The sequence below is a fragment of the Lithobates pipiens genome, unplaced genomic scaffold (genome assembly GCF_037356315.1).
Source record: "Lithobates pipiens isolate NorthernLeopardFrog02 unplaced genomic scaffold, aLitPip1_a1.2 Scaffold_27, whole genome shotgun sequence".
Classification (NCBI taxonomy): Eukaryota; Metazoa; Chordata; class Amphibia; order Anura; family Ranidae; genus Lithobates; species Lithobates pipiens.
Genome location: NW_027507788.1, coordinates 55,040,359 through 55,184,537, shown reverse-complemented (window position 1 = coordinate 55,184,537; position 144,179 = coordinate 55,040,359). Strand labels below are relative to the sequence as shown.

At 44.1% G+C, this 144,179-nt stretch overlaps 1 long non-coding RNA gene across 1 annotated transcript; it reads right to left on the bottom strand.

Moving 5' to 3' along the window:
• Window positions 1-66,307: 66,307 nt before the first annotated feature.
• Window positions 66,308-108,671, bottom strand: LOC143933182 (uncharacterized). Its single transcript, XR_013263029.1, has 3 exons — window positions 108,588-108,671; window positions 66,568-66,702; window positions 66,308-66,475 (listed from the first exon to the last, which is right to left on the bottom strand). It is a non-coding gene; the product is annotated as an uncharacterized LOC143933182 (long non-coding RNA).
• Between the last annotated feature and the right edge of the window lie 35,508 nt (window positions 108,672-144,179).

Sequence of the window (144,179 nt, the reverse complement as noted above, 5' to 3'; positions counted from 1 at the left end):
ACAGCTCCAAAGTGTAATCTCTGTGTAAAAATTTTAAGTTGCTATTTTTACACCCATGTCACACTTCTTGTTTGAAACACCTCAAGTAGCAAACATTAAAAAAAAACACCGTACAAAGCAAACAAACAAAAACAAACATAGAACATAAAAAATCAGAAGCCATTGAAAGTCCTTAAGAAACATTTTAAGATAGTGTAAGTTTACCTTCTACATTGACTCTAGTACAGAGGAAATTGGCCTATTTTGTCCATCTCTAATCTCTCTACAGGAAAATTTGTAAAGCTCGCAATTAAGCCTATATGGTTCATATCTGTAATAGGAAAGGCTCTTTCACACTGATGGCTGGGTAGCAGTAAAAACAGCAAAAGAGCTGTGCCCCACCGGCCCCCCACTGCAATTATGACATTAAAGCCTGACAAAGCTGTACATGTGCCACATCTGTAATGATATGATCCATGACTAAGGCAATGTTACCTCAGCTACAGAGTTTGACAGGCAGCACCATCTGTCAAACGCGCCCATTGAGATAAATGGGAATGCACTGTAACCGTGAGCCAAACTCTTCTTCTGCATAGTAAAATTGCCAATATCCAGACAAAAACAGTAGCATTAATACCTCCTTAATACCTGCCTGCCAATGGTATACCATTTTCCAAAAAGCGATCCACTGTGGATCACTTTTCAGATTTAAGTAAGCATTATCACCAGCGTGAAAGAGCCCTTTAGAAATGCAAATTCCATAGGGTATTTGTACCAAGAACAAAAATGTAATACATTAAAGCCTACCAGTGCTCAGACATGGCTGCTGCATAGTTTTCTTTTATCAGGTTTATTCTTTCTTTATTTTGACCCAGTGATTCTGCCAGTGACACGCTTTCTGTCCTAGTGCTTACTTACTGTACTGTAGCTATGGAGGAGCAGTGTTGTCGCCTTACTACAGAAAGTGTACCAAGACTACAGAACAACTGCCCTTTTCCTCAGTTCCAGGTAGATAGATGTTCTGCAATCCACAAAGAGAACTGGAAACAACGCTAGCTGACAACAGTGCAGGGGACAAAAAAAAGTTAGGAGGTCATTCATTTTCTGGCAGGCTCAGCACACATTTTATCAATGGTTTCAAATGCATATATACATATTTAAAACACCAAAAGGGAGAAAATGAGAGAAATGTGTTGTTAGGTAACGTTAAAGTATATGTAAACTCTATAGTCCAAAATATTTAATTAGGAGATTTTAATTATGCAGAGGGGGCTATTCTACAGTTTAGCTGAATCTATAGTAACTAATTCTAAAAAACTCCAGATGGCACTTTCACTTTAAAGACATAACAAAGCTGCAGTAGTACATTTAGCCAGAAAACCAAACGCCATAATGTAGCTTAGTAAAAACAGCTCATATACCTAAAAGAGAATCTGAAATGGCTGAAAAACATTTTAATGGTGTAGTAGTACTGCCTAATAAAAAAGCTCTTTAAGTTCTCCATAAAATCTATTACCTTCATGGGAGTTAGGAAAAATCTCAATTAAAGAGAGAAAAAGTGAAAATAACTGGTAGATGTCAGGGCAGAATAGAGAAGAATTACATGGGTAGAAGTTAGTTAGAATATGTAACGATAAAATGTATTTTAAATGCACCTAAGGCAGCTGCAGTATGCTATGACAGTACATACAGTATGAGCTGTACATGCAAGATAATTATTAAGGTTATCTCCATCCTAAAGTAATAATATAGTTCTGTATGGGGCTTTTGCCTGGGGCTTTTGCTTCCAGGATGAAATACTAGAACCAGAAAATATTATATATTAATATATCTCGGTTTGTGTTGTGCAACACCCACACTCAGTCAGTGGCCAGCCTAAGGCCTCCCTGCATTTGTTTGCATAATTGATTTGCCAAAATAGTAAGACGTCTCTGTCAATTAACTGTGCAAAACTAAAAATATTTAAAGCACCTAACACAACACGTTCCTACAATGTGTACAAATATTTGAATGCATTTTTGAAAGCATCTCAGTACTTTACATGGACAGCACAGATGACATATAAAAAATACTATATATGTATATATACAGTGCGTATGTGTGTATATATATATATATATATATATATATATATATATATATATAGAGAGAGAGAGAGAGAGAGAGAGAGAGAGAGAGAGAGAGAGAGAGAGAGAGAGAGAGAGAGAGAAAAACCTTTGATTGTGAGCATAATTTGTTCCGGAAACATACTTGTAATCCAAAGGATTTGCATATCAAAGCTAATTTCCCCATAAGAAATAATGGAAACTCAGATGATTCATTCCACAACCATTTATTCATAAATCCTATAGTTTATAGTCCATATCAAAAGATTATAGCAATGTGACCACATTGTATAACCATAAAATGTTCATCCCCAAATGGCATCCTCCACAAGGGGATTAGAAGCAAAATCCAACAGGAGCTACAGAGTATAAAAGAGAAGCGCCTCTAAATGTAGCAATATGGTTACATTTAATGAAGGTACAACATTTAGCAACTCACATGGTTTATGATTAAAACAGGCACATCTAAGTATGCAGGCATCCGGGGTAAAACTGTCCACATCATCCTCCGCACCGCCATTGACTTCATCCCTCCACAAGTGCTTCAAGCCTTGCTTTCAGATCACTCAACTGCAGGGTAGTCTTCCCGACCATGATTGCAGACACCTCTCTTCTCTTTTATACTCAGTTGTGACATGACGCTACTTGTATATCAAGACATCGCTTGTTTATCAAGCCAAAATGTAATAAAAAAATGTAGCTTGTCTTGCAAAACGCTCTCAAAGCAAGTTACTCTCAAACCAAGGTATATATATATATTGCTTTTGCTAACATGGAATTTGTTTACTGCCACATGCATACTTTTTTCTCTACACAGCGCACATGATTTGGAACAATTAGAAAGGCAGTTTTTCATCTCTGACCCCTTATTTGCCCTTCAAATGGGTGTATCAATTCTAGAATAATGTGAATATGTTATGATACATTCTGATTAAAAAAAAAATACCAGATTTTCTTTCTATTTTTGCTAACTATCTCAATTAACTCAGTAAATCTTACATCTTAAAGTTAATCTAATCTTAATCACTAAAATTTCATGCATGTATTAAAATGTTAATGTAGGGGGGCTCGACCAGTGCGCACTCAGCATGGATGGCTGAGAGCGGAACTCTGTGAAAGACTCTGAGAATCCAGCGACCAAAAGCATCTAACAGCAACGATTCCAACACCAGCAGCTGGACAAGGTGATGGGAAACTGGAGGACATGTCCCTTAAAATTAAAGAAACCAGACAACCGAAGAAGCTCACTGCTTTCTTCCTCCAGCCTTCACAAGGGAGCAGGAAAGATGGCAGCGGCGATCCGGCCCCCGCTCCCTCACAACATAACACTGCACACTACACAGATCTCCCTGGTGACCTCTCCACAGCTGAGGGGAATACAGGGGAACTCCAGTCTCCCTCTGTGACAAATCCATCAAGCCCACTCTGCAACAGCCCTGCAAAGGCTCGCTTGAGGCTGAATCAGGACTCCTAAGATTCTGAGATAAGCCAAGAGAATACATATACACCTCCCACTGCCTCCATGATGTCGCCCATAGCGTCCTTTCCAACATCCAACCAGCCTGTCAAGGACACTCTCCTTAAGGACATGCTACTGTCCCTCCATAACTCCTTACAGGCTGAATTTCTTACAGTGTCCAAACAATTTTCCAGTAAGATTCACTCACTAGGTGACCGGGTACACCATATTGAGAATTCCATGGAGGAAATGACTACTACAGTAAATGATTTAGTGGAAGCAAATGATGATGCAATGGAGGAACGTAAATGGATCAAAGCTTAACTCTCTGACCTAGAAGATCGTTTGAATCATAACAACCTCAAATTTAGAAGAATACTTGAGTCAGTACAAGCAGCTGACCTCAAAAAAATTGCCACTGATCTCTTAATCATTCTCCTCCCAGAGGCATCACCTCTGGAACTCACTATAGACCGCATCCATTGGGTCCTGAAACCATTGTTCCTCCCAAGCTCTGTGCCAAGAGATGTTATTTTGAGAATCCACTTCTACCATGCTAAAGAACAAATCCTGGCCAAATCCATATTTCTAGGAAACCTACCAAGCTCATACGACAGCATACAAATCTATGCAGACCTGTCCAAGTACACACTGGACCTCAGGAGACAACTCACTACAATCACAAGGATGCTTCACAACCACAAGTTGGTATACAGATGGAAACATCCGTCTAAGATCACGATAGATAGAAACGACAGAATATATACCATCTCATCTGTGGAGAAAGGGTGTCAAGGTTGGGCTTAGCCCTTGCTTCTCTGAGCTGGCCACTCAGCTGTCGGCTAATTGTCAGTTGCTATCTCTCCACAGGTACAGGTGTTGATGATATCCTGCTCATCATGAAACCTACTTTGCTTCTGCCCATGGGAAACGCCTGGTCAACATCACAGAAACATTCTCCTGTTGAAGACTTGCTTTGCTGACATGCCTTCTGGCTCCAGATCCTGCTTGCTGTTGCACTACATTGATCCTTGACTTCTGGCTTGGTTGATTAATCATTCCGTTTACTGAACTTTGGCTATGTTTTGACTATGTTTGTTCTTTTTACTTTTATTATTAAACAAGTGTGATTTAACTGTACTTCTGTCTCAGCCTGATTTCATGGTTTCTGGCAAAGGGCTATCTGTACTTTCCCCCTATAGGCTAACTTGCCACTTTCCACACCAAGAAGCTTCCTGATGATGCATGATTGGATGCAAAATGCATAGAGGTTTCTGGGTAAGCGCCAATATCACTTCCTGTCCCAACCCATACCAGATCGAGGCTTGGATCACACACCAATCCCAGGAGATGTAACGGCGCTATCTAAGGGGCCAAAAACACACTACTGGAAAGACTCAGTGTCGGTCTAAAGGCACTGGACTTGTGAGTGTATATACTATATTTTTACTCTATTGATTTAAAAAATGTTTAAAATATGTTGCACAATGATGGATGTCTGCTTTAAATGAGATACCGAGACTAATGTGGAGGAGTAAGGAGTAACCAGTGGCAACCAATTTGGGGAAATCTCAGATATACCTATTAGAGTGGAGTGGTTAACCCAGTATAAACCAAAGGCGCAATTTTTCCTTGGCTCTGGTGAATGTTCACTTTGGTAAGTGGTGGTGCTTCACCAATTGGTGTAAAGTTTTTCAAGTCAGGGATGTGAATTTGTGCATATGGGATTCAGATAAGCATTTTGTGAAGAGGACTATTGGGACTATTGTTAACACATGATTTTTCATTTTAATTGTTTTTTGTTTTTTCATTATTTTGAGTTTTGATGAATGAATTTATTAGCAATTTTTTTAATGAATCACAGATAAAATTGTTCACATGGTAAGGTATATATATCACTTTTTAGGAACAGCACAGTTACACGCTTCATTGCAATACCTTCAGGCAGTCTTAAATGAATTTGAATTCCAAGATAGAATATTAACAGCCATTACCACACTATACTTAACGCCCTCAGCCCAGGTATGTGTAGAAGAGATGCTTTCCAGCCCATTCTTAATCACAGATGGCACCAGGCAGGGTTGCCCCCTCTCCCCTTTAATCTTTAATCTACTTATGGAACCCCTAGCAGAAGCAACACGTCTATTTCTGTAGTAAAAATAGGACGATCCACAAAATAAGCCTTTTTACGGTTGATGTCATCCTTCTGATCACAAACCGACATCTTTCCTGTTCATTATACAAAATATCTTTAAGGACTTTGGAGAAATCTCATACTACAAAGTAAACAAGGCCAAATCCCACATTCTTAACATAGGAGCAGATAGAATCTTGAGAAATATTTTAGCATCACGATAGCCATACCCTTGGAAAGATGCAGAGGTAACTATCTGGGCTCACAAAGAGTATGACATTTTTCTTTAGCAGTAACTTCACCCCATTTAAACAACTGTTTGCCAAAGAGCTGGAATCTCTAACCTAATTTGAGTTCCCGTGGGCAGGCTACCTAGCAGCATTTAAAATGTCAGTCCTCCCAAACTTACTGTATCTTTTTAGAACCCTCCCTATCGACATCCCTAAATCTTACCCTAAACCACTACAAACTAGCTTGAATACGGTAAATATATATGGCAAGGGAAAAAGCCCTCGAGTGCCCACAATATATTAATCAAACACAGATCCATAGGGGGCTCCACAATGACAAACATACAAGACTACTATCACACGTCAATATTAGCACAACTAACAGATTGGTTCAGGCCAATTCCAACCACACTCTGGGGAGACATAGAACTTGAAACAGTCCATTCCACAACTTACAACTATGGCTATGTAGCACATGTCCTGGCTCTACCATCCCCTTGCACTATCCACCTACTATTAGAGCATCAGCACGGGCATGGTGGAGAATCACAACAAATACATGGACTGAAACTTCATTATCAAAATTAAACCACCCAATCACTATCCTAAAATATCAAATCCCAGATGTCCACCTAACTATTTGGTCTAACGATCCCAATACACAACTAGACATACTATTTGATAAGGACTCCTTGAAATCATTTGACAAATTAATCTCGAACCATAACTTATCCCCCCCTCCCCCGACTACTACCGATATATTCAAATATCTGCATTAGACATAATCCTCAGATCCTTGCTAACATCCTGACACAAATAAAAAAATACCTATCCCTGAATCCACACAGAACTAAAGGCATTTTGTTCTTCTATGCCACTCTGGGAGAGAAAACAATATTCACAAAGATCCCCCCCCCTATGCTTAAACGGAAAAGAGATCTACAATGTCAATACCCACCAAACCAATAGAAGAAGGTGCTAAACTCTATATACAAAGCCACTTCATGCACAGCCTTGTGCGAATCAACCGAAAAGCTAACCCAAAGGTGATACCTAACCCCCTCGACTCTAGATCTCTACAAAGGGAATATATCCCCATACTGCTGGAGAAATTGTGGCCAAATAGGAACACTCCAACACATCATTTGGGAATGCCCCCCGATTCAAGGTTTTTGGAGAGAGGTTTTTTTCCATCGTAAGCAATATCGTAGAGTGTCAAATAGCCCCCTTCACAGAATTAGCCATTCTAAATCTGAATATCGACCACATACCACATGCTGGAAGAATAGTAGCAATACATGTATTACTAGCAGCCAGACTCTCCATCACATGACTATGGTAAGGACAATCGCTTCCAAAAACACTTGATATCATAAATACGACCCAAACCTATTACACATACGAACACTTATTGAAAAAGAATAAGATAACTTACTTACATGAAATTACAATGTGGTCACCTTGGACCAAATGGTTTGAAAACTATACCAAATTACTTCAGAAAGTTTTCATACTACCCATATAACTGATGTTTAATTAATAGAGGATGAGAAAACAATTTACTAAACTGAATTGGAAAGTTATTAGGAGGAAACAAGCTTATTAGTATGTTCGTAATCTACTCTCTATATATATATATATATATATATATATATATATATATGTATACATTGTACTGTCATATATTAACCAACGTCATAACCGGATTTGAAGACCGCGCATATGAGCAACATTGCTTCTGTATTTGTTTGAAAAAACAAATAAAAAACGATTGAAACAAAAAAATTTTACTGTAGCTCTTTTTCATGTTTTCATTACTCTGATGATCCTGCCATGAAGGTCCTTGTTTAGGCACTTCCTGTTATGGAATAACCTCTGTCTCCAAATTGTTGCCCCGCATTGTCACCTTGTTACATGAGCCTCTATTGAAGACTATAAGCAGCTATGCTGACACACATAGAGCAGGTGTTTCATCAGATTAGGCAACCTGTCAGATTCCAGTGCTGCCATCTTGATACACCCTGCACTTAGTAATGCTACAGTGAAAAGCTGGCAAGCTGACAACTTGTTATACCAACCGGAGTCCTGCATTTCACATTTATTTTTAACAGTAAACTCAGCTTCTATAGTGAAATTCAGTATTTTGAAATCCGTATGATTGTTTCAATGTTGATTTATCAAAGCAATGGTGTTCTGTCATATTAGCAAACCTGTGAGATCAGCAGGCTTGCCACTGCTTTTAAAATTCAACATGTAAGCAGTCAGACAGATTTTTAAATACTGTATTTGAGTATATAAGCTGAGTTTACTGTTAAAAATAAGTGTGAAATGCATGACTCTGGTGGGTGTAACAAGATGTCTGCCTGGCGCCTTCTCGCTGTATCCTGTATTGGGGTGTAGCAAGATTATGGCGACGGAACATCACTTCCGTTAAAAAATCTGACGACGCATGGGATTATATGTTCAGGGTCTGTGAACATGTTGGTTTTGGAGATAATCTCATGAAATGGATAAGATCAATTTATGTTAATCCCTGCGCCAATATCAAAATTAACGGGACATTATCCAAAAAGGTATCCATCAATAATGGCATGAGACAGGGGTGCCCGTTGTCACCACTCCTATTTATCCTGTCTATCGAACCCCTGATCAGAACAATTAATAATCAAACAGCAATTCATGGATTTGACATCAAGGGAAGAGAATTTAAGATAGCTGCATATGCAGACGACCTGCTATTCTATATTACGCAACCCCATATCTCAATTCCTAATCTGCTAAAAGCCTTCCAAGATTTCCACCACCTATCATCTTGAAGATGGCAGTTTTGCCAAGACTGCTGTATCTATTCCATACTCTCCCCATAGACATCCCCGATTCATTCTTTACACATTTAACACAAATTCAACTGAATTTTCTTTGGGCAAATAAGAAACCACGTATCCAACTCAAATACCTAAAAAAACAAAAACAAACAGGAGGGATTGGTTTACCCGACTTTAAGAAATATTATTATGCAGCCCAACTTTCAAGAATTGTAGATTGGCATTGTCACTCGTTGCACAAAGACTGGGTCAATGTTGAGAAGGCTTATTCTGATCTAGATATTGCGCACCTTCCTTGGTCGAATTATTTAACCCTACCACTAACTATTAAATCCCACCCAACCATTAACCCCACTTTACAAATTTTTCACAAATTAGCCACTACTAAGGGGATTTCATTATCTCCGGGACCACTGACATCACTGGCTAATAATCCTGACTTTACACCGGGTCTAAATAATAAAAAGATGTATACTTCTTACTAACCTATTATAGCAACACATTGCCTACAAAACAATAAGATAAAAACACTACAGGAAATGAACAAGGAAACCACACCCCCTGCCATGACGAAGTGGTCATACTTACAGATCCATGATTTTATATCCAACAATAAAGGTAAAGAAAAAATCTTTAGACCATTAACAACTTTTGAACATATCTGCACCCGAAAAACACCTACTAAAAAAAACACTTCCATGATCTACAAATGGTTGGTTGGTACGGGGAAAGATGAACAGGACAAATGCAAACGGAATTGGGAAAGAGACCTCCAAATTAATATCTCCACAGAACAATTGGAAAAGGCTAATGTTTTCACCCATAAATGTGCACTTAGCTCTCGCATGCAGGAAACATCATATAAAATTTGCACACAGTGGTACATAACACCACTGAGAAAAAGTAGCTGGGATCAACAAGAATCTAAGCTTTGCTGGAGATGCAACTCAGAGGTAGGCTCTTTCATGCACCTTTGGTGGGATTGCCCAAAGATATCTATTTTTTGGAACCAAGTCAGACACTGGACGAAACTTATCACGGGACTAGATAGAACACCGGATGCAGCCTGGTGCCTCTTGCATATTAACAATTTATCTTACAGATCCTACAAAAAATCTCTAACCAGACATTTTTTCAATGCGGCTAAAAGTGTAATTCCTTTATACTGGAACTCTAAAAACACTCCCTCCGTTACTGAGTGGCTCGCAAAAGTCCGTTATATCCTCGAAATGGAGGAAATCATTGCTACTAAACGAGGAAATATAGCACAATTTTCACATAATTGGGAACCCTGGCGTAACTTCACTAAAACGGAGGCTTACCAAATTTTAACAACATAATTGATGGTTATACACAAGTACTTCCAAATTTCTAGTTCAGAAAATATAACAGACATTAAAGCGCTTTTCTTACATGGTCAACACACCAAACATACGAGTTTTTTGTTTCACAATCTAATAAGATGAGAAGATGACACACCTGTTTACTACAACGCCTTTATTTGTATTAGTTATCACTACTTGTTCTATTGCTCTACGAGCGTTTCCATTGTACTTCGTTAAGTTCAATAATATGGTTTAATTACTGTATACATTTCAATTACCAATGATTGTACATTTGCAATTTGTTCAATAAACTTTATTGTGATAAAAAAAAAATCTGACGAGTCGCCAAATTTGATGAAACAGTGGCTTTTTTGATCTACTTTCCTTGGTATACAACACAAAGAAGCTCACAACATAAGCAAGAACCTGTAGATATTTTAAAGAAGAACTCCAGTTATATTTTCACCTCGAAATGAAAAAAAAAGGAAGCTGCCGAACACCAAGCAGGATCACTTATTTCCACATTAATTAGTATAAGGAGTTCATAAACATGCCTATACATGTCTAACACTAACGCATTTCACCCAATAGGGTGTATGGTTCACTACTGGGTGAAATGGAGGTGGCCCTGAGTCTGGGACTGTCATAGGCATGTTTGTGAACTCTTCATACTAATAAATGAGGATATCAGTGATCCTGCTTGGTAAGTGGTGGTATCCTCTCCCTGAATTTGGTCTGTAAACATGGACAGTTGTATAAGCTCCCTGCACCTAGTGTCGGAGTGGTGGTGGAGTTAAAAGGCTTGGAACAGAGAATCCATATGTTATCATAAATTTTCACCCCTTAAAAAAGAAAAAAAATGAAAAAAGAAAAAAGTTCCAAAGCAGTAATTAGCCTTTCCATGCTCTAGTGTTGTACTCTGCATCCTCCTTCGGTCCTTACCACCACTCTTCTTCCATCTAGCATCATAAAAGATTGTCCATTACTGCTGTAGTTAGAAGAGGAAGAGGACCCAATGATGGCATGCAACTAAACTAAAGACAAAACAAAACTATGGTTGCCTTTAAAACATTTACCCACTTGAGATCCGCGCTATAGCCAAATGACGGCTACAGCGCGGATCTCCTTTTCCGGGACGACGTCAATAGACGTTGTCCCGTGTACGAGCGGCCTGCGCGCCCCCTGAGGGGCGCGCGCGGCGCGCTCTGTGATCGGCGAGTCCATGAGACTCGCCTGATCACCGATCCGTGCAAGGGGGCGATCCCGACCCCTTATCACGTGATCAGCTGTCAGCCAATGACAGCTGATCATGTGATATAACGGAGCCGGTAATCGGCTATTATTCCTGTCAGCGCGAGGAGAAAAAAAAAAGCCGATCACCGGCGGCCGTGATCGGGACATCAGTCCCGATCACGGCCAGCCCTGCTAGTGCCCACCTGCCCCCTGCCAGTGCCCACCTGCCCCCTGCAGTGCCACACTTATTAAAAGTAAGTGCCCCCCTGTCAGTGCCACCCAGCAGTGCCCACAGTGCCACCCAGCAGTGCCACCCAGCAGTGCCACCCACAGTGCCACCCACAGTGCCCACAATCTGCCTCAAAGGTGCTGCACCCCAGTGCCACATATCCGTGCCCATCAGTGTCATCTACCAGTGCCCAGCAGTGCCGCCCATCAGTGCCCAGCAGTGCCACCTATCAGAGCCACCTATCAGTGCCACCTATCAGTGCCCATCAGTCCCATCTATCAGTGGTACCTATCAGTGCCCATCCGTGCCACCCACCCATGCAACCCATCCGTGCCACCCATCTTATCTGTGCCCATCTTTGCCCATCAGTGCCGCCTTATCTGTGCCCATCGGTGCCGCCTTATCTGTGCCTATTAGTGCCGCCTTAACTATGCCTATCAGTGCCCACCAGTGCAGCCTATCAGTGCCCACCAGTGCAGCCTATCAGTGCCCACCAATGCAGCCCATCAGTGCCCACCAATGCAGCCCATCAGTGCCCACCAGTGCAGCCTATCAGTGCCGCCTAATCAGCGCACTTCAATGAAGGAGAAAAATGACCCGTTTGCTAAATTTTATAACAAACTATTAAAACATGATTTTTTTTTTGCATCTTTTTTTGTTTGTTTAGCAAAAAATAAAACTCAGAGCTGTAACTAAATACCACCAAAAGAAAACTCTATTTGTGGGAAAAAAATGATAAAAATTTCATTTGGGTACAGTGTTGTATGTCCGCGGAAATGTCATTCAAAGTGCATCAGCGCTGAAAGCTGAAAATTGGTCTGGGACTGAGGGGGGTTTAAGTGCCCAGTAAGCAAGTGGTTAAAAGATAAGTTCACCTTTTTAAAAAGAAATGCACATTTTTTGCAGTTAAAACATGTGCATTTGTTATTTTTATTTCTAAGGACAATGCAGAGAATTGCACCCACAATCAACAGATCACAGGTGCAATCTTAGGCCGCGTACACACGCGGGGACTGTTCGCTCAACTTTGTCCGCTGAACAGTGTTTCAGCGGACAGTCCGCTCGTGTGTGGGCTTCAGCGGACAGTTTCAGCGGACAGTTTGACGAACAAAGTTTTTCGGAAATCCCGAAAAACTGTCCGCTGAAACTTGGTTTGAGCGGACAGTCCGCTCGTGTGTAGGCTTGTTCGTCAAACAAAGTTCCGCGCATGCTCAGAAAGAATTTATACGCCGAAGGTTGCATTGCAGTGTATAGGACGTCGTTTTCTAGTCCCGTCGTACGTGCCGTTCACGTCATCGCGCACGGTTTCAGCGGACTGTTCGTTCGTCGTGTGTGGCCATGTCCGTCCATGCTAATTTTGAGCGGACTGTCCGCTGAAACTGTTTGACGAACAAAGTTGAGCGAACAGTCCCCGCGTGTGTACGCGGCCTTAGACTCCTGCAGACTCTCAGGATAGCTGTCTGCCCATAACTCATATGAGCAGGCAGTTGCCTAAGAGCAGGAAGATTAATGGATTATGAGCATGCTCACCAGTGCCCTTGTAGTTCATTGAGAACTACAAGACATCAGCCACAATGGCTGGTAGGGATGAGCCGAACACCCCCCGGTTCGCACCAGAACTTTCGAACGGACTGAAAATTTGTGCGAACTTTAGAACCCCATTGAAGTTTATGGGACTCGAACGTTTGAAATAAAAAGTGCTTTTTTAATGGCTAATATGCAAGATATTGTCCTAAAAAGGGTTTGGGGACCTGGCTCCTGCCCCAGGGGACATGGGTCAATGCCTAAAATGATTTTAAAAATGGACGGTTTTTCGGGAGAACTGATTTTAATGGCGATTAAAGTGAAAAAAAGTGAAATATTCCTTTAAATATCATGCCTGGGGGGTGTGTATAGTATGCCTGTGAAGTGCCACGTGTTTCCCGTGTTTAGAACAGTCCCTGTACAAAATGACATTTAACAGAAAAAAAGTCATTTAAAACTGCTTGCGGTTTTAATGTAATATCTGGTTCTGGCAATATGGATGAAAATCATTGAGAAAAATGGCATGGGTAGCCCCCCTGCCCATTACCAGCCCCTTTGGGTCTCGTACGGATATTAAGGGGAACCCCATACCCATATTAAAAAAAGGAAATACGTGTGGCCCCCAGGCCCTATATACTCAGAACAGCAGTATACAGGCGGTGCAAACAAGACAGGGTCTGTGTAGGTTTGTTGTGTTAAGTAGAATCTGTTTGTAATTTTGAACTGGTACATTTTTAAAGTGTAGCTCCAGTCAAAAAATAAATTTTTAAGCTTTTTGGAAAACAGGGAAGGGTTATCACCCCTGTATAATTTGTTTTGCCGTACGTCTTTTTTCATCTCACTTCCTGTTGTCTCCTTCCGTTTGCAAGTAGGAGATGTTTGTAAGTTGGATGTTTGAAAGTAGGGGCCTGCCCTATATGCTCTGCAGAAATGGCGGAACAAGGTTTTGGTGTTGCCACAACATTTTAAGCCCTCAAAGTGAATCTTGGTGGGCGCTGGAGCGCCCTGCTGTGAACGATTATGTCAAGAATTGTAATTACATGCCATTGTTGAACAGTGGTAGAAAAATTGGGCCTTTGGTGGTTGTGGTGCTGGTGCCACAACACTATAAGTCCTCACAGTTACTCTCGGTGGGCGCAGGAACGGGCCCTGCTGTGAAATATTATATCAAGAATTGTAATTACATGCCCCTGTTAAACAGGGGCTGAAAAATTGGGCCTTAGGCACTGCTTGCTGGTGCCACGACACTGCAACCTCTCCCATATACTCTAGTTGTAGTGCAGGAATGAGCCCTGCTGCAAAGCATTGCATCAAAAATTTTAATTACACGACCCTGTTCTTACAAGATATCAGCGGAGGAGGAAGAGGATAGACAGTCAACATAACAGGACAGTCACTCAGCATCAGCATAGGCAGTCTTGAAGGGATGTGATATTTAAAAAAAAATTATTCGGTTACATCAGCTTCAGGTGCTTGGTAGCTGTGGGTGAGCCAAGACTGATTAATCTTTATGAAGGTCAGCCGATCAACCGAGTCATTGGACAGGTGTACCCTGTGATCAGTAACAAAGCCACCAGCAGCACTGAAGGTGCGTTCCGAAAGAACAATGGTTGAAGGACAGGCCAGTAGCTCAATTGCATACTGTGCAAGCTCTGGCCAGAGATCCATCCTCAAGACCCAGTAAGCCAGAGGATTTTCGGTGGGAAAGGTGTCCAAGTCTGACCTTGCCCCTAGGTATTCCTGCACCATGTAAATCAGACGCTGGCGATGGTTGTTGGAACCGATCATACCTTGGGGCTGCGGGCTAAAAAATTGTCTGAACACATCGGTCAGACGGCCACCTTCTCCACCGCTCCTTCTGACCAATGCCTCAGCAATACGTTGTCCAGGTTGTTTGAAACCTCCCAGTCTCTGGGAACGCGTTGCACATACCTTTCTGCAAGGCCTCCCAGAGATGTCTCATCCTCTGCTCCCTCTGCAACGGCAAGATAAGCTCCGCAACCTTACCCTTGTACCGTGGATCAAGGAGAGTGGCCAGCCAGTAATGGTCCCTCTCCTTGATCCAAAGAATACGAGGATCCTTCCGCAGGCTTTGCAGGATCAGGGAGGCCATGCAGCGTAGGTTAGCTGAGGCATTTGGTCCAGGGTCCTCTGGGTCACTAAGGACAACATGATCCGCAGCTACCTCCTCCCAGCCACGTACAAGTCCACGGGTTTCTTGGGACTGTAAAACATCCCTACAAGACTGCTGCTGCTGATGCTGAGTGCCAGCCTCCACCTCCATGCTGACACAATCATCCTCCTCCTCCTCCTCATCCTCTTCCTGTGTGATGGGTGGCACAGCAGGAACACTGTCTGGATAAAGGGGGCCTTGAGAGGCAAGGAAGTCCTCCTCTTCCTACCTCTGTTCTGCCTCAAGTGTCCTGTCCATTATTCCACGCATCGTATGCTCCAAGAGGTGGACAAGAGGTACAGTGTCACTGATGCATGCATTGTCACTGCTCACCATCCTTGTGGCCTCCTGGGAGTCTTATATAGTGTGGGGCGTGTACTACACAGCCTGAGCTATGATTGGCTCTCCTCACTGCCAGCGATGTGATTGGCCAAGCATGGGTCACAGTGCATGCTTGGCCAATCATGAGCCAGCAATGCACTGCGATGGCGCAGTGCATTGTGGGCCATGAGCGCCACACAAATTTGTCGCGAATGGCCCATAACGTTCGAAATTCGCAAACAGCCGATGTTCGAGTCGAACGTATGTTCGACTCGAACACGAAGCTCATCACTACACCTGAAGCTACCCCTGATTGCTGGTGTTGTTCAGTTTCTGTATCACAGACATCTGCAGCATTTATAGTAGGTGTAGTGTGCCTCCTGCATAGTATACACCTTAAGCTACCCCTTATTGCTGGTGTTGTTCTGTTTCTGTAACACAGGCATCTGCAGCAGTTGGAGTGGGTGTAGTGTGCCTCCTGCACAGTATACAGTTGAAGCTACCCCTTATTGCTGGTGTTGTTCTGTTTCTGTAACACAGGCATCTGCAGCAGTTACAGTCGGTGTATTGGGCTTCCTGCACAATATACACCTGAAGCTACCCCCAATTGCTGGTGTTCTCATCTCCCTGCTGGCTTTAGTATGTCTGGAAGGCCAACAAGGAGAGGCAGTAATAAAAGAGGGCAAGCAGGCTCTGTGTCTAGAGGCAACAGTGCTGGTCGTGGACGCGGTACATTGTCATCAACACGTGGCCATGGGACAAGCTTGTCCTTATTTTCAGCAGCTGGACGCGTTGAGCCGCAACATGCTAAAGACTTGGTAGAGTGGAAGACAAAGCCCTCCTCATCCTCCTCATCCTCTCTCACCCAGGCTCAGGGTACTGGCAAAGTAGCTGCCAATGCGTCCTCTTCCCTCATCTCAATGTCATCAGTCACTCCTTCCCTAGACCCACCATGTCCTCCTGAGGAGTCCCCCGAACTGTTTGAGCACAGTGTTGGGTAAATGCTCCAGGAGGATTCCCAGCATTTTGAAGGCTCTGATGATGATACCCAGCTAGAGGAAGACAGTAGCGTGAGCACAGAGAGAGGGGATGCTCAAGAAGGACAGCAATCTGGCAGTCATGTTGCACCAGCTGCAGCATACTGCCAGGTTTGCTCCAGTGATGAAGAGGGAGGGGATGATGAGGTCAATAACTCTACGTGGGGGCCTGATAGGAGAGAGGAGGAGACACATCTCCAACGAGGCAGGATGCCCTCTGGGGGCCAGCTTAAGGCCAGCACATCGACTGAAGAGGAATGAAGGTGTAGAATTAGGTGCGTCACAGCCAAGTACTTGCGGGCACTCTGCTAGCAGTACACCAAGTTTCCCTATCCCAGCTGCTGGACTGTTGAAAAAAGTTCACTCCCAGCCATCCACATGCCCAGTAGTTGAATGCTAGCTTGGCTAAATTTCTAGCACTTCAACTGCTGCCTTTTCAGTTGGTAGACTCTGCCCCCTTCCGTGAGTTGGTGCAATGTGCGGTTCCTCAGTGGCAGGTTCCCAAACGCCACTCTTTCTCACGGAAGGCAATTCCGGGTCTTTACTGGCATGTGGAAGGCAATGTCCATGCCTCGCTGGACAGGGCGGTCAGTGGTAAGGTGCATATTAGTGCTGACTCATGGTCCAGCAGGCATGGACAGGGATGTTATCTATCTTTTACGGCCCATTGGGTCACTCTTCTGGCAGCTGGGAAGAATGCAGGACAAGGTGCGTAGTGTTGGAGGTTGTTCCGCCTCCAAAATGCTACTACTGGTTGTGACACACCTCTCTCCTCCACCCCTCCTCTTCTTCTTCCTCCATGGCCTCTTCAAGTGCTTTGTCCTTGGAACCAACGGTGCTCCGTAGGTGTTCAAGGAGCTACGCAAGTACGCAGGGAAAAAGATGCCATGCCATGCTTGCGCTGGTGTATTTGGGGGACAGGAGCCACACTGGGGCAGATATTTTGTCAGCTCTGCAGGTGCAGGCCGAGAGGTGGTTGACGCCACGCCAGCTAAAGAAAGGAATGGTGGTTTGTGACAAGGAGTTGAACCTGCCCAAGAACCGCCTTATATGTGACATGCCCACCAGGTGGAACTCAACGTTGGCCATGCTGCAGTGGCTGCATACACAGCAGAGGGCCATCAATGAATACCTGTGTGACTACAGCACCAGGACAGGGTCAGGGGAGCTCTGTTTTTTTCACCACGCCAGTGGGGCATGATCAGGGATGCATGCACTGTCCTATCACCATTTGAGGAGGCCATGAGGATGGTGAGCAGTGACAGTGCATGTATCAGTGACACTGTACCTCTTGTCCACCTGTTGGAGCATACGCTGCATTGAATAATGGAAAGGGCACTTGAGGCAGAACAGAGACAGGAAGAGGAGGACTTCCTTGCCTCTCAAGGCCCCCTTTATCCAGACAATGTTCCTGCTGTCCCACCAATCACACAGGAAGAGGACAAGGAGGAGAAGGAGCAGGAGGAGGATTGTGTCAGCATGGAGGTGGAGCCTGGCACTCAGCAGCAGCAGTCTTTTAGGGATGATTTACAGTCCCAAGAAACCCGTGGACTTGTACGTGGCTGGGAGGAGGTGGCTGTGGATCATGTCGTACTTAGTGACCCATAGGACTCCGGACGGAATGCCTCAGCTAACCTACGCTTCATGGCCTCCCTGATCCTGCAAAGCCTGCAGAAGGATCCTGGTATTCTTTGGATCAAGGAGAGGGACCATTACTGGCTGGTAACTCTCCTTGATCCACGGTACAAGGGTAAGGTTGCAGACCTTATCTTGCCATTGCAGAGGGAGCAGAGGATGAGACATCTCCAGGAGGCCTTGCAGAAAGGTCTGTGCAACACGTTCCCAGAAACTGTGAGGGTACAAACTCCTGGTACTGGACAACGTGTTGCTGAGGCTTTGGTCAGTCACAGAAGGGACGGTGGAGAAGGTGGCCATCTGCCTGATGCATTCAGACAATTTTTTAGTCCACAACCCCAAGGTATGATAGGTTCCAGCAACCATCGCCAGCGTCTGATTTACATGGTGCAGGAATACCTAGGGGCAAGGTCAGACTTGGACACCTTTCCCACCAAAAATCCTCTGGCTTACTGGGTCTTGAGGATGGATCACTGACCAGAGCTTGCACAGTATGTAATTGAGCTACTGGCCTGTCCTACATCCAGCGTTCTTTTGGAAAGCACATTCAGTGCTGCTGGAGGCTTTGTAACCGATCACAGGGTGCGCCTGTTCACCGACTTGGTTGATTGACTGACCTTCATAAAGATGAATTATGCTTGGATCACCACCAGCTACCAAGCACCTGAAGCTGATGTAACCGAATATTTTTTTTTTAAATGTCACATCCCTTCAAGACTGCCTATGCTGATGCTGAGTGACTGTCCTATTATGTTGACTGACTATCCTCTTCCTCCTCAATGACCCTGCTGATAGCTTGGAAGAAAATTTTTGGTTCTGGGTGCCGCCACCAGTTTCTAAGGCCCAATTTTTCAGACCGTGTCTAACAGGGGGCGTGTAATTACAATTTTTGATGCAATACTTTGCAGCAGGGCTCATTCCTGCTCTCCAACTAGAGTATCTGTGAGGGGTTGCAGTGTTGTGGCACCAGTGCCTAAGGCCCAATTTTTCAGCTCCTGTTTAACAGGTACATGTAGTTACAATTCTTGATATAATATTTCACAGCAGGGCCCGTTCCAGCGCCCACCGAGAGTAACTGTGAGGACTTATAGTGTTGTGGCACCAGCACCACCACCACCACAACCACCAAAGGCCCAATTTTTCTACCACTGTTTAACAATGGCATGTAATTACGATTCTTGATATAATCGTTCACAGCAGGGTTCTCCAGCTCCCACCAAGAGTCACTTTGTGGACTTACAGTGTTAACTTGAGGCAACACCAACATCTTAGGGTCAAATTTCTGCAGAGCATATAGGGCAGGCCCCTACTTTCAAACATCCAACTTACAAATGTCTCATATTTGCAAACGGAAGGAGACAACAGGAAGTGAGATGAAAAAAGACGGAAGGCCAAAAAAATGATACAGGGGTGACAGCCCTTCCCTATGTTTTCTAAAAAGCTTAAAAATAGATTTTTTTTTACTGGGGCTGCACTTTAAAAATGTACCAGTTCAAAATTAAAAACAGATTCGGGGGTGTGGCGTCCGAGCTCCAAGATGGACGTGTGATCTGAGAGCTCCGCTCGGCCGCCGGAGGGAACCGACCACCCGCACACTCATCGGTGACTTCCGACAGAGCAGTCTCACTCGCCAACTAGCGCTGACACCGAACCTTCCGCCGGCCATGCCGAAAAACAAAAAACATCCACAGACTCCGCGTAAACTCCCGAGCTTCTTCGGAACGAGCGGACCTCCACAAAAATGGCGCCAGAGCACGAGAGGATCGCTCCGCTCTCCAGACTGCGACACTCAATCAGGCCCCGCCGAATCAACTGCTCACCAGAGCTGCCTCTCTCAGCGACACCTCATCTGGGACTGCTAGCCCATCCATGAGGAGCCCGGTTAAGCAAAAGCTGCGGATCTCCTCACCAGAAGGCCGCGACATGGAGGTAAGCGGGCCCCCTGCTATAGGCCTCACTCCACAGTCACACATCACTGACCCCATTGCGGCCTATCCCACCTCAGACCGGCCGGTATCTGACACAGTATTGAAGGAGATGCTGTTATCCCTCAAAGTTTCCATACAAGCAGATATCACTGCTGAACTCACTAACTGTCATAGGGAAGTTTTAGCTCTGGGTAACAGAGTGGATCAGGTGGAAAATTCAATGGAGAAATACATCAATTCCTTCAATGGGTTAGTGGAAGCCCACAAATCGCACGGAGAAGAAATAGCTTGGCTGAAAAACAAGGTAGCTGACCTCGAGGCCCGCTCCAGAAGGTCAGACATAAAAATCAGAGGTATCCCCGAGGTCATACCTCCCACCCAACTATTACAGTATGTGCATACACTGTTCTCCACCATCATTCCTACGTTATCCCCTCAAGACTTAACAATTGATAGGATTCACAGAATCCCCAAGCCAGCTTTCCTACCTGACAGCTCTCCTAGAGATGTGCTACTAAAGATGCACTACTACCATGTCAAAGAACAAATCTTGGCAGCCTCACGCAAATCCGACAATAAACATCCACAATATGCAGAATTAATTCTCCTTCCTGACCTGTCACGGCACACCCTCCAACAACGTCGCAACTTAGCCACCATAATGAAGGCTCTGAGGAATCACAATGTCCCCCACAAATGGAGATACCCGGCAAAACTGTCCATTTCCCATGAAGGGGCTACCCATATCATCTCTACCCTGGCGGAGGGGATTGCACTCTTGCGGCAATGGGGCATAATACCCCCACAAGGCCTACTTGAACCACAAATATCACCACTGAGCGCCGCTCCTGATGAGTGGCAAGTGGTCTCCCGCAAACGGGCTCCTAAAAAAGTCACCGGTGGTATTACTTAAACCTTACCACAGTATATAAGGTTCTCTCCTGGGACACGAGGGTTGTACACTTTCCTGCCCCCCTCGTTATTTCCCCCGGATCATCCTACCTATGCAGTTATGTCTGCACATGAATCGTTTTCCAGATTCTCTTCTTAATGTTTTCTTTGTTTTTGTTGGTTACCGTTACGTTTTCAGTTTCTTTCCAATTAGCACCGATTCTGCATACCCTCTCACCAGTTACCCCCTAGCCTCGTGCATCCCAAGATGTGTTGGACACTCATCCTGAACCTGCCTTGCTCCCACCACTCATCGGAAGACACAGTGAGTATGATCCTTCCCAGCGTACCTTACTCATGCTAAATAACCATTACATGTGTGTCCATTAATGCCAGAGGCCTTAACCACCCTGCCAAGCGGCACTCTCTGTGGTCAGAAGCCCTAAGGCGGAAAGCTGATATCCTGTGTGTGCAGGAAACTCATTTCCAACTCAACAACCACCCTTCATGCACACACAGAAACTACCCACATATATTTCTGGCACCAAACCCGGAAAAGAAAAAAGGTGGAGTCCTCCTGGCAATTCGTGACACGGTCTCCTTTAGCCTCCGCAACTCCTGGACAGCCGACAATGGTAGATATATCATCGTCCAAGGTGACATTAATTCTAAACCCTACACCATTGTATCAGTATATTCCCCTAATACTCACCAGGTCAGATTCCTCAGTAGACTACTCCGCAAAGTGAAATCAGTCCAATATGGGAACCTTATTGTGGGCGGAGACTTCAACCTAATTGTTGATCCCAAATTGGACACCTCTTCCACTGCCCAAAATGGCAAAACTTACCTGAACAGAATCCTCCATGCTACAGACCTATATGACGTGTGGAGATGCACTCATGGTAGCGAAAGGTCTTATACCTTTTTTTCTCATAGACACCTTTCTTATTCAAGAATCTACATGTTTTTAACTGATAAGTGGACTCTGCAGAATGTCTCCTCCACATGTATCCATGACATCACGTGGTCGGACCACGCTGTTATTTCATTATCCCTCCATGAGAAGGGTGTCTCCCCCTCTCCACCTATCTGGTGCAGTAATGTTAGACTACTACAGGACCCTTGCACCAAGCAATTGATCTCTCAACACATACATGAATACTTCCAGCATAATGAACACTCTGTAGAGAGCCCCTTTATGTTATGGAATGCCCAAAAGGCATCTGTAAGAGGTCTTCTAATTCAACTAGGTGCTAGAGCCAAGAAGCGATACACAGCAACCTTGGACTCTATTACGTCCGACATACACAGATTAGAAGCGTTGAACATGGCGTCTCCCTCAAAATCTATAACTGATCAGCTCTCTGTACTTAGAGAGAAGCTAAGGGTGCACCTCACCCAAAAATATGACATGTACTTTCGTCGTCTACAGCTGACCTCTTATGCCAACGCGAATAGAGCCGGTAAATACCTCGCCAACAGGATTAGGACAATACGTTCCAAAACCAAAATCTCCCACTTAATTCACCCCATATCACACCACAAAATTCTTAACCCTCAAGATATTGCTAACCAATTTGCACAGTACTACGGTGAATTATACAATCTTAACTCTGATCCGCATACTGTACAGCCCACCCTACCCAACATACAACACTTCTTAAAAGATTTGAACCTCCCACTACTCTCAGATATACAATTAGCTTCCATGAATTCCCCATTTACCACCTCTGAAATAGAATCTATTATTGCTACACTTCCAAATGGGAAGTCCCCAGGCCCTGATGGGTTTTCCAACGAATATTTCAAAACCTTCCCCAACCTTCTTTCCCCTTACTTACAAAAGGTCTTCACCCAAGCAGCGGAACATGCGTCATTTCCCCAAGAGATGCTGAAAGCATACGTAACCACAATTCCCAAACCAGGAAAGGACCCCACCACCCCAAGTAACTTTAGGCCTATTTCTTTACTGAACTCTGACATCAAAATTTATGCCAAGCTCTTAGCCAAACGCCTAGAGGAATTCATACCGTCCTTAATCAGAAGCGACCAGATGGGTTTTATAAGGGGGAGACAAACTTCTGATGCAATGAGACGTATTATAAATATTGTTCATTACGCTACTCTATCTAAAACGCCTTCTCTGCTGCTCTCTATTGACGCAGAGAAGGCGTTTGATAGAGTGGACTGGAGTTACATGAGAGAGGTGCTCTGTAAGTTTGGCTTTCGTGGTACTATATTTAATGCGATGCTGGCCTTGTATTCCTGTCCTTCTGCTCAAGTGTTGACCGCTGGTATGCTATCCAATACTTTCTTTATCTCGAATGGTACCCATCAGGGGTGCCCACTGTCCCCTACTATTTTTAACCTGATGATAGAACCCCTGGCGGAGACCATCAGATCAAGAGTTGACATATCTGGCTTCAAAATAGGTTCCCGCAACCATGTTGTTAATTTGTTTGCGGATAATGTCATTCTGATGCTAACGAACCCATCCAGATCTCTACCGTTAGTCCATGAAATTCTGTTGAAATTTGGAGATATCTCCTATTACAAAGTCAACTTTGCTAAATCACTGATATTAGACTTGGGCATGGACAGGCGTATGAGAGACCAACTTAAAAGGGACCTCCCATACAAATGGCAGGATGATGGTATACCATACTTGGGTATTACAATAACTAATTCCATTCGCACCATGGTTGCTTCAAATTTTAGACCCTTGCTTGCCAAAATTGAAGAAACCCTTAAACACATAGCTAAAACTGAACTCGCGTGGATGGGCAAATTAGGTGCATGCAAGATGTTAGTGCTCCCTCATATACTGTACATGTTTAGGACTATCCCAATCTACATTCCTAATTACTTTCTTAAAGCTATCTCCACACTTTTGTGGAGTTTCTTGTGGAAAGGAAAGAAGGCAAGGTGTACCCCCCGTAGCCTAATTCCCCACAGGCACGTGGGAGGGGCAGGACTAATAGATGTCTATGACTACCTGTGGTCCACTAGATTAGACCAACTCCGACAGTGGTTTAGAACCACTAATACACCTCTATGGGTTGAATTAGAACGAGCCATGGCTCCGGTTCCTGATCTAGTAGCTCTCCTTATGGGTGACATTTGGAAGCCTTGGGATTTGCGCCAAATCTCCCCCATAATACAAACCTCTCTGCAAGCATGGAGGTTCCTCCTAAATCAAGACCACCGCATTCTCCACTCTATCAATTACCAATTTCCCCTGAGTCTCCTAGAAGCCCGTATCCCGATTCTGTCTTTGAAACAGTTTCCTAGATATGGTGTACACACTATCCAAAACTTCTTTGTTGACGACAAGGCCCTTGATAGTAATCAGATGATGGAAAAATTTGGTCTTCCTAGCCATCATTTCTTCACGTGTATCCGAGTCTCCCACTTCCTGAAGAAAAATCCTCTCCCTGCAATTAAACTACCACCCTCTGTTTGGCACTCTCTTACCTGCGAACCCTCAAGGAACAAAGGCATATTGATCTTTTATGCTCTTCTGCAGGATAAGAAGTCCTTCACGAAGACAAAACAGATCAATGCTTGGGAAACTGACTTAGGACATACATTTCCGGAAGATCAGTGGACAACAGCTTTTCGCGAGATCCAAAATGCCTCACACTCTATCAGTTACTGGGCAATGTCTATTAGAATTATCAATAGATGGCATTACATGCCTTGTAGATTGTCGAGAATGTTTCCACACACCTCTACACTTTGTTGGAGGAACTGCGGGCAATCAGGCCACTTACGTCATATGTTTTGGGAATGCCCTAACCTGATAAGTTTTTGGAACCAGGTATTCCAACTCATAACTTCCCTTACGGATATTATTACTCTTCCTAACCCTGCTTTAGCGATCCTACATATAGGTATCGAAAAATTTCCTTACAACATGAGGGTAGTAGTTTCCAATATTCTCCTGGTGGCAAGATCCTTGGTTTTGCAACATTGGAAAACTGCCTTGACCATAAACATCACAGACCTGACCAACGTAGTTAATCAGCATTACACCCTAGAGCGAGCATTAGCTATTAATACTTTAAAATGCAAGCAATTTGATGCCACCTGGAGTACTTGGAGTGCTAAATATCAGAGGTTTTAAGTTTTGTTGACACCTCGTTCTCTGCTTAATTCTGTATATCTCAGTGTTCGTGATGGGATTGTATTTTATTACATGATGAAACTTGATTGATGCGGCAGTGTGTGCTAATGTAACCATTTATGTTATTACACTTTACTTTTTTTTTTTTTTTCCTTTCAATTTGCTTTACTTTATGCCCTTTCTTTTTTCTGTAACATTAAAATTTCAATAAAAAATAATGATTTAAAAAAAAATTACAAACAGATTCTACTTAACACAACAAACCTACACAGTCCCTGTCTTGTTTGCACCGCCTGCATACTGCTGTTCTGAGTATATAGGGCCTGGGGGCCACACAACTCTCATTTGTTTAATTTGGGTACGGGGTTCCCCTTAATATCCGTACAAGACCCAAAGGGGCTGGTAATGGGCAGGGGGGGCTACCCATGCCATTTTTCTCTTATAATTGTAATTTTTATTAATTTTCATAGCAAATACATTATAATAATAACATTAACAGTGATTACAGAAGACAGAGAATAATGTCCACATATGCAGGCACAAGGGTGGACTACATATCCATATCTTAAACAGTGAGTAACAAGCAGTTGGAGTAAACCAAAACGAATAATTCCGTTCAACAGAAGGTCTGAGGCCAGAGAAAGCCAAAGCAACCAAACAATCACATAGTCATTATGGTGAACCCCCGAAGGGGGTGAGTTACCTGGAGGGTTATATAGTGGAAGATGGGAGAAGTAGCCAACAAGGAGGAGCTACAACCGATAGCTGCGATCAAAAAGGTCTACAAGTAGGGGGGGGGGGCACATATTCCGACCGATCCCAGGGTTCCCACACTTTGTCAAACTGGGGAACCAAATCGTGCACCGAGGCCGTCAGATACTCCATTCTCCGAATTTCAGACACCAATTGAAGAAATCTAGGCCAGGGAGGAGTTGCACCAGACAGCCAACACAACCAGACAAGCCTCTTAGCAGCTAATAAAATGTAGGAGACCAGCCGGTTGGTATTTTTAGGTAGGCCCAGGACAGGGAGACCCAACAAACAATATAAGGGATCGATCGGGAGGGACGCCCCCGTCACCTTCACTACCAATGACCCCACCGCTGTCCAAAAAGATCGTATCAGGGGGCATTTCCAAAAAATATGGAACAGTGACCCAACGTCAAGTCCACAACGCCAACAACGCGGGGAGGCTGAGGGGTCATATTTGTGGATGACATCGGGGGTCCTATACCAAAACATGAGGATTTTTATTGCCGTTTCCCTTTATGTGACACACTTGGAGGATTTAAAGGTAGAGGACCAAATCCTATCCCATGTCTGTAGGGTGATAGGTTTGTCCAACAACTGAGACCATTTACCCATATATTAATGTGTAAGTTCAGTTAAAGGAGTCGACTCATGGAGGATTCGGTGAATAGAGGAAATTAAACGTAGTTGATGGGGGCCCTGAGCACAAAGGTGCTCAAAGGCCGTGGCACTGTCAAGGATTAAAGTTGGAGATTTGGAGCTAAAGAAGTGTCTAACCTGTCGGTAAAAGTAAAACGAGTGCTTGGGGATGTTATATTTTTCACGTAAAGTCTCAAAAGCATGAAGTCTACGTGAAACAGGGTGTACCAGGTTTCTGAGTTGGAAAAGGGGGGGATCTAGCCACGGAGAAATCCTACCCAGAGGCCAGCTAAGCCTATCAAAGGCGATGGGAAAACAAAAGGAATATCCAGAGCCAGGGTAGCCTGAGGCCTAACCATCCTATGTAATGCATAAGAAACCAGTGAAACTGAGCTGTAAAAATTGACATTTTAGAACAAAAAACGTTGAACAGAAACATTAACAAAAGAATCAGAAAAATAAAAAAGAGAAAAAAAAACAAAAAATAATAAATCATCTGGAGGACCTGAGGGAGTTATGTGCCTCAGGGGGCCCAGGGTACCAACCCAGGCCAAGAGGGTCATGGCCGGACGATCACCAGAGGTGGTCGAACTTGAAAGTGGAAGGGCCATCTACTCTCCTTATGAGAGCGGAAATTTGCATATAGCATTAACAACATATAATCATTTGAAAGGACGAAACCCCATGAGATGGGGAAAAATAGTCCCAGCCTGAACTATCAAGACAAAGGACAAACTTAGTGTTATCATAGCAACAGAATCCTCTCCTTTCAAATTCCCAGGGGAATGAGAAAAGATAAGGGAGTATAAGCAGCATACAAAACTGAACCAAGTGGGATCTGGCGGGGGAGTTCAGGGGGGTTGTTTGGAGAACCATGGGTGCTGAGGTGTAGAGAGATGCCTCCTGGATTTGCTCCTCACGGGTGTCCAGATGCGGCTTGAAGTATTGGGAAGTGGGCGAATCTGGGCTTCAGCAGGGTGTATGTCCTCCTCAGGAAGGGGGGGAGTCCAAGGCCTTTTAAAAAGGATTCACTCTCTGGAAGATCCCGTAAGGTATGCTGAGCTCCGTTTTTTGACACCAGCAGACGAAAGGGAAACCCCCAGTAATTTGGAACCTTATGGTGTTGTAGGAGGAAGTAGGAGGTGATCGGCCGAAGGTTCCTGCGTTTAGCCAGGGTGATGGGAGAAAGGTCACTAAAAATCTGCAATTTCACCCCTTTGTAGATGATTTGAGGTTTGTTACGCGTGGATTGGATCAATGCCTCTTTGCTTTCAAAGAAGTGGAACCGGACAACAACATCCCTGCGTCTGGCTCCAGCAGGAGGCTTGGGGGCCAGAGAGCGGTGGGCTCTATCAAGGCGCTAGTCTATGTCCACGACCGTAGGGGCCAAGGTGTTAAAAAGGCCTAGGAGGTAAGGACGTAAATCAGACTCCCACAGTCTCTGGGATACCTCTAAAGCGCAAATTCTGACGTCTCTCTCTATTTTCCAGGTCCTCCTGTTGCAGCTGTAATTGGGAGACTGAGAGGTGAAGGTTATAGTTGTCCTCTTCGACGGCCTGGACATAGCTAACCATCTCATCAAATTTATTTTCGAGTGTGACCCAGCTGGTTAATCTCCTTTCTCAGTTCCACCACAAGCTTGTTAACCTCGGCTGAGACATTAGTTGTAATCTGTTGGTGCAAAAGATGTAATTTGGCATCCAGCTTGGCATCCAAAATAGCAGGTGTAAGAATCCCCTGCGTTGGAGGCGGACCCGGTTCAGAGGCCTGGGAGACAATAGCTGAGGGGGTGTCAGAACCCCCGATCCCCAGAGGCGAATCCATGGCGGAGAAAGGATCCGGAGGGGAATGAGAGGGTGTAGGTTGAGATCTGGTAACAAAACGGTCCATGATAGGCCCTGTCTGCTGTTCAGGGATTTGTTTGTAATGTTCCTGTTGCTGACCAATTTTTCCCATGGGGTGCTTTGGTACTGTAAAGAAAAGGAAAGCTTACCCCCGGAGCTGTTAATAGCTAGCGTGGCTTAGCGGGGGTACCCTTTAACTCATTTAAAAGTCACAGTGGTTAAAGATGATAAAGATCATGATGATAACTGATGATGGGTACAAACAATTCCAGGAGGAGCCACTTCCCCTTCATCCTGTTAGGCTGTAATAAAAGCCACTATGTGATGCTGGGTGTAGCATCCAGTGTAGGCCGAAGCCAGGGCCTTGCCTGAAGAGGGCAGCAGAAGATACTATCTAGGCCCAATGCGGTCAGATGGGGATTTCAGCCCCTCAGAAATACTTGGTGGTACCCCCAAAGATGCGCCCACCCAGCGATGGGGAGGGGGGCTAGGATGACGGGTCCAAGCGGCCCCTTAGAGGACTCACCAGGCTGGAGGAAGGCTGAGTAGGGGATCCCAGGAGGCTCCCGTTCTGGTGGATGCAGCGGCCGGGTTGCTCCTCCTGACACGAATCCGCCGGCAGAGCGGACCTCGGTATGCTTCGCAGGAGAGGCCTGTGCTCGAGTAGGCCTGGAAGGCCGCAAAATGGCGTCTAGCGAGGCGGCTAGTAGCGGCCACAACGGGCCGAATTCCGCAGCCCATGGATGGCAGGGAATGTCCAAAACCACCTAGACTTATAGAGCAGGGCCCTGCGGACAAGATGGGCTGGATTCTGGGTGTGTGTGGTGATCCGCTGCAGAGGATGGCGACAGATTGCAGAGAGACCGACGGAGCTCTAGAAACAAGTGTCCGTACTCGGTTCCGGCCGGCCACGCCCCCCCATGCCATTTTTCTCAATGATTTTCATCCATACTGCCAGAACCAGACATTATATTAAAACCACAAGCAGTTTTAAATTACTTTTTTTCCGTTAAATGTCATTTTGTGCAGGGACTGTTCTAAACATGGGAAACATGTACCACTTCACAGGCATACTATAGACATAGTCATTAAATCAGCGCTCCCGAAAAAAGGTCAGTTTTTAAAACAATCTTTTACATTGACTCATGTCCCCTGGGGAGAGGAGCTGGGTCCCCAGACCCTTTTTAGGACAATATCTTGCATATTAGCCTTTAAAATTAGCACTTTTTATTTCGAACATTCGAGTCCCATAGACTTTAATGGGGTTCTAAAGTTCGTACAAATTTTTGGTCCGTTCGAAGGTTCTGGGGCAAACCGAACCGGAGGGTGTTTGGCTCATCCCTAGTGGCTATAGCACCAGGCAGAGGAACTTTTTAAAGGGACAGATAACTTAAAGGGATTCCTGGAAGAAGAATTCCACTTTTACTAAACCAAAATAAATAATATAACATACACAGTACATTTGCCACACAAGCTACTTTGTATTTTAATGTTGATGAAAATTACCTATCTATTTCAATCTGCTTTTGCTGCAATGCTCTAAACCTATCAGAAAAAAACAATCAAATGTGAACCTAAAGGTGTTCTGTGAACTGCTAGTGTATAGAATGCCCTCCGCCTAGATATTCTGCATGTGATTGGCTCACTGCTTCTCTCAGAGATACAAGTCACATTTCTTGCATCCCTTAAAATAAGAGTATCACCTTTAATGAAATAATACTATGTAAGAGCCACCTACTTCTAAAGTGATGCAAACACTGATGTTTTTATCATTTCAGTCCAGATATGTGCTTATTTGGTTATAATGAACCTAGATAATCATATTTAGAAGTCAGTTTGAGAATTAAATAAACACCTGTTTTTTCATACAAAATGTGGCAGTAGGTTGGATTGACCTCCTCATTGGCTTAGCAACGAAGCACAATTGGCTGTCAATCAACATCAGTAAGCCAATGAGGAGAGGGAGGGGTGGTGCTGGGCCACAGCTCCGTGTCTGAGTAGACACAGAGAGCTGTGGCTTGACTTGGGTGCCCCCATAGCAATCAGCTTGTTGTGGGGGCACTTGACAAAAAGGAGGGGCCAGGAGCACTGAAGAGGGAAACTGAGAAGAAGAGGATTTGGGCTGCTCTGTGCAAAACCACTGTATAAAACAGGCAAGTATAACATGTTTTTTATTTTTTTTTAAACAAACAAAAAAAAAAAAAAACAAGACATTAGTATCACTTTAAAGTGCTTTAAAACACATTTACATAGCCTGACTATGGGTTAACATTCAAGCTGAGGTTACAGGAAATGTAACCCTTAAAGAAGAAACCTTTGACTGAAGAAAATAACCTTAAATAGATCAAGATGAACCAATTTATAATTTCCTCAAAAAAGTTATTTTTACCCCAAATATAGGGGTATGCTTAGATTTAAACATTGAGTCAAGTGTGAATTGGCAAACCAACATAGCTAATTAATATGTAGCAAACATTAACAATTTATTCTTATGATATCTACTGATGACACATTTCTGTTACAATAAATAGTATTTTGCCACATGGCAGGAAAAAGTTTATTGTAACGGGTTAGAAAATGGTCCCATGGTTGTGATTTGATTAGAATTAGAATTTTACATTTCTTTACTGAACCCAGCATTTTTGAAGAATTGTATCTGCATGTGCTCAAGCTTTGCTCTTAAAACAGGTTTACAATGTTTACTGCAAAAATAAAAAGATATATTTTAGTTCTCTTATGTGGAAAAAAAAAACAAGAAAAAAACACAATAATGATTTTTAAATGAATATAAGAACAATCACAGCTGCATTAAGATATAATTAATGGTAAACATCCACATATTCTTATATGCGATTCAAGTACAAAATCTCCAGAGGATTTGATACACCACAGCATTCTTAAAGTGATTGTAAAGTCTTGTTTTTTTTTTTTCTATAAAAATAACAGACATGTTATACTTACCTGCTCTGTGTAGTAGTTTTGCACAGAGCAGCCCAGATCCCCCTCTGTTTGGGTCCCTCTTCAGATCTCCTGGTCCCTCCCTCCTGTCGAGTGCTGACTGCCATAGATTGCTATGGTGGAACATGAGTCGAGTTGCAGCTCCGTGTGTCCATTCAGTCGCAGAGCCCTGGCTCGGCCCACCCCCTCTCTTTCCTGATTGGCTAACTGGCTTTGATTGACAGCAGCAGGCGCCAATGGTGTCTCAGTCAATCAAGAGGGAGAGTCCCGGAGAGCCGAGACACTCATGGACTTCGCTGGATAGAGATGGGGCTCAGGGAAGCATTAGGGGGTGCTGGGGTGGCTGCTGCACACAGTAGGCGTTTTATCTTAATGCATAAAATGCATTAAGATACAAAACCTTCTGACTTTACAACCACTTTAACCGTACAGTATTTTATTATTTGTTTGATTTTGCTGTAGTGAATCAAACCCTTTGGAGATCTGTGTACTTGATTCAAATGTCAGTTTTTTAAATCGGCGCACTGTATAATAAATTAGACAGATTTAATCCTTCAACATATATGAACTATAAGTACAAGAACTGATTTTTATTAGTCCTAATTTCCAACAGTCTTAGTCAACAAGTACCAGACTAGGTAGTAATTGTAAAAAAGTAAGTTTGACTTGACCAAATATGGTTACAAGGCAGAGCAGGGGTCATGGTTGATAAAGTATCTTATTTTTTTATTTCAACAGATTAAGGGTATGAATTGGTTGGGTTTGTGCACATTAAACATTTCTCTTTGACTAGCTAAATAAGTAGTTCATATATATTATTCTTTGCAAGAGTTTCACAAGTTCACATATTCATTATTTTTAATTTGAGATCACCTAGAGTAAAGATGAAATAAAAAGTTAAGGCAATGATGGGCATTTGGATTATGTATAAGAGACAGGAGACAGTGAACTGAAATAGGTGCAAAGGACAGACATTGTCAGAATGAGTTAACGGTAATGTTAAAAGATATTGGGAATAGACAGGTATATAGATAAGAGACTAAAATTGGAAAGAAGGAGAACATGCAGTGTTCTATAATGAAGATGGGCTGATGCTTCAGGCCTAAGGCTGCATTCACTCACAGGAGGAAGATATAGCCCTGTGTGTTTACTTTATTGTACATCTGATCTAATAACCCTGGAGTTAAATATTCCCACCGAGACCTGGTAATGACAGAGTAAGGGAGAGGAATGAATGGGGGAAGGGGGCGCATGTCGTGCAAAGCTGTAACTAATCAGATCTCTTCAATGTCCTATCTGACATGAATTCCTCTGTCTACTCATGTGTTTCTGTAGAAGGAAAACACTAAATGGTCATTATCCTAGTGTGAGCAGGAATATGAGGGCTTGGGATGCAATGAAAAATCCTCTCTGCACTCAGCAATGCAATGACATCTCTATATTGCATGGTTATCCATCTCCCAACCATAATAACACAACCTTTTATTACTGAAATTAGCGTAAGAGAAAGGAAGCAATGCAGCGCTTTAAAGTATGAATTTTTTCACAATGTCATACAATTTCCTGTGTGTTTACTAAAAACACTGACTGCAATAATATGTTTAAATGTGTTTGCTATTATTTATCTTCAGCATCAACCTCTGTTTGTTCTGCTTGAGGAACAAAGGTATTGATCTTTATAATTAGCTATCAAAAACAATAGAAATACTCTACCTTGCTCTTTGTCTAGTTTGGATTCATTTCATCCAGTCTAAGCAGGTATGACAGTTACATTAGTGGGGAATTTAATAAATAGCAACCTAAAACAAGTGCAATACAATAGAAGTCTAACTAGCATGTAATACTTAAGTAGAGAATTTAACCACTTGCAGACCGGACCAATTTGCTGGTCAAAGACCAGACCCCTTTTTGCGATTCGGCACTGCGTCGCTTTAACTGACAATTGCGTGGTCGTGCGACGTGGCTCCCAAACAAAATTGACGTCCTTTTTTTCCCACAAATAGAGCTTTCTTTTGGTGGTATTTGATCACCCCTGCGGTTTTTATTTTTTGCGATATAACCAAAAATGGAGCGACAATTTAGAAAAAAACGCATTATTTTTTACTTTTTGTTATAATAAATATCCCCCAAAAATATATAAAAAAACATTTTTTTCCCTCAGTTTAGGCCGATACGTATTCTTCTACATATTTTTGGTAAAAAAAATCGCAATAAGCGATTATTGATTGGTTTGCGCAAAAGTTATAGCGTTTACAAAATAGGGATAGTTTTATAGCATTTTTATTAATAATTTTTTATTATTTTTTTTTTTACTAGTAATGGCGGCGATCAGCGATTTTTATTGTGACTGTGACATTGTGGGGGACCCATCGGACATTTTTGACAAATTTTTGGGACCATTGTCATTTATACAGTAATCACTGCTATATAAATGCAGTGATTCCTGTGTAAATGACACTGGCAGTGAAAGGGTTAACCAGTGGGTGGCAGTGTAGGGGTTAAGTGTTCCTAGGGGTGTGTTACTAACTGTGGGGGGGTTGGGCTTTCATTTAGTGAACACTGATCTCTGCTCCAATCACATGGAGCAGAGATCAGCGTCACTAGTTGCTAGGCAGAATGGAGAAATGTTGTTTACACAGCATTGCCTCCATTCGGCCGCTCCGTGAGACGATCGCGGGGATGCCCGCGGCGATCGAGTGCGCGGGTCCCGCGACCGGACTCACAGGGGTCCCGACCAGCGCGGGAGGCATTGAATATTGGACGTACCTGTACGCCAATATGCCTGCCCGTGCCATTCTGTCGACGTACATCGTCGTGCGCTGGTCGGGAAGTGGTTAAGGAACTGCAAAAGTACAAAGCTGTTCTGTATGTGTAAAAGCCAAACCTAACTGTATCTGAGTACCACCAACTAGAAAACCCTATGTAGTTAATTTCTATTATTCACATCAAAATCACTCAATCATCCATGTCTCCATGCTTTATTTTGTAGAGAAAACATGTCTCCATACTTTATTTTGTTGAAAAACCATGTCTCCATGCTTTATTTTGTTGAGAAACCATGTTTCCATACTTTATTTTGTCGAGAAAACACTTTGAAAAACACCCCCCTAGAGCATTTTTGGCCACAGCCAGCTTGAGTAAGGGCAGGTGACTCATGTAGCATTTACTTCCTGGAATTCACCTGCAATTAGTTCAGGCATGCAGGCAGGAGGACATGCTTAGCTGAGAAAACCCCTCTTCCCTGCCTCTAGATGAAAGAAAAGAAAATGTTCATGAAGACTCCTGGGATGTATGACATCATTTTTGCCTAGGCCAGAAACCAGGAAGCAACTGAAATAAAAAAAATAAAAAATGTAAAACAAATAAATGTAATATACTTTCCTATCTAGTTATAAATGCTAGTAGCATAGGGATTACAAATGTTGACTGAGAGGTTTTAGTTCTGTTTTAAGTAATGGTGAGACTATTCATTGTAGTATTGTGACTCAACATGCAGAAAGACATTAGGCATAAGCATGGTTTGCGTCACCTTATCTGAACACCACAATTATCTCACATATATCAGGTCATTATGCACAAGTCTAACCTGGTTTATCTTTGTTCCCCATCCCATAGTTGGTTGGGGAGCACATTTCACCTGCATGCTCACCCATAAGTTCGTAACCATTTTTAAGCCACACTCCCTGTTTCCTCATGTTTGCTGAAACTTTATCAGCAACAGCCTTGTTATAAATGACAACAGGCTGGTCTCACTAAACAGTTAATGATTCAATAAATATATTGATATGTAGTGGGTATTGCAGCCAAAGACTTACATTATCACAGATAGGCTGCATGTACATTAACACAGATGACTGCATTTGCACAGGCTTTCCAGCCTGAAAGAGGGGAGAGAGCTGGTTGTCATGTCTGCATGGACTTCCTTCTTCCTGTTTTCAGTGACTGAGTTTACTGTAATGTGAGCTGACACACACAGAGCTGTGATTCAGTAGCCTCTCGTGGGCCCCAATTGGCCAGGAAGAAGAAAGCCAATTAAAGGCACGGTTACAGCAGCCAATTGGAGAGACTGTACTGAACTGTAGGAAGAGCTGCAATGGATTTTGGGACATGCAGTTCCCTCACAAAACTGCCCTATAGACTGGTATACAGGGAGAAACTACAAATCCCAGAGGGATGGCTAAAGACTCAATTTTATGTTCTGAGGAGATTCTCAGTGGATGAGGCAGTAAGAGAGACACAGACATGATCTGAGGGGCTGCTGTTACCCATGGAGGGGATCCATCCAGCCACAGTTCCAGAGGTCAGTGTGTTGATCCTGCCACAGCTGGTTCCAGAAGTCGGATGGCGAAGGACATCCAGCCTGAGAGGGATATCTCCAGGTGTTCCTGAGGTTGTGGGTCGATCTGGTTACAAGGTGGCCAGTCGGGACTTTCGAGGAACTGGTCACTTGATCCTTTAGCCACAGGATGAGTGAGCGGGCATTTGGCCATCTTTAAAGACACAGTAGTCAAGCAACATTGCCTCACCAGTGACCACATTAGTAGGAATACTTGCACCCTGCTCAACAGTCACTACATTCTACTTTGCCTATCAGGATACTGGTAGCATCCCACACCCCCTTTGCCTATCAGGATACTTTCAAGTACCCCTTTGTTTATCCTGCTCAACAGGACACCAAATACACCAATGCCAGGCTAGCTGAATATCTCCATTGTGAGGACCCTTTCTGTTACTCCTTCAATATCAGTAATTTAGTGATTCCAGTGACTACCTTTAAAGGGGAACTCTTGCATTAATTATTAAAGTGATAAATTACATTTGTGGCCTATTGCCTCACATTTAGTTGCCTGGGTCTGTGATTTCAGGATTTGAAGGAAACAGACTGACCATTGTTAAAGCGGGGTTCCCACTTAAAAATTAAAAAAAAAATTAAAAGTCAGCAGCTAAAAATATTGCAGCTGCTGACTTTTAATAATCAGACACTTACCTGTCCCAGGGTCCTAGCGATCCATTTGTCAGCACCGGCATTGTAAATGTGAGAGGCCGGCTGTGGCTTCACAGCCGGGCACCCACTGCGCATGTGTGAGCGGCACAGTGCACTGTGATTGGCCGCACAATCATGTGGGACCTGTCACGTGTCCCAGATGATTGACAAGAGGTAGGGGCAGAGCTGAGCCCTTCTTGCGCTGAGGTGAAATTAGGTCATAAGCCCAGGCACCGAAGGAGGAAGACTATGAGGGACCTCCTAGCAATAGCCATTTAGAGGTGAGTAAAAAAAATCCAAATTATTGTTGTTGTTTTTTAGGCACGTTCATGATTTTTTTTTTGGGGGGGGGGGTAGAACACCTCTTTAAGTCATATCAGTTCCCCTTTATGCCTGAGTGCATAGGCCACTCTAAACCTATTTGTTGTTTGACTTTGTTATTTTGAAGTCTGCATTTTAGGTTTGATAAACACTATTAAAGACAACAGTTTGGCATTCTTGAATATTGGGTTACCAGTTCACTATTTGTTTGATTATGGAAAGTCTCCTAGTAAAACTTCCTGTTCACTACATTTGTGTCCATTTTACTGTGTTTGCAAGTACACTATTTGCTAGGTGTGCCAGAGGAGCTGAGACAGTTCTTTGGGGCTGAGAGGTAGTGTAACAGACTGAACAAACTTAGGCAGCTCCTTTGGGAGTATTGTTACACGTGGGGGCTCATCCGGGATTTTCCACTACTCTGCAATCATCTCCCCTAGACAGCACCCCTACAAGTACCAGAATGGACCCTGCCGTTGCAATTAAGTGGTGTGAAGAAGAAAGCGCCTGCTCAGAAGTGAACGTGGTGTTAAAGCTCCCTGGGGAGGCCTGGGCTGAGGAACAAATCAGCCAAGCAGTAAAGACGCTGTCTCCAAATAGGAAGGTGTTGGTGATTGCTGTCAAAACAGACCGTGGGACCTCCCACAATTATGCACTGTTAGGGTGGAGATAAGGAGTCCCTGAAAGCTTCCAAGCTGCCAGTGTGCAATTGGCCAACAAAACAGAGCTTAGTATAATCCATGTTAAGTTTCCAGACAAGGGTCCTACCAGCTCCAATCAAGCGGAGTCAACTACAGAACACATTCTTTCCCCATCACCACTGGCCCTGATCAGACCGGAATTTTTCACCGCCATGGAAGAATTTGTATCAAAATGCCAGAAGGGCAATCCAGTGAGTTCTGGGGCTGGATACTGGAAGCTGAGGATATTCTCAGGTAAACAACCTGTGTCCACTGGAGAGGAAGAACATGAAGTCTGGATTAAACAGTCTATGCAGGCCCACAAAAAATGGGACGTGCCAGAGGCCCAAAAGAAGCAACGTAAGAGTTTGCGAGGAGCCGCTGATGAGGCTATCAGGAACTTGAGATTTAGTAACACAAACTGCTATGGCTTATGATTACCTGGCCATGTTACAGGAGGTTTGGGTGGACAGAGAAATCAGTTGACCTGATCTAGTAATTTGAATATTCCCTTCAACGCAAGGGTGAACGCCTGTTTGAATACATCCGAAGGCCGAACAAAATACTATACCAGATTGTGCTAAAAAAAAGGATGATGCCTTCTGCCAGAATGCAGCAAATCTTAAAGGGGGCCCTATGCTTCGACACAGTCTGGCTTCAGCTGAAGGCCTCTGCGGGTGTTATGTCCTTAAAATACCCTGAACTCATCAAAGTAGTGAGAGAAGAAGAGGCTATGTTCAATGAAAAGCGAGTAGTTGTTTGTCCAGCCTCTACACAGCTGAAGTCGGGTCTGTTGAGGCAGTGGAGTAAAACTCTTAAATTGCCATCCTAAGTTCTCAGATGGCACAGATAATGGAGATGATGACCTTGCCAGCAACAAAAATCACTAAAGCCCTCAACAAGAGTGTTACAGATGCAAGAGTGCTGCCAATTCCATCTACTGCCTCTGGCCAGAGACCGATGTATAATGAAGTCTGCTTAAACTGCGGAGGAGTTGGACATTATGAGAAACTTAATATCCAAAGACACTTTTTATCTTTACCTTCAAACAGTTCTGATGCGGCTAATCCGAGCAGTGATACACACTGTGGATTATTCAACCCTTCCCTTTTCAACCCACCTGTCAAAACAGCCCCCGCAATTAATGTTTTTCATAATTTAGTGCTCAATGATTTGGAGAAATGACCCAATAAGAGAATCCATCAAGATCCATCAATTCAGATGGGTTTAAAATCTCTTTGGAAGAGAAAAAATCTCATCATCCGCCCCGCACACAAAGGCAGCGGGACAGTTGTGCTGGACAAGGACATTTATATTGGAGAAATTAATAGTTTATTAGAGGACCGCACCACATACAGCCCACTACCAGGAGATCTACTTCCAAGTATAAGAAGGCTTTAATTGAGATTGTAGATGACGGTTTCACCCTTAATATTTTGAACAAAAAAGAAAAATAATTTTTGATTCCATTAGCACCACGGATTCCCATCATCTATCAATTGCCCAAGATCCACAAGGATCCCATCAATCCGGGTCGCCCGATTGTAAACCGGATTGACTCCATCACATCTAGGATTGGGAAATACATAGATAACTCCATATCTCCAGCCTTTGGTGAAGCTTATTCCGTCTTATCTAAAAGACACTGGCAATACGATCAGATTATTAGAAAAGGTTCAATACCATGAAGATCTCATTCTGGTAACTGCGGAAGTGTCCACTCTATACACCTGGATACCACATAGTTTGGGCCTTTCAGCTGTAGAGTTCTATTTGACCAAAAATCCAACTCTTCCTCTCATACATAGGAATTTTATTATGGAACTTTTAAGATTCGCCACAAAACACAACTACTTCTGGTTCCAGGGTACCTTCTTTTCCCAGATTAAGGGTGTGGCTATGGCGGCTAAGTATGCCCCAAGTTTGGCCAACCTGTTTATGGCCCGATGGGAGGAGGATGTCATCTATGCCCTTAACAGGCCTGAATTGGTGCTGTGGGCTAGTTATATAAATGACATCCTCCTCCTATGGGGGGGGGGGGGGGGGCGCAGAGCTTCTCTTGATGCATTTATGGCTGTCTTAAATGGAAATTAACCAGGTATTATTTTGAATTTTGAGGCCAGCACCATGACTATACATTTCCTAGATTTGGAAATTGCATCCACTAATAACCGTTTGGAGCTTAAGACCTTTTTTAAGTGCTCAGACAGGAATGGTTTCATTCCGGTGGACAGCTGCCACTACCTCCAGTGGCTCCAATCGGTCCCTCGAGGCCAATTCCTTCATCTTAGACAAAACTGCACAAAGGTTAGTGACTTTCATTTACAGTCGCATGTTCTTTGACAGAGATTTGTGGATAAGGGCTATAAGCCTTCTGATTTAGATGTAGATATTGGTGCAGTTTCCATGGTAGATAGAGCCACTCTTCTGGAAATCAAATCTAAAATTATCAGAGATGATACATTTAAGTGGTCCTTTTTTACTTCCTTCTCCATCCAGCACAAAGAGATCAAAAAGATCTTCAACAAACACTGAAAGGTTCTTCATAGTGATAACATTTTGAGAACTCCCCGTTCCAGAAAGAGCAGGAATCATTTTTAGGGGAGCAAGCTCTATACAAGGCGACATTGCTCCTTATACTATAGATCCTCCTAAAAGACTATGTTATTTCCAGAATGTAGAGGATTTTTCCCATGTAAAAAATGCAGTGTTTGTTTGCATAATGCCTTAGTGAGAAGTAAAATTGGTTGTTTTACATCTACAGCCACTATGCATATGTATTCCATGAAACATTTTGTTACATGTGTAACTAGATTCATAGTGTACCTTATTATGTGCCCATGTAAGAAAAAATATGTGGGCCGCACTATTAGGAACTTTTCCATCAGGGTCAATGAACATCTGACCAAAATTCAAAAAGGATGTCCTAAACATACCGTCTCTCGCCATTATTTGGAACACCATGGGAAAGATCCTACTGGTACCTAGTTCCAGATTATAGATCGATTCGTCCCACATTGGAGGGGCAACTCATGCCTATGGGCATGTCGCGATTTGAGACTTTCTGGATATACGAGCTCAAGTGCTACTCGCCCCACTGCATGAATGTGGACTGGGATATAAATTGCTTTATTAATCAGGCTTAATTTATTCTCTTTCGTTTCCTTATTGCTTTACTGATATATATATTTTACCTGTATAAGTTGGGATCCTTTTCATATAATCAACTTTTTCTTTATGCCTTTGAGTTTTGGCATTCACTACTGTACCTACTCACAGTGGCGGAACTACCGCCATAGCGAGCCATGCGGGCGCTATGGGGCCCGCAGCCATTCTAGGGCCCGGTGAGTGGCGTTGCTAAGTGTGTGCGGGCCGCACCGGGTGACACCCGCCAGCGGGGTGACATCCCTGGGTAGCGGCAGCCGCACCACTAACACCTGTGCCTGTGCTCGAGCGCAGGCTGAGGGGCACAGCGTCGCAGACCTAAGCCACCTCCCTCCTCTCTGTTTACATCCACAGAGGAGGAGGAGCCTGCGCTCGAGCCTCGAGGAACACACCGCTGTATGGGGAGAATGTCAGCGCTGTTGTGAGGTATGTAAGGGAGGGTAGGGGGGTCTGCACTACTGAGGGGGTTCTACACTGAGGGGGGGTTTGCACTACTGAGGGGGGGGGGCTGCACTACTGAGGGGGGGCTGCACTACTGAGGGGGAGTCTGCACTGAGGGGGGTCTGCACTACTGAGGGAGGGTCTGTACTGAGGAGGATTCTGCACCACTGAAGGGGGTCTGCACTGAGGGGGAGTCTGCACTACTGAGGGGAGTCTGCACTACTGAGGGGGTTCTACACTGAGGGGGGGTTTGCACTGCTGGGGGGGGGGGCTGCACTAGTGAGGGAGGGTCTGCACTACTGAGGGGGTCTTGCACTGAGGGGGTCTTGCACTGAGGGGGAGTCTGCACTACTGAGGGGGGGGTCTGCACTACTGAGGGGGGGGGGTCTGTACTGAGGGGGGAGTCTGCACTACTGAGGGGGGAGTCTGCACTACTGAGGGGAAGTCTGCACTGCTGAGGGGTCTGCACTACTGAGGGAGGGTCTGCACTACTGAGGGGGGTCTGCACTACTGAGAGCGAGTCTGTACTGAGGGGGTCCTGCACTGAGGGGGTTGTCTGCAAAGCTGGGGGGGGTCTGTACTGCTGGGGGGTCTGTAATGGGGGGTGTGGGTACTAAGGGGGATGTCTGCATTGCTGGGGGGTATCTGTACTGATGGGGGTCTGCACTGAGGTGGGGGGTGTCTGTACTGATGGGGGTCTGCACTTGGGTGGGGGGTCTGTACTGATGGGGGGTGTCTGCACTGAGGAGGGTCTGTAATGGGGGGTGTCTGTACTGCTGGGGGTCTGCACTGAGGTGGGGGGTGTCTGTACTGCTGGGGGGGTCTGCACTGAGGTGGGGGTGTCTGTACTAATGGGGGGGTCTGTAATGCTCGGGGGGTCTGCACTAAGTGGGGTGTATGTACTAAGGGGGGTGTCTGCACTGCTGGGGGGTCAGTACTACTGAGGGGGTCTGCACTGAGAGGGTTGGGTTTGCACTGCTGGGGGGGTGTCCTGCACTGCTGGGGGTGTCCTGCACTGAGGGGGGGCCTGTACTGAGGGGGATATGCATGTGTATCCTTCAGGGGCTGCATACAGTATACTGCATACTTTGTTGGTTGAAATTAATATAAGCTGTTGCCTGGGTACTGTGCTACATGAGTGTGGTAATCTGTTGTTCAATGGCATTAGTTCATTTTTTTGGGGGGGGGGGGGGGGCCCATGCAACATTTTGCTATGGGGCCCTGTGATTTCTAGTTACGCCCCTGCCTACTCATATCTCTATTCATTCCTTTAGTATTATATGTAACACTAGTCTCCTATCATTGACACGTAAACATTTTTTATGAATATATATTCTGTCTTTGGTACATATATGGAGTAATTAATGTCTGGGACATTTAATAATGAGATATGTATTTTTTATTGCAATTTCCATCAGTATATTTCTGGGTGTTTTTTCATCTTTTATTTTTGTTTTAGTATTATTATTTGAATGTACTTGTTTCCTCCTGTTATAGTGGACTCACTGACTCTCTCCACTGGTGAAGACTTCTTTGCGCCTTATAGCAGACAAAAGATGGGGTCATGACGGGTGTCACTCTTAAATCATATACCATTAATATTTTGATGTGACAGATCGGCCGCTTGATAAGAAGCAGTATCTCCCATTGTAGAAGAGTTGTGACCTTTACGATGAGTCTGCGACAATGTCCTATCCCCGATCTGGGATTTTAGGCTCGTATAATGCAAGCTGAGGTGGTCACGTGACAGACTGTCACATGACTTTGTTTACAATGTGGTAAACGTGTGTATGCACTATGCAGGTTGTGGCTGCCTTGTGACTTCCTGTGAGCCGTGTCACATGGCTCAATGGAACCGTTTTGTGTATGGAGAAGTGGGATCATGTGACATCAGACTTGGACGACACTTGATCCTAACGCCAGGACGCACCTTGCATTGTGGGCATCTGTGGAAGTAAGTGATGATGCCTTCGTATCACCCAGATGTTCTGATCGTGGCAATGCGTGGCTCAGTTTCAAATGAGCATGCAGATGCATTACACACTACACTGGGTTTATAATGGCAATCACACACCATGTTACCAATTACATTCTCTTCCATTGGCCTCTTTGCGCCACATGATGGAATCCCAAACCAAGGCTTGCAGTGCACTCCAGGACGCTCGGTTTCCATTTTTAATTTTGATTATACATTTTTAATTTTGATTCCACATGTTTGCTGTATCCCCCCATGGCTTCTCAAAAACTGCAAACAGGACTTTTTATGGCTGTCTTTGTGGAGTGCATGATTAACCGATTGAGATCCGCGCTATAGCCGAATGACGGCTATAGCGGGGACCTCCTTTGCCGGGATGACGTCTATTGACGTCGTCCTGTGCACGAGCGGCCTGCTCACCCCCTGAGGGGCGCGCGCGGCGCGCTCTGTGATCAGCGAGTCTATGAGACTCGTCTGATCACAGATCAGAGCAAGGGGTCGATCCCGACCCCTTACCACGTGATCAGCTGTCAGCCAATGACAGCTGATCATGTGATCACAACAGCCGGCAATCGGCTATTTTTCCTCCTCGTGCTGACAGCACGAGGAGAAAAAAAAAGCCGATCAGTCCCGATCACGGCCAAGTCATCAGTGCCCACCTGCCCCCTGCCAGTACCACCTAAATAAAGTAAAAGTGCCACCCATCAGTACCACCCCTTAGTGCCCATAGTGCCACCCATCAGTGCCCATAGTGCCACCCATCAGTGCCCACAGTGCCACCCATCAGTGCCCACAATCTCCCTCAACAACAGTGCTGCACCTCATATGCCACATATCCGTGCCCATCAGTGTCATCTACCAGTGCCCATCAGTGCCGCCCATCAGTACCCAGCAGTGCCACCTATCAGAGCCACCTAGCAGTGCCACCTAGCAGTGCCCATCAGTCCCATCTATCAGTGGTACCTATCTGTGCCCATCCGTGCCACCCATCCGTGCCATCTTATCTGTGCCCATCTTTGCCCATCAGTGCTGCCTTATCTGTGCCTATCAGTACCGCCTTATCTGTGCCTATCGGTGCCACCTTAACCATGCCTATCAGTGCCCACTAGTGCAGCCTATCAGTGCCCACCAGTGCAACCTATCAGTGCCCACCAGTGCTGCCTCATCAGCGCATTTCAATGAAGGAGAAAAATGACCTGTTTGCAAAATTTTATAACAAACTATTAAACATGATTTTTTTTGCAGCTTTTTTTGTTTGTTTAGAAAAAAATAAAACTCCCAGCTGTAATTAAATACCATCAAAAGAAAGCTCTATTTGTGGGAAAAAAATGATAAAAATTTCATTTGGGTACAGTGTTGTATGACCGCGCAATTATCATTCAAAGTGCATCAGCGCTGAAAGCTGAAAATTGGTCTGGGCAGGAGGGGGGTTTAAGTGCCCAGTAAGCAAGTGGTTAATAGTTGTCCTGTGGACAAATTCTCCCACCTGAGCTGTGGATCTCTGCAGCTCCTCCAGAGTTACCATGGGCCTTTTGGCTGCTTCTCTGATTAATGCTCTCCTTGCCCAGCCTGTCAGTTTAGGTGGATGGCCATGTCTTGGTAGGTTTGCAGTTGTGCCAAACTCGTTCCATTTTCAGATCTTTCTCCATCCTTGATTCCCTCAGTGGTTCTCCCCCTAGTGAGTAGTTTGCATTTATGTTTTTTGCCCCAAAGTGCATTACTTTACATTTCTCCACATTCAATCTCATTTGCCATGCATTGGCCCATTCCATTATTTTGTTCAGGTCTTTCTGTAAATTTTCTATGTCCTGATGTGAAGTTATTGCTCTGCTTATTTTTGTGTCATCCGTAAAACCTGATATTGAGCTATTTATCCCATCCTCTATATCATTTCTAAATAAATTGAATGGAATTGTTCCCCAGACCAGTCAGAGTATACGTTATTTATCACTACCCTTTGTACATGCCCCTGTAACCATTTTTTTACCCAAGAGCAAACCTTATGGTTCATGCCTGTGTACCTTAGCTTGTAGAATCAGCTCTTATGGGGGACTGTATCGAATTCCTTTGCAAAATCCAGGTACACAAAATCTACAGGTCTAACCGCTATCTAGATGGCAGCTCACTTCCTTGTAGAATGTTATCAGATTGGTCTGGGAAGAACGACCTTTTTGTAAACCCATGCTGATAACTACTTATGATATTTGAAGGGATATTTAGCGCAACCGCTTTCATTCTTTAAGAAATTTGGTTTCCATTTTGTGTCTCTTTAACCACTACAATACAGGGCACTTTCGCCCCCTTCCTTCCCAGCCCAATTTTCAGCTTTCAGCGCTCTAGCGCTTTCAGTGACAATTGCGCAGTCATGCTACACTGTACCCAAATTACATTTTTATCATTTTGTTCGCACAAATAGAGCTTTATTTTGGTGGTATTTATTCACGACTCCGTTTTTTATTTTTTGCGACATAAGCGCAAAAAAGTGGAAATTTTGAAAAAAAAACAATATTTTCTTTTTTTCTATTTTAAAAGAAATCCAATAAAATCAAATGTTGTCATAAATTTAAGCCAAAATGTATTCTGCTACATGTTTTTGGTAAAAAAAAATCTGTTAAGTGTATAATAATTGGTTTGTGTGATCACGGACATATGTACGCAAATGATCATGTACATATGTGTGCAGGTGATCACGTACATATGTGTGCAGATAATCATTGGGACATGTGATTTTAGTGGGACATATGTGGGGGACATGTTTTTTATTATTAGTGACATGTGTTTTTATTATTTGGTGACATGTATGTTTTGGGGACATGTGTGGGGACATTGTGTTTATACTGTGTGGTGTGTTTACTGTGTGGTGATTTGTGTGTACACTAGACTGGTGATCAGTGAGTAAAAAGCTGTACTCACTGATCATCAGCCGGCTGCAGCAATCTGCTCTCCTCTCCTCAGCGATGACTTCTGTGTGAGGAGAGGAGGAGCCGATTGCCTAGCAACCGGCTGTTTGTTTACATCACATGACGGCCGTGATTGGACACGGCCGTCATGTGATCAGGAGGGCCAATCACAGAGCCCTCCTGCCGATCTGAGATGTGCCGTGTCCGGGTGACACGGGCGCATCGGGATCGCGCGCGCGATCCAGCTCCACCGGATGGACGTTCCTGAACGTCCTATCAGGAGTAGACGGCTCCCACCCGGCCGTATATGTGCATTGGCCGGGTGGGAAGTGGTTAACATCCACTTCACAAATATATGGTCTAGTTTTGCTAATCTAGTTTTGTTTCTCATGTTACTGTTATCTTCTTTCAGTTGTTTCGTTTCTTGGAAAGCACATGATTTTGAGGAATCACTAGTTTCACTTTTATTGTAGGCTGTACTTGTATATGATTGGATAATCTGTATGACACGTTCAAAGGGCGGTACTTTCTGAAAGCCCCCTTTAAATATTCACACCAAAGAAAAAAAGATTAGCGAATGCAGGACAAAACGGGACTTGTGGACTTCAAAGGCACCAGTATAAATCAAGGTACAATAATTACATTTTTATAGATATTTTTAAGAAGGTACAAAATGGAATGATTAAAAACCATGAACAGAGATTCTGTTCATTCAAAGGGACCTATATCAGCAATAACATCACAATACAGCGCGATATGATGGTAAATATATAAATATATAATCCCATTTTCAGGGATTCAGTAAAAGTGCAGATCCAGTGGGGGTGGCAGGAAACACAAAGGAGACCCCAAGGTGAGCTAAGAAACCACCAAAAGCCGCCAAACAAATACAGCACTCAATCTCTCTAGCAGCCAACTAACAAAGAGTTTAAGCTTCTGTACAGAGTACTCTTATTATATCCTGCCAATCATTTATACTTGATGTAGAATTATCTCAATTTGAGAGACAGCTAAAGATAAAACACATGTTTTTTATTTTTTTACTTATGTGGCTCTACATAATCAGGTAACACAAAATTTAACATGAAAAGTACATTTATTCCACCTGCAAATTTTTCATCTATTCATCCTTTACTTAAACAGTCCACAAAATCTGTAAATTGTACAGTAAGCTAAGCAAATTAAATTGAACTCCAGTTTGGATCTGAAAAAGAGAGTTGATCCAACTGCTCTAAGGGTGAATAAGGGAATTATACACAAACCATCAGACAAGGGAGGTGCAATAGTTGTTTTAGACTATGCAGATCATTGCAATGGCATACTTGATCTACTTGAGGATCATTCCACTTGGCAACAAACCTAAGCAGATTCAACATCCAATATTTTGACAACAAATTTTTGTCAGGACTGGTGCCGCCAGTCTGGCTGATAGAAAACCCCCAACCTCCATCCAAAAATTGTGATAACACACAGAGACATATCTCTGAGGTCCATGCGTGTACTCCACTACACCCATTTGTCCAGATAGTTACTGCATCCATCAGCTGGGATAGCTTTAATATTGTTTGGCTGATAAGTATTCACTCTCTCATTGCTATATATGACCTGCTCCTAGTCCAATGAAGAATTATTGAAACAAGGCATTGACCACACAATCAGGTGCTATATAGCAATCACATTGTGTGTGCAATATGGAGAATTTATTCTCATTAAAGTGTATTTATGTTAGATAAGCCAATGTCTTTATGTCATAGATATTTCTTTTTAATTATATAACAACAAAATAGTTGCTTTTTCAAACATTTCATATGTGTGTCAATTATAATATACCTGTACATGCCTTTGATGTCCCACAGATGCCCTAAATACCTTTTGTACTTTATGTTCATATAGGATGTTGGCATGCATTTATGAGTATTTAGGCACGTTACATTTTAAATAGATGTAAATAGATGTATCAGTGAGCCAATCACACAAGCAGGAAATTACATTTCTGGGGGTGCTTAATACACTAACGGTGCACAAAATGCTCTAAGTTGCCATATTGGATTGAACTTTTGACAATTTTAGAAAATGACAATGGCTTTAGATTGAATTAGAAAGGTAATTTTTAAAAACATTAAATTACAAAATGGTTTGTGTGGCAATTTTATGTGCTGTTACTTTTTAACCAAAGTGTAATTCCTTTTTAATTCTTAGCTGGCAGTTTCACATTAATGCGGATACATTTTTTCATTTTAATGAATCTTTGCTTATGCTTGTCAAATTATTTCCCTTTTTATTTTATTATATTGGAAATAGTATATTGCACCATTTCCCAAGTTGCACCACTTATTTCCCTGGGTTTTAAACCTCTCTCCCTATAATTATCTATGTTTTTAATTGTTATTTATTTTTTTATTATTTACTTTTTCCTGTTTAATGTTTTTCCCCAATGTTGCTCCACATTTTGTTTTTTTCTTTTTTATTTCTTTTTTGACTCAGTTGTATTTGTTTATTTTTAGCCAGACAACAACCTATTACTTATTAGACATGTGCAGACTGAAATATTTTGTTTTGGAATTTATTTTTTGTCCGAAAAATAAATTTATTTAGTTAAGTGTAGGATTCTAATGTACGTCTTCTATGGGGTTTTTTTTAAGGCTTTTTGCATTGCACACTGGTCATGTTAGCATTAGCATTAAGAAAAAAAAATTAAGAAAAAAAATGCGTGGGGGTCCCCTGAAATTCCATTCCCCCAAGGGCCTGGTATGGAATTTCTTGACACCCCATGTCAAGAAAAAAAATGGCGTGGGGGCCCCCCTCAACATCCATACCAGGCCCTTCAGGTCTGGCATGGATTTTAAGGGGAACCCCGCACCAAAAAAAAATTCATACCAAACCCTTATCCGAGCACGCAACCTGGCAGGCTGCAGGAAAAGAAGGGGGGACGAGAGAGCGCCCCTCCCTCCTGGACCGTACCAGGCCACATGCCCTCAACATTGGAAGGGTGCTTTGAGGTAGCCCCTCAAAGCACCTTGTCCCCATGTTGATGAGGACAAGGGCCTCATCCCCACAACCCTGGCCAGTGGTTGTGGGGGTCTGTGGGAGTCTGCGGGTGGGGGGCTTATCGGAATCTGGAAGCCCCCTTTAACAAGGAGACCCCTAGATCCTGCCCCCCCCCTGTGTGAAATGGTAAGGGGGTACAAAAGTACCCCTACCATTTCACTAAAAAGTGACAAAGTGTTAAAAATGACAGGAGACAGTCTTTGACAATTCCTTTATTACAGTCTTCTTTCATCTTCTTTCTTCTGGTCGTCTTCCTTCTTCTTTTCTTCATCCTTCGGTTTCTTCCTCCATCTTCTTCTTCCTCCGATCCTCTTCTTCCTCTGATCCGCTTCTTCTTGGTCCGGTGTTCTCGTCCGGCATCTTCCTCCACAGCGTCTCTTCTTGGTTCACGGGCCGCTCCGTGCAATGGGAGGCTCCCACTGTGTGACGCTTCTCTTCTTCTGACAGTTATTGTATAACAGAGGGCAGGGCCACCCAGTGACTCGGCCCCCTCTGACACATGGAACCATGCCGGTGGTTGTCAGGGTCTGCGGGCGGGGGGCTTATCAAAATCTGGAAGCCCCCTTTAACAAGGGGGCCCCTGGATCTCGGCACCCCCATGTGAATGAGTATGGGGTACTTTGTACCCCTACCCATTCACCTGGAAAAAAGTAGTGTAGTGTAGTGTTAAAAAATACAGTAGACAGTTTTTAACAAGTCTTTTTTTTAAATCTTCTTCTTCTCTGCCTCTCCCTCCATTTTCTGCCGCATCTTCATCCTCCGGTCTTCTCCTTCTTCTGCTGCGTCCCACTGATCTGTCGGCGTAGATGTTCGGCATTCCCTAAATAACAATGGGGGTGTGGCAATCGGATTACGTCATCCGGAGGCCATGTCCCCTTGTGACATCACCACCCAGGGCATGATGGGTCCGTGACGTCACATGTTGTAATCCGATTGCCAAGCCCCATCATAAGACATGTAGGACATCGTTGCTGACAGATCAGCGGGACGCAGCATCGGAGGAGGGTCATTGGCGGGAGTAGCAGCAGCAGCCATGGCGGTGGCAGCGGCAGAGGAAGAAGAACATTGAACAAAGAAGACAAAAGAGCGGAAGAAGGAGGAGACCGGAGGATGAAGATGCAGGAGAAGATGGAGGACAAAGTGGAGAAGAAGAAGGTTTTTAATAAAAGACTTGTCAAAAACTGTCTACTGTATTTTTTAACACTACACTACACTACTTTTTCCAGGTGAATGGGTAGGGGTACAATGTATCCCATACTTGTTCACATGGGGGGGGCAGGATCCGTGGGCCCCCTTGTTAAAAGGGGCTTCCAAATTCTGATAAGACACCGACAACCACCGGACAAGAGGCCCTTGTCCCCATCATGCAGCCTGGTATGGTTCAGGAGGGAGGGGGGGCACTCGCTTGTCCTCTCCCTTTCCTGACTTGCCGGGCTGCATGCTCGGATAAGGATTTGGTATGGATCTGGGGGGGGCCGCCATGCCATTTTTTTTTTAAATGGCAACCAGCTATAGGCAGTAAAAAAAAAACACAAAAAGCAAATCATGGCAAAATCGCGGTAAAATGGCAGTAAAAGCGTGTGTCCAAAAATGCGGCAAGCACTGCAAGAAGCACTGCAGAAATGCTCAAAAGCAACATGCATAGATGTGAATCGAGCGTAAGGCCTGATTTACACCTATGCATTTTTAGTTTCTTTTTTGCATTTTGCAGATTTGCACTACAGAACGTGTTCCATAGGAAACCATGTTAAATGAACTGTAGTGCAAATCTGCAAAATGCAAAAAGCACTAAAAATGCATAGGTGTGAATCAGGCCTTTAAAAAAGCATCTCATTGAGTTTGTGTAAATCTGACAAGCCAACTGTTCGATGGAAACTATGGATGAGCTCAGGCATGTTTGCAAACAGCACATGCAGAGTCCACCAGGAAGTCGGCACTGCACAGCGCTAATCATAAGCAGTGGACATTTCCTGACCTCTGCAGCCGCGCATCGGGACAACGACTCACTGCCTGTGATTAGCACTGTGCAGTGCCGACTTCCTGGCGGGCTCTACCCGTGCTGTTTGCTAACATGCCTGAGCTCATCCTTAATGGAAACAATCCAGTAACTGTGTAACCACCAGGTTGCTTCCACACCTCCCCATGAGTGCCGTACTGTGTAGCAGACCCAGGACCACCATTGCAGATCAGCGGATGTCTATTTGCTGATCTCCCCTTTCTGTTTAATTACTTGGAAGCAAAATGTAAAACCAGGTCCTAGTGTTACTTTGTGAACTCCATTAGCTTCATTGGAGGGCAGGTGAGGCATTAGACTTCCTGATGTTTCATTAACAGAGAACCTGCCACCAAAAAAATGCATCACATAGGGGAAATTTTGTTCCCTGTGATGAAAAAAGTTTAGTAATTTTTTTTCTAAAGTGACAACTAAGGTTACACCTAGGCACTTAAAATCCCCCCCCCCCAATTTTTTTTGAGCGCCTCCACCCCACATATACAAATGTACGAATGTAAAAGGCATGCGTCCGTGTGCACCTATACATGAAAATGTCAATTGTGTTAAAATTTACATATTGCCGTGCACACCAGAGTGAAAGAAATAATTATGGGCCTATTGTTCACAGTTATCTAAACGAATCACTAATGCTTTTAAAGCATCACTTATGGAAAATATAGGGTACTTCCTGGTTATCTATTAGGAGCAACCTCATCTTTTATATCCTGCCAAAAATTGTCTAACATATTGCTTTTGTGTACCCAAAAATTGATGTATTTTTTACTGCAATTTTGCCTTTCATAAAAGCTATGCTAATAGTATATGACATTAAAATTTGTAATTACCGCTTTTTATTTTCTAGGGTATTTGCTTTCAGAAAATACAGAATGTTTAGGGGCTTTACGTAATCAGACCTAAAATTATTTTTTAAACGTGTGCATAAAATACAAAAATGGCTGTGGCAGCAAAAGGTGTAATAGATGTTCATAAGGAGTATCTATAAGGTCTTAAAATCAGCTGCAGCATTCTCATTAGCAGGGATTGGTCTAGGTGTGGTTGGATCCTAGTCTAAACATGCTTGAGCTATCCCACCAGGAAGTGGTCAATGCACACTGGCAATCATAAGCAGTCAAGGCATTCCCTACCCCACAACTGTACAAATACCAACTTGTATGCATGCAGCTGCGCAGTGTGAATGCCTCAGCTGCTTATGATTTGCAGGCACTGTAATATGGGAGGGTCCTGTCATGTAGTTGTATGGGGCTCCATGATTCCTCACAGCAGCCAAGGGGAGCGGGGGTGCAGCATAATACAGTGGCAATAAACACACATTGCAGAGAACAGAATTTGTATTAATGCAGAATTCAGTAATTCAGAACAAACGTGGTGGGAGGACACTCAACCGGTGATACTCATGGCAATATCAGGAATGTGTAGTGGAGCAGGTCTAGTTGTGCCAGCAGTGTCTCATCTGGAACCTCTCCCTTCTGCGGGTCACTGTCCCTGTCAGACAGGTGATCAGACCCTACACTGCCCACATTTGAAATACACGCCAAGCTTCAGAACCAGGGCATTAAATAAGTTCTGCCTGACCCAAGATGACTGTAGAGTCGCACAGGGTGGCGGCATCCAATTGAATAGCTTCCCCACTGACACAGGAGACCATAAAGAAAACAATGTTCCTTTTAACTTCCTCTTTACCTGCAATGCTACTGCACTTGGAGAAAGTAGACTGCACCTGCCTACATGTAAACTTTAGGGTGGATTTACCAAAGGAAATTAGACTGTGCACTTTAATTTTCCCCAGAGCTTAGACAATGTGGAAAATCGCTGCTGATTTCCATCATCATTCAATCACATGCAGGAAAAAATGTTTTCTTTTCCTTGCACCTGATTGGGTATTCTTTACAAAGCTTTGCCATATTTACATTTACAAAGGAAACTGAGTGTGACTGCACTAGCAAAGTGTAAAGTCTATTTGCCTTTAGCAAATCAACCTTATTAGGTGTCAGGGTAGGGAGCTCCAGCTAAATGACAGCCTCAGCTCTCAGCCCTGTGTGCTTGGAGGGAGGGATGTATCCCTTCCCTCCAATCGGCTATCAGAGCTCTCCTCGCTGAGCTCTGAAGACTATAACTCCACCCTTTTTTCTGAACACTCAGGCAAGCTTTATAAATTGTGTACTTTGAAGGGATGTAGATAAGATAAAGAGAGGACTGCAGAAAAAAAACAAAAAAAAAAACAAGAAACGTCTTAAGTAGGAGGATTGGTTTAATTTCTTTGTATCGCCTGAGACCAGTCATTTCACTTGTTATATGGAAGGATTTACAACCACTTTAGGACACGCATATTGCTATTAACCTGTGAAATACCAGTTTATCATCTGGCTGTGAAATTCTAGCATTTGACCATTGGCATTGAATGACAAAGATCAGTGCATAGCCTTAGGAAGGCATGCATGTACACCTGGGACTAGGTATTATGGGGCTCCACGGGATTTATTTTACGATTAACAGTAGTGCTTGTAAGCACCGCAAGGTGTCTGCACTGCAGCACAGTATATATCCTAGAACCATTTAGGCTTAATAATGTTTAAGGACAGGTGCTAATGGCTTGGTTAAGCTCTAGTGGTTAGTTTTATGGATTTGTCCGGTTATGGGTTTGGTATAACTTAAAAGGTCAAGGACTTTTTGAGATATGTTTGTGCTGTCTAATCTGTCACTTTCTATGCTGTAAACACTGGTTGATCCTTCCTGTACCTGTGTCCCCCTTAGTGTGCTGACCATGGTAATCATAGCTGCTGGTTCATGATACCGTGGGCAGGTTATATGCCTTCGTCCTCCCACCTGTGTGTGTGTGAGCTGTTTCTTCTGCCCCCCTCCCTCCTGCCACTATTAGTAGCACCCAGAAAGTTAAAGAAAAAATACCGCCAGCCCATCTATTCTATCAAATCATGCTACAAAAAGTACATATTTGCATAAAATGATGCCTCTAAATATCGTATTTCAGTTTTTGTTTCTGGCTGGTCACGTGACCTCCGGCCACTCTCCTTCCCTGATCTAAGGGCTACAGTGGGAGGGGCTAAGCAGATAGCACAAAAGTCATATGACCTCCCCAGGGGGAGATCTCTGCCCCTCCCACTGTAGCCCTTAGATCAGGGAGGAAAGCAGCTGGAGGTCATGTGACCGGCTAGAAATTAACTGAAATAGGGTATTTAGAGGTGTCATTTTATACAAACATGCACACAGTGTAGTATGGCTTAATAGAATAGAGGGGCTGGCAGTAATCTTTCTATGAATTTACAACCACTTTACTTTTGTACAGTTTTGCACTTGGAAAGAAGCAGTTTTCCTGCAATAAAACAACTATAAAAATAACAGTAAAGGATCTATTTATAAATGTTTTCACTCAAGATTCAAATAATTTTACCCAAGATTCAAACATTTTTAAATTGGATTCAGTTATCCTGACTGGACGTCATATGACATCCAGCAAGATAAGCCGCGATTGTGGGTGTGCAGAGTGGCGATCGGTGGTGTGGCGTGTCAGTCTGACACACAGCTACACTGATCTTGTTAAAGAGCCTCTGATGGAGGCTCTTTACCACATGATCAGCTGTGTCCAATAACGACTGATTACAGTGTAAAAGAGCCGTTTATCTGCTATTCCTCACTCGCATCTGACAGATGCGAGTAGAGGAGAGCCACATTGGACGACCAGGGATGTCACCAGGTACACCAGGGCGCCCACCACACAATGTTGAGCAGGCATGCCCACCATTGTCACTAGGGATGCCACACAGTGCCCCAAAAGATGTCAATCAGTGCCCACAAATGGTGCCAGTCAGTGCTCACTATGAATGCCTGCCAGATGTCTCCTCATCAGTGATGCCCAGCAGTGCCACCCATCAGTGTCCATCAGTGTCACCCATCCATGCCCATCAGTGCCCACCTATCAGTGCCGATCAGTGCCCATCCATGCCACGATCAGTGCCATCCATAAGTACTCATCAGTGCCGCCTATGAGTGCCCATCAGTGCCGCCTATGAGTGCCCATCAGTACTGCCTATCAATGTCCATAAGTGCTTCATACCAGTGCCATCTATCAGTGCCACCTCATTGGTGCCACCTCATCAGTGCCCATCACTGCCGCCTTTTCAGTGTCTGTCAGTGAAGGAGAAAACGTACTTACTTACAAAATGTTATACCAGAAGCAAAGAAAATGTTTTTTCTAAATTTTCGGTCTTTTTTTATTTGTTGTGCAAAAAATAAAAACCCCAGCAGTGATAAAATACCACCAAAAGAAAGCTCTATTTGTGGGAACAAAATGATAAAAAAAAATGTTTTCGGTACAGTGTAGCATGACCGCGCAATTGTCAAAGTGCGACAGCGCTGAAAGCTAAACATAGGCTTGGGCAGGAAGGGGCAAAAGTGCCTGGTATTGAAGTGGTTAAATAAATGTGCAATAAAATAATAGAAAAAAGCTTAGGTTCATTTTGTCTGTTGTATGGCGCTTTAAACTAACAAGAGTGGCTGGTAGTGTATAATTTATCCACTGGTAAAGGTTGGGGAGATATCAATAAATATGTATTTATGTCTCCATTTTGCTTCTCCCTTGGTTTAGACAATTTCTTTACTGTCAGAGACCCGCACTGTCCCTGAGTTGTCCCCATGTCAGTTTTACAGCTCCTCGTTCCCAATGTGCAACACTTTTATATGGTAATATCAAGTACTAGGAACTCCCTAGAGTCCAGTCTCCGGCCTGTGATTCTCTTTCATGTCTTCCCTTTCAAATTAATGTTACACACAGTGCCTGTCTCATTCCCTTTCTACATCTCATTTTCTGTCCCTGAACATCTAAATTTCACTTTTTCTTGCCAGACTACTTTATATATCATCTCTTTTTCTCTGTATCTTTTGGCTTATCTTGCCTCTTCACCCTTATACAGACAATAAAGCACAATTAAATTCTTTATATACCTTGTGTACATGTGCCTCTTCTTTGAACAAGTATATAAAAAATTAACCTATAAGCTGATCTTTTTTGTATTCTTTTCTCTTGTATTTTCTAGTTCATTATCATTAGGTCTCGAAAAATCTCCCTGTGCTCCTATAGCCTTAAGAATTCATAATTTTCAGGTTAAAATTTCTCGACTGTGACCTTTTTAGCAGCCCATTGCTACCTTAAGTTGCTCATTGGTGTATATTTGTATACAAATTCACGCACACATTTTGCTATTATGTGTCTTTTACTTGAGGGTCTGCAGGGTTCATAGGCATGTGCAAGGGGTCTGCCAGGTGTGCCTGGGCACACCCTAATTCCTACATGCAGTGCCGATTCCCCCTACTGCCCAGGCTCCCCTCCATGTTGGCCCCTCAGTGCTGCTGGCTTCCCTCCTCTCCTTTTGGCTGCTGCAGAGATTGTTTCAAAATGGAGAGATGGGGAAGGAGCTAATCAATATGTAATTTACTGGCCACTTGCATTCAAACTGTGTTTACTATGCTTCAGTTTGTGAATGAACAGGAAGCCACTCAGCACAGAACATTTCCCATTCATTCACTGCCCCATTCAGGTGGGGCTGCAGAGAAAGGCATGTGTTTGATCTTTGGGGTTTACACCCTATTGCAATAGGCTGCGCACCTCTATGACAGGGTTTCATAGTTACATAGTTGGTAAGGTTGAATAAAGACAATAGCCCATCCAGTTCAACCCTAGTTGGTGTACATGTGTCAGTGTCTACAATTACTCCCATATCCCTGTATTTTGTGTTCTTTAAGATGCACATCCAAGAGCCTTTGAAAAATACCCATACTCCCCGTTGCCATCACCAATTTTGGAACAGAGTTCCACATCCTTATTGCCCTGACAGTGAAAAAACCCCTGCACAGTTTAAGGTTAAACAGCTTCTCCTCCAGTCTCATTGTGTGGCCCTGTGTCCTTTTATACCCCATATACACGATCGGACATTGATCGGACATTCCGACAACAAAATCCATGGATTTTTTTCAGGCGGATGTTGGCTCAAACTTGTCTTGCATACACACGGTCACACAAAGTTGGCGGAGTTTCTGAACGTCAAGAACGTAGTGACGTACAACACATATGATGGCACTAGAAAGAGGAAGTTCAATACCAAGTGCGCCACCCTTTGGGCTCCTTGATTTACTGCCTGAGTATCTTTTAGCTGTCTTCTAGGTTCTCCAATGGGCTTTTCTTTTTGGACATTCTTTTTGTGGAGGAGCCCAGTTTAAGTCAGGTATAGCATTCTTCAAAATATTTCTGGTTGTCAAATTAATCATGTTAAATATATGTTAGTTTTGATAACTAATTTCTGATTTGCCGAAGTGTTTTACATATCAATAGACAGTAATGGCCACAAATGATTGTGACAAGAATGCAAAATGCTGGGGTCAGAATGAGCGGAAAATTGTGTGTGATTGATGAACCAAAAAACAAAAACTATGTCCCTTTTTCATACACAGGAAAGCCTCAGCCAGGAGGAGGCCGTGGGAAGTGTCAGCCAGGAGGTGGCTGGGCCCAGTAGCCTGCCTGAATCGCAGGTCACTCCCCTCGGCCTTCCACAAAGAAGTGCCAGGAAGAAGAGTAACCCGAAGGAGGCAGCAATTGGCCTATTTCTGAAGGCTACTGCAGTCCTCAGAAACCCCCCAGTGCTCAAGAGGACTATGCCTAAATGACAGCCTGCAAAATGCTAGAAATGGAGGAGGGCCAATGCCTCTTATTTGAGGAAGTGATGTTGCAAGCCCTAAATATGCGATTGAGGAACGATCTCACAAGCCAAAGCCACATTTGTGAGTTGATTTTTTTGTAACAAGACACTGCGCTATTCTTACAAAAAATAGATAAATAAACCACATAAGAGAGCTGCTAACACATCACCGGGGTATCAAGTGTAAGGTAAACAATGTTATAAAAAAGTGTAGCGCTTCTCAAAATTTCAAGTACCAAATATCCTTAACCCTTACTTATAAGTGTAAAATTATACAGTTACAATGAAAAAAATCCACTATAAAGTAGTGCTCATGACACATAAATTATTACGTGAGTATTAATTGCATATATACATAAGTGAAAATATTTTACCAAAAAGTCCAAGAAACAAAATAAGGGAAAAGAAAAGGGGGAAAAACAAAGTCCCAATAGAAAAACACAAAATCCTTTGTGTATGGTGTCTTTGTATAATCCACAAGTGTGTAGGAAATATATTGCACCTCCTTTCAAAAAAATCTGTGCATTAATCTCGTGAAGTTCCCGTCACCAGGCGAATTGAAGGCTTACCGGAATTATTGGATCCTCACAAAATGCGTTTGTTACGGTCGTCACTCAGCCAATCAGTAACCGGCCGCAAGGGAGCTGACCTCCGCTGCCGGACGTGAGGTAAATACGAACGCCCCACCTCCCGATTGCGTGGCATGCAAATGTACATAGGGTGGAACGTGCCGCATATCATGGCCATCTCTCACACAGAGGAAGTAAGGCGAACGTAATCACATCACTTCCGAAGTGTGTGGAGCGCAAATAGAAATCGGGCGGAACGCAGTGCCTAACGGGGTTAAAATAACTTTATTACATTATTACATTGCAACAATGGAATAAATCACATATATGACCAAAAAAATACATTTTACAAAACATCATAATGGATAAATACAAGCACCAAACGACTCATCTATGTAGACACGTTGACACGGGCTGAATCAATTTGTGCCTAATTGGGGGTCCAGGTATTTAAGTGAGTAGGTTGCAGGTGAGTGGTACACCAGATGACGTCTTCTATGACGAAACGCGTTGGGACTCTACTGCAATCGTGTTTTATCTTGTCAATCGCTTATACTACTGTACACATGTGAGTTTTGTACTTTTACCTTTTGTTTTTTCTATAAAAACGGAATTACACTATTTTTGGTCCCTGTTTTCTCTTCGTATGTATATACCTCTCAACACATGAAGGGATTGTCTATACTCGAGGTCCCCTTGGATAACTGGTTGCTGGGAGAATCTGCATATAATTGCAAAAGCTTGTATGATCCCCCAAATGTAAATTTGTGAGGATCCAATAATTCCGGTAAGCCTTCAATTTGCCTGGTGACGGGAACTTCACGAGATTAATGCACGGATTTTTTTGAAAGGAGGTGCAATATATTTCCTACACACTTGTGGATTATACAAAGAAACCATACACAAAGGATTTTGTGTTTTTCTATTGGGACTTTGTTTTTCCCCCTTTTCTTTTCCCTTATTTTGTTTCTTGGACTTTTTGGTAAAATATTTTTGAGTCACTTATGTATATATGCAATTAATACTCACGTAATAATTTATGTGTCATGAGCACTACTTTATAGTGGAATTTTTTCATTGTAACTGTATAATTTTACACTTATAAGTAAGGGTTAAGGATATTTGGCACATTTGTGAGTTGAGCCATGGCTCTCCTCCTCCTCCAGGTCCTCCTCCTCCTCCTCCAGGTCATCCACCTCCTGCCACACCTTCAACACCAGAGCCACAGCCTGGAAGGAAGCCTGGAAGGAAGACCAGAGAGTGATGGCCTGGGTTCAGTCTGGTCTGACAAAAGATTCAGGCTGTTGTATGACCACAGCCTGGGGACAGATATGTCATCTGCTGCTATTCCTGATCTCTTGTAGTCCTGGACCAGATTGTGCTCACTATTATATGGACTCCTCAGGCCACAGATTTTGACTGTAAAATAATAGGTGTGTGCCTTGGGGTACAAAGGCTTTGCAAATTTTAGCAGCTTCTCCAGCGTTTATTTTGTTATGACCCAGAATAAATGGCTATTTCTTTTTCACAAATACTTAGCTATGTGTTTTACTTAAAAAAGGACAGTTTGTTTGTGAGTAGGCAGGTACATTTTTAAAATACAAGGTCAAATTAACAAGGGACACCAACCAACCTCCTTGAGGTAAAAAAAGTGCAAGATAATAATGGTGTTGTGGTAACTTGACACACAAAACAAGAAACAATATTTTTTTTGATGCATAAACGTTTTATTGAAAATATTTTGGGTACAGAATAAGAGATTTGGGGATGAGGGGTACAAAAGCAAAACAAAATACAAATTTGAGCTACTTCAGCTTATGTTCGCATATCCAATAAGAGTCTCCTATGTTAAAAGTAGACAAAAAACAGCAAATACATAAGGAACAAAACATTATAGAAAAAAACCATACCAGTGCAGTTAAATCACATTAGACATGCTTTATAGGGTGCCTAACCTCCTAGGGAGAGCACCAAAGGTGTTGTCTAATTGTTTAATTGTGTGAGTCGTGCTTAGTCATTATGCAAATTTCTTCCTCAGAAAGCAGGCTTTATGATGATGGCCCTTATACGTTATATTGGTGTGCTTCAAGTGCTTCCAACGGGACTGGATCCTATAGGGGTTGGGGGGAGAATAAAAAAAAAGGGGGGTGAGAAGGGGGGGAAGATAGAGTGCACTACTTGAGCAGAAAGTGGGCGGGTAGGGGGAGGGGGTGGACAAGAAACAATATTATGCAGAGCACTAGAAAAAATCTGATCTTGATAAAAAAAAAGGATTACAGAGATCTGACGAAAATAAGAAATAATATTTAATATATTATTTATGAGATCACGAGAAATTATAAAGAAAGAAGTTTGTGAGAACTCTGTGTGAATATGAGCAGCAAAACAACTAAATTCTTATAGCATTCTAAAGAAGAAGAGAATGCGCTGCATTAAAAGAATTCAAAATTTGCAGCATGACGAATGTGCTATGTCCATTATGAATGCTAGTTTTACCAGACCGAGCGCTTCCACCTTGTAATTTATTCTGAGCATGCATGGCAATTTGTGCTTCGGAATTGTGTACACACAATCGGAATTTACACAAACAAATTTTGTTGCCGGACAATTTTTGAACCAGATCTCAAATTTTGTGCGTCGGAAATTCAATGGAAACTGTCCGATGGAGCCTACACACGGTCAGAATTTCCAACAACAAGCTCCAATCGCACATTTTACATCGGAAAATCCGACCATGTGTGTCCTATGCTGGGATCACCATTGAGGTATTTGTAAATTGCTATCATGTCCCCTCTCAAGTGTCACTTCTCCAGGGAGAATATGTTTAATGTGATGGCAGGAGTTGATCTAAAGCCTATACACATAATCAGAAATTCTGCCAGCAAAAGTTGGATGTGAGCTTTTGGTTAGAAATTCTGACAGTGTGTAGGCTCCATCGAACTTTTGCTGGCAGAATTCCAGCCCACAAAAGACTGAAAGCAGGTTCTCTATTTTTCGGTCAAAAAAGTTCAGGTTGGAAAGTCCGATCGTCTGTACAAATTCAGACGTGCAAAATTCCTACGCATGCTCGGAAACAATTTAAGGCATGCTCAGAAGCATTGAGCTTATTTTTCTCCGCTCGTTGTAGTGTTGTACGTCACTGTGTTCTTGATGGTTGAAATTTCAGAGAACTTTTGTGAGACTGTGTGTATGCAAGCCAAGCTTGAGCGGAATTCTGCCGGAAAAACCATCCAAGTTTTTTCTGACGGAAAATCCGCTCGTGGGTATGGGGCATTAGAAAGGAGTTGAGTTTGGGAGAGTGTTGGGATTCATAGGAGGTGGTGTGACAGGAAGGACCCAAGGGATGACTATATGGAGAACCACGGCAGATAGTGTGTTGTAGTGTTATAGTTAACACAAGTGAAAACATCTTACTTCACAATAACATGCAACCTTGTCCCTTAACATACACTTACATTTTAACTCCAGACTGGGCACCCTACCCCCAACCCATTGATTTACTCCTTGGGGCAGGCTTTGATGTGCTGAGCTCACAGTAAGTGGGATGAATGACATTAGGCTTCATTAGGCTCAGAAAACATGTGGCCCTTGAAGGTAGACTGGTGAGTCCCCAAGGAACAGAGCCAGAGGTGAGGCTGAGTGTTGTGGCAAGAGCATGCTGATAAGAACAGAAAGTTGAGTAACAGAAAGATGATGTTGGAAAATACGATCATTCGGAACGTGATGATGTTCGTTATGATGATGAGGCTAGTAGCCAATAGCTTTGGTCTCGCAATTTGATCTGAGCATGCGTGGCACTTTGTCCGATCGAAATTCTCTACAAACGATCAGTAAAAGTCCAATTGGATTTTTTTGTCGGAAAATTTGAGATCCTGCTCTCAAATTTTTTCCGTCTGAATTTATGATGGAAAAAGTCTGATAGAGCCCACACACGATTGGATTTTCCGACAACATAATCTGAACGGTCCTTTTCCGTCGGAAAATCCGACCATGTGTACAGGGCATAAGATATTCCCTTTTGTGATGGTACAAGTGTCACCTTGAAAGGTCACTACATTGCCTTGTTTTGTGATTCTTCACTGACAAAAGATTCAAGACCAGGGACATTTTTCATGGGTATTTTTCTGGTGACACTCTTGGAAAAAAGACAGTAAAGAAAGCTGTCTCCTGATTCCATTAATTTTCCATTAGCAATATTGATTTTTTTTTGGTTTAATCTGGTCAGGGTGAATAAAGAAATTTCAGCCATTTGTCATGAGACTCATATCAACAAGGTGTGACAAAACGCATAGGGAGGAGCGACATTCTGACGTCACCGCAATACACGGAAGTCCCGGAACCACGGCAGTTATAGAGAGCCGGTCAGCTTTACCTTTTTACTCTGCTTTGATGCACACATTCTGCAAAGTTTTATTTAAATGTAAGTGCAATACCTGTTACATTTTTATATAATAAATACCATACTGTTTTACGCTATGGAAGCTTCTATATTATTTTTTGGGAAACATCTGCCACTAACCTCCTGATTGGGCTAGTGTAAGCCCTTGTAAACACGATCGGAGATTCCGAAGACCAAATCCGTCAGAGTTATTCCGACGGATTCATTCCGGACCCGGTCCGGAAGTGATGTTGCATACACATGGTCGGACCAAGTTGTCTGAATTTGCGGTTACCAAGAACGCGGTGACGTAAGCCGTGTACGGCGGGACTAGAAAAGGGAAGTTCAGCACCACGTCTGGCACCCTTTGGGCTCCTTCTTCTGATCTCGTGTTAGTAGAAGTTTGGTGAGAGACGATTCACGCTTTTCAGATTAGTGATTCAGATCGCTACTGCTCTTTGGTTTGTGCTTGTGTGTGCATATCTGATAATCAGTGCATGCAGTCAGTAAGTATTTGTTTCTCATTGTGGACTATATCTTGGTATAGTACGCTTTGAAAGGCATTTCTTATTGTCTGCTTGCTTCTGCTATTCAGGTCGTTCTTTCAGGCCTTGCTGTTTATCGGTGCTTTCTGTTGTCCGTTCTGACGAGAAACCATGTTTTTGAAACCATGTTTCGTCTACGTACTCGTCGTAGAGTTTGTGCTGTGCAGTGGCTTCTTGTTGGGGTTGTTACTTTGACACAAGCCCGGTCCATGAACAGGGAGGGGAGGCGTTTGTGGACCAAGAATTGGTTGCGCCAGCGTGACCAGTTCTCGCACATGCCTTTGCTTCGTGAGATCCTGGAGAATAATCCTGATGATTTCAGGAATTATCTCCGGATGACGGACCCCGTTTTTCCCCGTCTGCTGGCTTTGCTGACCCCTTATATCACCAGGCAGGATACCTGCATGCGACAAGCCATCACTCCGGAGCAGAGGCTCATCGCCAGGTTGCGCTACTTGGCAACAGGGAGAAGCCTTCAGGACCTCAAGTTCTCCACAGGCATCTCCCCCCAGGCTCTGGGGATCGTTATTCCAGAGGCCTGTTCTGCCATCATTCAGGTCCTGCAGAAGGACTATATGAAGGTAAGTTTGCTCCTTTAACATCACATTCTATGTATTTCATGATTGCCAAAGTCTTGCATTTCTTTCCTCATTCCCTAATTACCATCATTGCAATATGCTATAATTCATATGCTCTGCCCCTTTGTCCTCAGGCATATTTGCCTCACTAACTTCTCCACCATGCTCTTCTTGGCCCATAAAACTATAGTCTAGTCACATACCAATGTCTTTTGTCAGCTCCATAGTATAGCTTTACCCTAAACACCCCTTATAATGTCTACAAATGTGATGTGTGTGCTTCAATTCATGCAGAGTGACTTTTTCAAATTTTTGGGGTTGTGCCAAACTCATTAGGAACCCCCCCCCCCCCCCAACTGCTAGCTCAGCTGATAGCAATCCTCTCTCTGATGACTTTACCAAACCCAATACACACTATACCTACCTTTTTGATGATCACATTTATGGATGAATTCACCTAAGCATGTAGTGCAAGGGCCTGCCTCAATGCTTTCAAGTGCTATTTTTATTTTGTTTTATTTACCTATTAATTATCTTGATATGTAATAGCAGAATGTCAAAATGTGCTTCCATTTTGGTTTCTTTTTGGTATTATAACACTTCTTACCTGTCCGGTGGGCTGCCAATAGTGTAACTAAGGAGGGGCTTTCCAAAGTATTACACATTATTTAGGCATTCAGCTCTCAATCAAGTGGAAAGGGTTACCTGTCCAAAACATCCCCCCCCTCATTTTTAGCAAGGGCTCATCAGGTGGGGGAGGGATGGGGGTGATGATGACTCTCATAGGGGGACCTTATACTTTAAATACTCAGTTCCCAAAATGTTATACTAATTTTGACAAAAAATTTTGGTGTCTAATCTGCTTGCAATGTTGATTTGTCAAATTACTAATTTTGGTTCTTGTTTCACTCCACAGTGTCCTTCAACGCCACAGGAATGGCAGACTGTTGCCTCCCACTTTGCCAGTCGTTGGGACTTTCCCAATTGTGGAGGAGCAATAGATGGGAAGCACGTCCGCATCGTCCCACCACCCAGCTCGGGGTCCTACTATTTTAACTACAAGGGGTTTAATAGTATCGTGATTTTGGCGGTGGTGTCTGCGACATATGAGTTTTTGTATGTGGACGTGGGGCAAAATGGACGGATGTCGGATGGTGGAGTCTTCGCACGGACGGAGTTCTACTGGCGTCTCCAGAGTGCCAGTCTGGGCTTGCCACCCCCAGAGGAGAATCAGGAAGGACTCCCGTTCATCTTTGTCGCGGATGCGGCCTTTCCCGATGAGGACCCTCACCCCAGACCAGAGGATTTTTAATTTCCACCTGTCCAGAGCCCGAAGAGTGGTGGAGAACACTTTTGGTATACTGGCCAGCCGGTTCCGACTTTTTCTTACGCCTATTCACATAGCGGAATACAAACTGAATCACACAGTGCTGGCGTGCTGTGTTCTGCACAATTTTCTTTAAAAAGTTTCTGCGAACTATGCGGTCTCAGTTGGCCAACAAGAAGCAGACTTGCTGGAAAATGAAGATAACCTAACGGGCCTTGAACCTGCTCATCCTGGCTTGCCCCCCCAAAGCTCCCGTGAGGTTAGATCACAATACATGGACTACTTTGTGGGTAGGGGGGCCATTGATATGCCAGACAATGTCTGAGAGGCATTTTCAAAATACATTTTTCTTTGAAACTCCTTCATGTACTGCTTGGCTTGATTTAAGGTGTCTCCTATATATATATTTATGTTTTTTCAAGTTGTGCCTTTTTCAACAACAGTGCAAACCCAAGTTCTAAGCGGGATGAGGGGACAGTCTCTTCTTCAGATAAGCTTATTATGTTGTGGGTCTGCTACACACACACCTTGTTTTTGGTAACTAATGTATGTAGTGCATTACTGACCACAATCGTGCTCATTTTCAGCACCATGGCAGGAAAATGGCATGATTGTACAAATTTACACCTCACTGTGGGTGTTTTTTTACTAAAGGCACATCCACTATGCACTACAAGTGCACTGCAAAAGTACACCTGAAACTGCACTTGGAGTGCAAAGTGGAGTTGCCTTTAGTAAATAACACCCATTCTCAGCACAAACTCAAATTTTACTCCAAATACATGTTTGGCGCAATGAAAAAGGAAGGCACACATTGTTGAGAATTAAACTTTTTAATCCAAGCACATTCACATGTGCATTTAGAAATGGTTTTTACAACAAAACAAGAAATTGAGTGTATCAAAAACAGATTTTCAGCTAATTTTTGTTTACTTGGTGTTTTTGTGTAAACAGGCATGTATCAAAGTGTAACATACATAACACAGGAACTTACAAAGTTCAACTTTGAAAAGTGAAGACAATAACAGACATGAGTATGTACAAACTGGACTGATATTGCCTTCATCACATGGGGTGTCACCCTTGGAAAATCCAAATTTGGAAGATGCACACAGTGTGTCAACATGTGCTATCTCCCATCATGGGGGATCAATGTACATGCTTTGGGGCTGCAAACCCTTCATCTCAGCCACTTTACACAAAACACGTACATTGATCCCCCATGATGGGAGATAGTACATGTTTACACACTGTGCATCTTCCAAATTTCCAAATTTGTAATTTCGATAAATACAAAAGTTGTGTTTTAAAATAGCAAAACTAAAACCCTATCTATTTTTTTCTGTTTCACACTCTCCCCAAAACATCAATGATGTTCTTCATTTTATTTTTAACATCATTGATGTTTTGCTGTATATTTTCCAAATCCCGATTGCACCCTATTATCTCCCCAATCAGGATCTGATTTCACTGGTAAAATGGGAATCTTCTTCCACATCACCTACAAAACAAAGCAAAAAAACACACCATGTAATAAAAATATGGTGACATACATTGATGAGCTTACCGGAAGCTGTGTTCTCTGACACTCACCTGTTGTGGTGACAATTTGCCCAACCTCAACGATATCTCCTCCCTCCTGCTCCTCTGTTTCTGGCTTTCGAAGTTGCCCTTCTTTGGGAGGGGTGTGGTCCCTGGTGTCCTCATACTCGCCGAGTCTTCTCTCCCCTATGAGAATGTAAAAATAAAAAAATTAGCACACAGAGGGCAGAAATAGGAATATGAAACATTGCTTGGAAGTGTTGTACAATTGTGTTTTTTGGCCAAGTTCCAAGGTGAGAACATTATTGGGGACACTTTGTTAAGCTGGAATACTTCCCTGCAGAACGATGTTTCTTACGAACGAATGAAACCATGAACTTGAAAGTGGCCATTTTAAAATGCACAACATGAAATCAAAGCACATGGAGCAGTATGCAAGCAAGAATAATCATATGAACACACGACAACTACTTACTTTTTTTTGGGGAAAGGAGTTTTGTGGCGAGAAAATTTAATAGATGGGGCACCTCATCCCTAGTTGCAAATAAAGGATGTAGATGTAGGGAGAGTGGGATTATTACGGTGCCAATTTAAACATAAAATTATATCATAAGATTGCCAATGTCTCAAATAGTTAGATATTATACATAGAGATTTTTTTTTACAACAAAGCTTTATTGAAAAAACAAATTTTTTAGATTAAAATATTCTGTATAATAACAGACGTTTTTTACAAAGAATACCACAATACAAGGATAAAAATTCAATCCACTCAGTTTAAATTGCTGGTCAAGAGAGTCCCAACATGTTTCGCCATAACCATGGCTTCTTCAGGGGAATCAGTTCTTTGACCCAAGGGAGAATGAATAGCAACTAAGGATAACAATGAACAATACATAGTTATTTGCATAAAAGAATACAAGATAACATACCGCCCAATTTCCCCACCGGAGTAGTCTATACAAATGAATTAAAACAAAAAACTTCACTAAAAATTAGCTGTTCCAATTAAACTACAATTAAATACCTACCCCTGGCTCATCCACAGGCCCACAGTTGATGGAGCCTTCCCACAAAAGGGAGAAGGGAATGGAACAACCAAGCCTTTGGTCCCACCTATAGTAACTGCAGGGGGCAGAGAGGAGGCCAATCAATATAAATTGTACATAAAGAATCAAAGAAGAAAATCTATAATGGCAGCTACGGCATGCAAAGGAGATATATATCTCATATACATACCGATTAAAAATATATATAAAGAATTCGTATCAGGGACGCTGAGAATATTAGAACACATTTATAGTGAGGAGGACATGGTGTTAGAATAACCTAAATGCAAATAAAGTAAGGCTGCGTACATACGCGGGGACTGTTCGTTCAACTTTGTCCGCTGAACAGTGTTTCGGCGGACAGTCCGCTCGTGTGTGGGCTTTCAGCGGACAGTTTCAGTGGACAGTCTGCTGAACAAAGTTTTTCGGAAATTCCGAAAAACTGTCCGCTGAAACTTTGTTTCAGCGAACAGTCCCCTCGTGTGTAGGCTTGTTCGTCAAACTAAGTTCCGCGCATGCTCAGAAAGGATTTACACGCCGAAGTTTGCATTGCAGTGTATAGGACGTCGTTTTCTAATCCCGTCGTACGTGCCGTTCACGTCATCGTGCACGGTTTCAGCGGACTGTTCGTTCGTCGTGTGTGGGCAAGTCCGTCCATGCTAATTTTGAGCGGACTGTCCGCTGAAACTGTTTGACGGACAAAGTTGAGCGAACAGTCCCCGCGTGTGTACGCGGCCTAAGACAAAAAGAATTATAAAGAGAGTAATTCCCAAGAGAGGGAAAAAAAAGGGGGGGGAGGAAAAGGGCTTCATAAATATGCTCACCCAAAGCGTAACCTAAGGATGTCTAGAGGTCTTCACCAATCAAAGACAATGGTTGGCATTCAGCAGCTGAGCCCAACCAAGACAGGGCTGAATAGCAAGCAATCTTGCCCAACAATGTAGTCCCTAAAAAGGAGCAAAGAAGGAGACATACATGTATGCAAACTGGATGTAAAAAACGCTAAGACGAAGGCTAGACTGGTGTGGAACACAATCAGCCAAATCGTGCAACTAACCTTGTCTGCCTGTGCGATAGACATCAGCTTCCCCGAAGAGCCAGCAACCAGCCAGTCTTATATACCCCCCACCCTGTGGGCACTAATGCTCGAACGTCATCAGTGTGCGGCATCAACATCAGACCACGCATGCGCCGAGCGTGCATGCCAACAGAGAGCGGACAGAGCACTCTCCGCATAGGAGCCAGCCCAACACAGTATGCCTACAATCCCCAGAATGCCTAGCGGCTAACAAGGCATCAGCATAGTGATGCAAATGACGCGGATTGTCAGAGGTGACTCGAACGGGCATAATTAGATAGTATATTCCGGAATATAGTACCAGATGGGGGACAAAAAGGTAGGACAGATAGCAAGGGAAGTGCACCGAGGCCGAGAGTGTTATAACGGGCGCTGTTTCCACAACACAGAGCCTGGGGCGTCCATACAGGCACAGTCCCAGTATCCTCGTTTGGAAAGTCCGGCGGACAGTCCTGCGGGAAGTCCGCCGGACTAAGTCTGCCGGATAGTCGGCTACGTGTGTATAAGTGCATAAGTCACTACGTTCATAATTGTTGGCCAACATTTGTGTGACCGTGTGTATGCAAGACAAGTTGGAGCCAACATCTTTCGGAATAAAATCTACGGTTTTGTTGTTGGAAAGTCCGATCATGTGTACTGGGCATTAGAATATCAATGAAGTTCAAACGTACAAAAATAAAAACTGAAAGTCAATATACAAAAATCCCATGAAGAGATATGTGTTGAAAATGAAGATCAAACACCCATCACCAAAAGCTAAGATGGGATGCTTACCAGAAAGCCAGCGACCCCCCTTCCTCAGCAAGGTCAACACTGCTTGGGCGGATTATTATCCACAAGGGAAAACCGGATATCCTCTCATGTAACTACAGATCATGTATATCGGAAGGTCCCCAGTAAGCAACGTCAAATGCCCATGAATGAAACTCGATGCCAGAGTATGTAGGAAACATGAAACTCCACACAGTGTGATGCTGTATCAACTTGTGAGTTATTAAAGTAATGCACTTACATTGAAACCATAAAATTCAGGCATGTAGGTATATCCAAAGTGGATATCAGTTTCCTAATTATCAGTGAAGTCCCAAAAGTGCCCACCAGTGCTGCCCATCAGTGCTCATCAGTGCCCATCAGTGCTGCCAATCAGTGTCCATCAGTGCCTCCTCAAAAGTGTCACCTATCAGTGCTGCCCATCAGTCCCGTCTACCAGTGCCGCTTATCAGTGCCCATCGGTGCCATCTATCAGTACCACCTATCAGTGCTCTTCAGTGCTGCCTTTAACCACTTGAGACCCGCGCTATAGCCGAATAACGGGTGCAGCGCGGATCTCCTTTGCCGGGACTATGTCTATTGACGTAGTCCCATGCACGAGCGGCCTGCGTGCCCCCTGAGGGGCGCGCTCTGTGATCGGCGAGTCTACGAGACTCGTCTGATCCCCGATCCGTGCAAGGGGTCGATCCCGACCCCTTATCACGTGATCAGCTGTCAGCCAATGATATAACAGAGCCGGTAATCGGCTATTATTCCTCCTCACGCTGACAGCGCGAAGGAGAAAAAAAAAGCCGATCACCGGCGGCCGTGATTGGGACATCAGTCCCGATCACGGCCAGCCCTGCCAGTGCCCACCTGCCCCCTGCCAGTGCCCACCTGCCCCCTGATTTGCCACATGAATAAAAAATGTGCCCCCCCTGTCAGTGCCACCCAGCAGTGCCCATAGTGCCACACAGCAGTGCCCACAGTGCCACCCAGCAGTGCCCACAGTGCCACCCAGCAGTGCCACCCAGCAGTGCCCACAATCTGCCTCAAAGGTGCTGCACCCCAGTGCCACATATCCGTGCCCAGCAGTGCCGCCCATCAGTGCCCATCAGTGCCCAGCAGTGCCACCTATCAGAGCCACCTATCAGTGCCCATCAGTCCCATCTATCAGTGGTACCTATCAGTGCCCCTTAGTGCCACCCATCCGTGCCACCCATCTGTGCCATCTTATCTGTGCCTGTCTGTGCCCATCGGTGCCGCCTTATCTGTGCCTATTAGTGCCGCCTTAACTATGCCTATCAGTGCCCACCAGTGCAGCCTATCAGTGCCCACCAGTGCAGCCTATCAGTGCCGCCTCATCAGCGCACTTCAATGAAGGAGAAAAATGACCTGTTTGCAAAATTTTATAACAAACTATTAAACATGATTTTTTTTGTTTTTTGCATCTTTTTTTGTTTGTTTAGCAAAAAATAAAACTCCCAGCTGTGATTAAATACCACCAAAAGAAAGCTCTATTTGTGGGAAAAAAATGATAAAAATTTCATTTGGGTACAGTGTTGTATGCCCGCGCAATTGTCATTCAAAGTGCATCAGCGCTGAAAGCTGAAAATTGGTCTGGGCCTGAGGGGGGTTTAAGTGACCAGTAAGTGGTTAAGTACCCATCAGTGCCACCTATGAGTGTCCATCAGTACATTTTCATTTGCGCACATTACCTTTTTGGTCTTTTTTCGTTTGTTTGACAAAAAATAAAAAACTTAGTGGTGATTAAATACCACCAAAAAAGCGCTATTTGTGTGAAAAAATTATTTTCATATGGGTACAGTGTAGCATGGCTAAAAGTTGGCCTTGGCAGGAAAGGGGTAAACGTGCCCAGTAGGCAAGTGGTTAAACATCTAAAGTTTGGTCTGAGCCTGTGTTTGGACTGAACCTTGTTTTCATCCCTAGTTACAATCCACGTAGAAGTCTAAATAGTATATTCCAGGCATGGATATAATTAAAGCTGATTTTTTTTTTTCAAGCAGTGGCTTAAATGAAAAAAAAAAAAAAAAAAAAAAAAACTCAGATTCCCATATCCACACGTGATGTGGATGCAGCAATCTCCCCTGCTGCACTATTGTATTCTGACAGTGGGGACTCCCCTCCATCAGAATACACTGATCAGCCTTGCAGCCATTGGCTGCAGCTGCTGATTGAATGCTGGTTTTCTAGCAGAATCTTTCAACAGAAGCTGGTCTAACAACTAGGGATGGGAGAACGGTTTGGCTCGAGCATAAGTTTGGGCCGAACTTTGGTTGTTCGGATGTGGTCAGACTTTACCTACAAAGTGCCACCTTTATTAAATAAAAGAACTTTCCTGTGGTTGGGAAACGTCATAATCATGAAATCTGATGGGTTTTCCCAGCAATATTAGTCCCAACGCTGCTAACAGTGCATGTGAATAACAGGGTTCCAAACAGAGACACCTCCATCTATAAACAGCTAATGGGAGGGGTCTTATTAGCAAGTTTTCCAGTTTCCAGATTTTTCTCCCTGCTTTTGTTTTTCAGTGATCTGTGGTAAGGATGTCAACACCAATCTCATTATACAGGAAAAAAAGGAGTGCCCCCCAAAGGTCGGAGATTCCGAATTGATGTTTTATTAAATGATCAATAAAAGAAAAGCCAACACATTGTGGGGGCTATAATACTCCCTCTTCAAAAGGGCTACAATAAAAGCAAGAATATATAAAAATTAACACAAATCCAGCATCTGTGTCTACCTTTGGATAAGTGGGTACCAGTAATAGGAACCTATGCAACAAAGGTGATCTTGGCATTTTTTATAGAAGAGTAGCATTACCCTACTATAGATAAGCACTTTTTTTTCCACCCCCCAATTGGGATGAGCCGAACACCCCCCCCATTTGGTTCGCACCAGAACTTGCCAACAGGCAAAAAATGTGTGCGAAACATGTGAGCACCGCAAACACCATTAAACTCTATGGGACACGAACATGAAAAATCAAAAGTGCTAATTTTAAGGGCTTATATGCATGTTATTTCCATAAAAATTGTTTGGTGACCCGGGTCCTGGTCACATATAACAATGCAAACATTTTTTTAAAACTGACATTTTTTCAGGAACAGTGATTTTAATAATGTTTAAAGTGAAACAATAAAAATAAAATATTCCTTTAACCACTTGAGATCCGCGCTATAGCCAAATGACGGCTACAGCGCGGATCTCCTTTTCCGGGACTACGTCTATTGACGTAGTCCCGTGCATGAGCGGCCTACGCGCCCCCTGAGGGGCGCATGCGGCGCGCTCTGTGATCGGCGAGTCCATGAGACTGACAGCGCTGACAGCGCAAGGAGAAAAAAAAAAAGCCGATCACCGGCGGCCGTGATCGGGACATCAGTCCCGATCACGGCCAGCCCTGCTGGTGCCCACCTGCCCCCTGCCAGTGCCCACCTGCCCCATGCAGTGCCAAATGTATTAAAAGTAAGTGTCCCCCGTCAGTGCCACCCAGCAGTGCCCACAGTGCCACCCACAGTGCCACCCACAGTGCCCACAATCTGCCTCAAAGGTGCTGCACCCCAGTGCCACAACCGTGCCCATCAGTGTCATCTACCAGTGCCCAGCAGTGCCGCCCATCAGTGCCCAGCAGTGCCACCTATCAGAGCCACCTATCAGTGCCACCTATCAGTGCCCATCAGTCCCATCTATCAGTGGTACCTATCAGTGCCCATCCGTGCCACCCATCTGTGCCGCCTTATCTGTGCCTATTAGTGCCGCCTTAACTATGCCTATCAGTGCCCACCAGTGCAGCCTATCAGTGCCCACCAGTGCAGCCCATCAGTGCCCACCAATGCAGCCCATCAGGGCCCACCAATGCAGCCCATCAGGGCCCACCAATGCAGCCCATCAGGGCCCACCAATGCAGCCCATCAGGGCCGCCTAATCAGCGCACTTCAATGAAGGAGAAAAATTACCCATTTGCAAAGTTTTATAACAAATTATTATACATGATTTTTTTTTTTTTTGCATCTTTTTTTGTTTGTTTAGCAAAAAATAAAACTCCGAGCTGTAACTAAATACCACCAAAAGAAAGCTCTATTTGTGGGAAAAAAATGATAAAAATTTCATTTGGGTACAGTGTTGTATGCCCGCGCAATTGTCATTCAAAGTGCATCAGCGCTGAAAGCTGAAAATTGATCTGGGACTGAGGGGGGTTTAAGTGCCCAGTAAGCAAGTGGTTAAATATCTACCTGGGGGTGTCCTTAGTTTTCCTGTAAAGCAGCGCATCTTTCCCATGTTTAGAACAGTACTACAGCAAAATTACATTTCTAAAGGAAAAAATGTAATCAAAAACTGCTCATGGACATAATATATTGTTGGGTCCCTGCAATATACATAAAAAATAATTGAAAATAACCACATCCCCCCCCCCCCCCCCCAGTCCATTACCAGGCCCTTTGGGTATGGTATGAATATAAAGGAGGACCCAACACCAATTTTTTTTTTTTATTGCGCAGGGTCACCCCAAAATCCATACCAGGCCCTTATCCGAGCATACAACCTGGCAGGCCACAGGAAAAGGGGGGGTGAGACATCAAGCCCCCTCTAGAACCGTACCAGGCCACATGTTGATGGGGCAAGGGCCTCTTCCCCACAACCCTTGCCCGATGGTTGTGGGGGTCTGCGGTCTACTGTCAGTAAAAATGACAGTAGACAGTTTGGGACAATTCCTTTATTAAAAAATAAAAATAAATGTCTGCCACATCCATTCATCTTCGATCACAACGAAAAAAAATGTAAAAAAACGCTGACCAAAGCCTTTTTGTTTTGACAGCTGTTATATAGCTGAGAGCGGGGCCGCCCTGTGCCGTAAATGGGAGACCCCGCCCCCTCTGACATTATGTGATGTCACATGATGTCAGAAGGGGGCAAGTTACGCGCTTACATCACCAGGTGGAGTTTTCACGTTTTTTCCCCAGAAGTATGCTCCAGGCATGTGCCGGATGCTAAGTCAACTGGCAGTCAAGCTTCTCTTCCGCATAACAGCCTATATGAATAAACTGTGGCATCATTTTCAGTGCTATTATCGGTATGTACAATAGTTGCAATGTACCTGTTCCAATGTTACTTCTTTTCAGCCGTAGGAGTCCCAAGCATATCTAGGAGGGTGCGATTAAAGTGCCCTGGCTGAGGATACCCTTCAAGGTGGTAGGGAGTGGTTCTTGACTTCTGAACATCAAACAGGTCTAACAGTCGTTTAATGAGTCTATTCTCAAAGTCTCTCCCCTGGTCAGAGTGAATACGCTGAGGTAGGCAGTAGTGGACGAAGAACTCCTCTACCAGAATTATGGCCACCGTAGGTGCTAGTTGGTCTTCAAATGGGAATGCCTGGGCATACCGGGTGAAGTGGTCGGTCACCACCAGAACATTTCCCTGTCCACTTGAGTCAGGCTCCAGACACAGAAAGCCAATACACACTAATTCCAGTGGTCCTTGACTTTGAAGATGACCCACTGGTGCAACTCTGTGGAGCAAAATCTTCCTCTGTATACACCGTATGCAGGAGTGACAATATCCTTCAACTTCAACCCGCATACAGAGCCAATAGAACTGGTCTCGCACCAGTTTAAATGCCCTCTCAGGCCCTAAGTGGCCGTGATTGTCATGCAAGGCAGTCAGCATGGTCTCTCTATACATCCTCAGCAAGAATAGCTGCCACTTATCTTCAGGGTCATCTTTGGTAGACCACCCCATTGCGTAACTGCAGTTGATTCCATTCATTGAATACAACTCGTGCTCCTGTTGGAGAGTCAGTTAGCAGTAGATTTCATTGTTAAACTACAGAAGGGATCTGCTATCTGGTCCATTCTTAAGTCCCTATCTGAAAGCTTAGGTAGGCCGTTATCCCTAACCTGGGACAAATCACAGTAGTATTTGGGGATACCTTCCACTGAGACTCTGATGGTTTCTGCCCCAGTTGTTCCTCTGGCCTGATGTTCCGCTCCCTGACACAAGGCTTGTATCCCTTCTGGAGTCAGTTGTGTCCACTCTTCAGAGGAAATCCCCAAGTCATAGGGTCTCCTTGACAGGGCATCAGTATCTCTGTTCCCAGGGGCTGTATTTTAGGCTGAAGCAGAACCCCGATAGGGCAGCCAACCACCTGTTTTGCTGTGGTGAGTATGTACATGAGTGGGTAGTTGTCAGTCTTGACAAGTCTGCACCATATAAGTAGTCTTTCAAATTGTCCACCACTGCCCACTTCAGAGCCCAGAATTCCAACTTGTGAGTAAGATAGTTTTTCTAAGTAGGTGCAAGACTTTGGCTCACATAAGTAACAGGATGCAGGTGTCTGTTGTGCTCCTGATACAGTACCCTGCCCAGCCCATCTCGACTGGCATCAACATGCAACTCATATGGCTTGGCATAGGCCATCATAGGCAGGAATAGGAGCCATTGTTAGACCTCACTTCAGCTGCCGAAAGGCTTGCTCACACGGGTCAGTCCACTGTTCTTGGATTGACTCCAGAGGCTTCCTGGGCCCTCCATATTGTTTGACTAGCTTTGTTAGGTCTGGGTCATCATCCTCATTCTTCAGTAATTCATTAAGGGGACGGGCTATTATAGTAAATCTCTCAAGGAATCTCTTGAAGTATGAGCAAAACCCCAGGAATGACCTAAGCTCAGTTACATTGGTAGGCCTTGGCCAGGAAGTGACAGCTTCCAACTTCTCTGTGTCAGTAGCCACTCCTTCAGCAGACAACATGACCAAGGTAATTAACTGGAGGCTGGTAAAACTGACATTTTTCCAGGGACAGCTTCAATCCCTCATCATAGAGCCTTCTCAGAACCTTCTCTAGATGCTCTTCATGTTCTTTGAGAGTTTTACCGAAGATGATGATATCCTCCAGATACATCAACACCTCAACTAAGTTAATGTCCAGTACTGTCTTCTCCATCAGTCTATGGAACATTGCTGGGGCACCAGACAGACCTTGAGGCATCCTATTAACCTCAAAGAACCCTACTGGGGTGATAAAAGTTGTCTTTTCCCTGTGCTCAGGGTGCATAGGGATTTGATAATACCCACTCTTCAGGTCCAGCATGCTGAACCACTTCACCCCTGATAGTCTCTGCAGGGTATATTCTATCCTTGGGGGGCGTGGCTTGACGCTGATCCGAGATGGCCGCTTGATCCCTGAGCTCCCGTCCACGAGACCCTGCTACATCAGCGAAGGCAAGTAATAACCGACCCTATACCTCTGAACTGAGCTTCCTAGCAACCCAGCATGTCAGCGGCTAGACCCCGCTCCCCCCCGGAGCACGAAGCCCCTCCGCCCAGACAAATCCCGGAGATCTTCCGGTCGCGGCCTAGGAGCAGCTCCCGAGCCGCGGCCTCGAGTAAGTCACGCTCGCACAGCAGGAGCCCGCTGCGCGCTAGGCCCGATGCAAGCCCCCGTGATCAGCTTGCAATCAGCATTGACGATCTGCGCAGTGTAGCAGCCGACATAAAACATACCCTATCCGCAGCAATCTCTGATTTGAGGGCTGACATCCACTCAATGTCTCTCAGGGTAGACGAAATGGAAGCTGTGCAGACCCGCCATGATGCCTCCTTATGCCAGGTGCAACAGCTTACTGAATCCCACGCTATACACTTGAGGGACATCAATAGGCATTTGGAAGACCTCGACAACAGAGGGAGACGCCGAAACCTGAGGGTGAGAGGCATACCCGAGTCCTTAGACCCCAATCTGCTGTCCCAAAGAGTCACCCACATTTTTAATGACCTCTTGGAAAGACCCTCAGATACCCCAGTAGCATTTGAGCGTATTCATAGAGCCCTGCGCCCCAGAGGTCGAGATACTGATCCCCCAAGGGATGTCGTATGCTGCATGGTTGACTTTCCTTTAAAAGAGGACATTTTACGTAAAGCAAGAGAAAGGAACCAGATTAACCACAGAGGAGTCAGCATCAAAATTTTCCAGGATCTCTCCAACATAACCCTGCAGCGCAGGCGGGAACTCCGACCACTACTGGAAATACTGAGAAACAGAGCCATCCCGTACCGTTGGAAATACCCTTTTTGCCTTTCTGTCTCTCACCAGGGCCGGGTAGAAAATCTGCGAGTCCCGGAAGATCTAGACCACTTTTGTACCGCACTTGATCTTCCCTCCGTTGATCTCCCCGACTGGTACAGCGACTTCAGATTGCCTACTCTCCGCAGGGTGACCTCTATGGAGGGGGTGGACGAAGCCGGCAACTATGCCATAGGGAGACGCCGCAGACCTGAACACCGACCTCCTCCTCCTCACTCTCCCCCAAGGGGTGCTTCACCGCCAAGAAACGGTAGCCCCACGGCTTCACCTGCCCACCGCAGACCCCGCCGCAGTTGAGGGAGATCAGACACCCGCCTCCGTTTGTTGATCGCTATCTTCGGTTCGTAATGTTGAACTTGACCGTCACCTGAGCCTGCATTCACAACCCATCTGACTTCTACACCCAGAGAATACCTTGCCCCCTTACCGAGAACTTTCACTTGGCGACCACCTTCTGGATGCCTCCACCTGTCCACGGATCCCCATTCCCAGACCAGGACCTACCCACATCACCCTTCCTTGCAGAGTCAAAACCTGTCCTCTTCGCTGGGCAGTCCCCGATTTGAACACAGACGCCCCCGATTTGTCCTTCAACGTTTGTGCTGCTGCCTGAACACCTGGAACCACACCTGCCTTTCTCCCGGATGTTTCTGCTTCAAGGCCGTCAAGACTTCCACTATACTGCTGCGAGGCCTCCTGCTCACGACAGCCTTGAAGTGCCTCTTGAGACTATCGTAAGCCCTTCCCTCATCAGACTTTGGCCTACCACTACGCTGTGCCCATCTCTACTCGTCTCAGGTGGACGTAACCGTGGAACTCTCTCCTCCTTTATGGTATTGCTAACACTCACTTCCTTACTTCATTCTCCTTCCTCTCCTTTTCTTCCTCTCTCCTCTTACCCTCTTTCAATACTTCTCTGCCCTTCTTAGTACCTAGACTGAAATGTGCCTGCATGATGATGATATGAATCGTACTACGTGGGTACTCCCACTGAGTCGGGAGTGAGGTACTGTGTAGTTCTAGATCTTTAACCCTATTGCCCTGTAATTGCTACATTGTCGCTCAGTTTCCTAGTCGTTACCCTTCCAGCGACATGACCGACTTCTTGAGGCTTCTCCTCGATGCCTGAGGATCTTACGCTGCACCCCAGTTTACTAATTTGGGGTCCCTGCGCACAAATTGATAGAGACCTCCGGTACTTGTTGGGCCTTACATAATATGATTTATACCCCCCAAAGAATTGTTCACCATCCCTAAGATTTAACCAAGCCCTCACCCCCGACTCTTTATACTCGGCCTTCTCTCTTAAAGATCTCGGATTTTTGTTACATATGGCACGGGTGTAGTTGTTACCGCATTTGCCCTTACATGACCATCCGTATTTGCCTGGTGTCGGTCCTACTTGTCCATGTATTATGTTATGTTATGTTGTTCAGATTTTATGTTTATGATAGTTGTCAAGTCATCATTTATTCACTAGAAGCTAGACCTGCGCATCTATTTTGTCTCCCGCTCTGGTATTCCCCCCCGAAATACAACTCAGAAACCCCAACCTAATTCTCCCTTTGAACTGTTAATTATTGGCCACTTCTCCAGCAAATCCCGCACGAGCCCCTATCCCTACCTCATTGGACTTTCTTGACCTACTGCTCCCACTTATCTCCTCCTCCCCATCTTTCACTGACCTCTGGCCTTATCACCTGCCCCTGACCCTCGGGTTTCGCTGACCGGAAAATGGCGTATTCACACCCTATAGTCCTCTCTCTTCCATATAAGATCCCCATGTGGGGTCCCTCTATTGCTGATCTCTAGTCCCCAATTCACCCTCACATTAACCAATTGCCGACCTTCAGCCTCCTTAGGTCTCTCAGTGACGGAGACCTCCCACCTCTCGAGTGACCTCGTCCGCCACCCCCAAACAACGGACGCTGGTAGTCAGAGTTGACCCAGCCGGTGCTGCTCTCGGAGTTCCGAGGGGTTGACAGGTTCAACCCTTCCACCGGCTTCGCATCCCCCGTACCCCACCCAAGTTCACTCACTCCCTATCACCCCCCTTCTATCCTCTGATCCCCCCTCTCTCCCCTCCCCTCCTCCTCTCCCTTCCCCCTCCTACTTTTTTTTTCTTTTACTTTCATTTCTTTTATTGTTTTTCTCTTCTCCCTGTCCTTTTTCTCCGTCTTTCTCTCTCTCTCTCCCCCTCCCCTGAGACCCCCCTCCCGGAAACTATCTAGCTAAACTTACCTTGCTCACAATGGTACCACCTCTACGGAACGAGACTAAACATATGTCTCTGAAGCTTGTCTCCTTTAACGCCAAAGGCCTAAACATCCCAGAGAAGCGCCACCAGACGCTATCGTTAATGCAAAAACTAAAGGCAGATGTGGTCCTCCTTCAAGAGACCCACTTCAGTGCTAAATCTACCCCCAGACTAACCAACCGTGCCTTCCCTGTAGAGTATCACGCGACATGCCCCTCTGCGAAGTGTAAAGGTGTTTCCATACTTCTCTCCAAAAACTTTGAATTTCAACTTTCAGATACCCTAGCAGATGACGATGGGAGGTTCCTCTTCATTAAAGGCTCTTTTAAAAATAGAATGTTCACTTTTGCAAATATATATAGCCCCAACTCCTCCCAAGTACCCTTCTTTCGGAAAGTAGTGCGCAAACTACAATCTTTCTCGGAAGGAATGCTAATCCTCGGTGGCGATTTTAACGCCCCCTTGGATCCTTTAATGGATACCTCCTCAGGGTCCTCCAGCATGACATTCCGTGCCCTTAAACAAATCAAGAAAAGTCTCCAGGAGTTATTACTCCATGACACGTGGCGATCTCTATTTGCCAAAGACAAGGATTTCACTTTTTTCTCTGTCCCACACAATAGGTATTCCCGCATTGACTACCTCATGGCTTCCCAACATAATCTGCACCATTTGACCAATGCCTCAATCGAACCTATGACGATCTCGGATCATCACCCCATCACAGCCCTTTTCACTTTCCCTGAAAAACTTGTCCGGTCCACCATCTGGAGGTTAGATGCTAGCATTCTCACAGACGAACTCAGAGCTAATGAAATTCGTGACTGTCTAACCAATTATTTCGTAGAAAATGACACGCCTGGGATCTCCCCCCTTACCCAGTGGGAGGCACATAAATGTGTAATAAGAGGGAAATTTATCTCCCTAGCTGCTGCCCTCAAGAAAGAAAGAGCTGCCACCCTAACGGGACTGTTTGCCAAGCTTAGGTCCCTTGAAACTCAACACAAGAGAACTCTTGCGTTGGACACGCATACTGAATTAACGAACGTCCGCACCCAGATCCAAGATATCTTGGGATATCAGACGAGAAAGAAATTCGCCCTATCCCAGAAGCTCTTCTACGAGCATGGGAACAAGTCAGGCCATCTTTTGGCCCAAGCCCTGAAATCTAAAGCAGCTAAGAGAACGATCCATCATATACACTCCCCCACCGGTTCGGTCCTCGAAACCAACACAGATATAGCTTCGGAGTTCGAACGCTACTACACCTCCCTCTACAACCTCAACCCGCAAACTCCAGACCCTCACAAACGACTTGGAGATATCCGGATGTATCTCTCTAAGCTCCCTCTCAAGACTATCCCCCAAGACACCCTCCAAGCCCTGGAAGCCCCTATCTCTTCAACAGAATGGTCACAAGCCGTAAAGCAACTGAAACCTGGTAAGAGTCCTGGCCCTGATGGGCTGACCTCAGCATATTATAAATTATTTGCGGAGACACTCCAAACGCCCTTCCTGAAGGCCTTCAATTCTACTCCCATCTCGAAATCTCTTCCCGGCAGCATTTTAGAAGCCCACATTACAGTTATTCCCAAACCAGATAAGGACCTCACACTCACTAGTAGCTATAGGCCGATCTCCCTTCTCAATGTAGACGTGAAAATATTTGCAAAAATTCTCGCTAATAGATTCCTCCCTTTCCTCCCGGCCCTTATATCCCCCGATCAAGTCGGTTTCGTCCCCGGGCGAGAGGCAAGGGATAACACCCTGAAATCCATCAATATCCACCATTTGATTACGCAGACTAAACAGAAAGCTTTCTTCCTATCCCTGGATGCTGAGAAGGCGTTTGACAGGGTGGCCTGGGACTACATGGAAGCAGTCCTCACCTCCTTGGGACTCGGCCCTCGCATGACCAATATGATTATGTCCCTCTACTCCACACCGACAGCACGAGTCAGGGTCAACGGCACTCTGTCAAACGCCTTCTCCATCCGAAATGGAACGAGGCAGGGATGCCCCCTTTCCCCGATCCTCTTTATCCTTACGCTAGAACCTCTCCTCCAGACCCTCACCTTGAATAATGACATCAAAGGCGTCCACACTCCACTGAAAGAGTTTAAATACGCGGCCTTTGCCGATGACATTTTAATGTTTCTCACGGAGCCCATCACCACCATTCCAATCGTCCTTTCAGAATTTAGTAAATTTAAGGAGGTATCTAATCTTAAGATAAACTTCTCTAAGTCGTACGCTCTTAATATTTCCCTCCCAGAAACCGTCCAGACACAATGCGAATCGAATTTCCAGATACGCTGGAAACCTGATTCTATTACTTACCTAGGCACCCAAATACCACGGAAGCTATCGGACCTTTACGTGACAAACCACCTCCCCATCCTACATAAATTGACGACGGATCTCGAGAGATGGAACAAACAGATCCTATCTTGGTTTGGTAGGATCGCAGTTCTCAAGATGAACGTTCTACCCCGCCTACTATATATCCTCCAAACCTTACCCATACAGGTCCCCCAATCTTTCTTCACGTCCTACAATAGCATTTGTTCTAGATTTGTATGGGGACACCGGAAACCCAGAATCTCAATTAAAACCCTTTCTCGCCCGAAACATCTAGGAGGCTTGGGCTTCCCAGATATACTTAACTACTACAGAGCGGTCCACCTGACCAGGATTGTAGATTGGAATGTCCAGGACCCCTATAAGGAATGGGTTCCGTTGGAAGCATTTTTTTCATCTATACCACTAGCCTCTCTACCCTGGATAAGACCTGCCCACACCCCTGCCTCGGTCGCCCTCCACCCATTAATACACCCCACTCTAAAATGCTTTCAGCAAATTTGCCTTCGAACGAAAATCTCCTCAATCCCCGGGCCCTTATCTCCGATCAAGTGCAATCCAGACTTCCCTCCCGGCCTGTCTCCCGACTATCTGTCGGAACACTGGCCACAAGATAGGTTACGTGCCTACCATCTGTACAAGAGAGGTCAACTAGTCTCCGCCCCGATTCTTGCCAGCACCGTAGATAGACCACCAATTCCATCTTGGACTTACCTTTTAATTGCATTTTTTCTGCAATCCTTAAACAGGGACTCCCAATGCTCCAGACCTCTATCCCCTTTTGAACAACTGTGTACCCAAACAACCCCCCAAAGACATGTCATAGCCCTCACCCACAGCTTGCTTTGGGATGGGGAACAACCCGGGTCCACCTTGGCTTGCAAGCGCTGGGAGGAAGATCTTTCCCTATCCATAACTGACGAACAATGGAGCACCATCTTCCAGATTATCCACAGAGGCTCCACCAATGTTAGCGCCCAAGAGAATAATTACAAGATCCAATCGAGGTGGTACCGCACCCCCTCTCTCATACATAAATTCACCCCTAACACCACCGACATCTGCTGGAGATGCCTCCTAGAAAAGGGTACACCGCTGCATATTTGGTGGTCCTGTAACCTCCTTCAGGACTACTGGAGAGAAGTATGTCGAATCACCTCCCAAATTACCACTTACAACATCGAACCCTCCCCGTCCCAATGCCTTCTCCACCTTTCACCTTTATCTAGACGAGCCTACCATGGTTCCCTGGCGATGCATATGCTCAATGCGGCCAAACAATGTATCCCGATCCACTGGGGGTCGCCCAGAGTCCCCTCCATTAAAGAATGGTTTACCAGAATCAACAAAACAGCCGAAATGGAAGAATTGATCCATATTTCCAAGGACACCCCCTCGAAATTTGGCACGAAATGGGCCTGTTGGAAGCACTTTCAGACCACCACTGCCTACGCAGAAGTGTACAACTAATGACATCAGGTCCATAGTCTCACGACCTGGGCCTTACAGAGCCTAACCTATCTTCCTACCATCGAGCTTTATGGTACAGTCTCTGAAAGAAGGATGTAAATTCAAGCTACATATCCATTACTCCACTTCCGGGGGGGGGTCATAGGGAAGGGGGACTTCCCCCCTTTCACGTGATCCCCTTCTTGCCTTCTTCCCCCCACCCCCCCTTCCCTCTTCCTCCCCTTTCCCTCTCCCTCTCTATATCTCTCTTTCCTCTACCCTCGTCTCTCCTCCCCCCCTGCCCCATCCCCCCATTCCATTCTGCTACCTAACCACCTCATTGCAGACGTTCACACCTGCGATCTCTTACGAATACCACATACCTCCAACCACGAGTCACTTTCCCTACTCTAGGTAGACCCCTTTAGGGCTCTCCCTAGCGATATCTCATAACACGCTCTGACCCCTTGTCCCCGCGAAGATTGACCCACCTTACATTGCTATTGGCCCCTTGTCCTTCCTTTGAATTGGCCCCTTTATAAGCCTAGGGGCAACTTTTCATTAAGTATTACGATTTGGACCACTTCTGATGATTTGCAACCCACCAGTACTCCGCACATGCACCCAATCGGCTTCGTTTTACACACAGTTCTGGTCCTGTACATTGCGAGATATTCCCGTGTTGTGAATATTTTATTACTATGTAACTAGGCCGATTTTGTATCCTACCTGTTGTTGGAAATGCCTGTTCGTCTGTATTTCTTGATCTATTTTTCAAATAAAATGTGTTTAAAAAAAAAAAAAAAAAAAAAAAAAAAATATTCTATCCTTGGAGTGGTGTACTGATCAGGGATGGTCCTCCTGTTGAGCATCCAATATTCTATGCACAGCCTCAGGGACCCATTTTTCTTCCGCACCACCACTATGGGGGAGGCATAAGGGCTCCTAGACTCCCTTATGCCTGATCTCTTCAATTCTGCCACCTGCTCACGTAAATCTTCTAGTTCCCCCAAGGGGATCCGTCTGACTCTTTCCCTGAATGGCTTGTTTTCCTTAAGGCCAATCCGGTGCTGGGCACTTTTTGTACACCCGATATCAAACGAATTTTTTTCAAGAATATATCCTGCCATCGCAAGAGCTGGGCTTTGACCTTTTCTTTCCACTCAGGTGATAGTGTGGTATTTTGTGGGTAAATTTGCTCTATGGAGATTCCATCTCTCCCTTCTCCAAATCAGACGGTGAGACTGGGGTGGCTGGATTTACTTGGCCTAATAGTATTCGGGCTTGTAGTTTCAACGGCGAAGCTAAAACATTCTGGATGCTGACTGGGATCTTCCCATGACTGCAGAGCCTTAATTTATATGACTTTTGTGATATTTAAATTGAAATTGAAACCAGGCAGATTATGTTTTGTGGAATTTAAGGTTTTAGCGAGCCTCCGTAAGTTCCGCTGCTGATTGTTTCCACAAGGAGAGTTTATGGATCGTCTCTAGTTGGACTATTTTGGAAGACAATTTGGTATTTTGTTCTGAGTTTCATTTGTGCTGGGCCCCTATTTTAATTAATTCCCCTCTAAGGACACATTTATAGACCTCCCAAATTGTTAAAGGGGAATGGTCTGCCGTGTCATTTTCAGAGAAATAATTACGTAGTGTTTCAGTCATTTTCTAGAGTGAGTCAGGGTCTGTCAATATAGATGAATATGTGGTTCAGGAGGGTTTAGAATAAGTGAAATAGGTACACGATCTGAGTATGTTTGTATATATATGCGTGCGTCATGCAAAGTCGTGAGATTTTTCTGCATAATGAAAACATAGTCAATACGGGTATACTTATCATGAGGTGCAGAGTAGTAGGTGTAATCCTTACCTGTCTGGTTTACCATGCACCATGAGTCTGAGGGTTAAAGATTGGAGAAGGACTTTGATGAATTTTAAAATGCAATATGTTTAGGCTGGATTTCCCTGATGAGGTATCTTGGAGAGGATCCAAAGGAACATTGAAATCTTCCCCCAGGACAATACACCCTGAAGCAAAGCTTTTCAATTCCTCAATGAAATGTCTAACAAAAGAAATGTGTGCAGCATTGGGGAAATAGACATTAGCCAGAGTTAGCCCTTGTACACGGTCGGAGAATGCGTCGGACCGCGTCGTCGGATAATCTGACTGTGTGTGGTATGCATCGGACTGATTCTGTCCGAATATCCGTCGGACCAAATTTTTCCAACTTGTGGGAAAAATTTCCCGACCAACTGGGCCAGTCGGACATACTCCGATCATGTGTAGAGAATTTTGATCGGACCAAGTGCCACGCATGCTCACGTTCAAATTCCGACACGGAAGTGCTCGTTCAGGTAAAACTACTGTTCGTAAGCAATATAGCACATTCGTCACACTACAATGTTAAAATTCTTTCATCAAGCGCATTCTCTTGTTCTTTACAATGCTGCAAGAACGAACTTCTTTTGATGCTCATAGTCACACACACTTCTCCCGAACGGATTTTATTACTCTTTTTTAACCATTTCAGCAATACAATTTTAGTTTGCGTCACATCTACACAATTTTTGATTTCTTTTTTTATTTTTTGGATGTTTTTATTGGGGGATTCACTGAAAATCTCCTTTAAAGACACTTTGCTCATTTCTCCTTTTTTTGTGTTTTTTTTTTTTTGTGTGTAAACTTACAAAAACAACATTATTCTATTTTTGATATTTTGTTTTTCTTTTTTAATCAACAGGAGGTTGTTTAGTGTTGGTACCCCTTGTTATTTATTTCACTTTGTATTTTTGAAATGTACCTGCCTGCTCACAAATAAACTGTGCTTTTGGAAGGAAAACACATTACACAAGTATTTCATCAAAAAAAAAAAAAAAAATTTTGTTCGCTAGAAACTAAAAATAGGAACGCAGCACTGGAGAAACTTCTTAACTTTGGTGCAGCCTTTGGCCCTCAGGGCAGACATGAATAAATTATAATTGAAAAAATTGGTGGCCTGAGGAGTAGATATCTCAGGGAGAGAAGTCTGGTCCCGAAGTCCTAGAGAGCAGGAAATTCAGATGCCATTTCTGTCCCCAGGATGTGGATCTTCAAGAGGCTGCATCGTCTGGCAGACCAGACTCAACCCAGGCCATCACTTACTCGTCTTCCTTCGGGACTTCCCACCAGGCATCCTTCCAGGCTGTGGCTGGGCTCCTGTAGCTGGGGCAGGAGGAGGAGGGCATTGGTCAACCTCCTGGCTGCCACTTGCCACAGCCTCCCCCCGACTGGGGTCATCCTGTGTATGAAAAGGGGACATAGTTTTAGTTTTTTGATCATCAATCACACCATTTTGTGCTCCTGGCTTTTGCTAATTGAATGTTACCAAATAGAACAGACTATCATTCTGACACCAGCATTTTTCTTTCCCGTCCCAATCATTTTTGGGTCACTACTGTCTCTTGAGATGTAAACCACTTTGAGAAATCACAACTTACTGATCAATAAGAACATCTAGTTGAACATATTTCTTGTGTTACATTTAATGATGTTAACAATGCAATACCTGTCTCAAGCTGGGCCTCACCACATGGTGCTGCCTGGAAGGACCAGGTTGTTCATCAGAAGCCTCAGCTGGGGGTGAAGGATGCCTTGAAGGAAGCCTGGAGAGTGGTGGCCTGAGTGGTGGCCTGGGTACCCCTTGGTCTACCAGAAAATGCAGCCTGTCAAAGTGAACCCTCCTGGGGTAATAAACAGCATATGGATCTCCTGCTCTCAAGGACTCCAGGTGCTTCTTTCTCTCCTTGAGATATGTTAGCTTCATGTCCCCAATTTTACCATTCAGATAGGCCATGTCTGCCGTGGGGACCATGATCTGCAACAAAGCAAGCAGTTTCTCCAGTGCTGCATTCCTCTTTGTTCTGCCAGTATAAAACTTGTTGTGGAACTGCCACAGGCAGGGCATCTCCATGTACAGTTCTATGAATAGCCCCATAAAGTTTGCATTTGTGAAAGGATCCATATTGTCTGCAAGACACAACACAAGACAAACCCTCAAATACTAATAATGCAATTAAAATCCCTCCTAATCTTGTCCCAACATCGGCCTAGATAGAAGCAGTCTAGTCTAGTGAAGCACCAAGTTAAAAATGTTACCTTTGTTTCCACGTTTGTCGCGTCCGCGCCTCACACTCTCCTTCCAGATCGTACGGACGATACACGCGTGTTGCGTTTTATACACAGTGCGCATGCGTGAAACTCCGCCCACCCCTGACATTCTTTCCAGACTATTCCCCGCCCCTTCGCTTCCCGCACAGTGGGGAGAGCACATGGCGGGGAGAACGCAGGTGCGCACTAATAATAGTTCCACTAACGAGGAGGAGGGTGAGGAAAGCCCGGAGCCTGAAACGTCCCGATCCAGGAAGACAAGATTTAAGGCCTCAAATATGTCTTTTGGAGAGATGTTGGAGATGGTCGACATATTGAACAGGACCGACTATGATGGGAAGTATGGACCTTACCCAAACCCAAATATCAGAAAGGCCAAGATCATGAATAAAGTTGTGAAGAGTCTTCAAAAGGATTTTGGGGTACACCGATCCAAGGATCAACTGAGAAAACGCTGGTCAGACCTGAAACTGAGGGAGCACGAGCAGTACCTAAGGATCAAGCGTGTTCTTAAAAAAAGTAAGTAGTTGTCGTGTGTTCATATGATTACTCTTGCTTGCATACATGCTCCATGTGCTTTGAGTTCATGTTGTGCATTTTAAAATGGCCACTTTCAAGGTCATGGTTTCGTTCGTTCGTATGAAACATCGTTCTGCAGGGAAGTATTCCAGCTTAACAAAGTGTCCCCAATAATGTTCTCACCTTGTAACTCGGCCCAAAAACACAATTGTACAACACTTCCAAGCAATGTTTCATATTCCTATTTCTGCCCTCTGTGTGCTAATTAATCTTTGTTTACATTCTCATAGGGGAGAGAAGACTCGGCAAGTATGAGGACACCACGGACCACACCCCTCTCAAAGAAGGGCAACTTCCAAAAGCAGAAACAGAGGAGCAGGAGCAGGAGCAGGAGGAGGAGGAAGGAGAGATTGTGGAGGTTGGACAAATTGTCACCACAACAGGTGAGTGTCGGAGAACACAGCTTCCGGTAAGCTCATCAATGTATATCACCATATTTGGATTACATGGTGTGTTTGTTTGCTTTGTTTTGTAGGTGATGTGGAAGAAGATTCCCGTTTTACCAGTGAAAGTGCCCAGATCTTGATCGGAGAGATAATGGTGTGCAATCCAGATTTGGAAATTGTACAACAAAACATCAATGATGTTAAAAATAAAATGAAGAACATCATTGATGTTTTGGGGAGAGTGTGAAACCCAAAAAAATAGATAGGGTTTTATTTTTGCTTTTTTTTTTTTATGTTGCATTTTGCAAAATTCTAAATTTGGAAGATGCACAGAGTGTGTAAACATGCGCTATCTCCCATCATGGGGGATCAATGTACATGTTTTGTGGAAAGTGGCTGAGATGAAGGGGTTGCACCCCCAAAGTATGTACATTGATCCCCCATGATGAGAGATAGCACATGTTGACACACTGTGTGCATGTTCCAAATTTGTTTTTTTCAGGGGTCACACCCCATGTGATGAAGGCAATATCAGCCCAGTTTGTACATACTCATGTCTGATATTGTCTTCACTTTTCCAAATTGAACTTTGTAAGTTCCTGTGTTCTATATTTTACGGTTTGATACATGCCTGTTTACACAAAAACAACAAGTAAAAAAAATCTGATTAAACTCTGTTTTGGATACACAAAATCTCTTGGTTTGTTGTAAAAACCTTTACTAAATGCACATGTGAATGTGCTTGTATTAAAAAGTTGAATTCTCAACAATGTGTGGCTTCCTTTTTCATTGGACATAAAATGTATTTGTAGTCAAATTTGAGTTTGTGCTGAGAAGGAGTGTGATTTACTAAAGGCAACTCCACTTTGCACTCCAAGTGCAGTTTCAGGTGCACTTTTGCAGTGCACTTGTAGTGCATAGTGGATGTGCCTTTAGTAAAAAAACACCCACAGTGAGGTGTAAATTTGGACAATCATGCCATTTTCCTGCCATGGTGCTGAAAGTGAGCACGATTTGGGTCAGTAATGCACTACATACATTAGTTAACAAAAAGAAGGTGTGTGTGTAGCAGACCCATAACATAATAAGATTATCTGAAGAAGAGACTGTCCCCTCATCTCGCTCTGAACTTGGGTTTACACCGTTGGTGAAAAAGGCACAACTTGAAAAAAACTGGCAAAGTGGGAGGCCACAGTCTGCCATTCCTGTGGCGTTGAAGGACACTGTGTAGTGAAACAAGAACAAAAACTAGTAATTTGACAAATCAACATTGCAAGCAGATTAGACACCCACATTTTTGCTCAAAATTCTTATAACATTTTGAGAACTGAGTATTTAAAGCCTAAAGTATAAGGTCCCCTTATGAGAGTCATAACCCCCCCCCCCCCCATCTGATGGGCCCTTGCTAAAAAACGAGGGGGGATGTTTAGGACAGGTAACCCTCTCCACTTGATTGAGAGCTGAATGCCTAAATAATGTGTGATACTTTGGGCAGCCCCTCCTTACTTACACTATTGGCAGCCCACCGGACAGGTAAGAACTGTCATAATAACTAAATGGAAGCACATTTTGACATTCTGCCAGTACATAGCCAGAAAATTAATGTGTTAAAAAAATAAAAATAGCATTTGAAAGTATTGAGGCAGGCCCTTACACTACATGCTTTGGTGAATTCGTCCATAAATGTGATCATGAAAAAGGTAGATATAGTGTGTATTGGGTTGGATCAAGTCATCAGATAGAGGATTGCTATCAGCTGAGCTAGCAGTTGGGGAGAGGGGGGTTACTAATGAGTTTGGTACAACTCCAAAAATAAAAAAAAGGTCACTTTGCATGAATTGAAGCACACACATCACATTTGTAGAGATTTTAGGGGGTGTTTAGGGGAAAGCAATACTATGGAGCTGCCAAAAGACATTGTTAAGTGACTAGACTATAGTTTTATGGGCCAAGAAGAGCATGGTGGGGAAGTTAGTGAGGCAAATATGCATGAGGACAAAGGGGCAGAGTATATGAATTAGAGCATATTGCAATGATGGTAATTAGGGAATGAGGAAAGAAATGCAAGACATTAGCAATCATGAAATACATAGAATGTGATGTTTAAGGATAAAACTTAGCATAATATAGTCCTTCTGCAGGAGCTGAATGATGGCAGAACAGGTCTCTGGAATAATGATCCCCAGAGCCTGGGGGGAGATGCCTGTAGAGAACTTGAGGTCCTGAAGACTTCTCCCTGTCGCCAAGTAGCGCAACGTGGCAATGAGCCTCTGCTCCGGAGTGATGGCTTGCCACATGCAGGTATCCTGCCTGGTGATATAAGGGGTCAGCAAAGCCAGCAGACGGTGAAAAACGGGGGCCTTCATCCTGAGAATAATCCAGAAATGATCAGGATTATTCTCGCGGATCTCACGGAGCAAAGGCATGTGGGAGAACTGGTGACGCTGGCGCAACCAATTCTTGGTCCACAAACGCCTCCCCTCCCTGTTCATGGACCGGGCTTATGTCAAAGTCAAAGTAAGAACCCCAACACGAAGCCCCTGCACAGCACAAACTGTACGACGAGTACGTAGATGAAACATGTTTTGAAAACGTTCGGCTGGTCAGAACGGACACCAGAAAGCACCGATAAACAGCAAGGCCTGAAAGAACGACCTGAATAGCAGAAGCAAGCAGACAATAAAAAATGCCTTTCAAAGCGTACTATACCAAGATATAGTCCACAATGAGAAGCAAATACTTAATGACTGCACGCACTGATTATCAGATATGCAAAGACAAGCACAAACTGAAGAGCGGTAGCGATCTGAATTACTAATCTGAAAAGCGCGAATCGTCTCTCACCGAACTTCTACTAAAACACACGATAGACACGAGATCAGCAGAAGGAGCCCAAAGGGTGCCGGACATGGAGCTGAACTTCCCTTTTCTAGTCCCGCCGTACACGGCTTACGTCACCCCGTTCTTGGCAACCGCTAAATCAGACAACTTGGCCCGACCGTGTGTATGCAACAGTTTCGGACACAATCCGTCGGACACAATCCGACGGACAAAATCCGACGGATTTGGTTGGCAGAATGTCCGACCGTGTGTACAGGGGCTTATGCCCCGTACACACGAGCGGACTTAAGTCCGACAGACTTCCAAAGGAGTTCCGTCGGAGTTCTGCTGGAATTCCGACGGAGTTCTGACAGACTTTTCGGCCGAACGGACTTGGCCACACACAATCACACTAAACTCCGACGGATTCGAACGTGATGACGTACGCCTGGACTCGAATAAGGAAGTTCATAGCCAGTAGCCAATAGCTGCCCTAGCGTCGGTTTTAGTCCGTCGGAGTAGCATACACACGAGCGGAGTTTTCGAAGGGGACCGGGTCCGGCGGAGTTCCGTCGGGAAAATTTGAAGCATGCTTCATTTCTAAAGTCCGTCAGACTTTGGCGAATCAAAAGTCCGTTGCAGCCCACACACGATCGGATAGTCTGACGGACTCGGTCCTTCGGACTTTGGATGTTGAAAAGTCTGCTCGTGTGTACGGGGCATTAGAGGTATTGATCCCCATGAGCCCTTGAGGAATATAATTCTGCCATCAGGGTCAGTCAACTGCTCAGTAACCTCAAACCCCACTGATCTGCTAATAAGAAAAGCAGGATTGGACTGAGACAAAAATTTGGCCCTGGACTTCATCGAGACTGGCCCACTTTAATTTTGCAAACATGCACAAAAACATGATATATACTGTTGGGGGGGGGGGGGGTGGAGGACACAGTTAAACACTGTGGGGGTGGAGGACACAGTAGGGAGTGGAGAACACAGGGGGACACAGGGGGGAGGGTGCAGGACACAGTGGGACACAGTGGTGGGGTGGAGGACACAGTGGGACACTGTGGGGGGTGGAGGACAAAGTGGGACACTGTGGGGGGTGGAGGACAAAGTGGGACACTGTGGGGGGTGGAGGACACAGTGGGACACTGTGGGGGGTGGAGGACAAAGTGGGACACTGTGGGGGGTGGAGGACAAAGTGGGACACTGTGGGGGGTGGAGGACACAGTGGGACACTGTGGGAGGTGGAGGAGAGAGGGGGACAGCATGGGGGAACCTCTGAGGGGGAAACCCCTGCAACTCCAGCTTGTAACCGCGGGATATAGGTAAGGTGACCCACTCATTCTCCAAATGTCTGCAAATTGTGGCAGCCTTCCCCTCACCCAATAGAGTGGAGGTGTCCCCTCAAAAGGAGGGCTTGCTGCTAGGTTTAGAAGAGTTTTGGAACCAGTATTTTTGGCCCTGGCCTTGCCCCTGAGACACTTGAGGAAGCAGTCCCTGAGAGTTTAAAGGAGGGAGACCTGGTGCTTTTCTTCACAGGAATTGGGGAACTCTTCCCTCCAAAAATCTTTTGGATATACTTGTCCACATGATCACCAAATAAACGTTCCCCATGAAAGGGGAAACATGCCAATAACTTTTTACAAGGAAACTCGGCTGACCGGTTCTTAAGCCACAAATGTCTGCACATATGTACAGACAAGTGAGCCAAATGAGAAACCTGCTGTATTAAATCTTTTAAGGTGTCAACAGCAAAACACAGTGCTCCAGGAATATCTGTCTTATTTTAAGGCAGATAATCCTCCTGGTTAGGCCTGTCAGGCCGTCTGACCTGATCCTTTATGGACTGGCAGATACCAATTGCTACAGGAGCTAGCTGAATAGCTGAACTGACCAAAGAAAAGGAAACATAATAATAATGACTCCAATTTCAATTCCTTGTCAACAGGGACTTTCAAGCCCTGAGCGTCATCTACCAGATAAGCTAAGTTCTGCATCTATGGCTGGCATGCTCTACAGCTTAACAAACTTTTCATCTGTGGGATATAAAAGGGAAACTTCTTAAGAGGAACAAAAATCCTGTCAGGATGTTCACAATCAGCACACACCGCCTGTTCCAACAGAGGCCTCAGGGACCCCAAAGAGGACCAGGGGGACTCAGTTACCTCTGCAAGAGGCAACTTAAAGGCAGAATGAACCATCTCGGTAAGAGAAAGGGTCAAACGTCTCTGCAACTGAGTAGCAGACATCAACTGGATATCTTCTTGAACAGATTACTCGGAAGCAAACTCATCCACCAGGCCCTCCACAGAATCCTGAGCTTTTAGCTCTTCCCCATCCTCAACCCATCCCTGCTCCAAACTAGGAGAGAGGGGGATCTGTCACACGTCATGCCACCCTGTGGGATAGAGGCAATTGTGCCAGTAATCCTGTGCACTAACCCGGCTAGAGCCGAGGACAATTCATCCTTGGTAGGAATAAGCTGAACACCCCCCGGTTCGGTTTGCACCAGAACCTGCAAACATAAAGAAAATTTGCATGAACTTTAGAACCCTATTAAAGTCTATGGGACTTGAATGTTTGAAATCAAACATGCTAATTTTAAAGGCTAATATGCAAGTTATTATCCTAAAAAGGGTTTGGGGACCCAGCTCCTGCCCCAGAGGACATGTATCAATGCAAAAAAAAGTTTTAAAAACTGATGTTTTTTCGGGAGCACTGATTTTAATGACACTTAAAGTGGAAAAAAATTAAATATTCCTTTAAATATCGTGCCTGGGGGGTGTCTATAGTATGCCTGTGAAGTGGCACGTGTTTCCAGTGTTTAGAACAGTCCCTGCACAAAATTACATTTCCTCTGGGTCACTAAGGATGACATGATCTACAGCCAATTGTGCACAAAATTGAAATTGTAAACAAAGTATAGTAACCATATGTAAATTAGTGTACATTTATAATGTGCGTGGTATAAAGCACATATAGAAGACTTGAAACATAAAACTTAACCCTTACAATATAAATTTCCGTTATATAAACCTCTATCAGCATAAAAGAGGATAGAACAAAAACACCCAGTATTTGAACAGTGAGTCCGTATACATGAATCACAAAACCAATTGTTACAGAGTTGTGAATAGAGTCCTCCAAAAATAGACCACAATATTCATAAAGAAACAGCCACTCAGTCCAATGAAAAAATAAGTGTTCAATCCGCCACCAGCATGTGATAAAATTTGCCGCTTACCAGAAAAACATGACCCCCCACTACAGAGGGTCACACGAGACTTGTAAGAATGACTTCCAGCCAAGGGGGATCCTCAATTTCCTCCTGGTTTCACTACTCCAGTGGGGGTTGTGAAGAAGACCTGTTCCCAAGCGTATTCCTCAAAGGCCCAAAGAAGGACTCAAAAGAAGGGACATCGGAACCATAAAGGGAAAATAAAACTCCAGATAGTGTAAAACCCTTTATTACTCAAGATAAAAAAAGTAAAAATGCACTTACAAATGTATAGAAGAAAATAAGCCTTAAGTCCGTTGCGCCGGCCGGACGCACACAGACAGACCCGTTCTCCTGGAAGCCGTCACAAACACGAGGTGATGTATAGCGTACCGCTCAGCCCTCAGCCCTCATCCTCTTCCTGTGTAATCGGAGGGCTAGCAGGAACAATGTCTGGATAAAGGGGGCCTTGAGGGGCAAGGAAGTCCTCCTCTACCTGCCTCTGTTCTGCCTCAAGTGCCCTGTCCATTATTCCACACTTGTGCTCCAACAGGTGGACAAGAGGTACAGTGTCACGATACATGCACTGTCAATGTTCACCATCCTCGTGGCCTCCTCAAATGGTGAAAGGACAGTGCATGCAACCCTGATCATGGCCCACTGGCGTGGAGAAAAAAAAAACAAGCTCCCCTGACCCTGTCCTGGTGCCGTAGTCGCACAGGTACTCATTGATGGTCCTCTGCTGCACGTGCAGCCACTGCAGAATGGCCAACGTTAAGTTACACCTGGTGGGCATGTCACAGATTAGGCGGTTCTTTGGCGGGTTCAATTCCTTTTGGAGGTCAGCCAGCCGAGCACTGGCATTATATGACCATCACAAATGCACACAGACTTTCCTGGCCTGCCTCAGGACATCCTGTAAGCCCGGGTACCTGCCCAAGAACCGCTGCACCACCAAGTTAAGGACGTGAGCCACACGGGGCACATGGGTCAGTTGTCCCTGTCGGAGGGCAGAGAGGAAGTTGGTACCATTGTCGCAAACCACCATTTGTGGCTGAAGCTGGTGTGGCATCAACCACCTCTCAGCCTGCCTCTGCAGAGCTGACAGAATATCTGCCCCAGTGTGGCTCCTGTCCCCCATGCGCACCAGCGCAAGCACGGCATGGTGTCTTTTTGCCTGCATACTTGCGTAGCCCCTTGAATGCCTACAGAGCACCGCTGGTTCTGAGGACAAAGCACAGGAAGAGGCCATGGAGGAACAAGAAGTGGAGGGGGTGGAGAAGAGAGGTGTGTCACAATCACCAGTAGTAGCATTTTGGAGGTGTGGTGGCAGAACAACCTCCAACACTACTGCACATTGTCCTGAATTCATCCCAGCTGCCAGAAGAGTCACCCAAATGCACCGTGAAAGATAGGTAACATCCCTTATCATGCCTGCTGGATCATGAGTCAGCGGTAATATGCACCTTACCGCTGACCGCCCTGTCCAGCGAGGCATGGACATTGCCTTACACATGCCGGTAGAGAGCTGGAATCGCCTTCTATGAGAAAAAGTGGTGTTTCGGAACCTGCCACTGAGGAACCACACACTGCACAAACTCACGGAAGGGGGCCTAGTCTAGCAATTTAGCCAAGCTGGCATTAAACCGCTGGACATGTGGATGGCTGGGAGTGAACTTCTTTTGACGGTCCAGCAACTGGGGCAGGGAAATTTGCCTGGTACAATCGGACGGATGTTCATATCTCTGTACTGTTTTTTTGTTTTTTTGGGGGGGTGGGGATGTGTTTTGTAGCGCTTCTGCTCATTGCATAAAATAAAAAATAAAAAACTGCAGGACTAAGGCATAATGATCTAATATGCATAGCATACTAGCTCATTACGATATACTTACATTATATCTAAGCCCCCACAGTGGCCCTGTCACAGCTTTGGCCAGCGACATGCCTCCCGGAGTTACTTCTGGGTATCATGGGCTCCGGCGCTGTGATTGGCCAGAGCCACAATTACGTCACTCCCACTCATGCGTGGGAGCTGCCGGTAACGTCACACTAGCTTAAGAAACGGCACGTACGAGCAGTATACAGTGAATATCTCCTAAACTATGCAAGTTTAGGAGACATTCACGGTAGCTACAGGTAAGCCTTATTTTATAGGCTTACCTGTAGGCAAAAGTAAGCCTATAAACCACTTTAAAGGACCATCAATGAATGCAGTTACTATTGTCATAGAACACTTTTTTTCTATATATGGCTTTCAATAGAATGACAGTGAGCTATGACATGCATATTTATTTTGCAAAATATAGTAATTTGTTTACGTGTGCAATTGTGTGTGTATTTCTCTATACAAAATCTTCTCATCTCTGTTTTTCTCTTATCCCCATAGGTCTCACAGTGTTTTCTTCTGCTTCATTTAACCTTCACTACACCTTTTCTCCTCTCACTCACCATCTTTTTTTCCCTCTAGACTCAAGCAGTTACGCCACAGTTATTTGTACAGAGGATGAAAAACTTTGCCTTGGGAATTCTACAGTTTTTGGTATCTTTGCTTTCATGTAACTACTGCAGTGGCTAAAAAAGAACCGGACACATGACCAGGTTTTTGGCTCAGTGGATGGTTTTCTGGATTTGTTTGAATCAAATGATTGATATGGAATAGAATAGTTGTATACAAATGACCTTTAGATCCATTGATACAGGTATTTTAATACCAACTCAAAAACTGCACTTGGAAAATAATTATTATCCACAATGAAAAACATTAAAATAAACAATAATGGGAAGCAGCAGCTCTGCTGCCAGGTATTTTCCACAGAACGGATCCTGACATATCAAGAAAGAGCCATGCTATAAAGCAGTGATAATCAAGATAGCAAACCAAGTAAAATTGTGTATTACAATGAAAACATCAATATCATATAATCTATTGTGTAATACCTGTTTACAACAGAATCCAACTGCAAATACAGCAACAAAAAACAAATGTGCAAAAAAATTATAAAAAGTGAAAACATTTTTGAAATGTATAAAGTTTGTGAAAATGTAAAGTGATCCTTTTCAGAAATGTTCAGATCAAAGTAGTGCGCATCCAAATCGCCATTCAGGTCTCCCAAATCGTGACAACACCACCTTAATAAAGTTTCAGCATTACCAAATTCAATGGACCCTCTAATCAAAAAGAGATCAGATAAACATATGGCCAAACACCCTGGGTATTTCCAAGGCTCTCCTACAAAGGTCCACTCAGGAGTAAGTATATGGACTATACTTTTCATCTCCATGGCATCCAGATAGGGCAGCAGCACTGGAAGCTCTGCCATCCCCTTGCTCTGTAGATGACAGTTGGGACCCTCTGAGGTGCTCTCAGGAAATAGCATGAGACTCATTCTTGCAAGTCAAGCGAGCCATGGCCAAACAAAATCCTGTGGTATCAGATGAATTTACTGGCATCTCCTTATACACAGATATGTCTCAACAGACAGCAATTAATAGAAAGAGCTTACTCCACTCACAAAAATATTGTGGAACAAGAATGTTACCCACGCAGCTACTTGTCACCTGGAATGACAAAACATGTCCCGTATCCAGCATTGAAAAAAGGCATACAAATTTTTAAACAATGGCAGCTGTTCCCTGCAGATGAGCAACCTCCTGCTCCACTCGTAAATGGAATGGACCTGACCTGGTTCCCTTATCCATAGAAGGGGCCTCTAACTATCACACGGAGCATGAGCTTGGTTAGCTAAACAAGTGAAAGCAAAACAACTCATGCAAAAAATAACTGCTTTTACCCACCCTTTATCTCATAGAACCTGTTTAACCCAAAGGACATAGCTAATGCTTTTGTGGGTTATTATCAGTCTCTTTATGTTTTTTGCAATGATGAATCTATCTCCCAACAATCTCCTATGCTTATCAATCCCTTTCTATGCAAGGTAAAACTACCCAACCTTACTGCTGACCAACTAGATTCCATCTCTAAACCATTTATAGCTAAACAGATTTCCTGAGTTGTAAACAAATTGCCCAATCATAAATCCCTGGGTTATAATGGTTTTTCAAATGAGTACTATAAACATCTCTCTAAGGAAACTGCCGCCCATTTGCAATCTGTCTTTAATCTCGCCTTCCTCCTCTGGCACTTTTCTACCTGAAATGTTGAGAGCTGTGATCATAATAATTACGAAATTTAACAGAGACCCCACCATTCCTAAAAACTACAGGCCCATATTCCTTCTCAATACAGATGTGAAAATTTGTCAAACTAAGACTACAACTAATTTAGCCACATCTTATCCACTCGGTTTAAGCTCGTGATGGTACTTGACATCTTATTAACCTAAACTCCCAGGCTGACTCTTCTCTATGGATGTGGAGAAGGCATTTGACAGGGTCCACTGGGGATATTTCAAGACAGTACTCAATACATTTGGGATGACAGGATGGTGTCAGGGAACTCGTGCAACAGGTGCTCATTCCCATTCAGCAGCTGCTAATTTGTGTGCAGCAAGTGCTAATTAATGTGCATGTGCAGAGTCACAAGCATAGAAGCCCAAGGTGGGCAAGGACTAGAATGTGCATGCAAATGCACATTGGCACATTACATCCACACATTCTGGCACCCAGCATCCTATTTAAACTAAGAGTCTGCCTGCCTTGAGTGCTGGGTTGTCCTCAGTTCCTGTGTTCCTGATTCTAATCCATGTCTGCTAACCTTGTTACTGTCCCAGCTACGTCTACACCTCTCGGATCACCCTTGCCTGCTATATCTGCTGCTGCACCTATCTGCCTGGCTGAACAAGGCTTGTGGCCAGACACCACATCACCTGTGTCTCCAAGCTACAGCTCACTCTTACAGCTTCAAGGCACATGCACCCTTCCACTGCCCTAGCAGTCCCTGCCTTCACTACCAGGGGTGCTTGGGTGGGAATCCATGGTCAGGTACATGCCACATGGTTACAGACTGCTATTCTATCCCTTTATTCCACTCCCACAGCTACCTTTCCACAGAAATTACTTCCAAGGCGATACAGATATCCAATGGAACCAGACAGGGCTGCACTCTATCACCTATCATGCTTACACTTCTTATGGAAACATTTGCGGAGAGTATTCGGTCCCATCCTAACATCTCAGGCCTCTCTATAGCTGGTACCAAGCATAAAATCGTTTTTTTCGCAGACGAGGTCATGCTCATCCTTTTCTAACCCAAGGCATTGTAACCTGAGACACAACCTAATAATTCCTTTACCACGTACCTTCTTCTCTACCATCAAAAAACTCTTCGCCCAGTATATATGGAATAATAACACCCCCCCCCCCCCCAATATATATTATACTGAAACACAGAACAAATGGTGGAATCTGTAACTGTTCCTCATGAAGATCCTAAACCGGCCCTTATTGCAATTAAACTAGGAGCCTCGCTTCCTATATACCCTATCCCAATGATACAGACCCCCTATTAAGCTGTGGTTGGAGTTCTCCCTTTCCTCTTCACCTAGTAGGTCACTATGCAAGATTCCTACCCCACTATCGGTGCACTAACATTTCATACCTTGCATTGACCTAAACCTCTGGAAAACTAGAGAACTTACCCTTCTAAGAACCCATTTTACTGTACTTCCCTCCACACCTTTGAACATTTATGTAACCACTTTAATCCCTCCTCTTTTACACATTTTACTTACTTACAAATTCAGTCCTTCCACCAGAAACACCCTCTACCCCCATATTTAGAAATACTAGCCTCAATACATTATTTGTTTTTAGTCCATTTCTGTTATCTCACCCTGTACTACAAACTATGCAAGTTCTACTCTTTTCAAAGTGCCTTTTGCTGGAGGAACTGTGGAGAAACTGGTACAATGTATCACGTATTATGGTCATGTAAATCTTTACAATTATTTTGGAATACAATCTTCTCCATATTGTCAGATATATGTGGCAACACATAGCTCCTAACCCTGAGTTCACCATCCTACACATATCTATCCACAAATTCCCACCTAAGGTGTGAATAGTGATTATACAACGTCTTTTAGCAGAAAAACTCACAGTTATTAGACTGTGGAACACACCAAATTCACCACCTCCTACTGATTCCATTTCTACTCTTAACCATCTGGAGACATTGCTAGCAATTACTGATTTCACTGTTGCAGCATTCAGAGATAAGTGGGCTATCTGGCTATCCAACCCCAAGTGTACAATAAAATTCTGATGACTTGTTGTTTAAGACTTTATTAGAAACTAGTCTATGTTCCCTTATATGTGTTTACATTATGACGACTGGCCTGTTTTCTTTCCATTCTCTCCCCCCCCCCCCCCCCCGTGCCCTTTTCTTATTCCCTCTATCTTTGGCAAGTACATTCTTCTTACCTACAATAAGTGACTTGTAATACTGCCTTTCCTTATGTTTGTACTAACAATGCATGGTTACTTTGATATACTGACCCTTTGTGTTGTATGGTGTATCGTACTATCTATTGTACAATTTCAAATATGTTCCAATAAAGCAGTATTGACATTAAAGTGGTTGTAAACTTCATTCTTTTACTTGTACCTATAATAAGGCTTACCTATAGGTACTGTAAATATCTCCTAAACATGCACTGTTTAGAAGATATTCACAATATATACAGTCATCAGTGCATGTGCTCCAAAGCAACAACCACCTTGGTCATTCCTTCAGTATCTGTGTCATAAACAGATGTCCCTCCGCATATGCGCGGAAGGAAGATGGGTGAAGATGAAAGCGGATTCCAGCGATGACATTGCATCATTGGAATGCTTAGTTTTCAGGTAAGTTCCACATATTGTGCTAGTATGCAATGCATACTAGCACATTATGGCTTTACCTTGCAGGTCTATAAAAAAAAAAAAAAAAAGCACCCAACAGTTTATAGCAGCTTTAAATAAAAGCCAATCTCATATTTTTTCTTATCCCATCCTACATCTGCAGGAGTGGTGGTCCTGTTGAAAAAACAGACTTACTGGCCAGATCACTGTGTGCAAAAGGGGAAACAAAGCCTAAAAAGTAAAAATGAATGCAGCCATCACATCTAAGAATTAATGAGCTGCAATATAATAAAGGTTTGCTTTTGGGTTTAATACTGTTGTAAAGTTAAACAAAAATTAGAGCCAACCATTCTGTTTTATTAACAACTCGCCGATGGCCTCACGCCAATATACGTCGGGCAGAAGGGCTCACTTAGGCAGAATAACGTACCTGTACATGGCCCTTTAAGAGACAGGCAGCGGGTGCATGCCCGCAGCAAGCTCCATGAGTCAGGTTGCGGGTCCTGTGGACTATCGCTTTGGGGATATCCACAATCGCCTCACGGGGAGGAAGAATGGGGAGATGCTAATGTAAACAAGCATCTCACCGTTCTGCCTAGGGACAGTGTCACTGATCCCTGCTCCCTGTCTTTTTTTTGTTTATAGAACAAAAAATAAAAACTGCCAGGGATGATCACATACCACCAAAAGAAAGCTCTATTTGTGGGAAAAAAAGGACGTCAAATTTTGTTTGGGAGACACGACCATGCAATTGTCAGTTAAAGTGACGCAGTGCCAATTCGCAAAAAGTGCTCTGGTCAGGAAGGAGGTAAATTCTTACAGGGCTGAAGTAGTTAATTTATACTACATTGTGTAAATGTTTTTTTGCTAAAACAATGCCTGTAAATACCTTATCTTCAATCTCTTCTGGCTGGTAGGGATGAGCTGAACACCCCCCGGTTCGGTTTACAGCAGAACATGCGAACAGGCAAAAAATTTGAGCACGCCAACACTGTTAAAGTCTATGGGACACGAACATGAAAAATAAAAATGAAACATGAACATGAAAAATGAGAATTTTAAAAGGCTTATATGCATGTTATTGTCATAAAAGTGTTTGGGGACCCGGGTCCTGCCCATGGGACATGTGTCAATGCAAAAAAAGTAATTTAACCACTTGCTGGGCACTTAAGCCCCCCTCAGTCCCAGACCAATTTTCAGCTTTCAGCGCTGATGCACTTTGAATGACAATTGCGCGGGCATACAACACTGTCCCCAAATGAAATTTTTATCATTTTTTTCCCACAAATAGAGCTTTCTTTTGGTGGTATTTAATTACAGCTCAGAGTTTTATTTTTTGCTAAACAAACAAAAAAAGATGCAAAAAAAAAAAAAAAATCATGTTTAATAGTTTGTTATACAATTTTGCAAACAGGTCATTTTTCTCCTTCATTGAAGTGCGCTGATGAGGCAACACTGATAGGCTGCATTGGTGGGCACTGATAGGCTGCACTGGCGGGCACTGATAAGCATAGTTAAGGCGGCACTAATAGGCACAGATAAGGTGGCACCGATAGGCACAGATAAGGCAGTACTGATGGGCACAGATAAGGCGTCACTGATGGGCAAAGATGGGCACAGATGGGTGGCACAGATGGGTGGCACTAAGGGGCACTGATAGGTGGCTCTGATAGGTGGCTCTGATGGGCGGCACTGCTGGGCACTGATGAGCACTGGTAGATGACACTGATGGGCACGGATATGTGGCACTGGGGTGCAGCACCGTTGTTGAGGCAGATTGTGGGCACTGTGGGTGGCACTGTGGGCACTGCTGGGTGGCACTGACGGGGGCACTTATGTTTTATTAAGGTGGCACTGGCAGGGGGCAGGTGGGCACTGGCAGGGCTGGCCGGGATCGGGACTGATGTCCCGATCACGGCCGCCGGTGATCGGCTCTTTTTTATATAATAAATAGCCGATTACCGGCTCCGTTGCATCACATGATCAGCTGTCATTGGCTGACAGCTGATCATGTGATAAGGGGTCGGGATTGACCCCTTGCTCGGATCAGTGATCAGGCGAGTCTCATAGACTCGCCGATCACAGAGCGCGCCGCAGGGGGCGCGCAGGCCGCTCGTGCATGGGACGACGTCAATAGACGTAGTCCCGGCAAAGGAGGTCCGCGCTGTAGCCGTCATTCGGCTATAGCGCGGATCTCAAGTGGTTAAAAGTACTCTCGGCTATAATGAATTGTCAGTGCCGGCAATACACATAAAAGTCATTGAAAAAAACGGCATGGGATTCCCACACAGTCCATTACCAGACCCTTAGGGTCTGGTATGAATATTAAGGGGAACCCCGAACCAAAAAAAAATTGCGTGAGGGTCCCCCCAAATTCCATACCAAGCCCTGAAGGCTTCGGTTTTTAAAACTTTTTTTTTGCATTGATACATGTCCCCCTGGGGCAGGACCAAGGTCCCCAAACACTTTCATGACAATAACTTGCATATAAGCCTTTAAAATTAGCACTTTTTTCATTTCTCCCATAGACTTTTGAAGGGTGTTCCGCGGCTTTCGAATTTGCGAACACCCCAAATTTTTCACTATTCGTCGAACATCGGGCTCATCCCTTCTGGCTGGTCACATGACCTCCAGCCACTCTATTCCTCCAATCTATGGGCTACAGTGGGAGGGATTGAGATCCCCCTCTGATGTCAGCCACTGGCCGCATTGGCACTGGCAATTATTATCTTGAATAAAGTATCAATATTAGATTAAGTATTGCACTTTAGAATTGCATCATCTGAACATTGATTCTTTATCTCCTCACAGGTAGCCTATGCTGCTTTCAATACCCATCTCTAACTGAACTTGACTAATTACTATGCAAGTTCTCCATGGTAACCTATGCTACTTCAACATCTGAAGCCCTGTCCATATTATTGTAAAGTTATTTTATTTTTATTTATTTTTACGATTGTGAGTTTTTTTTTTTTTTTTGCACAGTGAATATAAATGAATCAGAGTAGAACAACAAATTGAGGAAGAAATACAGTGAAGTGCAACACATAGGGACCCTAGTAATACACAATCAACAAATGTAAAGCTTCTTGATAAGTATCAAGACAGTCTCAAAGTATTAGTCCTTTCTCACCCACAGAATCCATGGTTTCCATGTTTTTTCAAAGAATGGGCAGTTATCTCACCTTAACACTAGCAGTTTGTCATAAAATGTCCGATAGATTGGGCATCAAGTGTTGTTTCCATTATCTAGTTTTCATTATTCTAACAGCCAGGAGAATATGAGTGACAACTGTGCGCAAAAGGACAGAATACTTGTCAATCTCTAAATTTAGAATTGCTAGGGCTGATGATGAAGGGACAAGTATACAGATGACCTGTGCCATAATTTCTCCAGAAACTGTTGAGGTGTTTACAATTTCATGAAATATGCATTAGCGTACCCATGAAGCTGCAACTTCTCCAGCAAAGAGGGGACTGTGAAGCATGGAATTTGACTAATCTAAAACAGAATTATATAACATTGTAGGGTAATTTTGTAATACCCAGTCTTCAATACAGCATGTCACCCTATACATGGAACCAAGGGCTAGGGTTCTTAGATCTCTCCATCCATTTTATCAATGTTCTAACTCTCATTTAAAAAAAGGATGTGCATGTATCAAAAGAGTCTTGTTGTGTAAGATATAAAATAGAGATATACCCTTCTTGGCTGGTATAGCAGATGTGCAATATTGACAGTTTTAGGATATACAGTATTAACAGATTTCCCATAAGAAATGTACAATTTGGATATATTTAAAGAAGTCAAAATTGGATTAGCCAAATTATTTCATGAGTTACTCAAAGCTTTTGAGTGTGTTCCCTGTATACTGTATCTGTGACAACAGAGATATCATCATGTTGCCAGTAGAGAGATGAGGTATAAAAGTTTCCCACAGTGCCAATGCAACTCTGTGCATTGTATCTTTCATGTGACAACACTGAAGAAATTACACTTTGCTACAATGTAAAGTAGTGAGTATACAGCTTGTATTTTCCGCCCCCTCAAGATAACAACACACAGCCATTAATGTCTACACCGAGGGCAACAAAAGTGAGTACACCCCTAAGTGAAAAATGTCCAAATTGGGAACAATTAGCTATTTTCACTCCTCGGGGTGTCATGTGACTCGTTAGTGTTACAAGGTCTCAGGTGTGAATGGGGAGCAGGTGTGTTAAATTTGGTGTTATCGCTCTCACATACTGGTCACTGGAAGTTCCACATGGCACCTCATGGCAAAGAATTCTCTGAGGATCTGAAAAAAAGAATTGTTGCTCTACAGAAAGATGGCCTAGGCTATAAGAAGATTGCCAAGACCCTGAAACTAAACTGCAGCACAGTGGCTAAGACCATACAGCGGGTTAACAGGACAGGTTCCACTCAGAACAGGCCTCACCATGGTCGACCAAAGAAGTTCAGGGCATGTGCTCAGTGTCTTATCCAGAGGTTGTCTTTGGGAAATAGACATTCGATTGCCGTCAGCATTTCTGCAGAGGTTGAAGGGGTCAGGGGTCAGTCTGTCAGTGCTCAGACCATACGCTGCATCAGATCGATCTGCATGGCTGTCATCCCAGAAGGAAGCCTCTTCTAAAGATGATGCACAACAAAGCCTGCGAACAGTTTGCTGAAGACAAGCAGACTAAAGACTTGGATTACTGGAATCATGTTCTGTGGTCCGACGAGACCAAGATAAACTTATTTGGTTCAGATGGTGTCAAGTGTGTGTGTAGTGGCAACCAGGTGAGGAGCACAAAGACAAGTGTGTGGTGCAAGCATGGTAGTGGGAGTGCAGGGAGCTACAGTTCATTTAGGGAACCATGAATGCCAACATGTACTTTGACATACTGAAGCAGAGAATGATCCCCTCCCTTTGGAGACTGGACCGCAGGGCAATATTCCAACATAACGACCCCAAACACACTTCCTAGATGACCACTCCCTTGCTAAAGAGGCTTGCTAAAATTGCTTTAGAAAACAGTGTTTGCAATCATTACAGGTTACACCACCATCAGGACCCCACCTCGTTAAGATTTTATGGGATAGATAAGGTTTTGCCCCACTGGAGAGGGGGTGAAATAAGAACCCAGGTTTCACAGGCCGAAACCAGGTGGATTTTTGATCTTGGCTGTCTTATGCCAGCCGGGTTGAATATAGAACTAGATCTTAACTATTTCCTTACTGTTTTTTAATAGTATTTCTGAACATACCTTTTTATCAGAATCATTTTTTTTTTTTTTGACTGTTCTAATTGTTTAATATCCTAAAGGGTTAATTTTTTCCTGATATGCCCTCCATTGGGGGGTTTATTGAGTTATGTAGTTGTCTGTCATATACAGTATAACATTCATGTAGCTGGGTATAGGATTTTTCGCTGTACAGCCATCTAGATACACGGATTGTGATACTGCATCTGTCCTTTAGAGGGTGATTTATGTATATCCAACGCTTGTGTTTTGATGTCCCTAATATATTGTGTTTTGTAACTTTTATCCTAAATCTTATATTCAGAACATTGACTATTGTGAGTATGGTTTTGCTTCTCTCTCTTCTTCACATGTCTATATATAGGGAGACTGTTTGTATATTAAGAGCTGTAGTTCCCAAGGCTGTTTTTAAATATGTATTAATTCTATTAAAGTACATGCAGAATCCCCTTTTTATTTGCTTTTGTTTTTTGATAATTACATTTAAAAAAAAAAAAAAAACTTTTTTGCTCATGGAAAGCATTATTATTGACTCTGACCAATAGATAGTATTTAGGCTCAGAGAAAATGGCGTCAGACCTACTTCCTGATGACGCGTGCTCTAGCGTGAAATGCATTAACTGACACTCCTCACAACACTAGGAGCCCTTCACTTCCATTTGGAAAGCAGAGACGCAGTGCACACACCGCAAGTCATACAGCGGTGTCTGACCGGCTTCTGCTTCCCCTTGAGCAGATTGTTTGTGATCCCATGCTGGACTATGCAAGTGCTAATTTTAGGCAATAAAAACGAAGTAGCAGCACACTATATCCTGCCTTTTGTGGCTCTTTGTGGTGGAGCTATTTCACAGACATACTTGATGCAAGTTGGTTATTTGCAGTGGAGAATACCTAAGGTGAAGATTTCTACATTTAAAATCTGCATATTGGATTGGGATCCAGTTTCCCCCATACATAAATGTTTGATTGGAATGAGATATGTGAAGGAGATACACCATTGAAGCAAGGATTTATCTTCATAAAACCATGTGTTGTGGTCACTTTTTGGCCGAGGCTATCTGGTGACTGTATTTTATTATCACTTCGGGTGAAGCGCTTTTTATAATTAAGATTTCTGGAGCACATTTGCACTTTATAATTCATGGTATTGGAGTATACGCAAGAAGATTTGATCACATATGCTTATTATGGACATATTTTGATGGTTTACATATTTGTGGACTTTATTAATTAGGATCACACCGCATGTTGAATAATTAGGTATTTTCTGTATTTTGTCATTTGCAGCCTTTATCTATCGTTTTGTATTTGTCTTAACAAATTTTAGGTGCAGCAGTGGTGTTAATAATCTTTTGTGATTAACATTGTGGTGTCATAAACCCAACACTTTCTCTTTTTATTTTCACTTTCATTGCCAGCGGTTTAGACATTAATGGCTGTGTGTTGAGTTATTTTGAGAGGACAGCAAATTGACACTGTTATACAAGCTGTACACTCACTACTTTACATTGTAGCAAAGTGTAATTTCTTCAGTGTTGTCACATAAAAAGATATAATAAATATAAGAGATAAGATATAATAAAATATTTACAAAAATGTGAGGGGTGTACTCACTTCTGTGAGTTACTGTAATTAATAATTTTATATTAACATACAATTGAAGGCATATATATATTGTGTGTGTGTATACACACACACACCAAACTGTCCAAAAGCAAGAGGGAAGAAAAAAAATCCCATACAGCAAACACCCGTCTGACTATCCAACACACAAAAAAAAGCCCTGAACATCCATCCTACATATGAAAGATCACACCACAAAAGCATACCTATATAGTTGGATGTGTTCAGGTCAAGAAAGCAAAAGACACTTCACCTCACTGATATGAAGCATATATGAGACTTGGTCACTGTATATGGCATCAATTATAACAAAAAGCATACCTAATGGGAATAAATCAAGAAGGTGTATCAGTGATGAACCAGGGTTCCCATTTCACTAGCCATATAGCCATGTTATCAACAACACTTGAGATGGTAAAAAAAAACTGAATACTGCTGCACTCACCTGCAAAGAGGGGTGCCAAAAGCACATTGGTTCAAACTCTAAGGTCTCATGCACACAGACATTTTTACACCCGCTTTTTTGAGCATTTTTTGCAGCTTAAAAACGCCTGTCCATATTAGTCTATGGCTTCATGTCCACCTAGGCATTTTTGAGCTGCAAATGGCATAGGCGTTTTTAAGCTGTAAAAAAAACTCAGGACCAATGTGTTCTGAGGCTCCAGCGTTAGAGCCGTAAAAACACCAGACGCCGGCAAAAGGTGTTAAACGCAAATTAACGAGGCGTAACGCTGTGTTAAGCCTCGTCTGGCATTTCTGTCTCCATTCAAAATCAATGGTTCCCTATGGGAGCCCATTGATTTGAATAGAGGATGATCCGACTTGCAGTGCGACTTGTGTGCTGAGAATCTTAAAGGGGAGCCCCACAAAAATTTAAAACTTTTTTTCATGAGGTTCCCCCACAAGACGATATCAGACCCTTGGTCTGGTATGGATCTTAAGGGGAACTCCCTACTCCGAAAAAACGGCATGGGGGTCACCCCAAAATCCATACCAGACCCTTATCCGAGCACGTAGCCCGGCCGGTCAGGAAAGGGGGTGGGGACGAGCGAGTACCCCCTCCTCCTGAACCATACCAGGCCATATGCCCTCAACATATGGTTGTCCGGAAGAGGCCCTTGTCCTCATCAACATGGAGACAAGGTGCTTTGGGGTGGGGGGGGCCGCAGGGCGCCCCCCTACCCCAAAGCACTCACCCCCTGGTTCAGGAGGGGGGGGGGCGCTCGCTCATGCTCGGTTAAGGGTCTGGTATGGATTTTGGGGGGACCCCACGCCATTTTTTATACCAGACAGAAGGGTGGGGGAACCTCATGCATTTTTTTTTTCACATTTTCGCGGGGTTCCCCTCTAAGATTCTCAGCACATAAGTCACACCGCAAGTCGGATCATCTTGATCTGACTTCTGATACAAGCTCTATTCAAATCAATGGGCTCCCATAAGGGAACCATTGTTTTTGAATGGAGACAGAGAAACGCGGCTTAACGTGCATTGAATTCAATGCAAAACGCAGAAAGAAAAAAAAAAAAAAAACGTTTTAACACTGCTTTTTTCCTGGCATCTGTACTAGCTTTACAGCCCCTTTTTTTTTTTTTTTTAAACGTCCGTGTGCATGCAGCCTAAGGCTGGGTTCACACTGCTGCGATGTGGGAACGCTGCGAATCCGCTGCGGGTTCCCGCATCGCATGCCTTCCGGCGGCAGTTCACACTGCCCTATGTGAACTGCTGGGAGCGTCAGTGAAAAGTTAATGACACCCCCAGATCAGTTCGCATATCGCAGTGCGATCTGTAAACTCGGACAGGAATCGGATCGCATGGTGTGAACACCCATGCAATCCGATTCTTCTGCGGACCAAAAGAAAGGGTCCTGTGCGAGTTTGGGCCGGATGCGATGCGAATTCAGCCATACTATCTGTATGGCTGAACACGCATCGCACAGAGATCGATGCGATTTGCACTGCAGTGCGGTGCGAATCACATCCGATCTCGTCACTGCAGCAGTGTAAACCCAGCCTAATAGATGAGAAATGAGCTGGAATGGACATCTAGATGTGACATTAATCAGAATGGATGCACCTGCAAACTATATCCAGCAGGAGAAAAGGTAAATATCCACTTACCAGATAAGCCATACATGCAATCAGGGCTTCTTTTCCTAGAAAATTGGTGCAGGAACTCCACCACAACCCCCAAATCTGCACTAACACCTAAGGCAGTGTTTCTCAACTCAAGGCGCCCCAGCAGGTCTTGTTTTCAGGATTTCCATTATTTTACACAGGTGATTTGCTCAGTTTCACCACCTTAGTAAATTACCACAGCTGTTTCATCTGAGGAAAATCCTGAAAACATGACCTGTTGGGGCGCCTTGAGGACTGGAGTTGATAAACACTGACCTAAGGCATCAAAGAAGCTCCACAGAAGATTTGTGTCTGGGTCTGCCGAGAGCCTATTAGTCCAGCGCAACAATCCCCATACAGACCTGCCCTGTTGTGTATAGAGTACAGTGTAAGAATCTTTTTAAACATGACACAATGCATGAATGGGGTTGCCACCTCATCCCTTTAAAACCAAACACATGTTGATTACACAGGTTCTGTGGATGATTAAGATGATAATTAAACTCACTTGGTCCCGTATCTGAATTAAAATATCTTCAGATCCTGTGCAATTCATATGTGTTGACATTACAACCTTATGCATGATTGTCGGTATACAGTACAGTGCATGGCTCTCTCGACAGTCTACAACACATACATACACAAAGTTTCTGCAAAATGTCAGCATATAAACAAGTAAAAATAAAACATTCCAAATTGTGCTCCACCAATGAGATAATCGGGTTAGTCACTCCTTGCTTTCTACCTCTCTGAACTCCATATCAGATCTGATGGTTACCACTCACCTCTGAAAACCACATCCAAAGTCATTCAATGGCTGCCAGCACCAATGAAAGAAAAAACTTATACACAGCAGAGAGCAAAGATTAAAATTCAGCCACAGTGGCTGAAAAGTACTGAAAAATTGCAGTACTTTACCTGCACTTGCACCAGGTACTGGGCTGCTGGGTGCTGTCCTGTAGGGGTATTCAAAAAGCTCAAGAAGGCACAGTGATTCTGCATCTAGGAGGTTCAAGTAGGTGGTGAGGAAGCAACATATCGCATCTTCACCGCCTGTCAAATGCCTCAGAAAAGAGATGAGCATGGATTGCTTTTAAGAACAATGACAGTCATTGTTGCTATTATGAAAAAGCCCTAAAAAGGCATACTTACACACATATAGATACACACACAGCCTTTTTAAAAACTACAGTACTGTACCTGGTTACAGAGGTTCTTATAGTTTGTGAACGTTTCAGCTAGAAGTTATACAATTGTCATGTACTAAACCATGGGTGGGTAAATCATTTTCCCAAGGGGCAACATGTGAAACTGTAAGGCCCCATGTACACTGGTGCTGGTTAAGGATGAGCTCCGGCGTATTCGCACGATCCACATGCAGAGCCCACCAGGAAGTCGGCACTGCGCTGTGCTAATCACAGGCAGTGAGATATTGCCCCAATGCGCAGCTGCAGAGATCGGGCAATGTCTCACTGCCTGTGATTAGCGCAGCAATGCGCTGACTTCCTGTCGGGCTCTGCACGTAGAGTGTGCAAACACGCCGGAGCTCATCCCTACTGCTGGTAAACGGACGTTCAGAGGGAGTTGAATGCTTTTTTCAACTGCCCCTGAACTCATCAAATGTTATCTTATGTGTACATGTACACAGGATCATTTAATGTCATTTTTAGGCTGTTGCGTTTATAGGCTTTTCTTTGAAGGCCAAAAAAATTTGTTCAGGTGCCAAAGTTTCCGACGTTTCAGATGCATTTCGTTTTTAATTTTTGCCTATTTTGAAAAAAAAAAAATACAATTTTTTTTTAAACTATTCTTAAAGCAAACGCAGCTAAACACGGCATATAAATGCGGCAAAGTGGAAGTTTTAAATGTGGGTTACTATCTGTCAAGTTAAATCATTCAGGAGAGGTTGTAAAAACGCCCCATGTACATTAAGCCTAACTGTTGTGGAAGGTCGAGCTTAATTCTGCTCATTATTAATTTTGGACATGGGAAAGTCTGTAAATGCGAAAACATAGAAAACAAACAGCTGACACTTGGAATAATAGGTACAACTGCTCCGGAAATAGGTTTCTTTCAGATGAGTGGTGGAGGTGTGGTAAAAATGGGTGGCTAAGTAGCAGTTTTACTGTCCCCAACCGGCTGGCCACTTCAACTGTAAAACCGCAGCTGGATGGTGCTGTTTTATATGCCACTGGTGTGGCATTTTTTACTTGGGCTGCAGACTTTGACAAGGGCCACCTCTAGTGTTGAGTCAACCCGAACTGTAAAGTTTGGTTTCATACCGAACTTTTGGCTTTTTTGGTCCCGAACCCGAACAATTGACTGTATGTTCGGGTTCGGGTCCGATGTTCGGCAACGTAATGGCACATTTTAAAAAGCCCTGCAGCAGCCAATCAACATTCGTTTAACTGGTGTGCCCTTAGAAGCCATCACAGCCATGCCTACTAATGGCATGGTTGTGATTGGCCAGTGCAGCATGTGACCCCGCCTCTATTTAAGCTAGAGGCACACAGTACAGCACGTCACTCTGCTTTAGACAGTGTAGGGAAAGGTTCATGGCTGCTTCTGTTAGGGGGAGAATAACATAGGAGTCCGGATTCTGAAATCTATTCTAATTAGTCAGTGATTTTACACTGCACTGAGAGAAAAGATAGACAGTGTAGGGCAAGGCTCCTGTTGTTGCTTTGAGGGAGAGAGAATTATCTATGAGTCCAGATTTAGAAATCTATTCTAATAACTCAGCGATCTACACAGATTTACCAGGTTGGGTTGCAGTGCACAGTCTTTTTACACTGCCATGAGCACAGTGCCAGAGAAAATATAACTTTTATCTGCAAGCTCAATGCACCAGCACTGCATATGTTACTGTGACATAAACCCTGTACATACTCTGGGTGTATTCTGCCATTGCAAAAACACCCATTTTGTGCAAAAAAAAAAAAAAAAAAACTTTGCAGTGTTTTCTGCATATGCATGTGTTACACAACTTATATATTTTTCTTCTATTATGCTATTCAGAAAATACATTTTAGGGCAAAAACATGTTTTTTGAATAGCATTTTCACCATTTCTGCAGCTCTAAGATACACGTTTACATACTCTGGGTGTATTCTGCTATTGCAAAAACACCCATTTAGTGCAAAAAAAAAAAAAAAAACTTTGCCGCGTTTTCTGCATATGTGGAGGTGTGTGTTACAGAATTTATATATTTTTCTTCTATTGTGCTATATTGTGTATAGGGCAAAAACATTTTTTTGAATAGCATTTTCACCATTTCTGCAGCTCTAAGATACACGTTTACATACTCTGCATGTACTCTGCTGTTGCAAAAACACCCATTTAGGGCAAGATCCTAAATTTGGAAAATATGAGGAGAACGTCAAAGAAGGGACGTGGCTCCGGTCGTGGTGCTGCTGGTGGAGCTCCTGTTGCAGGGAGAAGACGTGGTCGATCTGTGCCAGCTCCACGCACAAGTGAAACACCTTCCTCAGGTGCGAGTAGGTGACAGGGCCTGCAGCAGTATTTGGTCGGGCCTAATGCGGGCCTAATGTTAAGGCCAGGACAAGTATAGGCGATAGATTGGGTTGCTGACAGTGTCTCTGGTTCTTTGACATTGTCTCCCACCCAGTATCCTGATGAAAGATCAGAGTTGGCACCTGCAGCCGATGTCTATCAGTCTTTCACATCACCCCCTTGCAAATCAGCCAAGCAGTCTGAGCCCCAAATCATGCAGCAGGCTCTTCTGCTTTTTGATGACTCTGTTAGCAGGGTTTCCCAGGGCCATCCACCTAGCCCTGCCCCAGAAGTGGAAGAGATTGAGTGCACTGATGCCCAACCACTTATATTTGAAGATGAGTACATGGGAGGACCATCATAGCACGTCTCGGATGATGACGAAACACAGGTGTAGGGATGAGGTTCGAGTCGAAACTCATGTTCGACTCAAACATTGCCTGTTCAGTGAACAGTGAACAATTTGGGGTGTTCGTGGCAAATTCGAAAAGCCACAGAACACCCTGTACAAGTCTATGGGAGAAATCTAAAGTGCTAATTTTAAAGGCTAATATGCAAGTTAATGTCCTAAAAAGTGTTTGGGGACCTGGGTCCTGCCCCAGGGGACATGTATCAATGCAAAAAAAAGTTTTAAAAACTGAAGTTTTTTCGGAAGCAGTGATTTTAATAATGATTAAAGTGAAACAATAAAAGTGTAATATTCCTTTAAATTTCATACATTGGGGGTGTCTATAGTATGACTGTAAATGGGCGCATGTTTCCCGTGCTTAGAACTGTCCCTGCACAAAGTGTCATTTCTGCAGAAAAAGCACTCGCGGCTATAATGAATTGTCTGCTCCCCGTAATACAGATAACAGTAATTGATTTAAAAAAAAAAAAGTGTGGGTTTCCCCCAAATTCAATTACCAGGCCCTTCAGGTCTGGTATGGATATTAAGGGGAACCCCCGCATCAAATTAAAAAAAAAATTGACATGGGGTCCCCCTACAAGTCCATACCAGACCCTTTATCCAAGCATGCAAACTGGCAGGCTGCAGAAAAAGAGGGGGGGTGAGAGAGCGCCCCCCTGAACCATACCAGGCCACATGCCCTCAACATTGGGAGGATGCTTTGGGGTCCCGCCCAAAGCACCATGTCCCCATGTTGATGGGGACAAGGGCCTCATCCCCACAACCCTGGCCGGTGGTTGTGGGGGTCTGCGGACAGGAGGGCTTATCAGAATCTGATAACAAGGGGACCCCCAGATACCAGCCCTCCCCCAAAGAAAGTGTAAAAAATAGTTAAATAAGACAAACACATCCTCCCAATGTTGAGGGCATGTGGCCTGGTATGGTTCAGGAGGGGGGGTGCTTTCTCGTCCCCCCCTCTTTTCCTGCGGCCTGCCAGGTTGCGTGCTCTGATAAATGGTCTGTTATGGGTTTTTAGGGGGACCCCCACTGCATTTTTTTTTTATTTGACGCGGGGTTCCCCTTAATATCCATACCAGACCTGAAGGGCCTGGTAATTGAATTTTTGAACCCTTTTTTTTTTTTTTTTTTTTTATCAATGACTTTCAATGAGTGTTCTCTGTATTACGGGAGCCAACAATTCATTATAGCCGCGAGTGATTTTAAATGACTTTTTTTCTGCAGAAATGACATTTTGTGCATGGACAGTTCTAAGCACAGGAAAAATGTGCCCCTTCACAGGCATATTATAGACACCCCCCCCCCCCCCCCCCCCCCAGGTACGAAATTTAAAGGAATATTACACTTTTATTGTTTCACTTTAATCATTATTAAAGTCACTGCTCCCGAAAAAACGACAGTTTTTAAAACATTTGTTTGCATTGATCCATGTCCTCTGGGGCAGGACCCAGGTCTCCAAATACTTTTTAGGACAGTAACTTGCATATTAGCCTTTAAAATTAGCACTTTAGATTTTGAACGTTCGAGTCTCATAGACTTTAATAGGGTTCTAAAGTTCACACGAAGTTTAGGTCTGTTCACAGGTTCTGGTGCAAACCGAACCGGGGGGGTATTTGGCTCATCCTTACACAAGTGCCAACTGCTGCTGCTTTCGCAATTGTGCAGACCGACAAGGAGGGCAAGGGTGAAGACCTGGACCCCACATGGAATCAACGTCATGCAGGTGATCAGCGTAGTTTGGAGGAAGAGGCGGTGGTTGCACAGAGCCACCAGCACAGAAGAAGAGGGAGCAGGGTGCAAAAGCGGAGCATCCGTCCCCTAGACAGTACGCCTGCTACTGCCCAATGCAGCAAGGGACCGAGCAGACCAAAGCCAGGTCCAAGGAGTTCCCTAGCGTGGCAGTTTAGACAATGTGCTGATGACAAGACACGAGTGGTTTGCACGCTCTGCAATCAAAGCCTGAAGCGAGGCATAAACGTTTTCAACCTGAGCACAACCTGCATGACCAGGCATCTATCTAAGTGCAAAGCACGAGCTGCAGTGGAGTAGACACCTCAAAAACCAAGAAAGGTCTCTGGCTCCTTCTGCTTCCTCTTCTGCTGCAGTCTAGACCTCTTCATCCACCTCTGTAGTGACAGTGGCACCTGCCAACCCGCAAACAGAGGATCTGCCAGCAACACTACCACCTGGGTCACCAACCATCTCCACAATGTCCCATGGAAGCGTTCAGCTCTCTATCTCCCAAACACTGGAGCGGAAGAGGAAGTACCCCCCCAGCCACCCGCGATCCCTGGCCCTTGTCCAGAGCCAATGTGGACAAGCTCACGTTCATTAAAATGAACCAGGCATGGATCCCACAGGACTTGTCCGTACCATGTGCAGAATAGACATGTATACCGGTGTTCTGACAAAAACTGTCTGGCCATCGCATAGTGTCCGGTCCGAGGACAAGGAGATTCCGAAAATCTCGAAAGATGAACGGTGCCTGCCCCGTGAGAGCAGGTTTAAGCCCCACCATCCAAGTGGACATATGGTAGCACATAGTAACAGGGCCCCTCACAGACTCGCTTTGCTCGCCACGCTGTGCTCGCCACACTGTGCTCGCCACGCTTTGCTCGCCACGCTTTGCTCGCCGCGCTTCGCTCGCCACGCTTCGCTCGCCACGCTTCAGGCAAGGCCTCGCTTCGCTCGGCTTGAACCTCGGATGGTGTGGCTTGAACCTGGACTCAACGCGCAGCGCTGTTCGTCTTCAGAGATTTTCAAAATCCCCTTGTCCTACATACTGAGCAAACGCAGTATAGGGTGGACACCATTTTTTTCCTCAGTTTAGGCCGATATGTATTCTTCTACATATTTTTGGTAAAAAAAAGTTGCAAAAAGCATATATTGATTGATTTACGCAAAAGTTATAGGGTCTACAAAATGGGGATAGAGTTATAGCATTTTTTTATTAATTTTTTTTTTACTGCTAATGTCGGCGTTCTGCGATTTTTATTATGACTGCGACATTAGGGCGGACACATTGGACAATTTTGACAGATTTTTGGGACCATTGGCATTAATACATCAATCAATGCTATAACATTGCATTGATTACTGTAAAAATGTAAGTGAAGGGGTTAACACTAGGGGGCGATTGAGGGGTTAACTGTGTTCCCTGGGAGGTAATTCTAACTGAAGGGGGAGGGACTAACTACAGTTAAGTGCCAGATCGTGGTTCCTAGCTAATAGGAACACATGATCTGTTCTGCCAGGAGTGACAAAACAGAACGGAGAAGTGTGTGTTCACACACACTCGTCCCTGTTCTGTCTCTCCTGCTCGCGATCGCTCGTGGCCAGCCATCACGAGCACCAAAACCCCTGCTGTGCAGTGGGCATGAGGGTGCGCCTGCTATCCTGACCCTGGCTGATGTATAGCTACAACGGCTCATGTAGGGGAGCCAACCTGCCACAATATAACTGCAGCGGTTGTTTGGGAATCCGTTTAAATACCACCAAAAGAAAACTTGTCAGCTGTGTCAAAACTGAGCCATGGTAACTTTTAGAAATGATTAGCGTCTAGAGGCGATTCAGTTCGCATTGTGCGCTATACAAGTATTTCATTCATTCATTCATTAGTTTGCTAGCTATATTTATGTTCATTCTTTGTGTAACTTTATATATACATCAAATGCATACAAGAAAAAACTTTCTGCCAATAAAGGAAGTTTAATATTAAATTCTATGCTAGCCTTTGGTATTTATTTGGTAGTAATCTGTATGATAAAACCTCTTTCAGGGTGAATATTTGTCCCTGCTGTTTCTGCTGCTCATCAGCTGCCTGTGGTGTTTGCTACAAGGTAACACGCAGAGGACACAAATTGTCACTGTGACATTTGCAAGCTGTGTCCCTCCTTCATTGTTCTGGCAGACTCATTGTCCCATATGACTCTCATACAGGATCATTGTACCATCAAATCTCTTCTGCTGCCCTTCAAGTGTGTGAATGGGAGCTGATCTACAGGGACTTTGCATTGTCACCTTATCTAGGCTAGGACATTTTGGTTTCCAACATCTTATCTTCTCTTCTCAACACTCATAGAGAAGAAGAAATTAGGAAGCTGAATATGCTATGCTTTAACCCTGTAGTATTTGCGAAAGCAAAATACAGCTGATCATAGTTTAGGACAACAAATGCTTTCACGCTACACTTTGAAACCATGCTTTTGAGCTTTTATTAATAATATATATGGTATATACACAGTATAGACTAGAAATGTGAGAGTGGTGCATTTTGCATTTCCTGTGATGCACCAATTTTTTAGAGACAGATATTGTAACAATATTGTTGTTTGTAACTTGCTTTGTAAAAAATAAAAAATATGTTTTATAACAATTATATTTTATAATTTTTCAAACACAGCTGATTCATAGATTCATCTGATGTTCTGGTATTATTATTTGCTTTACTTTTTTATTTTATTTTTTTTTTCATTTTATTTTTTTTTATTTTTTTTTGTGACTTTGACTTGAAGACTTTTGTGAGTAGACTTGCACAGTTGCTAGCATACTTTGAGTTCACAAAGTGCAATTGAGGAAGAAAGGACTTATAAGTAGTGATGGCTGAACGGTTCGCCCGGCGGTCGTTTTGCAGCGAATTTCGGCTGTTCGCGGTCCGCCCGATCGGCGGACTATTGCCGCTGTTCGCCCGGCGGACTTCCGTGTTTACTGTGTAAAAGAACTTTGACCTATGATGACACATCCATCATGGGGTAAAGGACAGCCAATTGAGACATTACAGCACATGGACACTTGGACATTCCCCCTAACTTATAAATAGACCCGGCCATTTTACATTCTTTCTTCTGTCACTATAGGGAGAGGTTGCTGTGTGGAGCAGGGAGAGATTGCAGTGACCCAAATCGCTAGCTATTTGGTACACAAAAGTTCTTTTCAGGACTGGTATAAGTGTTAGGTGTAGTTCAGGATATAGGTTTGAGGCACTGCTGTGCTACTGATTGTTGCAGCAGCCTGAGTGTCTTTTGTCAGTTTAGAGAAAGGGACAGGACGGTCTGTGCTGCAGGGACAGTCAGTTTAGTCATTAGCTTTTACTATCAGGTCCACAAAAGTGCTATTCCAGTTATTGTTCCAGTAGCCTCTGTTTTGTCAGTTTATATAGGGACAGGCAGGAAGCAGTGTGTGAGGCAGTGAGGGTCAGTTTAATCAGTAGCTGTTACTATATTAGGTCCACAAAGGTTCTTTTCAGGACTGGTATCAGTGTAATGGTAATAGGCTTGTACACGTATAATATTCTTTCTTCCAAATATAGAAAGAATATTATACTTGACTGCTGCCCTTCTGCTGCAGTCTGCTAATCATTCACAACCTACTTGTTCCACAAAGGTCCTTATAAGGACTGGTAAGGTCTAGGGTGCTACAGTACATAGGGTTGAGTGAGGTACAGTCTGCTATTCTATAAGGACTGGTATAGGTCCACAATACATAGGGTTGAGGTGCACTACTGCTGACCGCTGCCCTATACTGCAGCAGTCCTTCATCAGTATAGGGACTGAGAGTTTTGTCACAGGGTCATTTCAAAAAATGACAGGCAGAGGAAGAGGCAGGCCCTTCCGCAGGGGTGGTAGGGGTAGGGCAGGAGCAACAGGCTTGAGCCAAAGTGGGAAGTTGCAGAAGGTGCGTTCAATTACTTTAAAGGACGCACCAGACTTGGTTGAGTGGCTCACTCAGCCTTACTCTTCTGCACCCTCCTCATCCTCTCGATCTGCACCCTCTTCTTCACTCTCTGCTATGTGCACCCCCAAAGACACTACCACCAACAACACCACCACCACATACCTTCCGCTTGAGTCACAGGAATTATTTTCCGATCCATATCAAGACATTTCTGATGCGCAGCCACTCTTGGTATTGGATCAGGAAGAGGAGGTAGCAACAACCGCTACTCAGCAGTCCGACGACAGTACCCAGATCAGCCCAAGGAGGAGGCTGGTCCCCGGTGTTGCTGCCTACTCCAAGATCTCTACTTATAGCGGTGGGGAAGGTGACGTCGATGATGACATGTCTAGTGATGTTACGTGGGTGCCCACAAGAGAGGAAGAGGAGGGGAGTTCAGAGGGAGATATGGACCAGCAGATAGGGAGGAGAAGCAGGAATAACTTACATTGCACAGGAGGGACAAAGCAGACTGCAAATGTATCAGGAGCGAGTCATCGACCATGTACGGTCACATCTGGCGCTCCCAGGACACCGGCACATGGCTCCGCAGTGTGGGCTTTTTTTAACGTGTCCGCTGCTGACAATAGCGTTGCTATCTGCAATCTTTGCAGTCAACGCATTAGTCGCGGTAAGCCCAACACTCACCTAGGGATGACTGCCTTAAGAAGGCACATGAGCAGCCATCACCAAGCCCAGTGGGAGCAATGAAACACACAAAGCCACACCCCAGGCTCTCACCGTCCAGCCTCATCTTCTACTTCTCCTTCTCCTCTCTCCTCACAATTGTCCTCCACTCCACCTTCCATCACGCCAAGCTCACGTTTTTCTGCAAAAAGGCAGGCTTCCGTGGGCCTAATGTTCGAGCGTAAAAAAATGATGACGCCGGATAACCCTCTTGCCCAATGGTTGATGGCTGGCTTGTCAGAACTCATAGCCCGCCAACTACTGCCATATAAACTGGTGGACTCGGAGGCCTTTCGCAAATTTGTGGCCATTGGAACACCACAATGGAAGGTCCCAGGAAGGAAGTATTTCTCAGAGAAGGGCATTCCAGAGCTATATGGCCATGTTCAGCGGCAAGTGAATGTATCTCTGGCACACAGTGTCGGTGCCAAGATACATCTGACCACAGACACGTGGTCTAGCAAACACGGGCAGGGAAGGTATATCACTTTTACTGCCCACTGGGTGAACCTTCTGACGGCCGTCAAGCATGTAACCCGTGGCACCCATGTAGATTTGGTTTTACCGCCACGGATTGCATGCAGGCCTGGCTCTTCTTCTCCTCCTCCTCCTACTCTATCCTCCTCCCTCTCCTCCTCAGCTGACTCCTCCTTTTCCGCTGCTAGTGTCTCTTCCGCTGCGCCGCCCAAGCTCCCCAGAACCTATTCGACATGCCAGGTGAGACGTTGTCATGCCGTGCTGCGTCTGTTGTGCCTGGAAGCCAGGAGCCACACTGGCCCGGCACTCCTTTCAGCTTTGCGTTCACAGGCAGATCAGTGGCTAACACCGCTCAATTAGACAGTTGGTAAAGTGGTGTGTGACAACGGTGCCAATCTGCTTAGCGCATTGAAACAGGGCAAAATCACGCACATGCCATGCATGGCACACGTCTTAAACTTGGTCGTGCAGCGATTCGTTGTCAAATACCCTGGGGTCCAGGACTCTATCACGGTGCTACTGTCAGTGCTGTATATAACGGTGCTGGTGTTAGTGCTTTATGTCACGCTGCTGATGTCAGTGCTCTCTATCACGGTGCTGGTGTCAGATCACTCTATCACGGTGCAGGTGTCATTGCTGTATGTCACACTGCGGATGTCAGTGCTCTCTATCACAGTGCTTCTGTCAGTGCTGTATATAACGGTGCTGGTGTTAGTGCTTTATGTCACGCTGCTAATGTCAGTGCTCTCTATCACGGTGCTGTTGTCAGTGCTCTCTATCACGGTGCTGTTGTCAGTGCTCTCTATCACGGTGCAGGTGTCATTGCTGTATGTCACGCTGCTGATGTCAGATCACTCTATCATGGTGCTGGTGTCAGATCACTCTATCACGGTGCAGGTGTCATTGCTGTATGTCACGCTGCTGGTGATCATCTCCTGCACCCTCTTCTTTGCCTACCCTGACCTTCCCTCTCCTCCATTGCCTTCATGCGCTCCACAGTCCTGAATTGTCACAACAATTTCCCATATAAAAAAAGAATGCTTGTAGTTGTCGATCCCAGATTCACCTCATACATGTGTTATGTCATTGGCCATGTGGTGGGACTATGTTTGCACAGCTATTAATTATTTTGTGGCTGCAAATTTGACCTGTAGGTTTGCAAAGTTCGCCTCCCATTGAGGTCAATGGGGCCCGCCGCGAACGTTACGGTCTGCGAACTATCGGCATCGGAAGTTCGTCCATCACTACTTATAACTGCCTTTTTATTTATTTTTTTGTATTACAATAAGTCATCCACATTTTGGATTTTTATTTCAGTTCACTACTAGTTAAATACTTTGTTTGTAATGACTAAAATGTACAAATGCAGCAATTTAGAAAAGTTTAGCATTGGGAAACTCTTTTTGACCAAAACGAGGGACAAATGAGGGGGAAGGTGTGACACAGGGACTTTGTTCCAAATCAGGGACAGTCCTTGGAAATCAGGGACAATTGGGGGCTATGTCATAGGTCCAAAGTGGCATTTAGGCCTAGAATCTTGTTTTTTTTCAATATAGTACTCAGGTTACATTGCTGTCCCAGCCTATGGTTTCTTCAACAGGAACAGCTTTACAATGGAAACATAAATAAATAACAATGTATGAAAAAATACAATTCAGCATTCAGACTTTTTTGAGCTCTGATTTTAGACCTAACTGACTCTGATTTTTAAAACATGGACTTTCCTAAATTTATTGGCCTCTATTGAAATGGGAGGGGGGGTAAATATGTATTGGTTTGGTGCACAAGGCTGTACTGCACATTTATTTAGTGTGGTGCTACAAACAAAGGGTGGCTGCCAAAGTTCCACTGTGTAAGAGTGGCCCGCCTATGCCCCTATGTTTTCCCCCTATATAAATGCCTACATTGCAGGGGATCCAGCCACCACCAAAAAACAAAAAAAGAAGGTGCTTCTAAGCATTGATTTATTCAAATACACAGTTAAAAAGGCACGCAGAGTCAATGTGAACAGCAAGCTCATCAATCCCATGAAATATGTCATGGCAGCGCATTGCTGTATGATGATTGGTAAAGCATGCACCTGACCTGTATGCTTTGGACAATCCCAGTGCCCTCTGCTAAGAGAGCCATAATTGTCCAAAGGCAGGGTGCCTTTGGCCAATCATGACTCAGGGGGACTAAGTCCACGCCCCCCACTATATAAGTCTGCATGCACGGCGGCCATGTGTAGTGTTGTTGGACGGAGACATAGCTTGACTTCGATTTCAGCAGGCAGGTTATTGTTAGTGCCATCTACATTCTACCGTGCATTCCGTGGTGTACTATTTCTAATCTACTTCAGGCGGTGTATTAAAAATATATATATATATATATAATATATATATAATATAGTGTGTGTGTGTGTGTGTGTATATATATATACACACACACTCTGCAGCAACCAGTGTAGCGTATATCTACAGTGTAGCCATAGTGCAGTTGCTACTACTTCTCTGGTGGTGTACACAGCACACAATACAATTAAACCGTAGTGCAGTTGCTACTACTTTTCTGTTGGTGTACACATAACACAATACAGAGCAGCCGTAGTGCAGTTGCTATTACTTTTCTGATGGTGTACACATTACACAATACAGTGCAACCGTAGTGCAGTTGCTACTACTTTTTGGTGGTGTACACAGCACACATTACAGTTCAGTGTGGTGTTGCCAAAGAAAATATACATCATGTCCGGAAGGCCACTAAGGAGAGGCATATGCTCACAGGCCACTAAAAGAGGGCAACAGTGCTGGTCGCAGACATTATGCATCCTCTGCAGGTGGCCGTGGGGCACGCTTGTCTTTTTTTTCTGCTGCTGGCCGTGTTATTGAGCCATAACATGCAGAAAAGATGGTGGAGTGGATAACAAAGCCATCCTCATCCTCTGTCACCAAGGCTCAGAGTAGTTTGCCTTCCAATGCAGCAGCCAAAGTGACCTATTCCACTGGCTCCTTGTCCAGTCACTCCTTCCCTAGCCCCACCATCATGCATGGAAGAGTCCCCCGAACTATTCGACCACAGTGTCGGTTACATGCTGATGGAGGATGTGCAGCAATTGGAAGGCTGTGATGTTGGTTCCCAGAAAGGAGTAACGTGAGCCTAGAGAGAGGGGGTGCCCAAGAAGGATTAGAAACTGGCAGTCATGTTCCCCCAGGCACAGTATACTCCAGTGACGAGGGGGGTGGGGATGATGAGGTCACTCACTCTACTTGGATGCCTGATAGAAGAGAGAAGGAGGCACAACTCCAACGAGGCATGATGTTCTCTAGGGGGCAGCTTAAGGGCAACCACCCTACTGCATCACACCGCAGAGCTCAGCAGGTGCAGGGCACTGCTGACTCCCCACTGATTTTAAAAAAGTTCCTTGGTGTGGGCCTTTTTTGACACGTGTGCAGCAGATCACACCACTGCTGTTTGCAACCTGTCTGAAGTGGATCAAGCGTGGCCAGAACAGCAGCCAGTTGGGCATCACATGCCCCATAGCATTATTGAACTCAGACTACAAGATCTTTACTAAGATACTGGCCAACCGACTCTCCCCATTACTGACGACAATGATCCACAAAGATCAAGTGGGTTTTGTTGGCACAAGACACGCAGGTGACAATACCAGATGGACTGTAGACCTGATAGACCTTTTAACTAAAATGAAACAACCTGCCATTGTCCTCAGCCTCGATGTGCAAAAGGCATTTGACCACCTTAGTTGGCCTTTCATGTTCGTAGACCTTTGTAGATACGGATTCTCAGGTTCTTTTATTCAGGCCTTACATGCTCTGTAATCTACTCCTACATCTCAGATTCAGCTGACTCCCTATCTGTTGCAGCGGTTCCCCCTCAGTAATGGTACCAGACAGGGGTACCCATTATCACCCCTGGTGTTTATTTTATGTTTGGAACCTCTGGCACGGGCCATTAGGTCCCACCCAGACATAAGGGGGGTTCCAGTGTGGCAGCGGGATTACAAGTTGTCACTTTTCACTGAAGATATTTTGCTGACTCTCACCCACCCACACACCTCTCTCTACATTTGAAGCTCTTTCAAGGTTTAAGATTAACCAGTCAAAAGTTCCTACCTATTAATATTCCACCAGACTTGCTCAAATCCCTTCAAGACTCCTTCAACTACCGTTGGTGTTCTTCTTCACTGAAATATTTAGGAGTATATATCACGCCCTCGTACTCTGCTCTTTATCAAACCAATTTGCAGAAATAATCCGTCTCTTAAATCTCTAGACATCTCTTTTCCAATCTCTGTCCTAGGTAGGATTAACGTTCTTAAAATGTCGATACTTCCTAAATTGCTGTATCTGTTTGAAACATTTCCAATCTCAGTCCCAATGTCGCAGTTGAAACTTCTCCAGAGACAATTCCTCAACTTCATATGGAACAATGCCTCTCACAGGATTGCACAATCGGTTGTATTTGCTCCTAAAAATAGAGGGTGTCTGGCTGCTCCAGATATCATAAAATATTATTATGCCTCTCACCTTCGACCACTAACTTCATGGATCTCTAGAAAAGCACCTAAAAACATTGGGTTGAGATTGAGATGGGGATCACTATTCTGGTACACCACTGCTATATGTTATGGCCTTCCTCTTCTAAATTTATGCCCCAGCTGAGATCCCTCTGCTTGGCGCCGATGATATTTACCCTTGTTATTTGGAGGAGATGTGGAGAAAAGTTCTTCCTTTCCTCCAAATGTTCCCCCCTCCGGAATGTACATTTCAACCCCCGATGGGCTGTCCTATGCGAGGATGTATCCATGGACTCAAGCGGGAAACTTTCAACTGCGACATCTTGTACACCCGGTCACGCGTACTCTCTCTTATCTTTCCCAGACCTACAAGCAAAACATGATCTTCATGCCTCCCTTCTGTATTCATATACACACAGTGTGTAGTAGCGGCACAGTGGTGTAGTTGGTAGCACTCTCGCCTAGCAGTAAGAAGGGTCACTGGTTCAAATCCCAACCACGACACTACCTGCCTGGAGTTTGCATGTTCTCCCTGTGCCTGCGTGGGTTTCCTCCGGGTACTCCGGTTTCCTCCCACACTCCAAAGACATGCTGGTAGGTTAATTGGCTTCTGTCTAAAATTGGCCCTAGTATACAAATGGGGATCTTGGATTGTGGGCTCCTTGAGTGTGCAATGTAAAGGGATAGGGACAATTGTAGACACTCACTCAGGTTGAACTGGATGGACTGGTGTCTTTATTCAACCTTACTAACTATGTAACTATATACGCAATTAAAAAAAAAAACAATTCTGTCCGAATCCCCCTTGCTCTCCTTGGAGAAACCCACCGATTTTTGAAATCTTATGGGCCCATAAATCTTAAAGGCCCATATGACTCCAAGCAGATATCATCTATATATGGAATCCTACAGGAAAGCCTACCTCTAACGGAATCTACACCCAACTATATGAACAAATGGTCTCATATAACACGGCGTCCAATTTCATTACTAGATTGGGGAACAATTTGGGATTCTACATCAAAAATCTCACGCTGCTTAGTAAAGAGGGAAACGGCCTTTAAAATTTTGGTATTTTGGTATAGGACCCCGAACTTGATGCACGGCCGAGATCCCACCCTTTTTAAACTCTGTTGGAGATGTAACAAGGCTGTGGGTTCTCTTTTTCATATCTTTTATGAGTGCTCTCTCATCGGCCCTTTTTGGATTAAAATTCAAGAACTCCTGTAAAAATTAATAGATATACCTATACCTTTGAACCCTATACATTTCCTTTTTAGGTCTTCCTCTCCAGGGTTTACCTAAAGCCTTGAGAAAAATCATGTCCTTTTATTCTTTTGGCCACAAAATTTTAAATATAAGCACAATTATCCCTTGTTGGAAAAAGCTCCATCTGAATGTATCTGTATCCATGATGTATTGCACGTATAACTGAATGTCAGTTCTGTTTTGTACATATAGAAAAATAAAGGCATTTCAACTTTCATATGTCACATTGTATGATATATACAAATTTCTATAAATAAACAATAAAAAAAAAAAAGACTGAGAATTTTAGAAAAATTCTTTTTTTTTTGTTTCTGTTACAAAACTTTGTAAAAAAGTATGTTTTCTCCTTCACTGATGTGGCTGCACTAACGGGCACTGATGGGCACTAATATGTAGCACTTATGGGGCACTGATAGCCAGCACTGATAGGTAGCACTGATATGCAGTACCGATGGGTACACATAGGTGACACTGGGCATGGAAAGGCAGCATGGGTGGGCACTGATAGGCGGCATGGATGGTTACTGATAGGCGGCACAAATAGGTGGCACGGATGGGCACTGATAGGCAGTGGTGGCTGGTGACGTTTTAGGATAGGGGGGTGCCAGACCCCACCCTTCCTTTTTAACCATTGCCACTTGGTGAACATCGGCGTGATTTGAGCGAAATAGTGGGTGTGGCTCTAAGGTGGTGTGGTTAGCGTCTGAGATGAACGAGGGATGGAGGGAGAGGGATGGAGGGACAGTAGGCCCAGATCCTACACAACAATAGAAATATGTGTATTCTAGAAAGTTTAACAATCAGCAGATAAAGATACTCCAAGCACCTAGTGTTAGCACTTTAATCATCCCGGGAACCATGGTTGTTATGGTGTCAGGATGATTGAAGCGCATTATTTCTATTATTACATTGTAATATAAAATTAAATCATTCAACTTACCATAATGCATAATCAGTGGGGGCCCTGAGCGTGTCACTAGCCACGTTGCCTACAATCAAATGCCATCAGGCATCCCCAGCAGAGTCCGTCCTTACATCAGGTGCCCCCAGCAGAGTTCCTCCTTACATGCAGCCTGTGTAAAAATCACATGCAGCCTGTGTCACATCAAAGGCAGCCTTTGTCACATAAAATGCATCCTGTGTCCCCCCAAATGGAGCCTCTGTCCCAGCCTCTGCCCCCCAAATGCAGCCTCTGCCCCCCCAAATGCAGCTTCTGCCCCCCAAATGCAGATTCTGCCCCCCAAAATACAGCCTCGCCCCCCCCCCCCCAAATGCAGCCTCTGTCCCCCAAATGCAGCCTCTGCCCCCCCCAAATGCAGCCTGCCTGTGTCCCATTAAATGCAGCCTCTGTCGCCCCCAAATGCAGTCTCTGTTCCCTGAAAAGGAAGCCTCTGTTCCCCCCCAAATGCAGCCTGCCTGTGTCCCATTAAATGCAGTCTCTGCCCCCCCAAATGCAGCCTGCCTGTGTCCCATTAAATGCAGCCTCTGTCCCCCCAAATGCAGCCTACTCGTGTCCCATTAAATGCAGCCTCTGCCCCCCCCCCAATGCAGCCTGCCTGTGTCCCATTAAATGCAGCGTCTGTCACTTCAAACCCCACCCCCCAGCGGTACTTACCTCGCTGTTGTCCTCTACTGCTGTGTCTCCTTCCACTGGCATCGCTGATGGAGCAGCATACTTCCATTTTCCTCTCCCGGGGAAACAGGAAGTGACATCTAACTGAGGTCATATGTCAATCAAATCAACTCAGTGCTTCAGAAAATGCAGCAAGGCGAGCTAAACGCCTGCAAATGCAGCTCCATGTATGCAATCTCGTGATTGCATAGACGTGGCACTTCCCATAAGTGCACTGTGTCCGGCGTCTGAACACAGTGCACTTAAGGAACTTTTTTTGTATTTTTTTAAAGGGCAAGTATTGTTTTTTTTTTGTGGCTGCCTGGAGGCCAGCACTGCTGATTGGTGGCACTGATGTACACTAATTGATGGTACGGATGGATGCCAATCAGTGATGCCTATTGTGGGCATTGATTGGCATTGATTGTGGGCACTGATTGGCATCCCTGGTGGTCTAAGTTGGCATACCTGGTGGTGACGTCCCTGGTGGAACTAGTGGCATCCCTGGTAGTCCAGTGTGGGCATCTTGGGGGGGGGGGGCTGCACTGATAATCAATTAACACAGACCCCCGCTGTTAGAGGAGCTGTTAGAGGAGCAGCCAATCGGCTCTCCTCTACTCGCATCTGACAGACGCGAGTGAGGAAAAGCCGATCAATGGATCTTCCTGTTTACACTGTGATCAGCCATGATTGGACATGGCTAATCACATGGTAAAGAGTCTCTGTCAGAGACTTGTGGCAACAACGATCGATGCGATGGGTGCCACAGGGGGCACGCAGCAGCTTGATATCCTGGCGAGGTCATATGACATCCATTCAGGTTATTGAAACCACATTGTCGCCATCATTTTGCGACAAGTGATTAAAATTAGGTAGATGAAGGTTTGTTCATTGATGATTCAAGAGAATGCCTTGAGTATTTGGGCCTTGAGCTATGTAGTATAAAGCAGACAAGGAATGTAGAAAAAGTGATAGGTCGGGTCTCCCAGACAGTTTTAAAATTAGATATAAGATGTTTCTGTATATGCTACATGAGACCCTCTAAGATTTGTCTGTCAGTCTTTAGCTTTTAGACAGCAGATTTAATGCTAGACGTCCCTGCGGTTTATAATTATGAATTTGACAAGTTCATGTGTTTGCTGTTAATTATTATAATTAGCTTTCGCTTCGCACAGACGCATCCGTTTAACAACAATATTAGCAGCAGGAGGAGACCCCGTGACAGATTCTGGAAGATAAGAGAGCAATTGGCTCCTTAGATCATCTACAACAGATTTAACCTCTTCCATTCATACACCTTTTACATTGTTTCTTTTTGCAGCATTAGTTAACGTTAGATTTGTGCATACAGTCTGTGTATATTTAATGTTTACAAGATTATTCCTATTTGCGTTGCTCCATTTTTAAGTAGGTGCTTAGTGATACCTACAAACCAGTCATATAAAATGTAGATTATTTCTCTTTGTCTAATTTTTTATTAGTGAAATACATAAATTAGACTGAAATACAGAAAAAAAAATTATATGCAGAAGGGAAAAAATCCAATTAGTGACATTAAAAAAAATAATTGGACCTGCTAACCTGCTAATATTAGTTACGGCACAGTGAGCGATTTTAAAAAGCAGGAAAAAGTAACTGTATTGTGTGCATTAATGGCACATTCACACCTATAGGTTTTAAGAGCACATTACCACTTATGCAAAGGCATGTCATTGCCTTTAATGGCTCTGTTTCTCCTCTATGCAGTGCATTGACCAAAAAAGTTGACTTATTTTTAAACTGTCAACATGTTATAAAGGCTTTTGATAGGAATGGCATAATGCGTTAATCCAAAATACACCTGATCAAAGTGATTTAAAAAAAAAAAAACATTTAAAAAGAGACACGTGTGAAGCCAGCCTTAAAGCGCGAGTCCGCCGTTTTTTTTTAAAGCCAGCAGCTACAAATACTGCAGCTGCTGACTTTTAAAATAGTGACACTTACCCGCCCAGCGCCCGCGATGTCGGCACCCGAAGCTGATCTCTCGGGTGCTGCCGCCGCCATCTTGGGTATGGGAATCAGGAAGTGGAGCCTTTCGGCTTCATTTCCCGGTTCCCTACTGCGCATGCGCGAGTCGCGCTGCGCAATAGGGATGGTCCCCGCTGTCTCGGGGATCCGTGTGTTTCCCAGCAGGCAGCGGGGGACTTTCGGAAAGGGGCGTAGATTCTGCGGAAAGGGGAGTACCTTCTGCAGAATCTACGCCGGAAGTGGGTTCAGATACCTGTACTGTACAGGTACCTGCACCCCCTCCCCCCTGAAAGGTGCCAATTGTGGCGCCGGAGGGGGGGGGATTCCAATGAGTGGAAGGTCCACTTTAGGGTGGACCTCCGCTTTAATGATAATTATATCCACCAAAAATATGTCTACACTTTAAAGTGTCTTCAAACGTTTATCTCCATGGGGAAGACATTACCCTTTTCCTTGACCTTTGCCACTCCCTTACATCAAAGTCCCCAGCGTTCCCCCTATAAATCAGTTGTGCCACCTTGCAGCTGCTTCCCCAGAGTGCCACCTTGCAGCTGCTTCCCCAGAGTGCCACCTTGCAGCTGCTTCCCCAGAGTGCCACCTTGCAGCTGCTTCCCCAGAGTGCCAGCTTGCAGCTGCTTCCCCAGAGTGCCACCTTGCAGCTGCTTCCCCAGAGTGCCACCTTGGAGCTGCTTCCCCAGAGTGCCATCTTGCATCTGTGCCACATTACATCAATGCTACCTTACATCATTGCCCCCAGAGTGCCCCCTTGCATCCTTCAATGTGCCCCTAACATCAGTGCTGCCAGGGGAAAGTGCTAACCACTGTGCTGTATTTTGTAGTGAAATTGAGAAATCTGCATGTGAGCTAATGCATGAATGATTATGTATTTGCTCAAACTTTCAGTCAGATTTTGAACAATCAAAAATTAAACAAATAGAACACTTAAACGAAAGATTTTTACTGATTTATACAGTCGAGTGACTTAAAACAGAAAACACAAGAGCAAGAGTTGCAAGGTATTATGGGAACATACTTGTACAGCATTCTGTCACAAAATCGATTGACAGCTCATGATTGTCACACCTGTGAATTCAGCTCATTTTGAAGAAAAATTATGTATGCATGCGATCATTAGACAGCGGCTTAATGAAGCCACTCTATGGAATTTTTCTTTTTTTATGCATGTATAGTATGTATATAAATAGAAATGTATAGTATATGTAGCACATATGATGAGATAGTATGATTAAATTAGCTACACTAGGTAATTAAGAGAAACTTGCTAGAAGGGATGGCGTGGGTCAGATTTGATGAGTGTAGGGTTTTTGGACGTGCGTTACAGCAGAATTCTTGGATGTTTATCTGGTTTGAACCATGGCCATTGTGATTATTAACAGTAGGTTACGTTTCAAAAACCCATAGCAAAAAAAGTGGTAATATGAAGCTCTTGTGGAATGTGCAGCAGCTATAATTATTTCCTATTTCACATCAGCTATTCCAGAACCTCAAGTGAGACTTCCATCTGTTGAAAATACTGCCCATTGCATTCTAAAGGCAGGAAAGGTGTGGAAAGGTCACCATTTTGATATGTTGAATTTATAGTAACACAGCAATAGCCTCCATGTCATGTTTTCAATTTATTTTGCACACATTTAGTTCAGTTTCTTCCATAAACCATATTTAACAAACTGTTTGAAAAAGGAACTGTTTTAGAAAATCTGAATTGTATTGTTTGGCAGAATATGATATAGACTATCTGAGACAGCTTTAGGCTCACATAGCAGTCACAAAGTGTCACAATAGCTCACACTTTGTACTGTAATTACACATGATAAGAAGCTCTGTAAAGCTGCCTGTTACATGATCGGTTCTTAGTAACAAACTTTCCTTTTATTCTAGGCCATCTTACTTAAAGTGGTTGTAAACCCTTACAAACCACTTTGACCTACAGGTAAGCCTAGATTAAGGCTTACCTGTAGGTCCAAGAAATATCTCCTAAACCTACACGGTTTAGGAGATATTTGCCGAAAGACAGGCACAGCTGTCTACGGCACATGCGCCGTAGGTAGCGGCGTGCAGGCGCACTGAGCACGCCGCAGTTAACGGTGATATGCCTCGAGTGGCGGCTCCCGTGTGCATGCGCGGGAGTGACGTCATCGCGGTTTCGACGAATGACAGCGCCGGAGCAGTGAGACACACCAAGAAGATGGAGGCTCCGGACTACAGGGGACAGCGGTGACTTCGCTGAATCCTGTGTCAGGTAAGTGACACATAATGGACTACTATGCGATGCATAGTAGTCCATTATGCTTTACTTTTGCAGGGAATCAAAGAGGAAGTAAACCCATTAGGGTTTACTTCCTCTTTAACCACTTGAGTCCCAAGTGCCATTTTAAAATGGCTCAGAAATGGCTGCTGTTTTTCAAGTATTGTTTTTAACCCTTTCCCACCCGATCTATTGTAATATGGCGGCTGAGCAGGAGGCCTGTTATCTTGAGAGGACATCATATGACTCCCTCCCAGGATTGTGCCTCATGCATGCCCCATGGGCCAGGCTCTGGTGTGATCTGTCATCCACTGTGCTATGTGATTGGTCACAGTGATTACATGGTACAGACATGGCTAATCAAACCCCATCTGTACCATGTGATTAGCTGGGGCCAATCACAGCTTATTACAAAGTAAACGCTAAATGAACAGTTTTCATTCAGAATTTTTTTTTTGCATATTATGCCCCCTACACACGGTTGGATTTTACGATTGGAAAATGTTCGATGGGAGCCTTTTGTTGGAAATTCTGACCGTGTGTAGGCTCCATTGGACATTTTCCATCGGCATTTCAGTCGCACAAAATTTGAGATCTGGTTCTCAAATTTTCCGCCAACAAAATCTATGTAAATTCCGATCATGTGTACACGATTCCGACGCACAATGGGCCACACATGCTCAGAATCAAGTAGAAGAGCAGCACTGGCTATTGAACTTCATTTTTCTAGACTCATCGTACGTGTACGTCACCGCATTCTTGGCGTTTGGAATTTCCGACCAACTTTGTGTGACTGTGTGTATGCAAGACAAGTTTGAGCCAACATCTGTTGGAAAAAAAACATAGTTTTTGTGTGTACGTGGCATAACTGTAAAAGTCCGTTATAAGCAATCAGAGTGTGTAAAAAATCCTGATCATCTCCCCAGATTAGTAGAGTGTTACTATTGTAGTAAAAATAAAAATATTGAAATAAAAATATATATTTTTTTTTTACATACTGGGCATGGGCACCATTCACACATTCAAAAAAGCATCTTGCATGCAGTATTTAGGTGTTCAGACACATTTTGTCTAAATATCGCATGCAATCCTGAAACTGTCAATTCATTACCCCATCTTGCGGTATTTGCTGCAAAATGATGAAAACGCTCGGTAAATCCCGCATGAACGGCCGTTAACCACTTCCCAACCAGCCACCGCAGTTATACTGCGGCAGGTTGGCTCCCCTGGGTGAACTGTCGTAGCTATACATCGTCTCACTTTCAGATCACTAGGGCGCACACCACCGGAACCGATGCCCGTGCGACCGCCGGGCACCTATGATCGCTCCACACAGGGACAGAACGGAGATCTGTCAATGTAAACAGACATATCTCCATGCTGTCAGGGGAGAGAAGACTGATCTGTTCATATTAAGTATAAACAATGATTGGTCTCCTCACCCAGGCAGTCCCATCACCCCCAGTTAGAATCACTCCCTAGGACACACAGTTAACCCCTTGATCGCCCCCTACTGTTAACCCCTTCCCTGCCAGTGTCATTTATACAGTAATCAGTGCATTTTTAAAGCACTGATCGCTGTATAAATGTCAATGGCCCCAAAAAAGTGTCAAAAGTGTCCCCCACAATGTCACAGTCCTGATAAAAATTGCAGATCACCGCCATTACTAGTAAAAAAAATAATATTAAAAATGCCATAAATATAGCCCCTATTTTGCTATAACTTTTGCATAAACCAATCAATATACCTTTATTGCAATTTTTTACCAAAAATATGTAGAAGTATACATATTGGCCTAAACTGAGGAAGACATTTTTATTTTTTGGGGATATTTATTATAGCAAAAAGTAAAAAATATAGTTTTTTTCTGTTGTTCAAAATTGGCGTGATCAATTACCACCAAAAGAAAGTTATATCTGTGGGGAAAAAAAGGACATCAATTTTGTTATTTTGTTATTGTACAAAGTCGCACGCCCGAGCAATTGTTAGTTAAAACAACACAGTGCTGAATCGCAAGAAATGGCCTGGTCATTAAGGGGGCAAATATTCTGGGGCTGAAGTGGTTAAAGTCAATTCACAGAAGGAAATAAATAACTAAATGCATGCAGTAATTAAGGATATTTAAGGAATGTGTATGATTTTACCTGGTTGTTAAGAAGCAGGCGGCCGCCAGCATCCTTAACAACCAGTAACTGTCATGGTTGTTAAGGAGCATGTGGCTGCCACGTCCTCAACAACCAATGAGTCATTGGCTATAAGCAGGGGTTCCCCACTGACAGATGAATGTAAAGAAAAGAATTGCTGGCATTATATCATGGTAGAAAATGGAATGGGGTCCCCCCCAATCCATACCAGCCTTTTTGGTCTGGTATGGATTTTAAGGTGAACCCCCAAGCCAATTGTTTTTATAAATGCTGTGGGGCCCCCCAAAATCCATATCAGACCCTTATCCAAGCATGCAGCCTGGCAGGCTGGGAAAGGGGGGAGTGCCCCCTCCTGAACCATACCAGGCCACATGTTAATGGAGACAAGGACCTCTTCTCCATAACCCTGGTCAGTGGTTATGGGGGTCTGCCAGATACCAGACCCTCATCTAGAAAAATAATCTGGTACAGTTGAGGGAATCCCTAATCATTTGTTTACAGAGAAGAAGTAAAGTGGTTAAAGCTGTAATTTGCCAACAATGTAAATGGCATTCATTTATTTGTAAATTACAGTTTTTGCTGTAGTTGGTTGTATGCATCATATAGATGTGCCACTTCACAGGGAGGTTAAGGACACCTCTGCCTCCACTCTTCAATAAATTAAAATTCAAAAGTCATAACATTTTTTACCTTGCCTGCATTAGGGTAACATGTCCCAGTAGCAGATCACCCTCCTCAGTAAATACTTACCTGAGTGCTCACTAGATCCAGTTCTGTGTCTGTCTGTAACGGTTCTCTCCTCTCTCCCTCTCACAGAGTACATGGGCAGCAGCAGGAGTCATTGGCTCTTGTTGCTGTCAAACAAATCCTGTAAGTAGAGAGCCCTCCCCCTCACACAGTCCAGCTCGGGGCTGAGCCCACACATCTGCCCCCATTGTAAGTGGCTTGCTATGGGGACACACACAGAAGAGCAAGGAGCACTGACGAGGGCCCCCAGAATAGGAGGTTTGGTCCTCTTTGTGCAATATCATTGCACAGAGCAGGTAAGTCTAACATATAGGTTTAATATGTTTTTTTTATTTTAGGTAAAACATGGTATCCTTTAGAACCACTTGAATTGTGCTTCTGCCAACAAAATATAAACAATAGTGCCAATATACAGAATACAACAGTTGATTTCTACCTTCTTCTGAACATATTTCTATGTACTGCCCCCCTAAAAAGTATATAAAAATTGGTACGTGAAACTACCATCCATGGTGTATTGGGAAAGAACCTTTTAATTTTTCAATCCCTGCTGCAAGTTGGCACTCAGGTCTTCAAAATCCTTGCTAATTCTCAAGGAATGTATCACACTGGGAATCGGTCATGAAATCATACCACAGATTATATTTACACCCCCACTAAATTAGCCTGTATCTTCCTTTTCCTTTCCCCCAAGTGCTGGCGACTTTGCAATATGGACAGCTTGCCATTACACTACCTTTCATAAAGTTCCCAATATACACTACTGCGCTATCCATTTCACCACCCCACTACCTCCATAAAAGCCATTCCAATTACTGTATAAATGTTACATGTGCTGATAATTGCTTCCACAACCCCCCCATTGTACATTGTCTTTATTTGTTATTGCCTTCATCCTGTGTGAGCACCTATCCCAGGCCCATTATTAGGTTTGCCTGGAAGTGGGTGCTTGGAACTCCTCTTGATGGGGAGCTCAGATAACTCTAATACACCTCCTATAATACAATGGATTTCACCCATATTCTCATGCCACGTACACGACCAGACTTTCTGTCAGAATAAGTCCGATGGAATCATTCTGTTGGATATTCTGATCGTGTGTGGGATAATCCGATCGTTTTTCTTGAAAGAATTCAGATGGACCTAGAAATAGAACATGTTTTAAATCTGTCCAACTGACTCAATCCCTATCGGGAAAACCGTTCGTCTGTATGTTGGTCCGACGGACCAAATACGACGCAAGGGCAGCTATTGGCTACTGGCTATTGAACGTCCTTTTCTAGTCCCGTCGTACGTCATCACTTTCAAAATGAACGGACTTTCAAATGGACTTTAGTCCGTTTGTATGTGGGCAAGTTAATTTGTTCGAAAGTCCGGGAAGACTGTCAAACTTTTTCTGCCAGAAAGTCCGGTCGTGTGTACGCGGCATTAGTGAAAAATCTGAACCCCTCATCCATTAGCCTTAATGAGGGAATGTATGTTCATTGTTCTTAATTTCTGACTGCTACTGATACATACTTTGCTGATATGCAAGTACACAAAGACTGATGTTACTAACCTATTTCTGAACCTCCTGGGACTTCTCAAAATTTTCAGTATAAAAAAAAAAGTGCTACGTGGCTATTTTTATTTATTTTTTTTGTCTTTTTTTTAAATTTTTTTTTCAAAAAAACTTTTTTATTGAAAGAAATAATCAGAGTTACAACAGTATCATACAGGTGATGACATGGTAATCTGCATTCTGAAATACGTATCAGACAGTTGTAGGAAATGTACACGGTCTTCATCAGATGTAGTAGTTTTTAAACTTAAGATCTAGTAGTGAATCAGGTAAAAGATAAGTCAAATGGGACATTGACATTTACACTTGTGATGATTAGCAAAAGCTCCAGAAACAGTATTATTCGTTCTTCTCTCTGAAGCTAAGGGTAGGAAGGAGAAAAAAAAATGAAAAAATTGAAAACTCTAACTATATTCCATATACTTGGTTGACATGGTTACTTATTACAATTGAGTTATTGTACGTTTTATGTCCTTTAGCTACAACTTATTTGTGTTTATTTTGTTAGGGTATTTCATTTATTTATAATTTTTTTGTGACTGGGTCAGCAGCAGCAACAGCAGTATGAAGTTGTTGGTGACACCGCAAAAGCTTTTAATACCAATAGATTTTTTTAAATAAAGTTAAAAGACCAAATCCACAAGTCAGAATACAACAAAGACTAGTTGGCATACTTCCAACATAGGAAAATAAGTACAATACAAGAATGAACTGCAGAAATCTTAAGGATTAGAACAGAATTATGTGAAAGTGTACATCATGTAAAAGCAAGCTAGAAGACATAAAGGGGAAAAGAAGGGAAAGGAAAACATTGGAAAAAGGTGAGAAGATTTAACCGCTTGGTGACCGCCCACCCGCCCTTCAATGTAATGCAGATGAACAGTCGCTGTAGGCAAAGTGATGTACTGGTATGTCGCTGCCTACTTCTAGGTTTAGAGCAAGTGCATGCGCACCTTCTGCCCAATACCCGCTGTCATTGTACACAGCCGGAGTCTGTCAGCAAGTCTCAGCCAATGATTCACGATCGAAACGTGCTGATGATCAGATGTACGATCACAGCACAGAGCTCTATGTTGGTAAACAACACAGAGCTCTGTGTCGGGGGAACGATCTGTCAGTTTCTTATCCCTGCAAAACAGGGATGAGAAACTGAAAGATATGTTAGTAAAAGCAGCAAACTTTACACACTTTACACATAGTTAGACACACATTTAATCCCTTGATTGCCCTAGATGTTATTAGTACAGTGACAGTGGATAGTATTATCACTGATCACTGTGCACTATCACAGTCCCATTATAAGTCACTGTTTACCACAATTAGTAGTATTAAAATATATATATATTCTTGTAAACAGTATCTCACAAAAGTACACAAGAGTACACCCTCACATTTTTGTAAATCTTTTATTATACCTTTTCATGCGAGAACACTGAAGAAATACCACTTTGCTACAATGTAAAGTAGTGAGTGTACAGCTTGTCTAAGCCCTTGTACACACGGTCGGAGATTCCGATGGAATGTTTCCTATCGGACCGTCTTGTCAGATAATCCGACTGTGTGTGGTCTGCATCGGACTGTTTCCGTCAGAATATCGGATGGACCAACTTTTCCAACTTGCCGGTAAAATTTTCCGACAAAATGCTCTGATCGGACATACTCCGATTATGTGTAGCCTACTCCGACGGACAAAGTGCCACGCATGCTCAGATCACATTCCTAGACCAAAGCTATTGGCTACTAGCCTGAACGTAGTCCCGTCCTAATGAAATAACGTCATCACGTTATGTACATTCGGATTTTCCGACAACTTAGTCCGACCCTGTGTATTGAACATCACTTCCAGACCTCTTCCAAAATTAACCCGTCGGAATTACTCAGACGGATTTGGTTGCCGGAATCTCCGACCGTGTGTACAAGGGCTTACAGTGTAAATTTGCTGTTCCCTAAAAATAACACAGCCATTAATGTCTAAACTGCTGGCAACAAAAGTGAGTATACCCCTAAGTGAAAATGTACAAATTGGGCCCAATTAGCCAAATTCCCTCCCCAGTGTCATGTGACTCATTAGTGTTACAAGGCCTCAGGTGTGAATGAGGAGCAGGTGTATTAAATTTGATGTTATCACTCACTCTCTCATACTGGTCACTGGAAGTTCAACATGGCACTTTATGGCAAATAACTCTCTGAGGATCTGAAACAATGAATTTTTGCTCTACATAAAGATGGCCTAGGCTATAAGAAGATTGCCAAGAAACTTAGCTGCGGTGGCCAAGACCATACAGTTGTTAAACTGGACAGGTTCCGCTTAGAACAGGCCTTGCCATTGTTCGACCAAAGAGGTTGAGTGCATGTGATCATAGTCATATTCAGAGGTTGTCTTTGGGAAATAGACGTATGAGTGCTGCCAGCATTGCTGCAGAGGTTGAAGTGGTGGGGGGTCAGCCTGTCAGTGTTCAGACCATACACCACACACTGCATCAAATTGGTCTGCATGGCTGTTGTCCCAGAAGGAATCTGGGATGGCTTTCTCTGCATGGCTGGTGTCCCAGAAGATGATGCATGAGAAAGCCAGCAGTTTGCTGAAGACAAGCAGACTAAGGACATGGATTAGTGGAACCATGTCCTGTGGTCTGATGAGACCAAGATAAACCTATTTGGTTTATATGGTAAGCGTGTGTGGCAGCAACCAGGTGAGGAGTACAAAGACAAGTGTGTCTTTCCTACAGTCAACCATGATGGTAGGAATGGAATGGTCTGGGGCTGCATGAGTGCTTCCAGCACTGGGGAGTTACAGTTCATTGAGGAAACCATGAATGCCAACATGCACTGTGAAATGCTGAAGCAGAACATGATCCCCCTCCTTTCGGAGACTGGGCTGCAGGGCAGTATTCTAACATGATAATGACCCCAAACACACCCCAAGACGACCACTGCCTTACTAAAGAAGCTGAGGGTAAAGGTGATAAACTGGCCAAGCGTGTCTCCAGACCTAAATCCTATTGAGCATCTGTGGGGAATCCTCAAACGTAAGGTGGAGGAGCGCAAAGTCTTTAACATCCACCAGCTCCATGATGTCGTCATGGAGGAGTGGAAGAGGATTCCAGTGGCAACCTGTGAACTCAATGCCCAAGAGGGTTAGGGCAGTGCTGGAAAATAATGGTGGCCATACAAAATATTGACACTTTGGACCCAATTTGGACATTTCACTTAGGGGTTTACTCACTTTTGTTGCCAGTGGTTTAGACATTAATGGCTGTGTGTTGAGTTATTTTGAGGGGACAGAAAATTTACACTGTTATACAAGTTGTACATGCACTGCTTTACATTGTAACAAAGTGTCATTTCTTCAGGGTGTTGTCACATGAAAAGATATAGCAAAATATTTTAGCAAATAGCAAAAAATAGCCTGGTCGTGAAGGGGGTACAATCTTCCAGAGCTCAAGCACTTAAGTAAACCAGTAGAATACAACAGTAGATGGCTATGAATGTGCCAGTGAAACAAAACAAGTACAGTAACAGGTGTATGGGCTTAAGTAGAACATGTGGGGAAGTGTCTAGATCCCAAGGAGGCTCTGGGTAGAAGCCAGCATTATATAAGAATGTCTAGTAAGAGTAATTTGTGAATCTAATAGTGAATATAATAGAAGATGCATTTAAGTAATAGTAATTAGGGTTATGGAGCCAGGGAGACCAGTGGTGTTGGAATTTTTCCTGAGTGAGATGAGCTTTAGCACACTTGTTTTCAAACTGAGCATGATCATTAAGAATTTGGACTACTGTATAACATGTCTGGGGCATCTATTGCTTCCAATTCTTGGCTATGGAAAGTCTAGCTGCTTAACAGATAAGTGGAAATGATGCGATTAATATCCTGTGGGTCATGCATCAATGCAAAAGCTACCCCTTGTTTGCAGTAGAGCACCGTGCATTATTGTGGTGCAGTTTAGTCCACAAAAGCACCCGTTTCCAGTGCACCCCAGCACCACATTCTCCACAAACAGCTCTTGTTACACAGTAGCTGCTAAAAGCGGGAGTCCACCGGGACTCCGCGTTTTTTTTTTTTTTTAAAAGCCAGCAGCTACAAATACTGCAGCTGCTGACTTTTAAAATAGTGACACTTACCTGTCCAGCGCACCCGCGATGTCGGCACCCGAAGCCGATCGCTAGGTCGTCTGTCGGGTCCTGCCGCCGCCATCTTGGGTATGGGAATCAGGAAATGGAGCCTTTCGGCTTCATTTCCCGGTTCCCTACTGCGCATGCGCGAATTGCGCTGCGCAATAAGGACGCTCCCCGCTGCCTCGGGGAGCTGTGTGTTTCCCAGCAGGCAGCGGGGCACTTGCGGGAAGGGGCGGGCACTTGCGGAAAGGGGCGTAAGTTACGCCCCTTTCCGCAGAGTGCTGTCCCGGAAGTGGGTGCAGTTACCTGGATTATCCAGGTAACTGCACCCCCCTCCCCCCTGAAAGGTGCCGATTGTGGCACCGGAGGGGGGGAGGGTTCCGATGAGCGGAAGGTCCACTTTAGGGTGGACCTCCGCTTTAATGCTCATCATGTCTAGGAAGCTCAAAGAGAAAGGCAGAAGTATTCATCAGGGGTGATCATCGGCTGTATCCACAGATGGAGGCAGTGGTAGGGATGCCGCATCTAGAGGCAGGTCACATGTGCCTTTCTTTTCCAGCAGTGGAATCTCTATATACTCAGAACATGCACAGGGGGCGGTGAAGTGACAAACCAAACCTCCATTATCTTTCTCCTCTGTCTCCCAGACACAGAGTAGATTTAAGTAATCAGAAGCAGCTAAAATGCCTTGTTCTTCCTCTTCTGTGGCTTACTAGGGGGGCACTCAGCCGGGGGTGGAGGGCAAAGCAGCAGTAGAGTACCCCAGAAGAGGAGGATCAGGGCTGCTCTGATCCAAAAGCATTGCACAGAGCAGGGAACTATACAGAAACATGTTTGGTATTTTAATAAGAAAAAAAAAGCAGAGATTTACAGTCACTTTAATCCCTAGGAAATTGTGACCTGTCCAAAAAGCCCTAATAGCTGTTATACTAAAATATAACATTTATCTATCTTCAGTCAATGAATTGATAACACTATTTTTTTTATTTACATACACAAAATACCCACTCAGCCACTCAGAAATTGCAGCCTCCCTATACAGGCTTCAGCTCTGTGGTGCAAAAATGTAAAATAAATTGGCCATGTTAGTCTCTGAAGACCCAATTTTTTTTCCAGATGTAACATGCCCACTCAATTGCTATGAAGTGAAAGCCTGTGTATACATGTTTAATATCTATAAAAATCTGTAACATGTTCCGATCTTCAGTTTCCTAAACATTTTTTTTTTAATTCTATATTTAGTTGCAAGGTTCTTCGATACTCCCTTGAAAATTCAGGAAAGGCACAAAAGGCATGCCACAAATCTGAAAAAAAAAATGTGCCTTCAATCCTAGGAAATAAACAATTATTGTTTTATTATTTGGACTTGATATCTACCTGCTCTCTCCCTCTAAAATAGCAGGCAAACAAAATGGCTTAGAAATACAGTCAAGATTAAATATGAATGTTCTCTCTCTCTGACATAGCTTCTTCTCTGAAAATGAGTACATACTGCCCAACAAATCAGTTCTGTTTTTCTTTGTTGTGTCTGCCAAGTCTCACCATCTTCCATTGTGGCCTAGTAAAAACACTTACATTGTGTGCAGCTTGTCCATGAAATACTTTGGGCTCTCGACTGCAACCTAACAGTCCACTCCCGATGGTGATGTTAGTGGGTGACCCCACCCCTTAGTTAGGAACTGTCAGACGCCGGAGCTGGCAGATGGCGGGAGCCTTTGGCGGGAGTGGACCTTTGTCCAGGGTTGTGGGGAAGAAGCCCTTGACAAAGTGCTTTGAGGGGGGCAGAGTCCCCTCTGCCCTAAAGCACCTCCCCATGTTGAGGGCATGTGTCCTAATATGGTTCAGGAGGGGCAGGCCCCTTGCTCGTCCCCTCCCTGACCTGCCGGGTTGCATGCTCAGATAAGTGTCTGGTATGGATTTTGGGGCGACCCCATGCAATTCTTCTTTAAATGTTGCCATGGGCTTCCCCTCAAAATCCATAGCAGACCTTAAGGGCATGGTATAGATTGGGAAGTTTTTTTCCCGTTTTTTTTTATTACCGGCAATTCTTATTTTTACATTCAGCTGTCAGCGGGGAACCCCGCTGACAACTAATGACTCAGCTGTTGTTAAGGATATAGCGGCCAGCTTCCCAGCCCACTCCGTAACAACCAGCTATTCACAGTTTGTTATGGAGAGACTTAAAAAAACGCGAAATGCATGTAAAAACGCAACGCTTGCACTTTTGATGCAGGTGATCCATTGAAGTTTATTACATGCAAAACGGAATCTGCTGTGGTAAAAAGTTCTTGACCCTTTTCAAAAATGCACTGGCTGAAAAATGCATAGATGTGAACATGTACCATGTTTTATGGACTGTAGTGAGTTTCTGCAAATTGCAAAATGCACTAAATACGTATAGATGTAAACCTAGTGTCAAAGCAGTATTAAACCCAAAAGCAAACATTTATTATATTGAATCTTACCAATTCTTATGCCACGTTCACATGATCGTAATTCTCATCGGAAAAAGCTCTGATGGTTTTCCTGTCGGAATTCCGCTCAAATTGTCTTGCCTACACACGGTCACACCAAATTCAGACCCACAAGAACGCGGTGACGTACAACACATACGATGGGGCTAGAAAAAGGAAGTTTGATACC